The sequence below is a fragment of the Monodon monoceros genome, unplaced genomic scaffold, assembly GCF_005190385.1.
Source record: "Monodon monoceros isolate NGI ecotype Baffin Bay Population unplaced genomic scaffold, NGI_Narwhal_1 Super_Scaffold_3, whole genome shotgun sequence".
Taxonomy (NCBI): domain Eukaryota; kingdom Metazoa; phylum Chordata; class Mammalia; order Artiodactyla; family Monodontidae; genus Monodon; species Monodon monoceros.
Genome location: NW_021703780.1, coordinates 50,368,740 through 50,512,918, shown reverse-complemented (window position 1 = coordinate 50,512,918; position 144,179 = coordinate 50,368,740). Strand labels below are relative to the sequence as shown.

Below are 144,179 nucleotides of genomic sequence, written 5' to 3'. Positions count from 1 at the left end.
ATTGCTGGATTGTACGGTGGTTCTATTTTTAGCTTTTTGGGAACCTCCGTACTGTTCTCCATAGCGGCTGCAACAGTTTACATCCTACCAACAGTGTAGGAGGGCTCCCTTTTCTCCACATGCTCTCCAGCATTTGTTATCTGTGATCTTTCTGATGATGGCCGTTCTGACAGGTGTGAGGTGATACATCACTGTGGTTTTGATTTGTATTTCGCCGATGATTCGTGACGTCGAGCATCTTTTCACGTGCCTCTTGGCCATCTGTATGTCTGCTTTGGAAAAATGTCTCTTCAGGTCCTCTGCCTATTTTTCAATCGGGCTGTCTGGTTTTGTTTGATGTTGAGTTGTATGCGTTCTTTGTATATTTTGGATATTAACCCCTCATCGGACACATCTGGATTGGATGTGAGGTATGAGAGCAAGGTGACACCAGGCTTTTGACCTGAGCAACTAGAAGGATGGCATAGCCATTAACTAAGGTGGGGAAGACTGAAGAGGGGATTCGTTTGGAGAGAGAGAGCACAGGAGCTCAGTTAGGTTGTGTTGGGGTTTAGACATTTGAGAGGGGGGCTTGAGCAAGCAGTGTCTCTACAGGCCAGAGTTCTGGGTGAGGTCCCGGCTGAGGTTAAAACTTGTCATGTAAAGCCTGGAGACTTCGTGTCTGTGTCGCGTGAAGGGTCGGCCCCTGATGTTCGGGATCTCGGCTGCCCTGTTCCTTCCAGGCAGCCGGTAGGGGTTGCAGCCTTCCTTCACTCTGCACAGCCCTGGACAAACTCTTCAGGCTGTGCGTGTGTGGGACACCACGTAACACCCTCTGCTGAGACCCTCGGCCGTAGCATCCCTGGAGCAGAGCTGGTATTTGCTGCCCTCACGTCTTCTCTCTGCTTGAAAGTTCTACTTAGAACTTCTCAGTGAAGAAAGCAGAAGGAAGATTCTGGAGAGAGACTGTGGAAGGCCCCTTCCTGGCCACCCCCCACCCCCACGTATTCCTGCTGTCCACGGGCCTGGAGAGGGTCAGGGGACCGTCTCTCATTCTTGTGAGGCTTTGAGTTTGTCTCAGTCCTTTCAGTAGCTACGTCCCCCTTTCTTTCATACTAATTAAATGTGAGCTCTGTAACACACAGTTTTTCTGATTTTTCACACAAAATGCTTCTAAGAATCTCCAGACTTCAAAGCCAAGGGTTCTGGTTCCTGTCCTCAGGGCTCCTTTGGGGTGTGGGTTATGGGGAGGGCGGGTGGGGGAGGTGGGTTGTTTTTCTTTCCTCCATTCCCTGCACTGATCCAGCACCTTCCATGCATTTGTTGATAGGGCATGAAGTGACATTTTTTTCCCACCTTTCATTTTTCTTTTCTTTTTTTTTTTTTTTTAACTTTTGGCTGCCGTGCAGCTTGTAGGATCTTAGTTTCCCAGCCAGGGATCAAACCCGCGCCCCCTGCATTGGAAGCGATGAGTCTTAACCACTGGACTGACAGGGAAGTCCCTCCAACCCTTCATTTTAAACATTAGATGGGTCCACGTGAAATTTTGTATGTAAATACATGGGCTTACATTTTAAATTATTGCCCTAAGTCTGTGGCCTATTTGGCTATGATAAAATGCCATCATCAAGTGCTTCATTATGCCTTGAATTCCCCGAGGTTGTAGCTCAGAGACCTCCCCCGAATGGTCCCTCAGCCCTGACACTGAAAGTCCCTAAGCGTGACACTGTTGAGCCAACCCCGAGATGACATCCATCCATGGATGGAAGCAGAGGCGCCTCTGCTTGGTACCCACCCTCACCGCCTGGGACACAGCTCATCCAGCTTCTCTTGAAACCCCTCCCCACCAGAACTCCAGACCAGCGCCCAGTAAATGGCACAGCCTCTGAATTGGGTCTGTGGGGACAGGCAGGGACCCGTTTGCCCATGAATGCCGGCACTGTGGGCCCTGAAGACCAGTTCCCCCGAGTTGCTTTCCGTGATTCTGTGCTTTCTTTCCAGAGTCAACGCCCTGTCGGAATATTTTGGTTCCTCAGAGTTATTTTAAATTTATCAGTTTGAAAATCTTAATGCTTGGCCTTACGTTTATTGATAAATCAATTTGTGGGATTTAAAGCAAAAATCTCCCAGCATGAGGACTAGCTATGTCCCGGAAAGATGGATTATTCAGTGTTTTTCAGCTTCTCTCAGCTCTTAGGCTAATTAAAAAGGAGCTTTCATTTGTGAGCCCGTTTGCAAGTCTAGTTTTAATATAGTCTTTTATTCATTATTAGGGACAGATTTTTGTATGCAATCCTGAAAAAAGAGTCCTGGGAAGGCATAATTACCGGTGATTTAACGAGTGAGTGCACGTTTATGGATTTTCAGAAAAGAGCCTGGGAGTGTGGTCTTGCCAGTGCTTTAAACCAGCCTTGCTCTGGGGCTCACTTTTCTGATTTCTGTGGACTTGCGGGAAGTTTCACCTTGGTTTGGAAGAGGTTTTTCTGAAGATGAGAGGGAGGAGGGATCCCCCATGTGCGTCAGCCGTCAGCAGATTTTGTGATTTCTTCCTTGTTCCCAAGTGGAAGTACCACTGCTGAGAATTCACCTGCCAAGAGATGGGGGTGTGATCAGGATTCCAGCGGTGTAGCAGGCTGCGTGCCCTTAGCTGAGATTCAGTGTTGCCTTTTTTACAGCCCCGTGAGGTGCGGGTACCATTATCCCTGCATCACGGATGAGGCAGCTGAGGGGCAGAGAACTTAAGGTCACCAGGCTGGCGAGGGACGGAGGAGTTGGAATGATCCTCTGAGACCTCATCTAGGGCTTTTAAAAAATGGTGGCGTATGCTCCAGGTAAGTGTGTTCTAAAGAAAATATCAGTGGCATGATCCTACCTCACCAAGTTTATATTCGTGAATGAGACCAGGAAGACTCAGCACGTGGTGCTCGTGGCTGTCACGTGGTCCTGGCCCGCTGAGAGAGGCCACCACAGGATGTGCAAATGGGTGGGGGTCCCCAAAGTACGGCAGGTCAAAGGCTGGAAAGGCTGACAACAGAGGGGGACATCGTAGACATCGGGGGTGGGGCAGTGCTGTCAGGGGACATTTGGGCCCCTGGGAGGACTTTACTGCCACATAGTCCATCGGCATGGAGGGTGAGGATGGGGGACAAAGAGCTGCCTTCTCTGGGCCCTTGAAGGCAGGTGACAGAGGGACCGGCAGCCTCCTCCTCAGGGTCTCAGGGCCCCTCCCGCTGCCACAGGCCCTGAGGCTATGAGGATGTGGATGGCACTCAGGGAACCAGAGGCTTGCGAGTAGAACGGGGGCGGAGGGGTGGATGGGGAGTCTGCTGGAGCCTCTCTCTTTCCAACTTCCACTTCCGGTTCCTCTTGACGGTTGGTGTCAGACCTATTCGGCGTGAACTTTACCACCTGCTTCGCTCTCTTCTTAGCAGCCTAATTCTAGGAAAGACACAAAGTACGCTTGGAAACAAAAAGTATACCAGGCCTGGCCATTCTTCTTCCAGGGTCCTGAGCACAAGCTGTGAGAAGCGACACATTGGTGTCGAATCCTCCTTGCAGACACAGGTCCACCCTTGTGCATCACAGGACAGGGCCTCAGCGGTCACCTGGGGCAGCTCTGCCCCCTGAACTGCGGGGAGGGATAAGTGACAGAGGGAGGGTGTTCGGTGGCCCAAGGCTTGGTTTTGGGAAAGATGGTGTAATTTCATTGGGAGCTCTGGCGAGTGGGGAGGTGGGGAGAAGTCAGTGTGCTCTGATATTCAGTGTATTTGGTGTAGTGGAGCCGTGCTGTCTGTGCATTTATGTTACATGTATTCAATTCTCTTCCTGGTTAAGGAGAGAGATTTAAATGTTGCTGCGATCTCTGCCCCTTAGTCCTGCCCACGCGATTGTGAGTGACCTGAGTCTGCTTTTTCTCGGGGTGGGGGGGTCTTCTCTCCTGCCTGTGCCCATGTGTGAGCATCCTGCCTCCCTGGGGAGGTCACGACCCCCAGACGCACATGGGCCCGTCCCCTGGGGTTTCCACACCGGCCCCCTGTGTCTGTGGGTCAGCAGGTGTAACTTTGCTGGACTTACCTGGGGGTGAGGTTGCGGGTTCTGGACAAGCCTAGTTTATTCCAAAAACTGTGGCTCATGGGCGATGCAAGGAGTTTTTAAGGGTAAATTGAGTGACTCCTGAGTACATCTTCATATTGACTTTGGAAACTCAGCATTCTTGATCCCTTTGTACCTTTAGTCCCCTCTCCTCAGACTCTCCTGGCGAGCTCCCCAGGGCTGAAAGGGACACACACACATACACTGTCTCTCTGCTGGGCAGATTCTAGCTCTGTTGATTGATTGATTTTTTTTAAATTTATTTTAATTTTATTGAAGTGTAGCTGATTTACAGTGTTGTGTTAATTTCTGCTATACAACAAAGTGACTCAGCTATAAGTATATGTGTCTGTGCATGTGTGTGTGTGTGTGTGTGTGTGTAGATATACATTCTTTTCCATATTCTTTTCCGTTATGGTTTATTACAGGATGTTGAATAGAGTTCCCCGTGCTATACAGTAGGACCTTGTTGTTTATCCATCCTATGTATAATAGTTTGCATCTGCTAATCCCAAACTCCCACTCCATCCCTCTCCCAACCCCCCTCCTCCTTGGCAACCACAGGTCTGTTCTCTATGTCTGTGAATCTGTTTCACAGATAAGTTCATTTGTGTCATATTTTAGATTCCACATATAAGTGATATCATATGATATTTGTCTTTATCTGACTGACTTCACTTAGTATGATCAACTCTAGGTCCATCCCTGTTGCTGAAAATGGCATCATTTCCTTCTTTTTTAGGGCTGAGTAATCTAGCTCTGTTGATTGACATGCTTATCTAGTCTCAGAGAGAAGTACCGACCAGTCAAATTACTTAACCCCTCTGAGTTTCCGTTTCCACCTCCTTATTTAAAAAATGATAATAATTAATGCTGCGTTGAGTAGCTGTGAAGCTCACAGAAGACACTGCACGTGAAGCCCCTGGAAGTGCTGGGTGGCCAGGAAGGGTCCCCCAGGGCACATGGAGCCCCCTCCTCGCTCTTTCCAGTGGAGGAACCAGGGGCCCAGGGAGGGGACATCACTAACACCTCCAGTCACATAGTTCTGGCCGAAGGACAGAACTGACCTTCCTGAGGCTCTTGCTGCACTTGACCATTGCAGGCCCAGAGTGGGCAGGAATAGAGCTGGGAGGGCTTTTCTACAGGGAGCGAAGCCCCACTGTGGGGTGGGAGGCCGAGAAGGCCCCTCACACAGAGCAAACCTCAGTGAGCCAGGCATGTTGGTTCCCAGGCCTCTGCCAGCCCAGGAGGTGCTGCCCTCAGCAGAGGGGGCCCTGTGGGTGCCCGACCGGACAAGCCAGAGCAGGGGCTGGGTGTCAATGCACCAGCTGTACAGCAGCCCCGGGAGATGGCGCCTGTCGGGGTAGTTCACGGCAGCCTTTGAGAACTTGTTCAAAATTGTGGTTCCTTTCCCTAGAAAAAGAGACAAGCCCACGTCATTTTGCATTGTTTCAAGAGGATCAGATCTCTCTGAGACTAGTACTTGGCTCCCAGCCTGGAGAACCTCTGATCAAGGGGTGGGTGCCCCCCGGGTGGTGACAGCAGCTGTGTACTCTTGCTTTGTAACTTCCTGAAAACCTTTGAGGTTGTCTCTGCTGCTCTCAGGATAAAGGCAGAACTCCTTAACAGGCTTTTTCGAAGTTTAAAGATGAGGCCTGGCCCCTGTAGACCTGGGCAGCCTCCATACCTATACCCATCACTTCCCTTTCTTCCCTGGGGCCCTTTTCTCAGACCCCCGTGCTCACCCGGCTCCTTCCCACCACAGGGCTTTTGCACATGCCTCCCCCTGCTTCTACTTTCCCTCCCCTCTTCCCCAACTCAACTCTTACCCAGCTCGAGAGTCCCTTCCACCGGGAAGCCTCCCCTCCCAGCTCAGCCCCTGCTGCTGGAGGCCCCGGGCACCTCCCGCTCCCACCCCATCACAGTCACAGTTTTGTGTTTGCAAGTGCTTCATTCACGCCCACCTTTCTCTCTGGCTCCTTGAGGGCAGAGAGCGGGTCTGTCTTGCTCACCATGTGTTCTCAGCATCTCTGATGCAGTAGAGATGCAGCAAATAGATAAACGGCACAGGGGTGGCCGGCCTTTGCGGAGGTGGGAGGCGTGACGTCTGTTGCAGGAGTGTGTTTGGTTTCTCATCTTTGCATCTTCTGGTTTCCAGTGATGCCCAAAGCTCAGCTTCTCTGTGCACCGGTGCTGAATTGAATCTCGGAGACATAGTTTTGGGTGAAGTAGAAAAGGACAGCTTTATTGCTTTGCCAGGCAAAGGGGGACACAGTGGGCTCCTGCCCTCGAAAACTGTGTGTCCCAATTGGGGAGGATTTGATGAGGAGTTTTATAGCAATGGTTCAAGGGTGGGGTTGCTGACAAGATTAGGATGTGTGCAGGGTCTCAGGTGCTATTAGGTCTCTGTGGTACGAGGGGCCTCTCACTGCTGTGGCCTCTCCCGTTGCGGAGCACAGGCTCCGGACACGCAGGCTCAGCGGCCGTGGCTCACGGGCCTAGCTGCTCCACGGCATGTGGGATCTTCCCGGACCGGGGCACGAACCCGTGTCCCCTGCATCGGCAGGCGGACTCTCAACCACTGTGCCACCAGGGAAGCCCAGGCCTCCTAATCTTGATGAGCTTCTCTGTTCCTTTAATCTTTTGCCTTCGGTGGTTTCTTGGCTGCGCCTCCCTTGATTAGCAACTGTTGCAATCTGCCCTTTGGAACTCAGGGAAGGTCATGGAGGCTACAAGAAACGGAAGACAAAAAGGCCTCCGTGCCCTGGAGCCCCTCAGGGTCCTCCTCGGTTTCACCAGCTGTGCTGCTTTCCTCGTGTGCGAGCCTAACCCTTCCCTCCTGTCTTCCTCAGGTGTGCTGCGGCTCCTGGAGCACGGGGAGGAGTATGTGTTCACCCTGCCCAGTGCCTACGCCCGGTCCATCCTCACCATCCCTTGGGTGGAGCTCGGAGGAAAAGTCAGCATCACCTGCGCCAAGACTGGGTACTCAGCGACAGTGATCTTCCACACAAAGCCTTTCTACGGGGGGAAGGTCCACAGGTAGGAGGGGCCAGGGAGACTCCGTCTCTGTCCGAACACGATGCCCCAGGTTTCTTGTCTGCATCAGAAGACTGGGTTCCAGCCGTGGGATGAGTTGAAAAATCAAGATCAATTTAACAGATCTGTTTCAGATGACATGTCTCACCGGCGGCGTCTTGAACCCAACCCCAGTCTGGTGATGTGTTGGCGGAACATGCCCCAGAGAACAAAGGGCTTCTGGCGTTATCGTAACCTCTCGCTTCCGAGGCCGGAGGCCTGACCTGCACTGATGCAGTTGTTCTGTGAGCTCCATGCAACATCCCGAATCCTGCATCTATGAGAGCAGGACCGTTTCTCTCCTTTTGGAAGCTGGGAAGCAGTCCTAAGAAACAGAAGGAGAGGCCCGCTGTTTGAGGGGAGCATCACCTCGTTTTTATGGCTCTAATTATAAATTTCCCCCTTTGGAGCAGATCACTGGATAATAAGCAAGCCCCCATCTTTGACCTTTTCCTTGGAAAGCTTCTCCGGATGGTGTTCATGTGGGGTGCTGGAGTGTCCCCTGGAAAGTAGGCACCTTCAGTGGCCGTTTTGGAGCCAAACATACCAGCCCCCAAGAGCTGATTATGCGCGTTTCTCCCCAGCTCCGCAGCCCCTCATGCCCCAGTGGTAGCTTGAGATCCGCTGTGGGTGGGGCAGCACAGAAACTGGCAAAAGCTGTAAACCAGGCGTTTTCCCTCCTGGCGAGCCCGTTGTTAAAGCGTTACCAGCACAGCACGGATACCCTTCCGCTGTGTGCCGTTGGGAGGATTCCTGATGCCGCCTGGGCTCCCGGTGGTGTTCAGGCTCAGGGAGAAAAATTCCAGACCTAGGTTTGAAAACACCAAATTCATCCCGAGCTTCGCCATTAGAAAAAGAGGAACCGGGGCTTCCCTGGTGGCGCAGTGGTTGGGGGTCCGCCTGCCGATGCAGGGGACACGGGTTCATGCCCCGGTCCGGGAGGATCCCACATGCCGCGGAGGGGCTGGGCCCGTGAGCCATGGCCGCTGAGCCTGTGCGTCCGGAGCCTGTGCTCCGCAACGGGAGAGGCCGCAACAGTGAGAGCCCCCCCCCCAAAAAAAAGAAAAAGAGGCCCTGGGCTCCTCCACCTCCTGTTTCTGCTGTGTTACTCTGCCTGCAGCAGGCTCCTGGGGAGAGGGAGGTGGGCTCTGCTTTCACCCAGAGCTGAGACCCGGAGCCCCCGGGCCGGGTGGGTGAGGCAAAGGGCCACACATCTCCACCAGGGGCCCTTGTGAAGCCAGGCTGGAGGGGTTCGACCTTGTTTAGTGATTGAAAAGTTCCCCCCCTAGACTCTCACACTCTTTTGGTGGTTGAAATGTACACTGTTAGTTGCTATTTGAGGGAGGAGAAGGGTGTATATATATATATTTTTTAAGTTTTATATATGTGTGTGTGTATATATATATATATATATATTTATTTATATTTTGCGGCACGCGGGCCTCTCACTGCTGTGGCCTCTCCCGTCGCGGAGCACAGGCTCCGGATGCGCAGGCTCAGCGGCCATGGCTCACGGGCCTAGCCGCTCTGCGGCATGGGGGATCCTCCTGGACCAGGGCACGAACCCGTGTCCCCTGCATCGACAGGCGGACTCTCAACCACTACGCCACCAGGGAAGCCCTAAAGTTTTATATATATTTTTTATTGGAGTATAATTGCTTTAGAATCTTGTGTTAGTTTCTGCTATACAGTGAAGTGTATATGTATACATATATCCCCTCCCTCTTGGGCCTCCCTCCCCCCCCCATCTAGGCCATCGCATAAGCACTGCGCTGAGCTCCCTGTGCTATACAGCAGCTTCCCACTAACTGTCTACTTTACACATGTTGTAGTGTATTTATGTCAAACCTAACCTCCCAATTCATCCCACCCTCCCCTTTGCTCCCCGCATGCTGTGTCCACACATCCGTTCCCTATATCTGCATTTCTATTCCTGCCCTGCCAATAGATTCATCTGTACCATTTTTCTAGATTCCACATATATGCGTTAATATACGATATTTGTTCTTCTCTTTCTGACTGACTTCACTCGGTATGACAGTCTCTAGGTCCATCCACATCTCTACAAAAGACCCAATTTCATTTCTTTTTATGGCTAATATTCCATTATATATATGTGCCACATCTTCTTTATCCATTCATCTGTCGATGGACACTTAGGTTGCTTTCATGTCCTGGCCATTGTAAATAGAGCTGCAGTGAACATTGGGGTACATGACTCTTTTTAAATTATGGTTTTCTCGGGGTATATGCCCAGTAGTGGGATGGCTGGGTCATATGGTAGTTAGTTCTACTTTAAATGACACAATAGACCAGATACACTTAATTGATATTTATATTTTGTTTTTACTGAGTTTTGTGATTTCCACCCCAATAATAACATCTTATAAAACCTTGGCATTTTTATCAAAACTAAGAAATTGATGAAATTCAACTAAACAAATCACAGTATATAGTGTATACAATATAGTGTAAAACATGTATAATTTTCAACCGCCTATCTAATTTATTGTCAAAAATCAATAAAACAATATTGAAAAAAAACTAAGAAATTGGGGGGATAAATTAGGACTTTGGGATGGACATATACACACTACTATATATAAAATAGGTAAACAACAAGGACCTACTGTATAGCACAGGGAACTATGTTCAATATCTTGTAATAACCTATAAGGAAGGGAAAAGAATCTGAAAAAGTATGTGTGTGTGTGTGTGTGTGTAACTGAATCACTTTGCTGTATACTTGAAACTAACACAACATTGTAAATTAACTATACTTCAATTGAAAAAAAACTAAGAAATTAACATTGCTGCATTCCTATGAGCTAATTTACAGACTTTATTCAGATCCTACCTGTTTTCCCACTGATGCTTTCTTTATTCTGCTCAAGGATATTAGATCACATTTTAAGAGCTAGTCTTTGAGCAAAAAGCAACCCCATAAAAAAAATGTCCACATGTGAGGATGCTTTTTGAAGTCGGTCTCTGTTCTAATAACCTTGCAAAGCGTGTTTATTCGATGCTTCATTAATTCAGGGTCACAGCAGAAGTGAAGCACAACCCGACCAACACCATTGTGTGCAAAGCCCACGGGGAGTGGAATGGGACCCTAGAGTTCACCTACAACAACGGGGAGACCAAGGTCATTGACACGACCATGCTGCCAGTGTACCCCAAGAAGATCCGACCCCTGGAGAAGCAGGGCCCCATGGAGTCCAGGTGGGGACCAGGCCATGTGCTCCTCTCCAAGCTTTGTTGTCCTCAGCACTTGACCCAAGGGGCAGAGAGGAAGCCCAATGCAAAGGGGCCAGGAATCATTCCTTTGGAAACTTGAATTGTCCTCTGTGTGTCACTTAGGTGTAGATCCTTTGTTTAGTTGCTCTGCAGTCATGGGGTGGAGTGTGAAAACAGCCCGCCCAGACTTTAATGCCTGTCCTAAAAGAGTTTGTCAACTCTGTGGGTCTGTTACTTAATTGCAAAGTTAATTACAGAGAGATGCTAGTAATCAAAGAGCTGTGCAGCAAAGCAATGAGATACTTTTTTTTTTCTTACCAGATTAGCAACATAATTCAAAAAAATTCAGTGCCTGCAAGGCTGTGATAAAATTAACACTCTATGCTCTGTGCTTCCAGTAGGAAGGTGTGCAGGTTAGCTGCGTGGATCAGTAGCTTTAAATTTGTGGGTTCACCTCTTGTAGTTCATTTCTGGGAATCTCATCTAAGGGAAAATTCTTCAATTCACACAAGGTTTTAAATATGAAATTTGGGTATTTAAAAAAAAACTAAAAAGGAAGAAAAAGAAACCATCTAACCGTGCAACAATTGGAAAACAGTTAAGTGAATTATGGAGAATTCATTCTATCATGTGAATATCCCGCAAGCCACTTAAAGTGATGTTTATGCAGGTACAGAAGCAGAATCTTCTGGAAATATGCCATTTTAATTTTTTAATCCAGGAGGTCAGCCAGCTACGGCCCATGGGCCAGATCCCATCTCTGGCTGATTTTTGTAAATTTTTACAGGAACACAGCTGCGTCCATTTGTTTGTATCTTGTTTGTGGCTGCCCTCTGGCTACAATAGCAGTGAAACAGTTGAGACCAAGACCAAATGGCCTGTAGAGCCTAAAACGTTTAGTCTCTGGCCCTTTACAGAGAATGTTTGCTGGCCCCGCTCTTATCTAAAAGCATGCTGCTCTGTCGAAAGAGGATATAGGGTTAAAGTGAAATTACAGATGATTCTTTGAAAGGGTTTGCCATTACGGGAAGAGTTTGTAACGAAATTGGAAAGGTGCTTTTTATGTGGAAACAAAGCAGGGATCCCAGTGTGTATAAATCATACATTATCAACGAGTTTAATAGAAAGAGGGCTGCAGTGTCCTGGAAACTTGGCTTTGTGGTAGGGTTAGTCCACTCGTTCTTGTTGATCAGAGTGTAACCTTCTCTGAGTCCAAATGGAGGGCGTGAACCCAGCCCTTTGGGCTGTGAAGGAAGGAATCCCTCCCCTGGCCTCTGACGACACCTCCCCAGAATCAGGAGCCCTGTGGTTGCTGTCACAGCACCGCTTGTTTCTGGTATGGCTGTTGACAACAAAACTATGATTCCTTTGAGCTGTTATTCCAAGACTGTTGAGTAGGTTAGCTGCTCCTCATTAAGCCTTGCTGGGAGTGGAATGGATGGAGGATGGAGTCTGCAACCAGAGAGAGGGGCGTATCGCCTCTTCTCGTCTCGCATACATGGACTTTACTGGAACCTGGACCTGGGCTGTTAACAAACCCAGCAGCCCACCTTGTTCTCCGAGGCGGGAATGGCCTTGAGGTGTAGCGCCTGCCACTCAGAGCACCTGAGCCCAGCCACCTGTGCCAGGCCTCACCTGAGGAGGCGAAGGAGGGCCCGCCTAGTGGTCTCAGCCCCACAGTGGCCCGGCCCCCACCAGCCCCTGTGGAGGGGAACCCCTGCCCCATTAAGGGGAGAGTGAAGCTGCTCTTACATTGGCCCACTGCTGTCAATGTGCTCGCGATGCTCAGAGCCCGGCCCGCGCAGGCATCCTGCTCGGGCTGGAGCCCTCCACACGGCAATGCTGGCCACACCCGGCCTAGCCATCACCTGGTCCTTGGCCACCGGGACTTCCTCTTCTAGCAAAGGCTCCCCTGGGCTTCCTTTTAGCTTTTCTTGCCGACTTGCCCCCACCCTCTCCTCCCTGGAGGCTTTTCTGCCTTTCCCTTTGTCCTGAAGTTCAGAGCCTTCTGAAGCAGAGCCCCTCCAGGGGGTTCTTGGTGGGTGTCTGGGCATAGCCCTTGACCTGTGGGCCGGCTCTTTGCTCACCACCCCATCTGCAGTCCCTGGGGCTCTCTACCCTCTAAATTTGGGGCCACTATTTTATGATGGGCCTTATCAGGGGAGGTCCTGCCCTGAGAGCACCCTGACCCTGGATGTCCGGGCACCCAGTCCTTCCCTCAGAGCCAGGTGTGTGTTGAGGGTTCAGGTGATGGAAAAGACTGATTTGACCAGGCACCCAGCCCTCCCTGTCTCCTTCGCCACCTTCCTTTCCTGTTTTAGGCCATCTTTTCCCCTCTTAAGTCAGCTGTCAGGGCGTGGTAGAAAGAGCAAGGGCTGTGAGGCTGGTAGGACCTGGCTTTCTCCCACCTTCCAGAGGTTTCTCCTGTGTAAGTTCGGAGCCAGGGTGCCACTGTACCCTCTGCATGGTGGGGTGCTGGGCGGCGGTGGGCAGGCTGGCCTTGCAGCCAGAGCCCGGGCCCCATCGGTTCCTGGGCTCGGGTCCCCCAGGAGGGCTGCTGTCCTGGATGCACTGGCCACTCCCCTGCGGGCTCCTGGCCCAGGATCTAACGGGGAGCTTCTGCTCGGCCCCAGCTGCAGAGACATCATGCCCCCAAAACCTGGTTCCCTTGTGCAGAATACTGACTGGTCCTGATGTGCCGAAGTGAGGAAGTGTCCCCCTTCACGTCAGTGCTGGTCCCCTCCCTCCAGCACAGAGTGGGACTGGAGGGGGCACCCCGGCTTCCTGAGGAGGGAAGCTGCCGCCTTCTCCAGTGAATGAAGGAGTGAGTGAGTGAATGAATGAATGTGTCTAACTTTGCGTGTAGACACGGGAAGGTGACGGATCCCCCAGGGTCTGTAACTCCTAATACGGGGCTCCCGGTAGGAGAGCAGCCACTGTTCACATCCATCAGCCTGCTGACCTCGGGCAGGTCACTTCACCTTACGTGGATCTGTTTTTCTCCCCTTTACAATGGGGTGATAGTATCGCATCTATATCCCTGGGGTGTTGTGTTGATGAGATGAGTTAATCCATATGTAAAATGTTTAGGAATGTGGTGAATGCCCCGTGGCAGGGTCTGCTGTAGATTTTGTCTGTAGGAGCAGTTTGATTGCTCCAGTCTTCCCTAGATTGGTCTAGACGCTCAGAGCCCGGGAGGGGAGAGGGGATTCAGATCTGGGTGCAGGTGGGGCCCTGGGCCTGTGGAGTGAGCTGCTCACCCCCTCCTGCCCCGCAGCCCAGCATCCTCGGCTGGGGCCCTTCCTCGCCCAGGACCGCAGCCTCAGGCTGCTGGCCCTGCCTGACTGTTTCCTGTCCCCAATGACCCCCGCCCCCAGGAACCTCTGGCGGGAGGTGACCCGATGCTTGCGGCTGGGGGACATCGACGCTGCCACCGAGCAAAAGCGGCGGCTGGAGGAGAAGCAGCGCACAGAGGAGCGGAAGCGGGAGAACCTCCGCACTCCCTGGCGGCCCAAGTACTTCATCCAGGAGGTAACCCTACCGGGCGTCCTGGGCGGGGAGGACGGGCTGTCCCCTGTCGCGGCCGCCGGACGGGTGGGGGGGCCTGGGAGGTCTGGGCATTGGTGGCCGTGGCTCCCCCATCAGGGAGGTGCACCCACCCGCGGGGAGGCACGGAGTGGGGCTGCGGCTCTGGAGGCATCCTGCTTCACAAAGACCACGGCCCTGCTACTCTGCCTTCAGTAGCAGATTGGTCGGGAAGCCCCTCCCAGCCCAGCTCCACACCTGGGTGGGTTGGAACCTTCTCCATGACAGCACCCTTTCAGAGCTTTGCCTCCCAGGGGCCCAATGGGGGATGGACGTGCCGGGGAGGCCCGCGGGGGTCTGGTTCCGGCGCTGCTGCTGGAAGTGGTGTTGGAAGGGGACCCCCCCCACACGCCCCTCACCCCCTGACTGGACAAGGCACCCTGTGCCCAGTTGTTTGTGGCACAGCCGCGCAGCATTCTGAGAACAGAATTGGAAATGACAAAGGGATAGGAGACACAATTTTTTTTTTTTTTTTTTGCGGTACGCGGGCCTCTCACTGCTGTGGCCTCTCCCGTTGCGGAGCACAGGCTCCGGACGCGCAGGCTCAGCGGCCATGGCTCACGGGCCCAGCCACTCTGTGGCATGTGGGATCTTCCCGGACCAGGGCATGAACCCATGTCCCCTGCATCGGCAGGCGGACTTCTAACCACTGCGCCACCAGAGAAGCCCGGAGCCACAATTTTTAAGGCAGGCTGGTCAGGAGCCTGGCAGCATCAATGAGAGAAACAGGCCGGTGAGGGCAGGGCAGACCCAGGGTCTGTATCTGAAAGGGTGGATGCCACTGACCTCCAGGCCGTCACAGGCTGATGGCCCAGTTCTTCAAGAGAAGCCAGAAATCAGAATTTTTATGAGATCTGATACTCACCTGGTGTCAAGGAATTTTAAAAAATTGAAACACTAAGGGCCAATTGAAGTCTGTCTGGGCTTTCCTTGCCTAGGCACTGCTGGTGTCTGACTTCTGCTCCTTGGAAGGATGGCTCCCTGGAGCTGGAGGTCTGCCGGGAGAGTTAGTGACCTTGAGGTGGGCTTCTGGTCTGGAGCAGGAAGCAGCCACGTGTCTCCTAGAGGCGGGAACTAGGGCCGTGGGCTGAGCACAGATGTCAAGGTCAGATGCTGGTTCAGACAGGAAGCCTTCTTGGGGAGACTCTGAGTGTATCCCTGTTTGGAGGCCTTGCCCAGGGGAGGTGACTCTGTATTAGTCAGGGTTCTCCAGAGAAACAGCACAGAACCAACAGAAGATAGAAATTTAAATAGATTTATTATGAGATCGTGGTGGCTGAAAAGCCATGGGATCTGTGGTTTGTGAGGTGGAACCGCAGGAAAGCCAGTGGTATGATTCAGTCCAAAGGCCTGAGACCCAGGGGAGGTGATAGTGTGAATCCCAGCCGAGGGCAGAAGTCAGGGTGAGTGAGGCAGGAAAGAAAGGGCCAGTTCCTGCTTCCTCCACCTTTTGTTCCATTCAGGCCCTGGGCACATTGCATGATGCCCACCTCATGGGGGTGGGATATCTACATTACTCCACCCACCAATTCAAATGCTACCCTCATCTGGAAGCACCGCCCCCTCCCCTGTGCTCAGAAACAATGTTTAATCCAGAGCCAGTCAACACGTAAAATTAACCATCACAGAATCCCCCAGGGATCCTTCTGCCAGATCTGGTCTCTCTGAGACAACTAGGTTGCCCGGCTTCTGTGGAAAGTTGCACAGTAAAAAGTAAAATGGGGCTTCCCTGGTGGCGCAGTGGTTGAGAGTCCGCCTGCCGATGCAGGGGACGCGGGTTCGTGCCCCGGTCCGGGAAGATCCCACATGCCGCGGAGCGGCTGGGCCCGTGAGCCATGGCCGCTGAGCCTGTGCATCCGGAGCCTGTGCGTCCGGAGCCTGTGCTCAGCGACGGGAGAGGCCGCAACAGTGAGAGGCCCGCGTACCGCAAAAAAAAAAAAAAAGTAAAATGACAACAACCAAAAAACATCGTTTTCCTCCCATAGGGTGTAAGAAAAGCCAGTCTGTTTATAACAGGAGGCTTGAGGATATTTAAAGAATACAAATCATCCCCGCACCAGCATGATTACCCATTCAGTACATCCCTCTAGTCTAGCACCAGATTGCATACCATTTTGATTCTTGCCTTTTTCTCGCTGGTATTTGACTGGTGTCCTCTCCTGTGTGTGCTGATGTCTTTTGACTGCGGCCTTGCGTGTGCCCTTTGTTGGGCACTCCCCTCCAGCCTGGTGGGTGGTAAAAGTCACTGGTTTGGGCAGATTCCTCCTATTCAGGCCCTTGTCTTTTCTCTTCCCTGTCCGTTTGTCCAACTACCCTCCTTTTTCTCCTGTCCCCCTGTTTCAAAGGGCTTTTTTTTTTTTTGGCCAACTAATCTTGATGTAAACCAACAAAGCCCTCCCCCTCATTACTTTGGTCGTTTTGTGGGGTTTCCTCCCAAAATGCCAGATACAAAGATCCCATGGGCTCTAAAAAGCAGCCGGGCTGAGGAGGGGTGGTGAGACCACCAGCATGGCTTGGCTGTGAGACATCAGGAGAGGCCGGCACACAGGTTGGTGGTCCTGAACAGATAGATGGTAACCAGCACTGCATGGTACTGTGTGGTACTAGCACAGCAGGGGATACCCTTGCTTCTCCCCTTGTCTCGCCGATAGGTCTCCATGTAATGATGTGTCCTCCTCTCTCTTGCAGGGTGACGGCTGGGTATACTTCAATCCGCTTTGGAAGGCACACTAATGGGTGGAGATGCAGAGCTTTCAGAAACGGTCCTGTTTTTGTAGGAATTAAAGTGGTACAGTATCAAGGTTCTTCTGGTATTCCCTGAGACCTCTTGCATTCAAGACATGGTACCTGAGAGGGAAATTATGTACCGTGAAAAATGCACCCCCAGACTCTACTATGGGATTGAATTTATTCAAGAGCCATTTGGGGCATGCGTGTGCACACACGTCTGTGTGCAAGCTCTCGGCACACTGTATGTTCACACGCATGCGCTATGTCTGCTGGATATTATTACACGTGTAAATAGTGCAGTTAACAATATTGAAGTGGGTAATTATGAGCTCCTTTTTATCAACGAGGTTTGAAGTTTTCTACTTTTCACTTTGCCAAATACTTTTGCACTCACAAAGTATTCTCCAGTTGACAACTCTTGTTCAAACAAAGGTGAACTGGCGTGGCCCTACTGCTGTCCATCTGGTAGAAGGTGGCTGTCATTTCAGAATAATCGCTGTGCTTCCCATTCCCCTCGCAAGTCAACATTTGTTTGTCCATATGTAAGACAGATCAACTGCCATTTCCTGCTGGATGGGGAGCGGGCAGGAAGCTGTTAAAGGTTTATGCTGGAGCCTTCCAGGATGGAGCACCCCTGGGAGAGCCTAGAGCCAGGCCTACCTTGGAATGTTCCTCCCACCTCCTTGCCCCAGAAGCTTTCTGATAATTTCTCATGCTCAAAGCTCTAGTCATACAATTTTCAGAAGCTGCTTCTTTCATGGTAGAAAAAAGTCATATGGAGACTGCACTACTTTTTTCTTGAAAAAAGGGCTTTAGAAATGAAATACACGCATTGCAAACATGCAGTGTTTGCAAACATGCACCACCACAGCCTCAATCTTATATTTCGTTTGGGGAAAGAGAAAAGAATATCCTGTGGATTTTTTTTAAAGTGCACCTCTTGCTTGACCCGAATTCTGCAAGGAAACCACTGTGATTAAAACATCCATAAAGCCTGCATAAGTGTTTTCATGGTTTCAGTTCAGTTTCAGTCTTCAGCCTTTACAAATGAGGTCAAGACATGACCAGAATTTAATAAAGCAAGGAGAAAATGAAGTATTTGATCTTTGCTCAATGCTTAATTTATTTTTTACTGTGCCACTGTAATGAGAATATTTATACGATCCAGTAGCATGAATGCTTCTCTGTAGTAATACTAATTTTGTGCCTTTTGTCTGCTTTCTTAAGACCAATTGTTCACACTTTGTAGATATTAGACAAATATATTTCGATTAAATACTATACTTATCTGTGTGTCTGTATTTTATTTTTAGGGATTCTTAAGTTCTGTTGGAATTGGTGGCTCTGAGTGAACTCAAATTTTATTGATTAGTATTAATTTGATGTGAACAGCAATGATATTTTCATCAAAACATCATGTATGGACATTTTGTGACAAGGTCATAAGGTCACATCTAGTGAATAGTCTTGTTTTGAGAGAAGTGACTTACCAGGCAAAACCATAATGTAGGCTTGTTCTAGTCCATCGTCTTAAAACATCCAGGAGAGTAAAGTGTTTGGAACCATTTTATTTCTGAGAGGGAAAGTGGAATAGGTGCTGTTTTGAGAAGAAAATCCTCAGTGAGAAGACCGAAAAGTAATCACTGTGGTGTTTTTAGATTTTCCAGTCTTATACCAGAGTATAAACCATCTGGGTAGTAAAAAAATGGAGAAGGGTCACATTTTTTTTTTTTGAGGGGGGGGTTCATTTTGCCTTTTTAAAAATTGTGAAATATATAAAAAAGATGTACACGAAACATAATACTGTTCAAGAGTAATTATAAACACCCATGTACCCACTGCTTAGGGAAAGAAACCTGTTTGTTCATACCTTAAAAGCCACCTTTGTGCCCCGACAAAATTGTGCCCCTACAAAATTCTGCTCCTGGACCCCAGAGGTAACACTGTCTTGACTCCTGGGGTAATCATCCTCTTGGCTTTTTTTTTTTTTTAATTTTTGAATTTTATTTACTTTCTACACAGCAGGTTCTTATTAGTTATCCATTTTCTACATATTAGTGTATATATGTCAATCCCAATCTCCCAATTCACCACACACACACACACACACACACACACACCCCGCCAGTTTCCCGCCTTGGTGTCCATACGTTTGTTCTCTACATCTGTGTCTCTATTTCTGCCCTGCAAACTGGTTCAACTGTACCATTTTTCTAGGTTCCACATATATGCGTTAATATACGATATTTGTTTTTCTCTTTCTGACTTAATTCAGTCTGTATGACAGTCTCTAGGTCCATCCACGTCTCTACAAATGACCCAATTTCGTTCCTTTTTATGGCTGATTGTATATATTGTATATATTGTAAATATTGCATTGTATATTTGTACCACATCTTTATCCATTCGTCTGTCGATGGACATTAGGTTGCTTCCATGACCTGGCTATTGTAAATAGTACTGCAATGAACATTGGGGTACATGTGTCTTTTTGAATTATGGTTTTCTCAGGGTATATGCCCAGTAGTGGGATTGCTGGGTCGTATGGTAGTTCTAGTTTTAGTTTTTAAGGAACCTCCATACTGTTCTCCATAGTGGCTGTATCAATTTACATTCCCACCAACAGTGCAAGAGGGTTCCCTTTCCTCCACACCCTCTCCAGCATTTGTTGTTTGTAGATTTTCTGATGATGCCCATTCTAACTGGTGTGAGGTGATACCTCATTGTACTTTTGATTTGCATTTCTCTAATAGTGATGTTGAGCAGCTTTTCATGTGCTTCTTGGCCATCTGTATGTCTTCTTTGGAGAAATGTCTGTTTAGGTCTTCTGCCCATTTTTGGATTGGGTTGTTTGTTTTTTTAATATTGAGCTGCCTGAGCTGTTTACACATTTTGGAGATTAATCCGTTATCCGTTGATTCGTTTGCAAATATTTTTTCCCATTCTGAGGGTGTCGTCTTGTTTGTAGTTTCCTTTGCTTTGCAAAAGCTTTTAAGTTTCAGTAGGTCCCATTTGTTTATTTTTATTTCCATTACTCTAGGAGGTGGATCAAAAAAGATCTTGCTGTGATTTATGTCAAAGAGTGTTCTTCCTATGTTTTCCTCTAAGAGGAATACACACACACACACACACACACACGCACATACACACACACCACATTTTGTTTACCTGTCGATGAACATTTGGGTGGTTTCCATCTTTTGGCTATTGTGAATAATGCTGCAGTGTGCATGGGAGTGCAAGTATCTCTGAGTCCCTGCTTTTAATTCTTTCAGGGCTGTGTGTGTGTGTGTATAGTGTTGTATGAATATTCCACGTTTAATTTTTTGAGGACCTGCCATACTGTTTTCTACAGTAAGTACACCATTTGGCAATCCCACCAGCAATGCACAAGGGTTTGATTTTTTCCATATCCCCCCCAACACTTGTTATTTTCTCTTTTTTGTTTGTTTTTACAACAATCATCCTAATGGGTGTGAAAAGCTATCTCATTGTGGCTTTAATTTGCATTCCTCTAATGATTAGTGATGTGTTTATTGGCCATTTGTATATCTTCTTTGGAGAAATGTCTATTCAAGTCCTTTGCACATTTTCTAATTGGGTTGCTTTATGTGTTGAGTTGTAGGAGTTCCATATATATATATATGATTTGCAGATTATTTTCTCCCATTCTGTGGGTTGCTTTTTCACTGTTGATAGTGTCCTTTGATATACAAAAATACTAAACTTTGGTGAAGTCCATTCTTTTTAATAGCTTGTGCTTTTGTTGTCATATCCAAGAAATTATTGCCAAATCTAATTTCATGGAGCTTTCCCCCTATGTTTTCTTTGAAGAGTTTCAGTTTTAGCTCTGATATTTAGGTTTTTGATCCAGTTTAAGTGAATTTTTGTATATGGTGTTAGGTAAGTGTCCAACTTTATTACTCTGCATATCGATATACTGTTTTCCTAGGACCATTTGTTGAAAAGACTCTTTTCCCCATTGAATGGTTGTCTTATCAAAAACCATTTGACAATTCCTGGACTCCCTAGTCTATTCCATTGGTCTACTATGTGTGATTTTTGCCAGTACCACCGTTTTGATTACTTTTGCAGTAAGTTTTGAAATCAGGAAGTGTGAGACTTTGTTTTCTCTACTTTATTTACCTCTATGCTAATCTTTTATTATTTCCTTCTGTTAGCTGTGGGTTTAGTTTTGTTTAGCTCATTTGTTTCTTAAGGTTCAAAGGTTGCTGATTTGTGAGCTTTGCAAATGTAAGTAATTATAGCTATATATTTCCCCGTAACACTGCTTTCTGCAGCATCCCGTACATTTTGGTATGTGTTTTTATTTTCATTTGTCTTTAGATACGTTCTAACTTCTCTTGTGATTTCTTCTTTGATCCATTGGTTAAGAGTATGTTGTTTAATTTCCACATATCAGTGGATTTCTCAGTTTTCCTTCCACTATTGATTTCTAATTTAATTGCACTGTGATTGGAAAAAATACTTTGTATGATTTCAGTCTTAAAATTTACTGTTCTATGGGCTAACATAGGGTCTGTCCTGGAGAATGTCCCATGCAGGCTTGAGAAAAATGTGTATTCTGCTGCTGTGTGGTGGAGTGATCTGTGTGTGTATGTTGAGTCCAGTTGGCCTACAGTGATGTTCATGTCTTCTATTTCCTTATTGATCCTGTCTTGTTGTTTTTATCTGTTGATAGTGGGGTATTGAAATCTCCTACTATTATTGTAGAGCTATTTCCCCTTCAAGTCTGTAAATGTTTGCTTCATACATTTTGGAGCTTTGATGTTTGGTGGATGTATGGTTATAATAGTTATATCTTCTTAGTGAATTGATTCTTTTATCAATATATACTGTCCTTGCGTCTTGTAAGTTTTTGAGTTAAAGTTTAGTTTGCCTGATATTAGTATAATCACCCTTGCTCTCCTTGGTCACCGTGCATGAAATATTTTCCCCATCCTTTGACTTTGAATGTACACCGTGTTCTTAGATCTAAAGTGAGTCTCTTATAGAGAGCATACAGTTGGACCTTGTTTTAAAATCCATTCTGCCAGTTTACGTCTTTTGATTGGAGAATTTAATCTATTTACATTTAAAGTAATTACTGATCAGGACTTACTTTTGCCATTTTATTTGTTTGCTGTGTGTCTTATAGCTTTATTGTCCTGCATTTCCTTCATTATAATCTTCCTTTGAATTTAGTTGATTTTTTTCTACATTTTGATTCCCTCTCATTTTCTTTTGTCTTTATTCTATAACCATTTCACTTGTGGTTATTAGAGGGATTACACATAATATCCTAAAGTTATAACAATCTATTTTAAATTAATACCAACTTAACTTCAATCACATAAAAAAACTAATCCTTTACAGCTTCATTCCCCCCCTCTTTTTTTTTTGCGATACGCAGGTCTCTCACCGCTGTGGCCTCTCCCGTTGCGGAGCACAGGCTCCGGACGCGCAGGCTCAGCGGCCATGGTGCACGGGCCCAGCCGCTCTGCGGCACGTGGGATCTTCCCGGACTGGGGCACGAACCCATGTCCCCTGAATCGGCAGGCGGACTCTCAACCACTGCGCCACCAGGGAAGCCCTCACCTCTTTTTATTGATGTCACAAATTACATTTTTATATACTGTGTACCCATTAACAGGTCTATGGTTATTTTTATGTGCCTGTCTTTTAAATCACATAGAATAAGTTATAAAATTATACAAAATTGTATTGGTTTACATATTTCTCCATGTATTTACCTTTATATTTTTATAGCTTTGAGTTATTGTCTAAAGCTTTTCATTTTAACTTAAAGAATGACTTTGTGTAGTGGTAATGAACTCTCTCAGCTTTTGTTTATCCGGAAAGCTCTTAATTTCTCCTTCATTTTTGAAGGGCAGTGTTGAAAGGTATAGAATTCTTGGTTTACATTTTTTCTTTCTTTCAGCACTTCAAATGTATATTCCTACTGCCTCATGGCCTTCAAAATTTCTGAGAAATCCACTGATAATCTTATTGAGGATGGCTTTTATGTGACAAGTCACTTTTCTCTTGCTGCTTTCAAGATTTTCTTAGCTTTTGGCTTTCAACAGTTTGATTATAAGGTGTCTCAGTGTGGTCTGTGGGTTCCTTTGGGTTTAACATACTTGACATTTGTTGAGTTCCTTGAATTTGTAGTCATGTCTTTCATCAAATTTAGGAAGTTTTCTGCCATTATTTCTTCAAATCACATGGGCCATTTCTCTCTCTTCCTTCTGGGACTCCCATAATGTATATCAGTCCATTTAATGGTGTCCTGTGGGCTCTTTTCACATTTCTGCAGTGTTTTGTTTTTTTGTCTCTTGAGAGCTAATAACTTCAGTTGACCTGTCTTCATGACTTTTTCTTCCTGTTAAAGCACTCTACCCAACTTTTCATCTTATTTGTTTCAGTTCCAGAATTTGATTTTTTTCTAAAAAGATAATTTCTATCTTAGTTGATACTCTAATTGTGTGTTTTCTTGAGTTACTTTAGTCCTTTGTGTTTTCCTTTATTTCTGTGAGCATATTTAAGACAGTTGGTTTAAAGTTTTTGTCTAATACATCTGATGCCTATTTCTTAAGGACAGTTGCTGTTACATTATTTTCTTCCTCTCCATGGGCCATGTTTTTCTGTTTTTGTTTTTGTATGCCTTGTGATATTTTGTTGGAAATCGGGCATTTGAAAAAATAACCATCTCTCCCAGTGTTTTCATTGCTGCACCCCAGGGAAGACCTTCACTGATGTGCAAGGTGTCTGAGCCTTGGGATCAGCCCAGCGTGGAGGCTTAAGTTTCTCTCAGGTCTTTTCTGGACATGTGTCTTGCCTGGGGCTGTGTGCCGTTTTTTGATCCCCCCTTACACATGACTATTTTTTACATATCTTAATTCTTCAGAGAGTTTCCCTTCAGCTTCTTCTCAGGACCTTAGATATTCTCTTGTTCCTCTATCCATAATTTCTTGCCCAGGCATCTCCAGGTCTGTAGTCTCCCTGCAGCCGCCGCCTTCTTTTTAATTGGAGTTTAGTTGATTAATAATGTTGTGTTAGTTTCAGGTGTACAGCAAAGTGATTCAGTTATACATATATCTATTCCTTTTCAAATTCTTTTCCCATCTAGATTACTATACAACATCTAGCAGAGTTCCTTTGCTGTGAAGTAGGTCCCCGGTGGTCATCCCTTCTAAATATAGTAGTGTGTATCTGTCAATCCCAAACTCCCAATTTATCCCCCCTGCTTTTTCCCTTTGGTAACCATAATTTTGTTTTCTAAGTCTGTGAATCTGTTTCGTACAGAAGTTCATCTATATGTTTTTCATATAAGCGATATCATATGATATTTGTCTTTTTCTGGCTTCCTTCGCTTAGTATGATCATCTCCAGGTCCATCCATGTTGCTGCAAATGGCATTATTTCATTCTTTTTTATGGCTGAGTAGTATTCCATTGTATACCGCATCTTCTTTATGAACATTGGGGTGCATGTATCTTTTTGAATTAGAGTTTTCTCTGGATATACGATCAGGAGTGGGATTGCTGGATCATATGGCAACTCTATTTTTAGTTTTTTGAGGAACCTTCTTCTCCATAGTGGTTGTACCAATTTACATTCCCACCAACACTGTAGGAAGGTTCCCTTTTCTCCATATTCTCTCCAGCATTTATTGTTTGTAGACTTTTTGATGATGGCCATTCTGACTGGTGTGAGGTGATATTGTAGTTTTGATTTGCATTTCTCTAATAATTAGCGATGTTGAGTATATTTTCATGTGCCTCTTGGCCATCTGTATGTCTTCTATGCAGAAGTGTCTATTTAGGTCTTTTGCCCATTTTTTGATTGTGTTGTTTTGTTGATACTGAGCTGCATGGGCTGTTTGTAGATTTTGGAGATTAATCTCACATCATTTTCAAGTATTTTCTCCCATTCTGGGTGTTGTCTTTTCGTTTTGTTTATGGTTTCCTTTGCTGTGCAAAAGCTTTTGAGTTTAATTAGGTCCCATTTGTTTATTTTTGTTTTTATTTCCATTACTCTAGGAGATGGCTTGAAAAAGATATTGTTGCAGTTTATGTCAAAGAGTGTTCTTCCTATGTTTTCCTCTCAGTTGTATAGTATCAGGTCTTTCTTACATTTAGAACTTTAATCCATTTTGAGTTTATTTTTGTGTATGGTGTTAAAGAATGTTCTAATTTTATTGTTTTACATGTAGCTGTCCAGTTTTCCCAGCACCATTTAATACAGAGACTGTCATCGTGTAGCCTTGCCTCCTTTGTCGTAGATTAATTGACCATAGATGCGTGGGTTTATTTCTGGGCTTTCTTTCTATTCTGTTCCATTGATATTTGTGTTTTTGTGCCAGTACCATACTGTTTTGATGACTAGCTTTGTAGTATAGTCTGAAGTCAGGGAGCCTGATTCCTCCAGCTCCATTTTTCTTTCTCAAGATTGCTTTGGCTATTCGGGGTCTTTTGTGTCTCCATACAAATTTAAACATTTTTTGTTCTAATTTTATGAGCAGTGCTTCCCTCTTCCTGTAGCTTTCCCCAGCTATACTACTTTTCCCTGAGACTAAGTTAGGCGAAAAGTGTTTTTTTTTTCCTTCAGGCAGCCCTAGACACATCAGAATTTTGCAGGTGAGTTCTGCTTTGTTCCCTCCTATTTAGGAGAGGTCATTGAGAGCTGGGCTGCTGCTTTCTCTCAACCATGCCACTGTGGAGAGGTGGGGCCAAGGGAAAAGCACTGTGAGATTTCATACTATTTTTAATGTGACTTTTTCTTGATTGGGCATTCGATCAGTGCTGTAGACCAGTGATTGTTTTCCAGAGCCCTTATAATGGTATTCTAGCCAGTCTCTAGTTTGTTGTTATTTTGAGTGTTTCCATGAAGGAATGATGGCCTGGAGCTTCCTAGTCTGCAACCTTGCTCTCACGTGTGTGGTATAAGCACAGTGCAAAAATCTAGTGTGCAGTGTAATGAATTATTTTAAAGTAGAAGCAGACACATGTAATGAATTATTTTAAAGTAGAAGCAGACACATGTAACCACAATCCAACTCCAAAGAAACATTGCTATCATCACTCCAAAACGTTCTTACATGTTCCTAGTCAAATTCCCCGTTATTCTCCCTCTACCCCCACAAAGTTGACCATTAATCCAAATTTGTGGGTGAATCACAGCCTGGTTTGCTTTATAGCTTTAACACTATGTATATATCCCTAAATGATACATAGTTGCCTGTTTTTGAACTGTATATAACTGGAATCATGTTATATATCCTTTGGTCTGGCTTTTTAACTCAAATTGTTTTTAAGATCACCAATATTATTCCTTATGAATGTAGTTCATTCTTTCTTTTTCCTTCAATACTATTCCATTATATGAACATACTGCTATCAATGTTTATCTTAGCTACTTCTGACAGACTTAGAATTGCTGGGACATGGGGATATGCATCTTCACTTGCATCAGCTAATGCTGAGCAGTTAAGTTCTCACCAGCAATATACACGTTTTTGTACATCCTCTCACTTATTTGCACATTTTAGCTAACCCTGGTGGGTATGTTCCTTTTCATATATTTATTTTCTATTTGGTTTCTTCTGTTAAGGACTAATCAAAATCATCTGTGCTTTTTCCTAAGCGTTCTTTACCCAGTCTGGATATTAATCCTATGCCAGCTGCAGGTTGGGTGACAACACATCCTCGTTTGCCCAAGATACCCAGTGTATGCCTGTGGTCTCAGGGTAAATATTAAAAGTCATTGAACAAAGGTGTAGAACTCATATTACCCGAGTTGAGTTCAAGACTTACTGAAAAGCTACAGTTAATCAGTGTGATATTGGTGTTGAGGACACACACAGATTGATGAAACAAAATAAGAGAATTTTGGTCAGTTTATTTTCTACAAAGGCCAATTAAATGGGAGAAATAGGTCTTTTCAACAAATGGTGTTGGCCCAACTGGATATATAAAACTCACACCTTGTCATACACAAAAATTAAATCAACAGATTACAGACCTCAAAGTTAATTCTGTGTAGACCAAAGATGATACGAAATGGGAGGTTTGCCCACTGACAAGTGTGTTTTTCATATTCCTGGCAGAAGGGAGGTGACAGAAGCTTGACTAGTGCCCACCTTCCTCATAAATAGCTAGGGCCATAAAAACATTAAAAAAACATAGATTATATGTTTATATATAATATATATTAAAAGATACAAAGTATTATTTTTTCCTTCAGCAGGATACAAGCCTGAGCTCTGATTCATGTTAATCTAGTTCTGTTAGAAGAGAGAGATGATGTTTCATCTATTTATCTATCTGGCTTGTTCGAATAATTATGATAGTGTGCTGAGGTTACAATGCACTGTTGTCAGTCAGTCTGGCTGCAACTTGATCTTGAGTTTTCATTCAATCTCATTAGCTTCAGCTTTCACTGAAATCCAATTCAACAAAAGCAGACACTTGGTATTCTAATCAACCTGTCACCAGGATTTTAAAATAAGACGGCTCTCCAAGAATATTCCATATTCTCCAAGTAAATAAAATACTGAGATTGTGACTATGGGATGCACAAAATTTGGATGGCCAAAGTCTAGCTGTTACACAGCAAGATAGAGGTGAAAATGTTAAGAAACAAATACTATATCTGTTTTAGGATCCAAAGGACCACAGGTAACTTTGTTTCTAATATTCAACTTCTGACAGTAGTGGACTGGGGGAGTTTGGACCAACTCTTTGGCTAAGGACAAGTAGTAAAGCTGGACAAGAAATAACACCTGTTTTAAGACTTCACAGAACCAAGACATTATCACCACGCTAGAACCCAGGAGAAGATGCAAATCCTGAGAGAAAAGCTTGCCATTTGAAGCCATTTTCCCCTGGAAATTGGCAGAGACTGAACTGCAATTTCAGTAACCTTGCAGAACTAGGAGGACAAATGTTGGTATTGAAACCTGCATATGGATGAAGTCCTTGCAGGGTTTCAGCCTAGAAATAATGAACCAGCCCTCACAGCGATGGCAGGCTAGCTCTGTGTATCATATAGCATCCCTTAAATTCGATTAATGTGACTCTGGCTTGCTAGTTTCACTAGGTACCTAGCAGAAACAAAATCTTCTAGAAAGGAAAATATCCTAGGCCTAAACTTACTTAAACAATTTCTTAAATATGTGTCCAGAGCACACAATCTGCCCCCTCTCTCCTTCACACATTAGGAGGAAACACACACCAGAAACAAAACCCACAAGAGCTGAGTTAGTGGATTATCAAACACACTTTAAAATAACTATGCTCATTGTGTTAAATAAAGGACTGTCAGTGGGTCAGCTGTAAACCATAAAAAGAAACAGCAGATTTGGCATGGTAAAAAAGATAAACTCCAAAATTGAAAAACAATAAGTAAAAACTCAATGGATGGGTTTAAGAACAGATTAGCCATAACTGATGAGAGAGTTGCGTCGAGAAAATACACAGAATGGAGAGGCAAAAGGAGAGAGCCAATAAAGAAGGCTTAATTAACTGTTCAATTGGAGTCTCGGAGAGCAAAGAGCATATGGGGCAGAAACAAGATTTAAAGAGATGATTTGGGAACTTAAAAAAAATGATGAAAACCAACAAGCTACAAGGCTGAAAGCCCAACAAATCCAAAATAGGGTACACTAGAAGGATTAAAAAGATACATCATGCAAACATCTTAAGAAAGTTGATATATTACTTACTAATCAGACAAAATAGGCTTTAACAAAAAGCATTACTGAAAATAAATCCTGATATTTCCAAAAAAATTGAAGCTTCAATTTACCAATAAAAGTTCTAAATATATATACACCGAATAATCTGGGTTCAAACAAACAAAAAAAAACAACAGTTCAAAGAAGTATAGGCAAACCTATAACAGTATACAATTTCAATACATCCTTCTCAGAAAATAACAGAACAAGCTTCAGGAAGACTTTACACACAAACACTTTGGACCACAGAGCAAATCGCAAACATCTTCAAAGGATTAAAATCAGAGTATCTGATTCCAATACAATTAAGGTAGAAACTGGTAATAAAAGGATAACTAAAAAACCACCATATTTGAAAATCAAGAAATGTACATCTATATAACCCATGGTTCAAAGAAGAAAGTACACAAATTATGCATTAAACTCAATGACAGTTCACATCAAAACTTGGGAGAATGAAACAGACTATGATTGGAGTAAATTTATAACTAAATTCATGTATCACACTAAGGTAAAAAGAACAACTCTCTTGCAAGCAAAGAGAAGTAAATTAACACTAATGAAATAAAAACACACTGTAGAAAATGTCAACAAAGCCATAAACTGGTCTTTGATAAAAAACTAAAGGAAAATGAGAAGCAAGGTAATGAGAGAGAAGAGACAGAAATAGGGATGCAACAAGAAAAAAGAAAACCAGAAATAATCATTATTCCAGGAATGCAAATTTAGTTCAACAATGTAAACAGAAAGTCTCTGTAATTCACTATTAACAGAATAAAGGAGAAAAATCAGAATCATCTTAATAAACAAAGGAAAAAATCACCCGATAAAACAACACTCATTCATGATAACTCAGGAAATTGGGACAGATATGTACTCAATCCGATCAAAGATACCTAAAGAAAACTACAGTAAACATATTTAAAGGAAAAATATTGAAAACTTTCTGTGTGAGACAGGAGCAAGACAAACATGTTACCTTTTCTATGCAGTACTATGCTGGATATCCTGACCAGTGCAGCAAAGGCAAGAAAATCAAATGTATAACCACCAGAAAAGGAGAAATAAAAGTGCCATTATTCCCTAATTATGGTGGCATATGTTTATAATAATCTGAATTATTAGGATGAGTTTAACAGGTTGTTCAGTACAATTTCAACATATAAAACCAAATGTTCTATAACTGACAACTGGAAAATAAAAGTTTATAATATAGACAGTATTTATCAAAAAATATACCTTGTAATAAAACTTATGAAAATGTGCAAGACCTATTGAAAAACTACAATGCAGACATTAAAGATGACCCAGACCTATATAAATTGAAGGATATGCCATGTTCACAGACAGAAGACTCAGTATGTCAAAGGTGTTAATTTTTCCTAAATTCATCTATAATTTCAATGCCTAATGCCCAGTCAAGAGCCCAACAAGGTTTTTCTTTTTTTTCTTTTTTGGTGTTATTTAATAAACTGGTTCTAAAATTTATATGGAGAAACAAAGGGGCCAGAAATAACCAAGCAAAGTCTGAGAAGGTGGGGATGGGAGACATTACCATATTAATTATCTTAAAGGACATTAAATCAATACAGAAAGGTAAGAAATCTATGGAATATAACACACAGCCCAGAAATAGATTCATGTATGGATTTACTGCAAAAGGAGAACTGCAGAACTTTAGGAAAAGGACAGTCTTTTCAATAAATGGTGCACAATTAGATTTGCATATGGAAAAAAAACAACCAAAAACCTAATGAACCCAAAACAAAACCCAAACAATTCACACTGTACTCAACAAATGAATTCCGGGCAGACTGCAAACCTAAGTATAAAAGATAAAACAATATATTTCCTGGAAGAGAATACAAGAGACTATCTTCACACCACAGATTAGGAAAATATTATCAAACAGGGTACACAGAAAGCTACAGTCACATGGAAGACTGAAAAATACAACATTAAAATAATGAATTGCTAGGCAGTTTGCAACACAAATGATGAAGAGATTATATACAGGATATGTAAACAACTCCTACTAATACAATTAAAAAAAAAGAAAAACCAAATCCTCATAAAAAGGGGATTGCCAAATGACCAACCTCATTAGCAACCTGGAAATGGCAAACTAAACCACAATGGAAAACCATCATTCACCCACCATAAAGGCAACATTAAAAAGCCTGACAAGGGCTGATTAGGATGTGGGAGTAACAAGAACCTTCATACCCTACCCAGCAATTCTACTTTATTAGGTAAATACCCACTAACATGTGTGCATGTAAGCTCCATGTGAGGTGTAAAAGAAAATTCCTATAGCCTTAACTGTAATATCCTCCAACTGGAAACAACACAAATATCTATCAATAGAATGGTGTGTGTGTGTGTGAGAGATACACACAGGAATACTATATACCTCAATGAAAATAAATCTACAGCTGCATGCAACATTTGGAATTTCATAAAAACTAAGCAAAAGCAGCTATATAAAAAAATACATACTTTGATTCCATTTTATTGTTCAAAGAACATGTACAATTAAATATGTTTAGAAACAGAAATTACTGTAAAACCTAGGAGACTGATTACCTCCTAGAGGGGCAAGTAGGACAGGCCAGTGACACCTCCAGAAGCATGAGGAAGCTTCTGGAGTCCTGGCAGTGTTGTTCTCTTGATCTGAGTTGTGGTTACAAAGTTGCTTGTCTTGTGGTAATTTGCTAAGATGTACATTTTTGTCTTCCCGGTGTCACACCTCACACCAAAAGAAGGATTACTTTTTCATTTCAGACACCTGCCATTTCTAACAGACAGCTGTTTCTACATTCATTCATGACTCCACCTACCTCAGTGAGGCCTGGGTAACAAGGCAGGGGGTCTGACAGCACCCACATCCAGCAGCACCCATTCCAAAGGAGGAAATTCGGAGAGGGTTGCACAACGTGAATGTACTCAACACTACCGAACTGTACATCTTTAAAATGGTTAAGATGGTAAATTTTATGTTATATATTTTACTACCATTTTAAAAAAGTGTGCAGAGGCTCCAGATTTCATAATCTTATGACCTTAAGCTATGGAAACGGTAATACCCTATAGGCTGCTTTTACACCATCTAGTTCTCTGGCCTTTTGGTCATGGCCTGGGGACTCAAAGTTAAAACTCTACAAATGCAAACTCAAGTAAGTAGATAAGGACGTTAAGTTTGAAAAATAAACTTTATCTTTGGACTTGCTGCCTCACTGCCTTATTTATACTACAAAGCACTCAGCTTATTCAATTCTAAGATGTGGAATAAAAATAAAAGCTGTTTTACTGTCTATAATTTCACTTTTCTGCTACAATAAAATCTCAAGTGTGGTTACAATATAGTTTTTGCTGAGGCAATCCACTGAACCAAAATGGGGTTCCCTAAAACTGGAAAAGGTGAGAGATCATTCCTGCTCTTAATGAGAAAATTATACAAGACTGGGCTGATTAAATATCGGAACTTACAGAGCAGGGCTTTTTTGTTAGAGTCCTAGCCTCATTTACATGGAGATTAAATTCTTATTTGGCTAGGTGTCTTCCCCTCACTCACCCATAAAAAGTCAAAATGAAATTTTCACTCTGGGGTGGAAAGGAAGGCAAAATAAATAATAGATTAGTTCAACTTAGACCTTAGACCTAAGTTGAACTAATCTAGCACTTTTCCTACACGTGTTCTCTAAAACCTTTGTAAAAGTGAACAAGAAGGAAGTATGTGTTCAATACTGTTAGTCCTTTCAAAAATAAAAGATGTATAAAAGACAACACTTAACACAAAATTTGAATTAACTTTATTTTCCCTACAGTCAACAACTTCTCTGCACTGAATTTTAAAGCAACAAAGTAAAATAAAATCCTCCAAATGACAAGGTATCAGAAATCCAGATTTAGTTACACTTTTATTGTGAAAAGGTTCAACCATTTTATTGGTATGTAAAAGAACCATCATCTGGGTCAAAAATGGATTCTATAAATCAAAGAATATTCTACACTTTGGAAAAGAAAATCAGCAGTAACATTCTCAATGAATATTGTAAATTACACTTTTCTTCATAAAAGTTACATACTATTCTGCACTTTTCCACCAAAAGCAGTGGTGTAAATTATACTTGTTTATATAAAAAAAAGATATCCTGTGGCAGGAAAAACCCTTTCTCTTTCACTTTTACTAAACAGGAGAAAATTTTCAAGTCTATATAAAGTTGCCTATGAGACGGAAAGTGAACATGTTCAATCTCCATTTATATTTTAGTGCATTTTTTTGGACAATTGTCACATTTTTAATAAAAATAAGAAAATGCATATAGCATTAAAGAGTGTTTCATCAAATGCCTAAGGGATTAACAAAATATGGAGCAGAGGACAAAATCACTGTGACGGATGAAACTATTATAAAAATGAGAGAAATCCAGGCGAACTTTACAAATCCTTTTGTCATTTTGAAGAATCACACAAAATGAACTTTGGCTACCTGTCCACTTTAAGGGTTTCTTCCTTAATCTTTTGCATGTAAACAAAGTGCTAACCTCAGGACTAAGATACCAAACCCCATCCTGGTAATTAGCAACATCCTGTGCAGTTGCCATGATTTCCAAAGGATATAAATTTAGCCCTTGAATGAACAACGTATGAGATCTGCTCTGTAAGTACCTGGTGAAAACAACTGCTAACAGCAGCAATAACGTTTCAACATAAAAAAAAAACACAAAACTATTTGAATCGATTAGTTACAGGTCCATCTTTGAAACAGCAGCTTCTTCTCAGAGCAAACAGTAAGCAATAGAAAATGTACATTTGATGAAACGTTCTTTGCACTGGAGAAACATGAAAATAAATATAGTTCAAGGAAGTATAATTATTTTTCTAATACCTCTTTCTCAGACCGTACTAGTTTACTGGTTCAAGAAGCTTGCATCACATTTTGTCATTCGTATTTTACGTATTGCTATCTGGGTAATTCAAATAAAATCTTGTAAAAGAATAAAAACATTGACAAGTATGCATGTGCCAGGGACCAAATTAGAGGGTTCTTTGGTGCCATTAGTCCAAATTCTCAGATTTGAAGGATAACATGTACCAGTAAAAAAAAAAAAATCTGCTGTTAGACATTTACAGCAGTGCTCTGTCTTGCTTCACATTACAAATCAAAAACAGCTGTTCTCAGTAAGCCAATTTTATTTTTTAAATCAGGCATTGCCAGAAAGTTTTGTACATTAACCTGGACCAGTGATGGTTCCAGTGATGGTTCTGTACCCTCCGTCGCTGTGAAACATGACATGAGCTAAAGGCAAAGACCGGTTCTCACAAGGACATCTGCTTCAAGTTAGGAACCAGAACAGTATATTTAAACAGTCTTCTTAGATATTTTCTTGCCTTTCTTAAAAACTAGTTTATTCTTAATGTAGCCACGCTTCCTTTTCGCAGTCTAAAAAGAAAACAGAACACATGGTGTTAGTGCAGGTTTCCTACGGATTAAAACTAAAGTACACACATGGTTTACTGCAGAATGATGAAGACTGTCTTTATAATCCCTCAGATCTTCCTAGGGCTGGACTCCTTGAAACAGTCAATGAGCACCATGAACTGCTCTATGCCAAGGATGCTGAGATCCAAGATGAACTGGACTAGGTCCTCACCTTTAAGGTGAAGGACGACCACAGCAGTCCTCAAATGCCTGTCATACATTCCTCACCATCAGGTGAATGAATCCCCACCTCCCCTCTCAACCACTAAATGCTCAGGTGTAATAATTACTCACATTTCCAGGCATGATAGAATATATAACTAGACTAAGGATTCAGAAAATGTTAATGGTGCTCCTAGTTTAGTTTCCAAGAATTAGCTGTGTCAGAAATACAAATTAACTTAGTAACTTCTGGAGCCCCGATTTTCTTGTCTGTAAAAAAGGAGGGTGATTATACCTATCTACAAAAATAAAGAGAAATAAAGTTACTTGGCACATTCTCCAATTTAGGAGGAAAATAAGCACTTAAATATTAAAACAAAACCCAAACACCAAGAAAAAAAACCCCGTAACATTCCTTGAGCATCACGGATCTTTAAAAAACTAAGATATTTTTCATTTTTCTTAACACTTCAGGATTCCACTTAAAATACTGTCAACTGATGTCTGTGGTGTAAGAAATAAATTACTACAAATGTGGTGGTAGAAATTACTGCAAAAATGTTTGCTATTTTAGAGTCTCACAAAGATAAATCAATATAGGACATGGATCTGACAATCTGACATATTCATAGATACTGAAAAAAGCAAATTTCTTGGAAATTAGTACTTTAAGGCATCGGTCAAAGCACTGGGTTAGCAGCAGGTCAAGACTCAGGAGATTGACCCCTCAATTCAATTCTCACATTTAAATACAACTTTTGGAGGTTTCAGAAACTCTGGCAAATGCTATGTCGTGTACCTATATTATGATGTTCAGTTTAAAACAATTTATAATTTTTTTCTAACAGTGACAAAAATACAAGGCAGAATGCAATCCTTCTTAAGGTCACAAAAATTAGCTACTGCTAACTTGCCCACTATTATATATGTTACCTTATTATTAACTTATTTTATTAGGGCAAAAAGTAAAGAATTTCAGAGGGCACAATTTGTAAAAATTCAAACCAGGCCAAGGAGTTGGTTTCTTTATCATCATCACCTACATTATTTCTAACTTGAAACCTTTTCTATGAGATCCTGTAAAATGCCCCAGGTCTCTGCACGTATGTATCTAGGTCCTCAGGGTGTTTTCTCTCTAGGAGCAGGTGAGCCATGCAGCCCTGGACTACAATTCCCAGTGCCTCAGCCATGTCAGCTTGGCAGTGGCAGGAAGTGGCTGCTGCACTCACTCACACCCCCTTCAACCCCCAAAATAAAAACTGGGCTGGAGAGAGGAAAGCAAAACAAATAAAAAGCATTCCTGCTAGTACAAAACTGAGTATAAAAGCCATGGAAACCAGAAATACTAGGTCCAGGTTGTTGGCTAATAGAATATGTTTTTGGCATACAAGACAGATGGATTTTTATTTATCCATTCACTTATTTGGGGGAAATGATGAGAAGACAAAGAGGTCAGATTAAGAAACTTCACTATCAACAGTTATACAGCAAGTTCAATGCCTTGTTTTCATAACTGGGCGATGTCTTAGGAGTGACTGCCTTCAGACTGGCAGCATTTGTTCTGACTTCTGCACTGATGTGACTCGTCAGTTTTTCCTACCACGTGCCTATGAGACACCAGATCACTTGATCTCTGTGACTTATTTAAATACGTTAGTCTAGATATGGTAACCTATTCCTGGCACAGAAAGTATTCAGTTAAAGTTTCTATTTACATACCATACAGTTAATATTCAGCACTTTATAGTACAAATTGAAATGATCTGTATCCTGAATATATTTGTAGTATATTTTAAGTAATACAAAGGGATAAGACAATTCCTTCAATGATTTAAAATAACTAATCTGAGCAATGTAAAACCTAAGTATCTTTCAAGATTTAAGACTGAGATCAGTCTAATAACAATTAGTATTATAAGGGTAGTACCTTAAAATACAATCTTAATATTTCTTCTAACTGCTCATTATTTTCCATCTCCCACAGAGGGCAAACCATATAAGTACTCATTTTTCAGTAGCTTTTATAGCAAAGATTATATCTATTTGGCTTAAGTGAGCCATAATGACCTCCAATAAAGGACTTCATATCTTATTAAATATTTATTACAAAAGGACTGCCAATAGTCTCAGCATAATTCTACCTACAAGCTTTGTCATGACAATTACATTTAAAAATAATTATCTTAAGATAAATGATTTTTTTTCATTCAAGACTCAAACCAACTCAAGTTTATTTTTTATTCAATGAATAATATAGTAACATCGTACTAGAACGGAACATGAAAATGCTATATAAATTTGCTTTGACCCAAAGATGATGAACGAATCACAACTGTTATTACTTGTTTGGCATTTTTACTTTCACAAAGGTTCAGAAGCCACAGACACATCTCACTTTACAAACAAGTCTTACTAATGGGAGTGGCACAAGCTAAAGCCAGAATGCCTCTAGAAAATCTTAGCTTGGTTCACTGATAATCACTCTTCCCTATCGAGAACTATCCAGAACAGTTGCTGCTTGGGGTACCTGAAGCGCTCAGTTTGCAAGGACTGCCCTCAGCAGGTTGGCTTTATATCTACTTTGTATATAAGCCTTGATCTTTATTCATCTGGCAAATGAAAATTTATTCGCAATTTTCAGTAATTATCAGTCAAACCAACCAATCTTGAGTTACCCTTTTTTTCTATTTTCTGAATTTTATTTATTTTTTTATACAGCAGGTTCTTATTAGTTATCCCTTTTATACATACTAGTGTATATATGGAGTTACCCTTTCATAAACATGACTTCATTTGGCACCCACCTTCTTTGACAAATACTTCTGTTTTGGGAAAATGTTGGTTACTCGAGGTTTGTGGTCTAGTGTCTCCCTGTTATCGGGTGCTTTCACTTTATATATCCTTACAAGCCAGTGCTCTGATGTAAAGGCCTCCTCCAAATGCTTGAATTTAATGTCCTTGTTTCCAATCTCAGCATTACGTGTTCGATCAAAACCTGGGGGTGTACGGAAATCCAGCTGCAAAAGTGACATTAGTATTGGATGTTAACCATATTGGAAAGCTTGCAATATTAGAAGGTAGTAAATGTTAGCAGCAGAGTAAAACTTTCTCCTTTTAAACTAGGAAAACACAATCAGAGCAATATATTGTAACAGTTCTTATATGTTGCTAACCAGATAGGAAAAACTCTGCAAGAGAGAAACTAAATACATCAGAATTAGAGTTTCAATGAACCCTTAGAGTGGATGAACAGCCCAAAGGCATAAAAAAACCAAAATAGCAAGATAAAATCCATTAAAGCCCTTCTTATAGGTATTCAGAGAAAACACACAGAAGGGCCTGCTTTTCTGCCCCAGGGCCTTGCACTATACTATCTACTCTTTCAACCTCAAAGTTCTTCATTCAGTGATTTTGCACGGCTGGTCCCCTTTCTATCCTTTGTTCTCAGCCCAAATACCATCCCTTCAGGAAAATATTTTCTTGAGATTGATGGTTGCGAAGTCTCCTCCATTGATTCCTTATTCTTTTACTCTATAGTGTTTGTTGCTAAGGTTTTTATTTATCTTTAAAATTACCTATATCCTCCAACAGGATGTAAGCTGCATGATGACTTTACCTTATTCAGTGTGGCTCTATCTCACCAGCATTACTTGTTAAATCAATGCACAAGTAAAGCAGTGATGCTAACCAACCCGAAATTGGGAACTACAAAGGAAGTCAGACAAGCCAAACCATGGGAAGATTAACCAAGAATGAAAGGAGGAAAAAATGGAGAGACGGGAGAAGATTTTAAGAAATTCTCAGACTAAGTTTATATGTTGCCACACAGAACTTAAATGAATTCAACTTAAAAATAAATCCAAAAACCAAATCTCCTCCAGTGCGAGAATAACTTGTTATTGCACATCTATACAAGAGCAAAGTTATATACTTCATGTCTTAAACATATTATTCTCGAGTAGGGAAAGGCATCAAAATGAATGCATGCTACAGGCATGGCTTGGAGCTCTTGATAAACGTGACAGAAAAAAAAAGTCCTTCAATGCTCTCATTAGTGAACAGAGAAACTAATCTTTCACCCATTTTCTGAGGTAGCTAATTATTATGGCTTAAGTTGCTTCTTTTTAGCATGAGTTTAGAGACCAGGCAGTGGCCTTCAAAGAAAACACAAACAAAAACCTAAATCTGGTAGTAAAATTTTTGTCTGTTTTTTCAGAGCCACCTGTAGAGTAATTCCAAGCGAATAATGCTGAAACATTATCTCGATCCCTGGTATTTGTATAAAATTAAACAAGCAATTTTTCCTCTGCCATTGATGTAACCTTAGTATGAAGGTGTAACTTGGTATGACAGTCATGCAATCTGAGAGCTATGAAGAATCATAGAAGCCGTAAGTCCAACCCCCATTATACACAGACAAGGAAAAAAACAAGTCCAGAGAGAATGTGACTTGTCCAAGGGTTATGTGACCTGACAGAGCCAGATCTGGAACCCGGGTGTTGTGACAGTCCGTTATCTGTTCTTTTTGCCACGATGCCTCTTTGCCCATTCACTCATTGTTGTCGACTCTTAATCTTTTGTACCATATCATTCCAATTTTCTGGGAAAACTCTGACCCAGAGAGTCCTAGCTCTCTGTGGTAATGGAGAACAGGGAAACAGTGAATATATGAAGTGACTAAATAATTCATCTCTTTAATTTCAGGCTTTCCCCCAGTAGGCAGTGAAGTTAAACTACTTAAGATCACACTGTTTCCCAGCTGGAAGACCTCTCCCTGGTCTTCCAAAAGCATGAAGTCGAAAAGTGAGAGGGCAAGCAAAGAATGGATTTGAGCCTATGTTAATTAACAATTTTGGAAGGAAATCTTCGATCTAAAAAATATTTCCTCGTTTTTTACATACAAGTTTCAGAAATTAAATTTAATAGAGAAAAGAATCTTTAGATGAGCACATTTTTATTTACAGTGCAACCAAAACATCATTATCCTGTTTTTTAGAGTCAAACAAGGCTACTTAATATTCCTTTGAATAAAGATTATAGAAAAATTGATGTAACTAACCTGCATTTCTCCAAATCTGTAGTATGACATTTTATACATAAGGCAATTCAACAAAGTAGGGGATCCTGCTTTGTCTACACGGAATTCTCCTTGTGGGGTGAAATAGTCACTTTCCTACAGGAAAGAATCCAGAAGTTTGTGTCAGTTTAATATAACCAATTCAAAGTTACAGGTTCCCCTTTTCATTTCCCCATAAGAACTAACTTTTGAGGTATTTCATAAAGCCATATTTAGTTACATCTCAAAAAAACATAGTATCAGAAGACGAATTTATAAATTTAATGTCATCTCTTAAAAAACCCACAGAACTATCATGGGTGTTTTTTAAAGCTCAGTATAGAAATCATTTATAGGAAATAAACAAGAGTATCCAAAACACAGAGAAAAAGAACAATAGTCTGTTAGAGTGAGGGAGGGCGATTATTAATTAATTCTACCAGATTTTAAACCATGTTATAATAAAACCTCAATAATTTAAGAAAAAAAAAAAGGTACCAATACCATGTTTAATATCAGGTAGGCCAACTAAATTTGTTCTTTATTTTTCCATGTGAACTTTTAAAATCAGTTCTTTAGTTCAGAGGGGAATGTTTAGAAAACTTCTGTAGGAATTTTTATTGGGAGTTCATCAAATTTATGAATTAACCTCTAAGAGGGCTAATCTGACACCATCGATAGAAATTCCTCATCTAGGAATTTATCCTACAGAGATACTTACACGTGGGCAAAATGATGAGTGTAGAAAGTTATTTATCGCACCACTGTTTATGAGATTAAAAAACTGGAATCAACCTAAATGTCCATTAACAGGGACAGGTTAAATAAATCATGGTGCACACACACAATGGAAGACACTATGCAGATATAAAAAAAAAGGAATGAAGAAGCATCCCCATAAGATCTCCATAATATATTGTGAAGTAAAAAAAGCAAGAACAAGGTATATATTTTGCTACTAGTTATCTGCTTCAATAAGAATCATAAGAAAATAGTAAGAGACTACCATGGACTTTTTTCTTTTCCTTTTCTTGGGGTGGGGGGTGTAAACTTTTACTGTATATCCCTTTATGTTTTATTTTTTGAACCATGTGAATGTGTAAATTACCTATTCACAAAGCATAGGAATTTAGGATTTTTCTCTATATAAATGGTTCAAAGCATATATCTGGATCTACCACATCAGTTTTAACACTGCTAAAGCAAATGCACAAATGAAAATTATATACTAGGAGGATTAAATTAAGACCAATTTAACACAAGGTAATACTGTTTATTAATCGTAGTTAAGGGGAAATGTCACAACATTTACATTTAAACAAGAAATCTGGGGCTTTACTCGACTTCATTCCTGTCACGTAAAACACATTCATACATTTTCCCAAAAGGTTCTTTTATTCTGGATCAGCAGTGAATCTTACTCTCATCTTTTGTGCCTTCACCACGTAAACCACAGTGCTGGGTGCCCAACCTCTCTGAGCTCACAGCTGAGTGGGAGAGATACAACAGAATCTACCTACAAACCAGGCTGGATGTGATCTGATAATGCACCAGAGAAGGGCTTCTGGAGAGGGGACTAATCTGTGGTAGGGAAGGTACTCCAAGAAGAAAACAGTATAAACACGTGTGTCAGATGAGCCAAGGAAAGAAACCACGAGGCAAGTTTCATGGGCTAGAGTAGATCGACAGAGTGGAAAAAGGAGATAGAAGGACAAGAGGCCAGCAAAGGAAAGTGAAGTATTAAGGGGTTGTGCATTCTGAGCTAAAGCGTTTGGATTTCATACCACCGCTTCATTATTTCAATCATCATGATTATTTCAAACCAGCCACTAGGCTGAGGCTTCATCTATGTTACTATAAATTCTCATAACAGCAGTACAAATGAATTATTCCTGGCATCTGTTAGTGATCAACTGAAACAGCCGTAATCACAATTATAACACTAGAACCTAGAACAAGACCTAGTGCTCAAAGCATATAATGCTGACTGGCTGAAAAACAACTTGCCCATAGCACCAAGCTGACAGTGGCAGGGTTTAGTTCCAACTCATGTCTGTCTGGTTTCAAGGCCCCTTTCCTTAAACTAATGAAGGCTTAAAAAAAAAAAAAAAAAAAAAAAAAAGCTGGAAAGTTACATGATCAACGTCATGTTAGACTGGGAGAGGGAACAAGACTAAGGCAAAGATAGCAAGTTCAAGGCTACTGTCCTATTTCAGGTTTACGAGCATAGGGGTCAATGCCAGAGCAGAAGCAATGAAAATGGAAGGAAAGGGCAGAAGTGACAGGCTGTAAGGAGTAAAGGCAAGAATTTTGACAAGGGATTGCTTTGTAGGGGAGAATGGAAGTACCAGGTATGAGTTTCCAAAGTTTTAAACCTGGGAAAATGCTTACGGTATCTTTAATAAACAGTAAAGTCAGACTGAAGAACTAATTTGGGGGATAGGATAATGAAAACAAACACAATGCAATTAACAAGGTAAGAGGGCTACTGGGAGCTGTCTTTCACACACCGAGAACCACCTAGTTTCTTACCCGAATGTCTTTTGGATGTTCCCCTTCAGCTATCCTAACCATCCAGAGAAATTTGTTGATATCATCACCAGAATACCCAATAACCCCTCCAAAAATAACCAAAACATAATCTACATCCAGACTCCTCATGATTTTATAGGCTGCTGTTTCATTTGAAGACATGGCTTTTCCCACCTACAGAATAAAAAATGAGAATGTGTGTACTTAGTCCCAAAATACACTAAAAATAAAAATGGACGCACATTTTTACTTTAAGATGGAATGCATCTCAAGAGTTTGATTTACATGGAATTCTTTTTATAAAAATGATTTGCTATGAATTCAACAGATTTACTGAGATTTATAAGCACCTCACTTACTACAACCAATTATAGCAGAAATGTCAAAATCAGAAATACATGCTCTAATATTTTGCTAATAATTAGGTCTCATGAAATTTAACATTTTAATATGAAAGCAGGCAAGCTTAAAAGAAGCAGAACTTCTCATAACCTCAGGCCGAGGATGACCATCCATCTAGCTAGCACAAATATATTCTTCTCTTCAGTTTACTAAACATCTAATGATTAGTTACAACACTAATACAAAGAGAATTCATTTGGCTAACGCCCAGTTATCTATTTAAAATCTTTAAAGAACAGAGAGGTGATTACTTTAATTAAAGTAAATTAGTTATTTAATAGCTAGAGCAACATAATTTGCATGCCCATAAAACACAGTGCATTTGTTTTACATATTTGCAAATACTTTTCTTAACTTATGAAATGGAAAATACAAGACAAATATAATATTTTAAGTTTCAGATTTTGCCTATTCTCCAGCAAACAGCCTACAATTCTGAATGATACTTAAATTCTATTATTAAAACCAAAATAAGCATACCTTGAACTCACTTTATTGAATAAATACGTAGAGAAGTATGTTCAAAATTCAGCAAGCAAAGAGTACTTTCACCCACATTTTTCCTACTTAATCACAAGTGAAGTCTGATTGCTAAGTAGTGAATAAAGGTTTGTAACTTTTGATCTTTTGTTGATCAAATTCTTACCAGTGCTATGTGGCTGTTATTCCAGGTGTTATTATCCACCAAAGTAGTTCTATTAGCCATCCCAGCTATTTGATAGCCATAATCCCACCAAGACATCACTCGGGCATGTTCATCTGTATTTTGCCTCAGCCAAAAGTAAGCTTCTCTAAAATCATCTAAGATATTCCTGGTGCTGAAAACAATCACAATATTCTTTTAAATGATATCTTAGAAGTGTGAACATGGTAACTTAAAACCTTGAGGTGCCAGGCCACTAAGTAATTTCATATTTTAAGGATGGCAGTTAAAAGCCTCCATGGCAGGGAGAAAAAAAAAAAAAAAAAATCAATGAAGAGCTAGACTAGTGCTTCTTAGACTTTAATATGCATACAAACCACCAGGCCATCTTGTAAAAAAGCAAATTCTGGTTTAGTAGTTCTGGGGTGGAGCCTGATACTGCGCAAGTCTAATGAGCACCCAAGTGAAGCAGAAGCTGGAGTGGGAATGGGGGGTTGCAGTACATAAACCAGCTGTTCTTAAACTGTAGCTGTATCAGAATCACCAGGGGGGCTTATTAAACCACAGATCACTGAGTCTCACCCCCAGGTTTCTCATTCACACACTGAGGTGGGGTCAAGAATTTACATTTCTAAAGGATTTCCTGGTAATGATGATGCTCTGTGTCCAAGCACAACACTTTGAGAAACACTAATGTGTATGTTATATATGCAAAGATATTTTGGAAAAGAGCATGAAATACAATGATTATTACCTACTTCTACCAAAGGGGACGGGCAGGGGAAAGGTCACAAGAAAAGCACAGCAGATTCAAATGCAGAGCCTCACAAACATCTTTGAATTCTATCTTTTGAGACAGGAAAAAAGGGTAGGTATAAAATCCTCTTGTAGTCAAGTTGTCTCCTTACCCGTCATGATTGTAAGAGGCCAGGACCACACTTGGGCTGGAGTAGGCATTGCTTGTGACCCAGGTACAGTGGACTGCAAACATCATCAACAGCATCAGCATCAACATGGTAACAATGCTTTTTATATTAGGACCTAATCCCTCTTCAGTTTTTTCCTGTTCAGTTACATGCTTCCTCACTTTACCTGCCTGAAAATGCAAATAAAACTGATGAGACAAATTCATCATTTGACTTGCTTTCATTAAGACACTCAAAAGGGAGAAGGTTGGGAGAATGTTATCTATCAATTTAATTCTTTCAGAAGGAAAATGTATAACCATCAGGAATTCTCGTGTGGGTCATACAACATTTTCTAAAAATTATCAAGGTGAATTCTGAAGTCAAATGTGAATGAGAAGGCTTCCTGGAACTAAACCCAATCCAGGAGCAGGTTGCAGAGCAAAAAATCTCCAGTAAGAAGCTGCTTTCAAACTCAACTGTCCTTATGTTTTATGTAAATACAAAGGAGATAACCAAATGGCCTCATGCTGGCCACCTTTTCTTATAAAAAATCTGAATTCCTCACCGTGAAAACAGCAATATCCAGCTATAATCCAGACCATGTAGGACTTTAGTATAGGAAAAAACTGCATTATCAGAATCAGTTTTCTAATTTCCAAACCCCAAACCAACAGACTCGTTAAAATCAAGATTACATTTTTGAAAACAAAACAAAAACCTCACCGAACAGAGAACAGAACAGTCAGAGGTTCTAAATTGCAAGGCTAGTTATTAAGAAACCACAAAACAAAACATAACAAACACAAAAGCAGGTATGTGCCTTATTAGCACTTATCTGTATGAATAATACTGGACCTATCATAGTAAAGAAAGAAAATTTCAAAATTAATACATATACTGCGAAGCTCTTCATTGCTTATTGCTACTTAAAAATCTAGTTAATAAAGTTTACTATGTCATCCAAGACAAGTGCTCTGATTCTAAGTCTTTTCCACACTTGCACCAAATATAATCCTGCTCTGTTAGCTGAGAAGTTAAAAGTGAATTACATTATTATACGGGTCAGCCACCTAGTGCTAACGAACTGGAGACTTTTTTTTTTAAGGCACTTATTCCCCTTGTGAATAACTATTCAGTCAACCAAATATTTTTAAAGTTTACAGTGAATATGGACCTCAAGGATGAGCACTTTGTACATTGTTTCAGAAGGATTTATAGCGCTAAATTTTATGTAATTTAGTAGAGCACCAGCTTTCTGAGTGAAAAGACCAACCAGGATTCAAAATTTGAGGCAAGCAGTAAAGACCAACTAGAAATGTCATAGTTTGCCTAAATTCTTGTTTAATCACCCTTCATAATATATATAAGTTCTTACTGTGGTGGAAAAATAAAACACGTAAAAATTTTAAAGGCCTTACTTTAGATTTCCCACCTTATCATACAAATTTCCTGGGTTTCTCTTGTCATCCTCATCACTGCTGTCCTCCACAGGTGGGTTTTCCCTTTTCATGTCATCCCCCAAATAATGCTCAAAAACATTTGAGAATGCAATTGCAGACAGCATACAGACGACTGGAGTCAAGGTCAACATCAGCCGCACCATCACGCCAGCAAAGTAGACAGCACTGATGGCATACAGAGCAACTGCAAAGACAAGTTCTCTCGTAACACTTCAGAAGAGAAAAGGGTCCCTGGAAACTCCACTGACTATTTAAAACTGTTTAAAACAAAATCTAAAAACAGACAAACATCTCATAAAAGGGCTGTTTTATTTATTTACTTAAAGAGGAACTTTTTAAAAAAAATAAAGTTATTTTATTTATTTTGTTTTTGGCTGTGTTTGGTCTTTGTTGTTGCATGCAGGCTTTCTCTAGTTGTGGTGAGCCGGGGCTACTCTTTGTTGCAGTGCACAGGCTTCTCACTGCGTTGGCTTCTCTTGCTGCAGAGCACAGGCTCTAGGTGCGTGTGCTTCAGTAGTTGTGGCACGTGGGCTCAGTAGTTGTGGAGCATGGGCTTAGTTGCTCCACGGCATGTGGGATCTTCCTAGACCATGGCTCAAACCCGTGTCCCCTGCATTGGCAGGCGTATTCTTAACCACTGTGCCATCAGGGAAGCCCCAATTGTTTTTAAATTGATAATGCTAACCAATTTAAAAGTCATATTTAGAAATTATAACTAGTGTTGACAAAATAAACACTGCATATCAACAGTTTAGAGAAGCATATCATGTTTCAAGTTTAATTATAGCTACTATGGGGAATGAGACAATTATTTGTCAACAGCATCACATATTAGAAAAATACGTTAACTGACAGATGAAAACATGTTTGGTGAATTGTATTATTAGGCACGGTAAGTTTATAGAATCAAAGTCTATGAAAAGTCTGTGCCAGTATCTGGCATAAAGCCTGCTTTAAAGTAAGAATGGGATGAGAAGAATATAATTTATTACCAAAGGAGGAACTTATAAAGTTATTGCCAAGAAACTTAAAAAAAAAAATTGGAAGTAATTTCCAATAGTCAAAGCTTTCCAGATAATGTGCTCACCACAAGGAAAGGCTCTATCATTTCTGGCTAGAGGCTATATGACTTTACAAAGTTAATGAGTCATTTGAGTGCCTATCTCATTTGAAGCTAATTCACATTTTTTTTTCCTGACTAAAAAATACATTTATTATACCATATTGTTTATCTCAATGGATTTTTATATACGCACACACCTATGTAATTACCACCCATATCGAAATACAGAACATCTGTATACCTCCTCAGGAGAATCCCTCATGCCTCTTCCCAGTCAATAACTGCTCCCCTCACCCCCCACCCTTTTTTACCTTAGAAGTCCAAAAAGGTAATCACTATTTGGACTTTTAAAGCAATAATTTAGTTTTCCTTAAACTTCATAGTAATGAAATTATATAAAAATGTTCTCTTTTGTACTGGCTTCTTTTAATTACCCATGCTATTCTTTTATTAATTGTTGTGTTGTATTCTACTGTACAAATACATAAAAATCTCTTTATCCTACTGCTGATAACCTTTGGAATGTTTCTAATTCGGGGCTATTATGGATAAAGTTGCTATGTATATACTCTTAAACATGTCCTTTATGGGACACATGCACTTACTTCTCTTGGGTATATACCTAGGATTGGGACTGCTAAGTCATGAGTGGGCAATATGTCTAAGCTAAAATCTTTTTGAATGATGCAATATTAACATGGCCTTATCCAGAGTCCACTGACCTATAGAAACCAGAAAAGAAGGAGTGTCATCCTTTGGTTAGAACCTATGCAGATGCTATTTTATCTCTCCTGACTTCACTCTGGAACAGTAACTTTTGAGTGTCTCTAATGGTCCAGGACCCATACTTGCACAAACTATTTGCTTGTGTGACCCTGTGCATATTACAAAGCTTTTTCAGTTTCAGGTTTTATCAAATGCAAAACAGCCACAGCATACTTCTTGTGATGACTGAATTACATAAAAGTGTTTGGTATCTGTTTATTTTGTCCATTTATATTTTGAATGTCAGATCCTAAACACTGGCTTTAAAATAGTTTGTATATCTAAGTCTTGTAAGTTGGAAATTACACAAATCAGTCAAGAGGGTGTTACTTAAAGGTGATTCTTATTCCATTACAAAATGTACTTTTGCACTGAAATTTGGATCATGGATGCCCCTGCAAACTTCTTCCTACTTGATTGGATTTAACTGAGCAAATAAAGTCAAGTCTATTCTGTCAACAGTTATAATTTCCAATTCTCAGCCACAGACTATAATTACATTAACCTCTCAGAAAACAATAAATTGAATGAAAAATTTATATACTAGTCCAAAATGAAAAGTTAATAATTAGAGTATATATAATGCAAATTCACTGAATTTTTCTTGGTTAAGCACTTATGCAAAGTAAGAGAGGAAAGTTTATCTTAAATATGCATAGAGTCAAGCAAAGAAAAAACTTTAAAGTGCAGTGATAATCTCAACAAAAATAAATAAATCAAAGTATTTATTAAAAATCTCTTACCAAATACTCTTTCATCGTTGATATTTTTAATGCAGAACCACAGGCCTGCTGGGAAGGTACACACAAGAATATGTAGATCAAAGAAGAAAGATACCCAAGTTGTAGGTTGATGCTCAGACACTGATGCAATAATTGGAATGTGTATTTTTGCATACCTGGTATTAAAAAAAGTTAACATTATTTAAAAGTAAATGATAAAACAGGAGTTCCTTTTAGATGACTAAACTTTCTCTGATTGTAGATATGGTTCCTATCCCTACCTCTTCTTGCTTAAAAGTATATTCCAATGTAACCAGCTAGAGTGGAAATAAATCTGATACACACTGGTAAAACCAAAACCAATATGCCCCTCCTAAAATCAGAATTATCTAAGGCCAGTTATAAAAGTGTTGGCTCTGACTTCTAACACAAAAATCTTTGCTCAAATAGGAATTTGTTTTGCAGTTTTAACTTAGTACTTTTCTAAGTTTGTATCAACGAGTTTCACTATCTTCTGGACTTATTACTAGCAGAAATACCTTATCCGATAACATATCATATTGCCACAATACCTTTCTTAACAAGGAGATGGCACAGAGGCTGGTGAGGGAAATGGAAAAGACAGGACAAATTTTCCCTGAAATTCCAAAGTGGTCAGTTAAAGTCTGAAAGCAAGAATAAGTATGACTAAGAAAAATTTAACCTAGGATTTTAACCTAATCAGAATAACTAACTTCTACAACTGGGGTTTTCCCTCAAACTCTGGTGATGCAAAGGCTGATCTCTGGAAGTTTGTGTCTGTTAGCTTCAGCCATTCATACATAATTTGCTTATGCCCTTTAATTAGTCATGGGCAGGAGCCCTTTTGGTATCACACCAAAGGGCAGGCCTGTTCAATAAATTGTGGTAGGTTTTTTATTCGGCCACATGGAGAGTAACAAAAAAGATGGAATAGCAGAATCAAGGGAGAGAAGTAAATTATCACCAAGAGATATTTTCTTATCCTTAGGAAAACATTTCTAGAGATAAAAAATTATTGAGCTAATTTAGAACTAAATTTTTTTTACTAACTCTTTTTATAATAGCACTCTTAAAAAGCACAACAAATATTCTCTAGTATATTTGATAGGTTAAAAAATATCAAGAAACTTAGATAATGTGGTATTAAAAAGAAAGTTAAATTTTTCTTCATATATACGGCATGCAGATGCTATAACATAGCATCTATCCTTAATGATTAAAAATTAAATATTACTAACAGATGGAAACTTTGAATACATTGGTAAAAACAAAAATCAATTACTAAAATGGCAGACGTTACCTGAAATGTTTTAACAAATAAAACTAAAATAAGGAGTTGCCCATGAACAGAAATGTGACTTACATAATCACATTAAAGATGAATTCCAAACAGGTATTATAACAGACAAAATACAACATTTACTAAACTAGTACATGCTAGATACTTTAGAAATGTTGCCCAGGTATTGACAGAGATACTAACAATAAAGAACAGACAACAAAAGGAAAATAACATGAGGGCAAATAACTTATCTGCACTTACCCAGTATCCCACAATGAGTAAAACCTGCCACTCCACGGTGCAATGTAACCTTGGGAGGAAAAATGTAGAGGAAATTAATCTGCCTTTTCACTGTTTTTATGTTTATTGATTATTATGGATTAATTTAAGCTAATATTAAAAGAATTCTTGTTTTTAAAAAAATAGGTGACAACGTATTTCACACAGCTGGCAGTCAGATAAAATAAAGTTAGGGATCAAATAAAAAAAATATCCACGGACATTACATTTTCAGAGAAATACAACAAGTTGACAGATAAAATTGTAGAATGTTTTCCAATTCTCTCTTAAACCTCTAGTTGACTAGTAAAATAAAGCTAAGGTATTAAGATAGCATTGGATAATTTTAAAAAGTGAGAGGTGTCCAGTATGCCAAATTTAGATAAATTACAAAGATGATCTTAATTTTTTAAAACATTTATTTATCTTTTATTTATTTTTGGCTGCGTTGGATTTTCATTGCTGCACATGGGCTTTCTCTAGCTGCATCGAGCGGGGGCTAATCCTTGTTGCGGTACACAGGCTTCTCATTGCGGTAGCTTCTCTTGTTGTGGAGCATGGGCTCTAGGCACGAGGGCTTCAGTAGTTGTGGCTCGCAGGCTCCAGAGTGCAGGCTCAGTAGTTGTGGCACATGGGCTTAGCTGCTCCACGGCATGCGGTATCTTCCTGGACCAGGGCTCGAACTTGTGTCCCCTGCATTGGCAGGTGTACTCCCAACTACTGTGCCACCAGGGCAGTCCACAAAGATGATTTTAAACATTCGTGCCTTTTATTCCTGTCAATTAATTCTTCATGATTTTATGACGTAAGCTGGTACATTAATTTGACATACCTTCAGAAAGAATTTGACTTATTTCTAGGGACTAGTAAAGTCAGGATTAGAAAGTAACTCAGAATCCAGAAGCAGACTGAAACTGATCTGGTTGACTGTTTAAAATCAGGAGATAGAGTATATGTACACAAGGGAGGGTAAACCTGCACTGTTAATACTGGAAGCTTTGAATTTTATACATTTTGGGCCTATTCATCCATCAAGAGAAGGATGTTTGAAAGTGGATTTATCAGAACCTGAAGCAGCAAAATTAAGATACTGTTAAAAAAAAAATCAAAATTTGTACTGCTATTCACATTTTAGAACCTTTGACTATTATTTTCATACAGTTTGTAAAGAAACCACAATATTTGACCTACTAGGATAAATGCAACATGTACAAAATTTGAAAAAGAATTACCTTTTGCAATAACCTAGAGACAAGATTCGTATCCTACAGGTGATGACACCTACCTGTATAAGTCAAATAGATGACACTAAGGAACACAGCACCTGCAGCTAGTGATACACCCAAAAAGAACAGGGTCTGGAACTCTTGTTTTGTTAATCGGTCTCTCAGATACTGCAAGAAAGCATAAGCTTGCAGCAATGCAAAGACACCTAATTAAAGAAAAGGTTCATATAAGTAATCAACAAAGCATTTTTACCAAGGACATTTACAAACGTTAATTTGGAAGACCTTCTTAGAATACCTTGTACCATTCATGTATCAGAGACTAGTCATTTGATCTGACATTTCCTTTGTCAAATGACAGTTAACCAATTAATACATCCAAAAAATTCTGTTACATATTTTTTTCAAAATGATCAGACTCCCCATACATGGACCAGGCAAGAAAAATCTCATTTCAGTAACTGAAGCCCATTCAGCACATTAAATTCCACCCTTTGTCCCATATTTTAGCAACATGTTTTCTAGGAAAAAAAATAAAGAAACATCATTAAAAAAATAATTCTCAGATTTACTGAAGGATACAACTGACCTGGATCAGAAGAATCCTGATATATGGTTACTGTTTATAGTTGGGTGGGGGATGGAGATGGTTCAAGATTCTTACTGAGAATCTGATGATAAAAGCTATGGAACATCATCTCAGAAAGTTAAATATACTGGTATTTATAAAATGCTACAAACAAAATAACTACCCACAGACTTCCTATGAATCATGCACCTTGTGTGGAGAATCTCTGATAAAGTTTTATTCACAGATCTCCCACTGTATCTTGTTATTTGTGACCGAGATTAATGATGGCAAAATGCTCTGCTTTAGGGAGAGAAATTATATGACCTTATAATCAATATGAAAGCCATTAATTCCAGTTAGTAGATATGGATAAAATATTTTAGTGAGATGTATGGAACATAAAAATGAAATGTTCCATCTAAATTTGGTAAAATGAAAACTCAGTGATACAGTAACTCAGTGTACAGATACACTATTTAATTTATACAAAGCAAATGTTATTTAGTGTTTGCAAAAAAAGATGTTTTGCTTTTTCAAAACAGTCACAGCTGGCAAGATAAGCACTTTTAGGCGTACAACATCAGAAAGTCTCTATAAACTCTACGATATTCATATTTTATAGTGGTGATGTTTTAGAACCAATACGATGAAAATTAAAAACAACTACAAAACCCCAAAAGAACCCTTCATTCCACTGAAGATCGGCCAGTCATACCTTCACAGATTCCTTAGAAGAAAGAAAATAAATATTTTTCATACCTGCAGCTGCCATGTGTTCACTTGTTCTGATTGGCTGGAATCCCACAAAGGGTATCTGCATGGATAATATTAATCCCACAATATAGAAAGTGCTATATGCTATAAAGACAAAATAGGAAACAAGGATAATTTACTACTACCAATAAGTACTTCAAACATAAATATATACACAACTCATATATTTTTAGCAAAGTTTTAACTGAACTTATTTTAAGAATAGAATACTGAAGTGACTATTCTATTTGATACATATTTGATGGTTAATCATACATTATAAATCGTGAAATTCTTTCTGCCATTTTAAAAAATATTATTTTAAGGAGGCTGGTGCTGTTGTACTCTCCTGAAAATGGAATCAAGTTTTTTTTCAATCTATCATTAATAATCAATGACATAACCCAAGAAGCTATGTAATATACAAGTAAACACCATTCCTATTGGCATTAACCCATAAATAAAGTATGCATGACCAAATGAATACTCATCATATTATGAATAGCTGCTATTGTCTCAAAAGCTTTTAAGTATTCACACCCTATTTATAGTCTCCTAACACTTTTGTACAGTACTTAACCAGTTAAAAAAAAAAATCTTATGTCTATCCGCTAAGTTTTGTGTGATTAAAGAAAAAAAGAACTAAGTACACAGAAGTCAAGCCATAAAACAGACTAGTTACTGAATTTATTAGGATCTAATAAAGGAAACTTATTTGCTCTTGGCACTGAATATACTATATAGTATTCTCGGCTTCTATCAACCTAAGTGTATAGGTAAATTGGGGAGGGGCTACAATTTGCATAACAGACTTATTTTTGCATTTAGGTGTTCACAGGTCACTACCAGACAAGCTGATTACAGTGAAAGTATTCGGAATCACTGTAATTAAAAATTATTTAGAAATGAAGTTAAAACTCATGTAAAATAAGTTAATGTGAAGATTATTCCACTTATAAAGCTTACTCACATACTTTATGAAGTACAGTCAATATTTAGTTGTTGGCAAATAAAATACTCTATTAGAAAAAAAACTGCAAGAGAACGGTTATAGCAGGCATATCTGTATGCTACACATTGTACAGCACAGCATATGCTTCTCTTCACTCAACTCAGCTGAGAAAGAATGCTTATTTGCTTTTAAAAGAAATCCATTTACAGAAGGTAAATTATGTGTTAACAGTTCAAATGTTAAGTTGCCTTCCAAGCTGTCTGATGAGAGATGACTACAGTGTTAGAAAAAGGATAAGAAGCTTAAGTAAATGTAATAGGAAGGATCAATGTATAAAGTTTCTGATGACCTCAAGCTAATAGAGAACCAGTTGTCTAGAGGACGCTGCAGAAGTAACACATCCAACAATGTACTTTCCAGACATATTAGTGTTGGAATACAATTACCCTCAATAAGACAGCTGAACACAAATGCAATAAAAGTTAAGTAAATATAAATAAGAATTTCTATGTCACATATATTTGAACTGCCAACCAATCTGGTTGATGGAACAGTATGTTTCTTTAACAAATCAGTCTGTGTAGACACCCAGATGAAGAGTCACAGAGGCAGAATTAGAAAAAAAATGGGAAAAAGGTCATTGTGTGACCTTGAACAACTACTTAAAAACGGAAGTTTGTTTCCTCACAACAGAATGAGGAGTTTAGACAAGATTTGTAGATCCCTCCCCTCCTCCGCCCCAATAATAATAAGCTAAGATTCTATGATCAACAGTTCTCTTAGACACCTAGAGCTGAGAAATTAAACCCTGGAGAAATATTGAACACACAAAGGCACAATTAGAGGGGCTTCCCTGGTGGCACAGTGGTTAAGAATCTGCCTGCCAATGCAGGGGATACGGGTTCAAGCCCTGGTCTGGGAAGATCCCACATGCCGTGGATCAACTAAGGCCATGAGCTACAACTACTGAACCTGTGCTCTAGAGCCACCGAGCCACAACTACTGAGCCCGTGTGCCACAACTACTGAGCCCGCGCGCCTAGAGCCCGTGCTCCACGACAAGAGAAGCCACCACAATCAGAAGCCTGCGCACCACAACAAAGAGTAGACCCCGCTCACCGCAACTAGAGAAACCTCGCGCGCAGCAATGAAGACCCAACGCAGCCAAAAAAAAGGCACAATTAGAAAGGCCAAGCCTGAGAAAACCTTATGTCATTTATGTGTATTAATTATAGTTACGTCTACTTACATCCAAACACTACAATCACCTCTGAGGCTGGATTTCTCTTTCTTATAAACACAAATGAACACTGAATATTATATAACACTGCCACAGAATTTGGATTAGATATGACAAATGGCACACACTGAACAAAAAAGTAAAGTCTTTTAAAAAAAAATTGAGGTCAAATTCACATATCATTTTGAAGCAAACGATTCAGGGGCATTTTGTATATTCTCAATGTTGTGCTACCACCAAACCTCTCTAGTCCCCAAACATTTTCATCATCCCAAAAGAAAACCTCATACTCACCCCATCCTCTCTATCCCAGAGCAAGGCAAACACAAATCTGCATCTGTTTCCATGGATTACTGGTTTGTTCTTTTTTGTTTGGTTGGTTTGTTCTTAATTGTAAAGGTAATGTATTGTTTAGAAAAAAGAAAACACAGTAAAAAGTGAAAGTCTCTAGCCCATTTACTTCCCGTTAAGTCACATTTTCCAGAAATAATCACTAGAAGGCATGGTCGGCACACATATACACAATGGGTACACACATCATACCGTCTCTTCAAATGGGACTACACTGTGCTTGGTAATGTAAAAATTTCAGCAATCACTTGCCTGGAAACTATCAATGAAGTTTATTCTCAGGGATTTGCTCAAGCTCATTTCCAGGTATATCCAAAAGAGAAGACTAAACTGGGTAATGTTCTCATTTCAGCGGTTTTATGCAACTTCACAGAGGCATTTATTGTCATTAGTGAAGAAGAAAACATTTTATAAAAAAGTAGGTGCACTAGGGCTTCCCTGGTGGCACAGTGGTTAAGAATTCGCCTGCCAGTGCAGGGGACACAGGTTCGAGCCCTGGTCCAGGAAGATCCCACATGCCGCGGAGAACCTAAGCACGTGTGCTGCAACTACTGAGCCTGTGCTCTAGAGTCCGTGAGCCACAACTACTGAAGCCCACACGCCTAGAGCCCATGATCCGTAACAAGAGAAGCCACTGCAATGAGAAGCCCGCACACCGCAACGAAGAGTAGCCCCCGCTCGCCGCAACTAAAGAAAGCAACAAAGCACAGCAACAAAGACCCAACGCAGCCAAAAATAAATAAATTAATTAAATTAAAAAAAAAAAAAAAGAAGTAGGTACACTAGAGTTCAAGTTAATAAAAAGATGGAGATGAGTTCAAGAAAAAGAAATTCAATCTCGGCAAACATAAAAAAGGCCAGGTGGGACTTTAATTTGTAAACATTACTTTGTAAATATAGGTTAATGTCAAATAAATCTGAACTAACAGAAACAGACAAGTTCTCAACAATATTTTACCTATAAATATTCCTCTATCCAAATGAACCTCATTTATACCTACTTACATGCACCAATGATACAAAGCTGATAAATGTGCTATATGCAATAATCCAAAGATAACCATTTCCTTTTCAGAGAACTGGATTCATGTCTTCCCTATTTTTATCTTTTTTGGATCACTGATACTGAGATGTTTACATAGGGGGATATATGTTCTACTTCACAGCACTCTTTAACACACCAATATTTCCATTGTTAAAGAAATGACAGGCCCCAAATGGAGTCACCTGGGCTAAAATCAAAACTTAATTCATAACCTTAATTGCAGTCACAACCTTCCACAGGAATGCAATCCTAACTGGTCAATGTGGAATTTTCTGGTCAGCACCAATGAGGTAATTCTTTCTAAACCCCCCTCACCAAAGAAAGATGAGGTAATCTGACACATAGACCCTTCCCTCCCCAAAAGGTAGGTTACCTAAGCCTGAAAGGCATTTCTGTTTGTGAATTTCCTTGTCTTGCCTATAAAAATCTTTCCCTTTCTGAGGCTCTTTGGAGCTCCTTTCTACTTGGCTAGATGTGATGCCACTCAACTTATGAATCATTCATAAAGCCAATTAAATACTTAAAATTTACTCAGTTGAATTTTGTTTTTTTAACACTATTAAATTCAGGACTGCCTGCCAAGTAATATAAAATGTCACAAGCTCATCTTGCTTTTTTAAATACTGCCCTTCTTCTTGAACCTGTAAAATTAGATATACATCTCCATACCTCAGTTTAAATCCCATTTACAAACCCATGTTTTAAAACAAAGAAAATAAGAATTAGATATACTTGAGTATTAAGAAATAGTGAAGTAACTTTCAATTCTTAAAAATAAACAATCTCCACTGCAAAATGAAAACAAGTTTTTCTCCAGTCTTTATACCACAGCATCAAACAGTGTGTTTAAAAATTATCTCTTTAATTAATTCATTCAAATATTAAGTTTATGTCTATCATGGTCAAGACTTTCTAAAAATACAAAATCTTATTAAGATCAAACCTATCGTCTAAGAGTTAGATATGTAATTAGGAAAATCAGAGATGTACACAAATAACCACAATACAATGAAGCAAGTACATGTGACATTAGTGGAAAAACCCCTGGCTCTGTAAAAATTTAGAGGGAGAGAGCTCCTCTTCTTCACATGGGCATTGAAGAGGCAGTTGACAACACCCGTACCATTCTCTAATGTTCTCAAAAGACCTCAACAACACAAACACATGGCAATCATTCTCCACCAATTCTTCCTCCAGACTCTTTATGAAATTTGACCAAACTACTATCTACATCTATCACAACCTTCTATCCATCCATCTTAACCTACTTTTCTTACCCTTTAAAGCAGACGAATAAAGCTTTCCATCAAAGTAGTAAGCTCTAAGAAAACGCACAAGACCAATAATGTAGTAAATCATTTATTACATCACGACAATGTTTATCACACTGCCATCCTATGGAAGTACAGTTACTGGCCTTCACTACTGCAGACCATACTTCCAATGTGTCAGAATTCCCCCCAAATTACCATTAGGAAGATATATACAAGGTCTGTTATTCTGTTTGGTTATTTTTAACCAAAGGAAATCTCTTGGGTTTGGGACAAATAGTAATCTTCTGAAACAGAACCTAAACATCTTTTCACTCTTAAAGTACTTTATGTTTTTGGGGACTTCCCTGGTGGCGCAGAGGCTAAGAATCCGCCTGCCAATGCAGGGGGCATGGGTTCGAACCCTGGTCCGGAAAGATCCCACATGCTGCGGAGCAACTAAGCCCGTGTGCCACAACTACTGAGCCTGTGCTCTAGAGCCTGCCAGCCACAACTACTGAGCCCGTGTGCCACAACTACTGAAGACAGCACACCTAGAGCCCGTGCTCCACAACAAGAGAAGCCACTGCAATGAGAAACCCACACACCGCAATGAAGAGTAGCCCGCTCGACGCAACTACAGAAAGCCTGTGCACAGCAACAAAGACCCAACGCAACCAAAAATTAAAAAAAAATTTTTTTAAGTACTTTATTTTTTTTTAATCGAAGGGTATGGGGTGGGACCAGACTGATACAGAGAAGAAACAAACCACTGTCCTTGACTTAAGGTGTACAAATGAATTGTTCTATTAAATAAAAGGCACTGAAAGGCCTGATTCGAGTTCCAAAAGAATGTCAAGTTTTCAAGAAGCTCCTGCTGTTCCCCAAACTAACCTTTAAGTACCTTCTTAAACAACTTACGTTGACAGTACACTTCATGCTTTTAAAGTACTGCTATACTTCCTTTTACTTAAATAAAGTTAGAAAAGGTTTTGTGAATATTATATTCCTGTTAACTTTGATCCACCATTAAATCACCTTACCATTTCTGAGTTGCTTTCTCCTGGGTGATAATGAAAGGGCTAGCAAAATATCCTTTGCCATCCCCTGTCTCTCTCAACCAAAACAGTACTAACCAAAAGAAACATAGTGAGGAAATACTTTAAAATTCAACCAATTTTGCTTTATTATTAACAAATATGATTAAAGGCTTGTAAGACTGTTGAAGCTTTTGACTAATAAAGATACTTTATTATGGCTTGATTACTTGACTACTGTGAATGCTGGTAAATAAGCAGGGTGAAAAATGCTAAGAAACTTATATGAAATTAAAGCTCACAAGATTCCCCCCCCCACGGCCCCCAAAAACTAAAAATAAAAAAAAACCCTCCACGGATTCTTCTCGACCAGCAGAGAGAAATCCAGTGACTAACTTAACAGATATACATAATGAGAAAAATAATTTTTCTTTTTCCAGGATGCTGTTCATTGCAAACTATGTAGAGAATGAGTCTTGTAAACTATTATTTTATAAGCTCTATTTGTAAAAGCAGCAAGAAGTGACTTGTTCAAAACACCTGAGTGGAGAGACAATCACAACTTTTAAAAATAGCAAATATACTTCATACTGATACCTAAAATGAAATCAAGGATAGTACAGCAGAAAAAAAACAAATAAATATAATTTGAAAGTATAAGATGATGTTCCTTGGTAACTTCCAGAGCTAAATAGAAACAAGGAGGGCAGGGTGGAGAATTTGAACACCATGAAATTATCTAAGAGTTTGCTAATCTAACTTCATACACATCCATAACATCCCTAACCCATTTTATTTTTCTTCCCTCTGAAAAGCTCTTCTAATATTCTTATATTCTCAAGAGCCAACCAAAGCAATGTTAACTGTATGCTTTTCTAAAGTGACCAGAGAAATCCTATTCATCAAATACAAGGTCTTTTCTCAACTCTCATCCTACTTGATCTTAGTGCTAACACTCAAGAGGACTTGGTCACTGTTCATGCTTTAAACTTTTATGTAGAAAATACTCCCATTTGACCTCCTTAACAATGTATTTATCTGGCTACTTCTAACTCTTCCTTTAGTTCTTCCTCTTCCTGATTCAGGGGCATTTCACAAAAGTCTATCCCTCAATCTTCTCCCTAACTCTGTTCTCCTGATCATTACATTCTCAGGACCCCAATTTTTGAAATTAAACAAAGGAACTCTTAGTTCTTCCCCATAAGCATTTAACTTAAAATGTTTTTCCTTGTATAGTTCCAAAACAAAAAGCCAAGAGTTATTGTTTAATCTGTCATCTTCTTTTCTGGATTCCAATGATTGTTTACAGTGTTTTCAGGGTAAAGAGATTTATCATAGGTTGATATATTTCCCCAGTAAGGTATGTTTTTACATGGCAGGCACACAGTTACAGTGATTTTTTTGCATTACGGGCTATGGAGCCAAAATATCTAAGTTCAGGCTTCAGCTCCATTACTACCTACATGATTTTGAGCAAATTATGTCTTCTGTTGTTTCCTCATCTGTAAAATGAGGATAGTAATAGTACCTATCCTCACAGTGTGGTTACGAAGACTAAATGAGTTAAATACATGTGAAGAATTTAGGACAGTTTGTGCTTATATAAGAATAACTTGATACATACAGATGTACTATTTCAGTGGTGATTATTATGAAGTATGCTGAAATGGCTATAAATATAATTAATATACTCTTTTAAAAATTGATATAATTTGTACTAACAAAAAAAACCTTATCCTTTTAAAATGTACCATTGAGTGGTTTTTATTATATTCACAAAGCTGTGTAACTATCACCACTGTCTAATTCCAGAACATTTCCTCACCCCCAAAAGAAACCCCATACCCATTAGTAGTCACTCCTCTACTACCCAGACCCCTGGCAACCACTAAATCAACTTCCTGTCTCTAATCTGCTTGCTGTCTTTATGGATTTGCCTGCACTGGACACTTCATACAAAAAGAATCCTACAGTATATGGCCTTTTGTGTCTGGCTTATTTTACTTAGCACAATGTTTTCAAGGCTCATGATGTAGCATGTTATCAGTACTTTATTCCTTTTCATTGCCAAATAATATCCCATTGCATGGATATACCACACTTTATCCATTCATCAGTTGATGGACATTGGTTTGTCTTCACTTTTTGGCTATCATGAATAATCAATGCTGCTATAAATGTTACAGTACAAGTTTTCCTGTAAATATATATTTTTTTCTTTTCTTTTCTTTTTTTTTTTTTTTAGTTGTGGCCCACTGGCTTAGTTGCTCCGTGGCACATGGGATTGAACCTGTGTCCCCTGCATCGGCAGGCGAATTCTTAACCACTGGGTCACCAGGGAAGTCCCAGAGTCACAGTTTCCTTTTTAATATACCTTAAGCCCAAAGAATCCATGGAAAATTGTTACAGAAAATAAGACAATAAAATATTGTAAGGACTATAACAGAAGCATATAGTACACAGTTCATACAGACACATCCTAAGCAGTTACAAAGTAAATATATATTTTCAATTCTCTTAGGTACATACCTAGGAGTGGAATTGTGGGTCACATGGTAACTCTATGATTAAATTTTTGAGAAATTGCCAAACTACTATGTTTTTTAATCAAGTAAATAAGATTTATATCTTTTTGTTACTGTTTTCCAACATTATAATAATGGAATTATATTATTTTACTAAGACACTGGTTTCAGATCATAACTTCTCTGTGATTAATTCAACCCATAAAAGTTCTGTCTCTCTCATAGAAAATGAGCTCTAAGATTTGAGACATCATCTATTACTAAGCATCTTATTCAAAAGATATGTTTTAAAACCTGTAGAGCAAATTAAAATCGTGTAGAGAAAATACTGAGTCTCTACTCTGGTCCGAATGTTTGTTTCTCCCCAGAATTCAATGTTGAAAACCTAATGCCCAAGGAAATGGTATTAGGAGGTAGCCTTTGGGAGGTGATTAGGTAATGAGGGCTCCAAGGGAGCAGTACCCTTTTAAAAGAGGCCCCAGAGAGCTTGCTCATTCCTTCTACCAGGTGGGGACAAAGAAGGTACCAGCTGTGGAACAGGAAAACAGCACTTACAAGAATGTGAACATTCTGGTGCCCTGATTTTGGATTTTTTAGCCTCCAAAGCTGAGAAATAAATTTCTATTGTTTATAAACTACTCAGTCTCTGGTATTTTGTTACAGCAGCTCTAATGGACTAAGACAGTCTGTTGTATATTATACAGAAAGAGCTTTCAAAAGTTTATTAAACTGTTAAGGATCCTTAATCTCTTACAGTAAGCTGAATTTGAATAATATGTATATGTGAATGATAGAAATGCCCATTCCCCCGAATTAACAAAAAAGGTTGACAAATATTAAATCTAGACTAATTTCGACAAAAACTCATTAAGGGAAAGTTGGTAACAACACACTTAGTAAAAATGCCTGACCCTCCTTATTAATACAAAAAGCAAAATAACTCTAAAATTATTTTTACCTCCTCATGAATAATACTAACCTAACAGAAATGTCTGTTCAATGAAAAGAACGTATATGAAACACCTCTTAGAAGTTGACAGCTATCAGAAGTCAAACCACTTACCTATGTAGACTCTTTTGCTGTATCTCTGCATTAGTAACAACACAAAAACATGCAGTGGAATAAGGTTGATAATAAACACATAACCACCCCAAGCAGAGACCTATGAGTAAAGAAATGCTAAGTTAAATAATTTATATATTTGCTTTTTAAAATAGATAAGTTTTGTGATGACATGTCATGACAATCTAAACATATAATAAGCAAATATAAACACTAGGATTTTTAGCAATTTTGAGATGCTTAAAAATGGATTTGTAACCTACAAATAACCTATTTTTCTTTATTTTTATTGATAAGTAAAACAACACAATACCATAAATCCAATACACTTTTATATATTCACTGGAGAAATGGTCAAATTAAATTAAACTTATAAGAACACTGAGAACAATATAATTTGTGAATTGGCAATAAAAAGACTGTCACGGAGATAGACTTTTAGAATATAGATCATCAATTTTTTAAAGAAAAAAAACCCTTTTACTCCCTCCATTTTTGATGATAAATACATTGCAAGAAACTTCACTAAGAATAAGAACAATGGATGTTAGCATTAGTCAACAACTAAAAGGAATACTCAGATGATCTGGATGTGCTTTGTGATCCTCAAGACAAAAGGTGCTACCTTGGGTATAAATTTCTTCCTACCAGTGGATACAAATCAAGATCCCAGTTTAATGTTTAGCCTGTAGCACAAAATTAGAATAATTCTATTTACCAGACAATTGAGTATGTTATGTTCTGGTCTAAATCAATAAAGGTTCTAAAGATAATGTTTATTCCAAACCAATAGAATTTATTAAGTACATTCAGTAACAGGCAATAAGGTCTGTCAAGATCAAAGTTCTTGCATGTTCTCTAATAATTAAAAGCTTAAGAGAACCATCTGTACCAACAGTCACCTTAGGAGACTATATGTTAACATACATGTTCTAACAATGCTGCCCTTGTCTAAAACGTAGAAGAACAATTTATAAGAAACAGTCTTCAGTTTACAGTTCATATAAGAACACCAGTTTACTGCTTCAGTCATATGCTATTTTTCACCAGAGACAACATTACTTTGGTTGAGTTCCAGTTCTACCTGAAGGACTTCTGGTTATTTCCAAAATTTCAGTCTAAACTTGAAAGAATGGGTTTGCTATTATTGTGTACAACTGCACAGAATGTGCCCTAACCTTTAACCACTTTAAAAGGGGCATGGATAATATGGAAGCACAAATTCCATGACATTTGTTTAAGAAACAAAAAAAGTTACTTAAGATTATCATTAATTTTCAGCATAAGGCTACTATATAGGCTGTGGTGTGGGAAAGAAAGGCAGGAGATTAAAGAGGTAATACTGAACCCCAATTTTAAGTAATCTGTTGAAAAAAACTATGTTAAGTAGTTTACAGGTTAACCTAGAGAATGTGATCATTATTTAGGAAAAGTTGTACATTCGAAAGAAAAGTTTTTGTTTCACTTGCTGCAAGTATTACGTTTGAGGGGTTGAGTATTAACCCTCCCCACTAAAGCAAAAGTCCATACCAGGCCCTGAAGGTGGGAGTAGGGAAGAGAGTGGTAGTAAGGAAAGAGAATACATTAAACAAAAGATCTTAAAGACTGCAGGAGAAACGAAGTGGGGAAGTAGCCCTGGCTGAGAAGGGAATGATGAAGAGTCACTGATCCAGCTGCCAAAGACTTGTTTGCCCTCATGTAGTTTCAAACATGAAATCTTACCATATAGAAATATGACAAGCAGCAGCACATCGTCCAAAAAACTGACCCAGTTTTTACAGATTTTACCTAAAAAACAAACAAGCAACTGATATAATAAAGTTTATAAATGTTCCTGCTGAATGAAAAAAGGTTAAATGTTTAGTAAACTTGTATTACAAAAAGCAAAGATTATTTTTAAAAAAGAGTAATGAGGTTATACAGATACTTGGATCCACTTAATATATATTACATTTATAACACTGGACAGTAGTCAGACATTTTAGGAATAGCTTTGATTTTTTTTTTTTTTAGTTATATAGTTTTTAGTAAAAAGAATCATCTTAAAAGGAACAACTTCTATTTTTCAACAAATTAAGATTTTTAACTAATTTTTAACTAAAGAATAAATTTGTTCAGTAAGTCTACATTTTTATATGGTAGGTCTGCTTAGACATAACACCTTAATCTGTAGTTTTTCTTCATCTGAATGTGATCATCTATATATCAATTATGAGCATCCATTTTTGAAAACTTATCATTACCTAGAAATTTTCAGATACCATAATATCTTCAATAAATTTATATTCTTAAAATTTCTAGAAGGCCTAATGATATGTCAGTAAAACTCTCAATTACTCTGAACTGGAAAGACAACGTGCAATAAATGAAGGTTCAAAAAGTTGACAAATCTATATTGTCTTAAAAAAACTAATCAAAGAGTTTACATGCTCATTTGAAAAATCAAAATATATTAGCACCTTCAGAAAACAGAATTTAAAATTCTAGAAACACAAGCTCTAAATACTTATGCCAAGAGCAAAGGGCCATCTTTAAGATGAACTGAGTAAGAAATGATAGATGTAAGTCCCATTATAGGTAATTCTGTACTAAACATTATAGGTAATTCTGTATTAAAAGAGTTACCTCCATGTTCAAATTTAACAGTATGCTTTCTATAGAGCTTATTTCAAGGAATTCTTTACTTTCAAAATGGGCTTCTATTTCTGTTAGTACATTAAAACAAACTACAAGTGACGTCCAATCTTTGGGGAAATTGTAAAACAAACAAACAAACAAAAAAGGAAGGGAGGGAGAGAGGAAGAAAAGAGAAAACACTCGTAGTTTTACAGCACTTAGAGCTGTAAAAGACTTCTAACAGACTATGAAACACTGCTTTGAATTCAATGTTACAGTGCACATGTGTGACAAAATACACTCCAATCTCCTCCCCCAAACCATGCCAACTTTGAAAAGGTTTACCTTTGAACAGGGTCAAATAACAAGGTGGGTCCTATTCTAAGATGTGAATAGGGGAGGGAGTATATTAAAATATTGAAAAATTTAAAAGTGAGAAAATTACAACCCTGGAATTTGTGTTATAACTTTATTCATAAACTAAAAGCCACTGAATTGTATACTTTAAAAGGGTAAATTTTATGGTATGCAAATATTATTTCTCAAAAAAAGTCTGTGCAGTGCAGCTAAAACAGTGCTTAGAGGGAAACTTCTACCTTTAAGTGCTTATATTAGAAGAGATGATCTCAAATGACTAATTTATAATCTAGAAAAATTAAAGCCAAAACTGAGAAATAAAATAATGAAGAGATAACCATGTTCATGCATCAGAAGACTCCATATTGTTAAGATAACAATTCTCCCCAAACTATGTATAGATTTAATGTACTCCCAATAAAAGTAGAAATCCCAACTCATTGGGGTAGATGTTGATAAGCCAATTTAAAATTTATATGAAGCAAAGGACTAGAAACAGCCAAAATAATTATGAAAAAGAGGAACAAAGTTAAATCACTCACGCTACCTGATTTCAAGACAACATGGTGATAGATATATAGAGATCTCAATAAAACAGAAGAATCCCAAAATAGACTGACGTGTATACAGTCAACCTATTCTGACAAGGCTATCAAGGTGAGTAATTCAGTGGAGAAAGGAGAGTCTTTTCAACAATGATGTCCGAATGACGGGATATCAATATCCTCCCCAAAGAGAACCTCAGCCCTTTTCCTGCACCACAGACCATAATCAACTTGAAACAGATAACAGATCTTAATGTAAAACCTAAAACTATTGAGTTTCTAGAAGTAAAAACATGAGAAAATGTTTGTAACTTTGGGGTAGGCTAAGATTTCTTAGATGACACACCAAAAGCAAGATCCATAAAAGAGAAAATGGTAAAGTAGACTTGATCAAAACTAAAAATTTCTACTTAGAAAGATATGTTAAAAAAATAAAGACAAGCCACATACTGGGAGAAAATGTTTGCAAAACACACATCTATCTGATAAACGACTTATTTCCAGAATATATAAAGAACTCTTACAACTCAGTAATAAAAAGCCGAACAGCCCAACCAAAACATAGGCAAAAGATATGAACAGACATTTCACCAAAGAAGAAAAGGAATGGGAAATAAGTACATGAAAAGATAATATTAGTCATTGGGGAAAAGTAAGTTAAAACCATGAGATACCACTACAAAACTGTTAAATCTGAACAAACTATGTGCTGGTGATGCAAACAAAATAAATGCAACTCTTCATACTCTGATGAAGGGAATGCAAAATGATAGTCACTTGCAAAAACCATTTGGCAGCTTTTAATAAAATTAAACATGTAGTTATTTTACAAACCAGCAATCCCACACCTAGGCATTTATTCAAGAGAAATACTAATTTGTGTCCATATGAAGAACTGTATGCAAATATTTATAGCCTCTTTATTCATAATTACCAAAAGTTGGAAAACAAAATAAATTATAGCACATCCATACAACAGAATATTACTCAGCAATAAAATGTAACAAACTACTAAAACATGCAACAACATAGATGACTCTCAGAAGTATTATGCTACATGAAGTAAGTCAGACACAAAGGGCTACCCCATACTATCTGCTTCTATAACATGGCATTCTGGAAAAGAAACTCCCAGAGACATACAGACAGAAATCAGATCTGTGGTTGCAAGTAATACGGGTTAAGGAGAAGATTGATTACAAAGGCACAGGAGGAAACTTAAAAAAAAAAAAAAACCCCACAACTATAGGAGGCAATATGGTAGTAAGTATTGTTCTAAGTACTATTCTATCTGCATTAGCTCTGTTTTTGGTGACAGTAACAACAGAAGTAATAACAAACATGTACTCATCACTTTCTGTGTTCCTACAATGTTCTATACCTTTACATGCATTAACTTATTTAAACCATATGAGGTAGGTACTATTATTACTTCCATTTTATAGTTGATGAAATAGATATTCGGGAGGTTTAAACAACCCTGAGTGATAGAACTGGAATTCAAACAAACAGGAAGAAGATCCAAGAAAAACAAAACAGTGAAACAAACTAATATTTGAAACTATAATCAAAGACAACTTTCCAGAAATAAAAATTATCAATATACATGTTGAAAGGAGTCACCATTACCAGAAGTGTCAACTTTGGGATATATCCTAGGAAATTCATTAGACTTCAATGCTATAGAGAAAAAACTAATTATTACTTCAGGATAAAAAGATCATGTTTGTTATGAAACACATAAAATTAGGTTCTTGACAATAACAAGCAAAATGATGATAGTACAACAATTCCAAGAAATTCAAGTAAAGAACAAATGACCCAGATCTTTCTATCTAGCCAAACTCTCATAAATGACACTATAAAAAACAGATTTAAACATGCGAGGACTTCAGGAATATGATACTCATGGGCCTTCCCTGAGGAGTCCAATTAGAGGAATACCTTCATCCAACTGAGAGATATCATGTATAAAAAATGTATAAATAACATTAATATACAAAATACTACGCACTAGTATATAGTATAAAATATATTACATACTTAATAACATGTATTACATGTTAATATATAACAAAAGCCATATATGAAAAACCCATAGCAAACATATTCAATGGTGAAAGACGGAAGTTTTCCCTCTATGATCAGGAACAAGACAAGGATGCCTACTTTCACCACCTCTATTCAACATAGTACTTGAAGTTCTAGCCAGAGCAATTAAGCAAGAAAAACAAATATAAGGCATCCAAATTGGAAAGGAAGACGTAACATCACCCCTGTTCGCAGATATGATCTCATAGGGAGAAAGCACTAGATTCCACATACACAAAAAACTGTTAGAGCTAATAAATGAACTCAGCAAAAGAGCAAGATAGAAAGTCAACACACAAAAATCAGTTGCATTTCTATACTCTAACAATGAACAATGCAAAAAGGAAATTACAAAAAAATTTCCAATAGCATCAAAAAGAATAAAATACAAGTTAACTAATGAAGTAAAAGACTTGTATGATGAAAACTGTAAAACATTGTTTAAAGAAAACATAAACAAATGGAAACGTCTCATGGTCATTCATGGACGGGAGGATGACAATACTACCCAAAGTGATCTACAGAGTCAATGCAATCCATATCAAAATCCAATGATTTTTTTTTCTTTGCAGAAGTAAAAAACCCACCCTAAAATTCATATGGAATCTCAAGGGACCACTAATAGCCAAAAGAATCCCGAAAAGAACAACAAAGACAGAGGACAAACACTTCTTGATTTTAAAACTTACTACAAAGCTAAAGTAATGAAACAGTGTGGTGCTGGCATAAAGACATACATATAATACACACAGACCAATGGAACAAAATAAAGAACCCAGAAATAAACCTTTGCATATATGGTCAAATGATTTTCAATAAGGGTGCCAAGTCCTCTCAATGGGGAAAGGACAGTCCCTTCAGCAAACAGTGCTGGGGAAACTAGATATCAATGTGCAAAATAATGAAGTTGGACCCTTACCTAACAGCATATACAAAAACTAACTCAAATACACCTAAATGTTAGACCTAAAACTACAAAACTCTTAGAAGAAAACACAGGGCAAAAGCTTCATGCCATTAGATTTGGCAATGATCTCTTGGATATGACACCAAAGGCACAGCAATAAAAGAAAAAATAGACAAACTGGACTTCATGAAAAATTAAAAATTTTGTGACTCAAAGACAATATTAACAGAGTGAAAAAGGCAATCCATAGAATGGGAGAAAACATTTGAAAATCATGTAACTTATAAAGGATTACTATTGAGAGTATATTGAGAACTCCTAAAACTCATCAACCAAAAACCAAAAAATCCAATTCAAAACTGGGCAAGGGATTTGAGTAAACATTTCTCCAAAGATACACAAATGGCCATTAACCACATGAAAAGATGCTCAACCTCACTGATCACTAGAGAAATGCAAATCAAAACTACAATGAGCTATCACCTCAAACCTGTTAAGACGGCTTACTATCCAAAACAAACAAACAAACAAGTGTTGATGTGGATGTGAAGAAATTAGAACCCTTGTGTACTGCTAATAAGAATGTAAAATAGTACAGCTGCTACAGAAAACAATATGGTGGTTCCTCAAAAAATTGAAAATAGAATTACCACATGATCTGGCAATTTCACTTCCGGGTATATACCCCAAAGAATTAAAAGCAAGGTCTTTAAGAGATATCTGTATACCTATGTTCATAGCAACATACTCGTAACAGCTAAAGCATGGAAGCAACCAAAGTGTCCATCAACAAATGAATGGGTAAACAAAAGGCGGTATATAAATACAATGGAACATTATTTCAGCCTTAATAAAGGAAGGAAATTCTGACATATGCCACAGCATGGATGAACCTTGAGGACATTAAGTGAAATCAGCCAGTCACAAAAAGACAAAAACTGTATGACTCCACTTACATGAAATACTTAGAGCTGTCAAAATCACAGAGACAGAAAGTAGAATGGTGGTTGTCAGGGGCTGGGGAAAGTTAAAATGGGGGATTATTGTTTAATAGATATAGTTTCAAGTTTTACAAGATGAAAAACTATGGCGATGGATGGTGGTGGTGACTGCACAACATTATGATCTATTTAACACCACTGGACTCTACACTTACAAATAGTTAAGATGGTAAATTTTATGTTACATGTATTTTATCACAATTAAAAAAACACACAAAAAAACAAAAGCAACAACCATGAGATACCACTTCATACCAACAGGCAAGTAAAACAAAAAAACTAGGAAAAAAAACAAGTATTGGCGAGGATTAGGAGAAATTAAAACCCTCGTACATTGCCAGTGGAAATGTAAAATGGGGAAACCACTGTGGGAAACAGTCTGGCAGTTCCCCAGAAAGTTAATCACAAAGTTATCATGTCAACCAATAATTCCACTCTTAGGTATATATGGAAGAGAAATGAAAATATATGTCCACATAAAAACTTGTACACAAATGTCATTAGCAGCACTATTCATAATAGTCAATGTCATCAACTAATGGTGAATTTAAAAAATGTGGTTTTGGGTTTCCCTGGTGGCGCAGTGGTTGGGAGTCCGCCTGCCGATGCAGGGGACACGGGTTCGTGCCCCGGTCTGGGAAGGTCCCACATGCCGCGGAGCGGCTGGGCTCGTGCACCATGGCCGCTGAGCCTGCGCGTCCGGAGCCTGTGCTCCGCCAACGGGAGAGGCCACAACAGTGAGAGGCCCGCGTACCGCAAAAAAATAAAATAAAAAATTTTAAATGTGGTATTATCCATACAATGGATTATTCAGCCACAAAAAGTAAGTACTGATACATGTCAAAAATATGAATGATTATGCTAAGGGAATGAAGCCATACATAAAAGGTCACATTTTTTTAATGCGGGTTTTATTTACATGAAATGTCCAGAATAGGTAAGTCTTCAAACAGAAATTAAACTAATGGAGGAAAGGCATAATTGGGAGGTACAAGGTTTCTTTAGGGGGTGATAAAATGTTCTGTAGGTACACAGTGGATACTAAAAGCCACTGAACTGTATGCTTTAAAATGGTTGAAATAGTGAATTTATGTTACATGAATTTTGTCTCAATTTCTTACAGTGAAATTTTTAAAAATGTTGAAAGGTAATTAACATGCCAGTTAAGGCACTCCTGCAATGATTCAGACTCATGCTATGTTAAAAGAATATAAAGAATAAAAAAACTATATAAGCAATACCAGTTTTGCATTTCATAAAAGCATACAAAATTTTAAAAATATGACAAAATGCAAATGTAGTAACACCTGGGTGATGGCTTCTTTACATTAGTTTATGTTTCTAAATTTCCAACATACAGAATATATTATTTAAAAAATTTATTACAAAATGTTTCAAACATATAGAAGAGTAGAGAATAATAGCCATCTAGACTTCCAAATGCAAATACATCATATATTTGCTTTGGATGATTTTATTTAAAAAAAAATTTTTTTTTTACCGACATAGTTGAATCTCCCTTCATACTTTCTTCCTCAATATCACCCACCCATACTCAGGAGTAACCACTATCAAAGCTGGGATATATATGGATAAATGCCATATTTTTATACTTTCATTACAAATAGGTATAAACAAACAGTACACAATATGGTCTGTACTATTTAAAATTACTGTATGTATTCTATCTTATTTTTCCATTTGGCATTATACTGTCAAGCTCCATCCATTCATATGTACTGTCAAGATATATACTTAATATGTAATTTAAATACTAAGTATTAGTTAAAAGACCTCAAAAGGATATTCCAAATTTTAAGGGTTTTTCTCAGTTGTTTTTAAACATTTTTTGGTGAATACAACAGCATCAGCAGCATCCTGCTGCTTGTCATCATCTTCATCAGCATGGGTGCTTTTTTTTCTTCTCTCCTAAACTCAAGATCAAGCAACTGTCTATGTTGATTGACTGCAACAATTCTCCTCTGAAATTCCTTGCCAAAGCAAAAATATCCACAAGCTAAAGAGCTTTAAAAGATGTAAAATACAAAAGAGAAAAACGCTACCATTTTGCTACCATTCACCTAGCTACCTAAAAATATATGAGTATTCATATATTTTGGAGCAATAAAAATTTGGAGCAATTTCCAACACTGAAAAAGTATGAACATAGGCTAAAATAATAAAGAAGAAAACAATTAAATATATGCAAGGTTTAAATTGAAGCTAGTACTAAGGAGCATCCTTTTCCTTGCAGGAAAAACATTAAGTTTAGATAGCTTAGCAATAAATAGACTTCTGGTTTCTGGTTCTACATGTAAGGAGCTTGGACGTCACCACTCAGTCCTAACAAGTAAAAAGCTGAACAGACTGAAAAATCAACAACTCTTCCTGGACCTGTGAGTGAGGGAAAGACACAGGACAAACTGCTGCTCGCAACAACGGAGAGACACACATGCAGGAATCAATACTGCAAATAACTGGGGCAGAGAGGTGGGTAGGAAAACCTAAGTCTCAGTGTGGAGACTTAAAAACTCCAGGGTGGACTAAGTCATATGGTGGTCCCCACAATTATGCTGGACATGCCTTGAGGATCTTAACCGGGTTCTCACAATAAATATATGGAAAAACAAAATCCCTTTGTTGCTTCTGGCACAGGGAGGGGAACAGAAACCATTTTGAAAAATGCAAAGGCATTCTGTTCTTAACAAGGACTGTCCTCAGAAGAAACTATTAACCAGAGCCTGACCTGCTGGGGTGTTATCAGAGCCTAACTGACCTGGGGAAGGGAAATACATAACTCCAGTCAGCTCTAGCCATCCTTTCCCACCTAAGTGGGGAGAGAGAAAAAAGAAACATTTGTAAAGTTCACAGTCCAACTTACTAAAAGACTTAGACCTAATCATAGGACTATACCTTACCTCCTGATTACTAAAGGCTTATTCACAGCAATTCCTTTTACCAAGTGTATCATGTCTGGCTATGAAGACAATATTGCAGGGCATACCAAAAGGCAAAAAACCACAATTTAAAGAAACAGAGGAAGCATCAGAACCAGATATGGCAAGGATTCTGAAAGTATCAGACCAGGAATTTAAAACTATGATTAATATGCTAGGAGTTCCAATGGATAAAGGAGATAGCATGCAAGAATAAATGGGCAATGTAAGCAGAGAGCTGGAAATCCTAAGAACCAAAAACAAAACAAAACAAAAAACAAAACCAAAAAAAGAGGCTACAGGTGAAATGAAGGATGCCTATATTGAGTTTATGAATAGACTGGCCATGGCTGAGGAAAGCATCTCTGAATTAGAGGCTCTATCAATAGAAACCTCCAAAACTGAAAAGAATGAAGACTAGAAAAAAAATAAAACAGAATATCCAAGGTCTGTGGAACAACAACAAAGGTGTAATATACATGTAATAGAAATACCAGAAGGAGAGGAGAAAAAGGAACAGAATATTTGAAATGATAATGACTGATAATTTCTCCCAATAAAGTCAGCCATCAAACTACAGATCCAGAAAGCTCAAACACTCAGCAACAAATGCCAAAATAACCAACCACAACTAGGCATACCTTTTTCAAACTACAGAAAATCAAAGATAAAGAAAAAAATCCTGAAAGAAGCCAGAGCAAAAGATACCTTGCCTATAGAAGAATAAGGATAAGGATTAAATGACTTCTACTCAGAAATCATACAAGCAAGACAAAAAGAGTGAAATATTTAAAGTATTGAGAGAAAAAAACCACCAATCTAGAATTTTGTGCCCTGTGAAATTATCCTTCCAAGTTAAAGGAGAAATAAAGACTTTCTCAGACAAACAAAAATTGAGGGAATTTGTTGACAGATTTGCCTTACAATAAATGCTAAAAGTTCTTTAACAAGAAGGAAAATAACATAGGTCAGGATCTTAGATCTACATGAAGAAAGGAAGGCATCAAAGATGAAGTAAAGGTAAATTAAAAACTTTTACTTTTCTTATTCTTAATATATCAAACAGATAAGTCTGTTGAAAATAATAATACCAACAATGTATTCTATTATGTATGCTCATATAAAAGTGAAATGAGTGACAAGTTATGATACAAGGGACAAGAGGGAGGAATTAGGATTATTTTGTTATTATAAGGTACTCACTGCCTATAAAGTCATACAGACAGACCTCAGAGATATTGTGGGTTTGGTTTCAGACCACCACAATAAAGTGAATATTGCAGTAAAGCAAGTCACACGAATTTGTTTCCCAGGGCATATAAAAGCTATGTTTACACTAAATTGTAGTCTATTAAGAGTACATTATGGGGCTTCCCTGGTGGCACAGTGGTTGAGAGTCCGCCTGCCAATGCAGGGGACGCGGGTTCGTGCCCCGGTCCGGGAAGATCCCACATGCCGTGAAGCAGCTGGGCCCATGAGCCACAACTACTGGAGCCCACACACCTAGAGCCCATGCTCCGCAACAAGAGAAGCCACCGCAATGAGAAGCCCGCGCACCACAACGAAGAGTAGCCCCCACACGCTGCAACTAGAGGAAGCCCGCGCGCAGCAACAAAGACCCAACGCAGCCAAAAATAAATAAATTAATAAATTAAACAAAAAGAGTACATCATGCTTTAAAAAACCAACACATATACTTTAACTAAAGAGTACTTCATTGCTAAAAAATGCTAACCATCATCTGGGCCTTTAGTGAGCTGTAATCTTTTTGCAATAGTAACATCAAAGATCTCTGATCACAGATCACCATAACAAATATAATAATGAAAAAGTTTGAAACATTGTGAGAAATACCAAAATGTGACAGAGACACAGAGTGAGAAAATACTGTTGGATAAACGGCACTGACAGACTTGTTTGATGCAGGGTTGCCACAAACCTTCAATTTCTAAAAAAGCAGTATCTGTGAAGTACAATAAAATGAGATATGCCTGTATAGTATTCTTTGAAAGTGAACTTGGATTAGCTGTAAATGTATGTTGCAAACTCTATGGCAACCGCTAAAAAGTTATAAAACAAAGTATAACTAATATGCCAGAAAAAGAGAGAAAATTGAACATATAAAATGCTCAGTTAAAACAACAAAAGGGGGGCTTCCCTGGTGGCGCGGTAGTTGAGAGTCTGCCTGCCGGGGCAGGGGACGCAGGTTCGTGCCCCAGTCTGGGGGGATCCCACGTGCTGCGGAGTGGCTGGGCCTGTGAGCCATGGTCGCTGGGCCTGCACGTCCGGAGCCTGTGCTCCGCAGCGGGAGAGGCCACAGCAGGGAGAGGCCCGCGTACTGCAAAAACAAAAACAAAAACAAAACGACAAAAGGTAGAAAAAAAAAAGAGTATAGAACAAAAATAAAACAAAGAACTAAAGAGTTCCAACTAGAAGACAGTAACATATATGGTAAATATTAATCCAACTAATAACAGCCATTTGAACGTCAATGGTCTAAATGCACAACTTAAAAAAACAAATTGTCAGGGTGGATCAAAATCCAAGACCCAACTATATGTTGTCTACAAGAAACCCACTTTAAATATAAAGATTCATACAGTTTTAAAATAAATAGATGGCAAAAAATATACCAAGCTAACACTAATCAAAAGAATGCAAGAGTAGCAATATTATCTCAGACAGAGCCGACCTCAAAGCAAAGAAGTGATCAGAGATAAACAAGGGCATTACACAATGACAAAAGGATTAATTCTCAAAGACGACATAATCCTTAAAGTGCATGTGCCTAACAACAAAGTGTCAAACTACATGAGGAAATACTGATAGAGCCACGAGGGTAAATGGATGAATCCACTACCATAAATGGAGACTTAAACCGCCCCCCGAGATGGATGAATCCAGCAGGCAGAAAATCAGTAAGATTTTCATGATTTAAGAAAATCATGAAACTCAACACCACCACCAATCAACTGGATATTGGATATAATGGACATCTAAACTCGATTTCATCCAAGGACAGCAGAATACATATTCTTCTCAAGCCTACATGGAACATTCACCAAAGTAAACCACATCTGGGCCATGAAACACATCTTAACAAATGTGAAAGAATAAAAATCATGTAAGGTGTTGCTCTCAGCCCACAATGGAATTAAACTAAAAATCAGTAACAGAAAATTAACTGGAAAATCTCAAAATAAATGGGGATTAAACAACATACCTTTAAGCAAATATATGGGTCAAATAAAAAAACTCGAGAAAAATTTTTAAATATTGTTAACTAAATTAAAATGAAAATACAACTTACCAAAATTTGTGGGATGTAGAGAAAGCAGTGCTCATAGGGAAATTTACAGCACTGAATGCATATACAGAAAAGATAGATCTAAGACAATTATCTAAGTTTTCACCTTAGGAAACTAGAAAAAGAAGGGCAATTTAAATCCAAAGGAAGCAGAAGAAAAGAAATAAGAATCAGGGCAGAAATCAATGAAGTTGAAAACAGGAAATTTATAGAGAAAAATCAATGAAACCACAAACTGGTTCTTTGGAAGATGAACAAAAATCAATACGCCTCTAAGCCAGGCTAAGAAAAAAGGAAGACACAAATACTAATATTGGAAATAAAAGAAGGACCATCACTACAGATCCCACGGACATGTATTAAAAGGATAATAAAGGAATACAATAAACAACTCTATGTGCACAAACTTGATAACCTAAATGAAATGGACCAATTCTGTGAAAGAAATCTCCCAAAACTCAAACAAGAAGAAATAGACAATCTGAATAGCGCTCTATTAAAGAAATGGAATCAATCAATAATTAATAACCTTCCAAAACAGAAAGCACCAGGCCAAGGTGGGTTCACTCGTGAATTCTACCAAACATTAAAAAAAAAAAAAAAGCAATACTCTACAACCTCTTTCAGCAAACAGAAGTAGAGGGAATACTTCTTAACTCATTCTACAAGGCCAGCATTGTCCTAACGCCAAAATCAAAGACATTACAAGAAAAGAAAACTATAGACCAAGATCTCTCTCATTAACATGGATGCAAAAATCCTCAACAAGACATTAAGAAATCAAGTCTAACAACGTATTATAAGAATTATATATCAATATCATGACCAAGTGAGATTTATTCCAGGTATGACATAGTGGCTCAACATGTGAAAATCAATTAATGTAATTCATGACATCAAAAAGTCAAAGGAAATATATCATGTAACTACAGTTGACCCTTGAACAAGGCAGGGGTTGGGGCAGTGACCCCCTCACCCCCACTTGGTATCAAAAATCCACATATAACTTGACAGTAGGCCCTACATAATCTGTGGTTCCACATCTATGGATTCAACCAACCTTGGATCATGTAGTACTGTAGTATGTATTTACTGAAAAACAAACCTGTGTATAAGTGGACCTGCAGAGTTCAAACCCGTGTTGTTCAAGGGTTAACTGTGTATCAATAGATAGAGAAAAAGCATTCGACAAAATCCAACATCCATTCATGATAAAATCTCTCAGCAAACTATTGACAGAAATAGAGTGGAACTTCTTCAACTTGATAAATATTACCTACAAGGCAAGGATGTTTCCTCTCACTACTCCTTTTCAACATCATACTGGAATTAGTAGCTAATACAGTAACACAAGAAAAGGAAACAGAAGGTATACAGATTGGGAAGGAAGAAATAACTTGGCAACAGTAAAATAATACAAGTTTCGCAAAAATAATTCAATATCCTAAGCCACTGAACCACATTTCATTTTCTTAAGTATTTGACTCCTCTCTCCCTTACAAAAGAAACAAAAATCAACAGCTTATTTTTTGATAGCCTCTTTATTGGAGCTATGACTTACTTGTTACAAACGGTAACAGAGTTCTCTGTATACAACTATAATTGATAAAAGACAAATGCTGCACAACAGCATTTCAGCAGGAAGTTCATGGGTATTAACGATAACAAAACATTAAGTTTTACTTACCCACAAGTAATATGTAAACTGAAGTGCAAAAATAGCAATGCCTTCATTATCAAAGGATCCAGCTACTGACCGAGAAATGTAACCTGGTACAATAGCAATAAAACAAGCAGCTAAAAGTCCTGCTCCTTGGTTCCAAAGTTCTCTGGTAAGCAGGAAAGTAGATATAGATGTAAGGCCGCTAAAAGTTGGTGCAAGGAACACACATACATCTCTTATGTGAACTGTTATGTTCAGTGTATTTAAAATCCAATGGATAAGGCCAGCTGTTATCATCAACCCTGGGTAAACCTAGGAAGAAAAAAAGAGGACAATTTAATTACATATAAAATGAGGTAGCTGAAAACACTAACATAAGCTTTCTTTATTATTACATATTGTTTATAGTAAGTTTGAGAATAAGCTCTTACAATAGTTTGCCTTCACACATTACAAAATTAAATGTTCTTTTGGATTAGATACAAATAAAAATCTGATATTCAGAGATACATATTTAAGCAAAAGAAAGATCATATTGAATGAATGATTAAAAGTGAAGAGGTTTAACAATGAAAAACTAGGTAACTTTCTTATTGATCCCACTTATCTTTTCACTATAAAACAAGGGTCCTAATCTAACATATCCTTAAGTTTGGAGTTTTAATGTGCTCCAACATTGCCTATACTTGTGTTCAAGGGACTGAGAAAAGGACGGAAGATGAAAGAAAGTTATGTGCAATATTATTTAAGTGGTATTTATAAATGATTTTTCCCTTCTTTCAAAGTCAAGATTTGGAAAGTAAACAATTCTAGCTAGGAAAAGAAGGACTAGTTAGGTGGTGAATTCAGATATAATATTTTCAGACTCCTGGAAGGTTAGACCTTTTTACACTTCTTTAAATATTTAAGGATAGAAAGGAAATAATAAACTAGAATAGGCCAGTTAACAGTTATATTCTTCACCCTCCCTCTAAAAGAGAACATAAAACATTAAGAGGATTCAAAGAACAAGAAATAGGACATTAATTCTGGGCTCTTCTTCAGTGATTAAAATGTGTATTTATATTTCCATCCTTATCTAAATCCTAAAAGATTCTTTTTCTTTTTCCATCACTGAAACTAGAAAGAATGTTATAAATTTCCTTTCCTAGCTATCCTATTTAAACTTGCGAACTCCCCATGGTCTTTAACCCAACTCCCTTGCTTTTTCTCCATAGCACTTATCACCATTTCACATACTATTTATTTTACTTATTTATTGTCTATTAACTAAACACCCTCACAAGAATATAAGCTCCAGAATAGCAAGAAAAATTTCCCCAGCATCCAGAGAACAATGATTGACACAAAATGAATGCTTGATAGAAGGTACAGAAGGCGAATGGGATAATGGAAGGGGTTTTCAAAAAGTATGGCAATCATCACCATTCTTAAAAATCAAAATTTTGTTCCATTTCGTATACGATACCAGGCCTCAGTGTATGATTTTGTTAGCAATATTCAAAGAAAATGGAAATGAATTTGAAAATACTCTAAATATGGCAGACTGAACTGACATATGAAATACAGCCAAAATATGTATAAGTACTAGATAAAAGGACCAAAAAACTCTAAACAAACAAATAAAACCACCCAACAACAAAAAAGGCATATTTAAGCTCAAAAGGAAGGGAACCCTCCAGGTTCCAAACATAAAGAAGAAATTCAAACTAGGTACTGATGTCGTTGGAATCTAAAAAGAGAAAAAACAAAAACAAAGCAGGCTTGATATATAGATACTCGAGGTTGGGGGGTAGTTACTACTCACCACAGGGATCAAAGAAAAGGCCTAATTCCCAGCACAAAGCCAGGGCCCGTTTATGAAACTAGACTAGACAAGTTCTACCCATCCATCAAGGGAAACAGTAAGGAATTCTTGCCTTACTTCCAAAGCTTTGAATAGAAACAAAACAAGAAATAAGAAACTCATTCATCACATGGGTGAATATGGGTTCCACATTTGTAACAACTTCATGTATAAAAAACCTCAAGCTGAGAAATAACCTCTAAAAACTGTCCTAAAAGCAGTAAGACCTCTAAGGGCTCCAGCAAAGACAAATGAGAAAGATTATTTTAAGGATGGTCCCAAATACCAAGACACCAGGAGTCTCAGAAAACAAGCCTTCATTGAGGGTGAATTCAAGGTAAAAATTTATAAACACACCAGGAAACAAACTATAGTAATCAAAGACTAGTACAATGAAGTATATGATAGCATTCACCCCACAAGAAGTACAGATACAGCCATCTACTACATCTCTCACCATTCAATACCTTTCTAATTCACCCTAATTCATGACTATTCTCCTATATCTTTATCTCTGTTTACATCAAAGAACTTAATGTGTGACAAGAGATCCACTTGTCAGAAATGGTGGCTAGTATGAGGTAATCCAAATTATAAACACAGATTATAAACACAACATCTGACTACCATGGAGCATATTCCTTTCCAAACACAGAGGGAACATTTATAAAAGATGGCTATATCTTAGGCCGCAAATCATGTCTCAAATAATTTCAAAGATTAAAATTACAGAATTTGTTCTCTAACCATAATATATTGGAAGTATAAAGCAAAAAAAAAAGATAACTAGGAAATTCTATTATGTTTAAAACTTAAATACAACCCCAAGTAACCCATGAATCAGGGCAAATTATAGTGGAAATTAAAATACACTTTAACCTGAACAATAATGAAAATACTACGTATCAAAACTTATGCAATGTAGTTAAAAGTGATTATTGGAAATTTAAAGCTTCAAAATGAATACACTAATAACAAAGAAATGTTGAAAATTACTGAGCAAACTATCAGGAAGACAGATAAAAACATCAAAACAAACTCAAGAAAGTGGGAGGAAGGAAATAAATGGAAATTAACATAAGAGAAAGCAAATATTTAATAATCAACAAAGTCGAAGTTTCTTTGGGTTAAGAAATCTACTAAAATTGATAAACCTCTGACAAAACTGATCCAGAAAAAAATACTACACATATATATTGCCCAAATAGGTGTCTTGTCTTTCATTTTCTCTTCAGGATTCTCCTTACATCCCAAATCCTAAAAATATTTTCTCTTATATCATCTTCTGGACATTATAATTCCCCATGAACTATGATCAACACTCAATTACCTCGAGTAATTGGGACCTGGAAAATTAGAATTATCTGATTCTTCTACATTTCTATTTCCTTCCAAAAATATTTTTTCAATGAAGTTGTTATAGAACAAGACAAAAACATACAAATAACCTGAACTTAAATGTGTGACAAGAGATCCACCTGTCAGAAATAGTGGCTAGTATGAGGTAACCCAAAAACAGGTTGGGGGGTGAGAGTGGGAAGAAGAGGATCAAGAAAAGAGATTTAGCAAGTTAAATACTAATCAGCCACAGAAAAATGTGTTAGTTAAATATACAAAGCTTTCAAGAATTGCCACCACCTTAGTGATTAATGATTTACTCAAATAACTGCAAGATTTTAAGATTAACATAAATAACTGCAAATATACTTACAGTACCACCGACTATTCTTCCTAGTGGATACCATGCTCTTTCATCAAACCAATTTAAAAATTCATAGAACCCATGAGACGCAAGATGATGTGTTGATCTATAATTAAACCTAGAGAAAACAGGAAAAAAAGAAACGTTATACAACTTTACTAGAAAAAAATAGCTCTATATTTCTAATATTATACTTTATATTTAACTCTTTATATATAGCTCTATGGCTACATATATATCTTTTATAACAATTTTCCTTAAACCTAAGTAACACATTATTTTCCAAGAAATAGGCTAATACCTCTAAATATAACTAAAAACAAAGTCCCCCCCTCCCCCCACAAAAAACAACTCACCAAACCAGTAATGCTCAAAATTTGGCTACTGCCTGGGGTACAGATGGTAGACAGCTATGCATCTGAATTTTTAAAAAGTAAGGGTACATACAATTTACCAAATGGTCAAAGAAGTCAATGACTCTCAAAAGATTAAAAACCACCGACAGAAAATAGCATCAAAATGAAGGATGCACATTCAACATAATTGCCTCCAATCCTATAACTCTAAAAATTCCAGAAATAAAGAATAAGTTATAATAGCACTAAAACCATGGGAGATGAACTGTAACAGCACTTTAAAACAAGAACATGACCTTAACGAATGAGAAATTTCATCAATGAAAGACAAAAAAACCAAATGAGAAGAAATGAGATGGAAGAAGCCACAGCCCAAACTGCAACCAGAAGTAAACTGCAAACTATGGTATATGTGTGTGTGTTGGGGGGGTGGGGGAATGGGAGGAGTTTCCAGGATGTTCCATGTTTAGTATAAAGTTGTTATGGGGCAGGGGGGCAAGAGAAAATCCTGCAGCAATCCTCAGGGTAATGAGCATTAGGAACAGCCAGGGAGGTGGATCCCCTTGCCCTACCATTGCCAAGCAAGGAAGTGGGCCTCAAAGGTATCTGCAATACACGTAGACAAGTGATTCAAAAAGTGGAATAGTGCTTGACAGAAAGAAGATGAATAGGAAATCCTCATATCTAAATTCAGCTTGATATATCCTTCCCAATAGCAAGCCATGACTCTCCCTCCCATAATCACTAGATACAAACACTGTAGTATTTGTAGACAGACTTGATCAAATACAAAAATAAGCACACATCCAAAAACCAAACATTTAAGAAAAATAGACAATATGAAATCTAAGCATCGAAATCAATGAGTGGAAGAACTAATACCATAGAAAACAGAAATAGGAATATCTTCAGAAATAAGATAAGCCACAGCAGCCTGAAAGGAAGCATATCCTAGAGATTAAGACTACAAGTGTTAGAATCATACTGCCTGGGTTTGAATATCTTAGTTCCGTACTTATTTGCTATGTGACCTTGGTTTGGCAAACAACTCACAGTCTCTCTGTGCTCGTCTGTAAAAAAGGGATAACAATAGTACCTATGTCAATAAGGTGGCTATGATAAGTAAACAATATAATGTCTCTAAAGCACTCAGAGGCTACTGCTACTATCACTGTGAAATGAAGATCTATGATAAAAGCACTATTTAAGTTTTTGAATGTCAAATGACTGTTAAGATAAACAAAATAAAGGATGGGCTAAATAGTAAAAAGGTCAAAGATGCAAAGCAAATTAGTAACAAGACAGAAAGTATTCTGAGGGGTGGCATTAGAAAGATGGCGCAGTAGGAGATACCAGCCTTCATACCCCCAACAAAAAATAAGAAATAGACAGCTATCCATGAAGGAAAATATCCCCAGGAGGCTCATGCAGAACTGAGATCCTACAGCAGCACAATGAAGCAAAAAATGGAGATCAACCATACAGAAGGATCACTAGGGAGACAGGCTTAGCTGAGACATCTAGAGACAGCCAGGAACAAAGAAGGGTAGAGGCTATCAGTATCAGCCATGTGGTAGGACCACTGCAGTGCCCAGTGTGGTCTGCTCTGTGGAGGACCTAGGCAGGCTCTTCAACTGAGGACAATAGCACCCATGACAGCTTTCACAAAGGAGGACCCCGTAAGTATTCATCAGGACAAACTCCAGTGGCCTGCTCTGCAGAGGACAACAGCAGCTTTCACCAAAAGCCATCACTGCCACAGGGCCCCTGGAGAGGGAGACATTGCTCTGTCCTCAGCAAGAAAGAGCTACTGCTGCACTCCCCCATGACCAGGGCTGCCACAACCCCCTAATCCCACAAATGCTCTGGACTCCAGAACCACTGTTGCTCTGTAAGTGTTTACACTTCAGACTCCAGCTCTGCAGCTGCTTTGTGTGTACCTGAGCTCCAGACCCTAGCTCCATGGCTACTCCATGGGCACTCATCAGTACTACCATGATTAAGAGGACACCTGTGAGCTGAACCTGGTGCCAAGAGAGATCCCCTTGGCCACAACAACTCCCTGTGGGAGAAAAGGAGACCAGAAGGCCCCCAACAGCCCTTAACAGCCCCATGGACACTTGCTGCCTTGGCCATTGAGGACCCCTGCAATCTTCACTAACACTGACCTCAGCTGTTGGAGCTACACAAAGACTACACCCCTGGATCTTCCCCAGAGTAAGAACTGCCACAGCCTATTCAGCTGGCACCCTCATGCTTACCCACAGGTAAAGGTCTTTCCCGACCAAAACCACTCCATCAAATGGGCAGGCATAAATGCAGGGCTACAACAAAAGTGAAAAAAATCAAGGGAACATGACACCACCAAAGGAACCCAATTATTTTCTAGTAACTGACCACAAAGAAACAGATCTATGAACTGCCTGACAAAGATTTCAAAGTAATTGTTTTAAGGAAGCTCAGCAAGCTACAAGAGAACCCAGAAAGACTACTCAACAAATCAGGAAAACAATACATGATCAAAATAAGAAGTCCAAAAGAGAGATAGAAATTACAACAACAACAACAACAACAACAACAAAAAACCAAAGAGAATACTGGAGCTGATAAATACAATGAATAAAATGAAAAAAAAAATGCAGCAGAGAATATCAACAGCAGACATGAACAAGCAGAAGAAAGAATCTGAGAACTAGAAGAGAGGTTACTTGAAATTATCAGGGCAGAGGGGAAAAAAAAAAGTGAAAAATAGCCTACATTAACTATGCATCAAGGGTAATGATGGCTGCATTATGAGAGTTCTAGAAGGAGAGAAAGGGGTAGAAAGCTTGTTTAAATAAATAATGGCTAAAAACTTTCCAAATCTGGGGAGAGAAATTGATGGTCATCTAGGCATGTGATGTTCATAGGTACCAATACATATTCAACCCATAGAGGACTCCACTGAGAGATATTATAATAAAACTGTCAAAAATCAAAGACAAAGAGAGAATTTTGAAAGCAAGAGTAAAAAACTTATACATGGGACCCACATAAGGCTATCAGCAGATTTCTCAGCAGAAACCTTGCACCAGAATAGCATATATATAGTCAAAGTGCTTGAAAAAAAAAACTGCCAACCAAGAATATTCAGCAAAGCTGTCCTTCATAAAGACGTTCCCAAACAAACAAAAACCCAAAAAAACAAACACTGAAGGAGTTCATCACTAACACACTGCCTTATAAGAAATGCTAAAGGGAGTCCTTCAAGCTAGCATGAAAGGGCAATAATTCCTGACATAAAAACATATATAACAGTATAAAACTCACTAGTAAGATAAGTATGTAATCAAATTCAGAAGATTCTACTATTGTAATGGTGTATAAATCACTTAACTAGTATAAAGGTTGAAAGACAAAAATATCTATAGCTACAATAATTTGTTAAATACACAACATAAAAAGATTATGACATCTATAACATAATTGAAGGGGGGGTGTAAAAGAATAGAGATTTTGCATGCAACTGAATCAAATTATTAGCTTAAAGTTGACTGTTATAATCATAAAATGTTTTATGTAAACCTCAGGGAAGCCACAAAGCAAAAACCTATAGTAGATATAAAAAAGAGAAAAGAATCAAAGAATACTGCTAAGAAAAACTATCAAATCACAAAGGAAGACAGCACAAGAAGAAAGGAACAAAGGAACTAGAAAACAATTAACAAGATGGCAGTTGTTAAGTCTTTATCAGTAATCACTTTGAATGTAAATGGATTAAATTCTCCAATCAAAAGACATAGAGTGGGTAAATATATTAAAAACACAAGACTCAACATATGCTCACAGAAACTCACTTCAGCTTTAAGGATACACATAGGCTGAAAGTGGAGAGATGGAAAAAAAATTCTATGCAAACGTAAAGCAGAAGAGAGCAAGAATGGCTATACTTTTATCCAACAAAATAAACTATAAATCAAAAATTGTAACAGAGACAAAAGGTCATTCATTATAGAATGATAAATGGATCAACTGATCAAGAGTATATAACAATTGAAATAGACAGCAATGCAATAATAGTAGTGGGCTTTAATACCCTACTTTCAATGAATAGATCAGAAAGAGTATGAATAAGGAAATACTGGACTTGAACTATGCTTTAAACCAAATGGATCTAACAGAGAACATTCCATCTAACAGCAGAACACACATTCTTCTTAAGTACATACAGAATATTCTCCAGGAGAGATCACATACTGGGTCACAAAACGAGTCTTAACAAACTTAAGACAGAAATTATACCAAATATCTTTTCTGACCATAATGATATAAAATTAGAAATGAGTAAGAAAGCTATAAAATTCACAAATATGTGGAAATTGAACAGTATTCTCCTGATCAATGCGTCAAAGAAATAAAAAGAAAAATTTTAAAGTATCTTGAGATAAACACAAATGGAAAAACATACCAAAATGCAGCAAAAGCAATCTAAGACAGAAGTTTATAGCAATAAACACTGGCATTAATAAAAAACAAACCTTAAATAAACAGCCTAACTTTATACCTCAACGAACTAGAAAAAGAAGAATAAATTATGCCCAAAAAACAGACGGAAGGAAATAACAAAAATCAGAGCAGAAATAAATGAAATAGAAACTAGAAAAAAAGAAAAAAAAAATGAACAGTTTTGTTCAACTTTTTTTAAAAAAAGATAAGCAAAATTGACAAACCTTTAGCTAGACTAAGAAAAAAAAAGAAGACAAAATCAGAAATGAAAGAGGAAATGTTACAACTAATACCACAGACACACAAAGGATCATGAGATTATTATGAACAATTATACACCAAATTGGATAACCCAGAAGAAATGGACAGAGTCTTAGAAACATACAACTTACATCAAAGACTGAACCAGGAAGAAATGTAAAAATCTGAACAGATCAATAATGAGTAAGGTGATTGTTGGAGGGTTTTGATCACTGATTCAAAGAAAAGCCTAGGACCAGATGGCTTCACTGGTGAATTCTACCAAACATTTAAAGAAGAATGAATGTCAATCCTTCTCAAACTCTTCCAAAAAATTAAAGAAGAAACCCTTCCAAAATCATTTTACAAGGCCAGCATTACCCTGATACCCAAGTCAGACAAGGACACAACAAGAAAACGACAGGCCAGGGTCCCTGATGAACAAAGATGCAAAAATCCTCAAGAAAATACCAGCAAATCGAATTCAACAGCACATTAAAAGGATCATACACCATAATTAACTGGAACTTATCCCTGAGTCAAGGATGGTTCACCATACGAAAATTAATAAATGTGATACCAAATTAACAGAATGAAGGATAAAAATCATATGATCATCTCAACAGAGGCAGAAAGGGCCTCTGACAAAATTCAACATCCTTTCATGACAAAAACTAAAAAAATTAGGTATAGAAGAAATGTACCTCAAAATAATAAAGGCCATAGATGACAAGCCCACAGCTAGCATCATACTTCAATGGTGAAAAGTTGAAAGCTTTTCCCCTAAGATCAGGAACAAAACAAGAATACCCACTCTCACTCTTCTTTTCAACACAGTCCTAGCCTGAGCAATTAGGTAAGAAAAAGAAGTAAAAGGCTTCCAAATTGGGAAGGAAGAATTTAAATTGTCTGTTTGCAGATAACATGATCTTATATACAGAAAACTCTAAAGGCTTCACCAAGGATACAAGATCAACATTTAAAAAATCAGGTGCATTTCTATACACTAACTGAATTATCTGATAGAGAAATTAAGATAGCAATCCCGGGTTCTCCCACCGCCCCCGCTGTGGGTCCCAGCAGCTTGGGCGGCAGGAGGAGTGGCAGCGGCCAGGCAGCCCAGCTTCACAAAGGCTCTCAGCGTGCCGCGGCCCACAGGCACCCGGCACATGCCCACTGCACCGCCATGATGCCCAAGAGGAAGGTCAGCTCCGCTGAGGGGGCGGTGAAGGAGGAGCCCAAGAGGAGATTGGCAAGGTCATCAGCTAAACCAGCTCCTGCAAAAGTGGAAACGAAGCCAAAAAGGGCAGCAGGAAAGGATACATCTTCAGACAAAAAGTGCAAACCAAAGGCAAAAAGGGGAGCAAAGGCAAAACAGGCTGAAGTGGCTAACCAAGAGACTAAAGAAGACTTACCTGCAGAAAATGGAGAAACTAAAAACAAGGAGAGGCCAGCTTCTGATGAAGCAGGAGAGAAAGAAGCCAAGTCTGATTAATATCACACCCCTGGTCCTATCAGTGGTCCCCATCTCCCTTCTTGGACAATCCAGAGGAATACTGTTATCAACTATTTTGTAAATGCAAGTTTTTTAGTAGCTCTGTTATCAACTATTTTGTAAATCCAAGTTTTTTAGTAGCTTAAAAAAAAGCATTTAGTGTAAATGCTTTTTTTTAAGAGGTGAAATCATTTGCTGGTTGTTTATTTTTTGGTACAACCAGAAAATACTGGGATATTGAATATGGGAGGCTTTGATTGTCTTGGGTGTCAGCTTAACATTCCACAGATGCGAGGGTAGCTTTTACATCTTATAATACAAAGCATACTAAATGGCAGTTTGGAGTCAGCTGTGCATTTAATGTCTTAAACACTTTAAATTACTTCTCTTCCCATGTTGTTTTTGGTATAATTGTTTCCTAAAGCAAACCACTCACCCCCTGGTCTTGGCTCTCCTGGGCAGAATTTTGTGCACTATGTAACATCTTTGGTCATGGTAGTCCGGTTCTTCTAGTAACTGTTAATGTGCTGTGAATGACTGACAATTTGAGTATGTAGGGTATATGACATTAAATTGTGAATTAGTGGGACTTACGATGTAACAGCATATCAATATTTGAAGATACTGGTATTTAATATCCTGTGAAGGAAAATTTGCCTCCAAATTTTAAGCTGGAAAGTCACTGGAATAACTTCAGAAAAGAATTACAACTACATGATTTTTTAGATTTTTTGGTACGTATGTTGAGAATTGTGTACAAATTGAAATGTCTATGTACTGATTCTCAAAACAACCAATAAAATCTCAATTATGAAAGACTTTCTTGAAGCATAAAAAGAAAAAAGCAATCCCCCTTACAACAGTATAAAAATCAATAAAATATTTAACAATAAATTTAACCAAGAAGGTGAAAAACCTGTACACTGAAAACTATAATACACTGATGAAAGAAGACACAAATAAATGGGAAGATATTATGTGCTCACGGATTGGAAGAATTATCAATAGTATTGTTAAAATGTCCATATAACCCAAAGCAATCTACAAATTCAGTGCAATCCCTATAAAAATTCCAATAGCATTTTTCACAGAAATAGAAAAATAACCCAAAATTTGCATGGAACCCCCAAAGACACTGAATAGCCAAAGCAGTCTTGAGAAAGAACAACAAAACTGGAAGTATCACACTCCCTGATTTCAAACTATGTTACAAAGCTATAGTAACAAAACGGTATGGTACTGGCATAAAAAAAGACACACAGACCTTTGGAACAGAACACAGAGCCCAGAAATAAACCCACACTTTTACAGTCAACTAATCTTTGACAAGGGCACCAAGAACAAACAGTGAAGAAAGAATAGTCTCTTCAAATAAATGGTATTGGAAAACTGGATGTTACTAATATATGCAAAAGAATGAAACTGGACTCTTATCTTACACCATACACAAAAATCAACTTGAAATGCATATTGACTTCAATGTAAAATCTGAAACCATAAAACCCCTAGAGGAAAACAGAGAAAAATCTCCTTGACATGGGCCTTGGCAATGATTTTTGAGCATACGATGCCAAAAACACAGGCAACAAAAGCAAAAATGAACAACTGGGACTATATCAAGCTAAAAGGCTGTGCGGAGCAAAGGAAAGAATAAACAATATGAAAAGGCAACCTATGGAATGAGAGAAAATATTTGCAAACCATATATCTAATAAGGGGTTAATATCTAAAACACATAAGGAACTCATACCTCTCAACAGCAAAAAAAAAAAAAAAAAAAAAAAAGCCAAACAACAAAAACCCACAAAAAATCTGATTAATAAATGGTCAAAGAAGTCAAAGAACCTGAAAAGACATTTTCCCAGAGATATACAAATAGCCAGTTAGGTATATGAAAGGTGCTCAATATCAGAGAAATGCAACTGAAAACCACAATGAGAAACACCCTCACATCTGTTAGTGTGGCTACTATCAAAAAGAAAAGAGGTAACAAATGCTGTCAAGGATGTGAAAAAAGGGAACCTTTGGTATATTGTTGGTGGGGATGTAAATATAGTCATTATGGAAAATAGTGTAGAAATTCCTTAAAATTTTTTAAAGCAGAACTATCATGTGATCCAGAAATCCTACTTCTGGGTATAGAGTAGACCCTTGAACAATGTGGGGGTTAGGGGCATCAAGCCTCTGTAGTTGAAAATCTGCATATAACTTACAGTGAGTCCTCCATATACTTGGTTCCTCCACATCTGCAGTTCCTCTGCATCTGCAGATTCAACCAACTGCAGGTTGTATTTATCAGTGACAAATATCCACATATAAGTAGACCCATGTAGTTCAAACCTGCACTGCTCAAGGGTCAACTGTATACGTAAAGGAAACAAAATCAGTATATAGAAGAGATATCAGCACTTCCATGTTCACTGCAGCATTATTCATAATAGCCAAGACAGGGACTTCCGTGATAGTCCAGTGGTAAAGAATACGCCTTCCAATGTAGGGGATGTGGGTTGGATCCCTGGTTGGGGAACTAAGATCCCACATGCCGTGGGGCAACTAAGCCTGCGCGCCACAACTAATGAGCCTGCACGCCTCAACTAGAGAGAAAATAAACTACAGAGCCCACGCGCCACAACTAGAGAGAAGCCCATGTGCTGCAACAAAGAGCCCGGGTGTGCAACAAAAGATCCCACATACTGCAACGAAGATCCCGTGTGCCACAACTAAGACCTGACATAGCCAAAAATTAAAATACATACATACATACATAAATACATAAATACATACATACATAAAATAAATACATACATAATAGCCAAAGTGTCTGTTGATAGATGAATGGATAAAGCAAATGTCATTATACATTTATATAATGGAATACTATTCAGCCACAAAAAGGAAGGAAATCTTGCCATTGCCAATTTGTGACATGTATGAACCTGGAAGGCATTTATGCTAAGTGAAATAAGCCAGGCAGAGAAAGAAAAATACTGTATGGTATCACTTATATGTGAACTCTTTTTTTAAAAAGAAGTTTAACTCAGAAAGAGAATAGAATGGTGACTGCCAGAGGATGGGGGATGGGACAAATGGGGAGAGTTAGGTCAAAGGGTACAAACTTCAGTTATAACATGAATAAGTTCTAAGGATCTAATGTATGACAAGGTGACTGTAGTTAGTAATACGTACTGTATCGTATAATTGAAATTTGCTAAGAGATGAGATCTTAAGAGCTCTCACCAAAAAAAAAAAGAAGGAAGAAAGAAGGAAAGAAACTATGTGAGGTGACGGATGTGTTATGATTGTGGTAATGATTTCACAATGTGTATGTATATCTCAAATCATCATGCAGTACACATTAAATATACACAACTTTGTCAATTATATCTCAATAAAGCTGAAAAGAAGTATGAAAAAATTAAGAAATCTAAAGGTAAATCCAGTTTTTACATTTAATCTTAAAAGAATAATCATTATGCCCCACAGATGATTAGGAAAAAACACAAAAAACTACATACACCTCTCAATAAATTTCAAAACGCTAAGGATAAAGTGCAACTTAAAATCATTCATAGAAAATAAACAGATTTTCTCCAAAGGAATATATCAGTCAACTGGAATCACTGAATGCTATAAAGGCAATGGAAATAATGTAAAGGCAATGGAATAATATACCAAAATTTCTGACTAAGGAAAAAGGATTTTAAACTCAGAACTTAAAACATTTGTTTTCCAGCAACAATTCTGGAAATCTAAGCTAGAAATGCTACACACCCTCTAAAAGAAAGTACCAGAGCTAATTTTAAAAGCGAAACCTCCAAATGCTAGAAACAAAGTATTTATTGTACTTAAAGGCGGGACCATGGGAAGACTCTCCCTTCAGAGATGAAAAACAATGTATCCACCAGCGTGGAAGTGGCTATATTTTTCTCCTCCCCAGGGAAGAAAGACTCCCATAAGAAAGGTAAACTCTTAACCTTTGTACCACTGCATGTTAGTCTAAATTTACAAGGGATCTACAAATCAAGAAGTTAACACTGAAATCAAGGTCCAAAAACTTGGATTAACAGTAAAAGCAAAAACCAAAAATAACTTGAGACTCAAATGAGCTTCATAAAGGACAGTTACAAACTATAGGAGGTAGAGGAGCACCATTAGGAAGTACACAACAGGAAAAGTAAGTAAGTAACATCCCCAAAACCTGTGAAAATAGTTCAAAGACAAAAGGCCTAGTATTTTAACAAGAATCAGGATTTTAAATTTTAAACGCAATTTTTCACTTAAAAAAATGGACTCCAAGAGATTAATATGTTCTTAAAACTAAGAAACATGGGGTTCCAACTTCATAATCAAAATTGTTCTGAGTGGTATTTTTAACTTTCCATTTCGCATAATTCTTGTCCTCTCCCTCTCTGTTCAATCATTCTTTTCCCTGGCTTCTGTAACTACAATAGTCTCCTATTTTTTTACCCCACATCTCCAACCCTCTTCTCTACTTTCTGTACAGGCAGCCTCCTCTACCCAAGATCCTCTCATTAACTGTAACTCTCCCCCAAGAGATGTCAGTCATACCTGGGCCTTCAATTACTATCAGTATGCCCACAATTTGCCAATGTTATCTCCCTCTCTACATTTTTTTTCCCTTGAATGTCACAAAGGCATCTCAAACTCAATATTCAACTAAACTCATGATTGGACACCACCTATCCACCCTCAAAACAAATACCTACACTGTGTCTGCTTTTAGTATTTTCTATCTAATTACCACCTAAATTGAAAAAGCCAAAAATCTAGGTGTCATCCTGGAGAGCTCCTTCCCTCTCACATCCTATACACAAATCATAACCAGGTTATTTTACTACTTAAATATCCTTGAAATTTGTCCACTCTTTCCTACTCTGATACTAGCACTGTAATCCAAGCTATCATTTTTTAACTAGACTACCGCAGTAGCCCCTAACTCATCCCCCTACATCCATTTTGCCCACGTCCTAATTCTCCAATCTGTATACTGTTTCTCAACAAAGAACATCTTTTCAAAATGCAAATGTGATCATATTGCAACCCCCTGCTGAACTATTCAAGGGCTTCATCTCTTAAAATTAAAAGGAAGGAAACTTCACTTAACATAATCAAAGCCACACACACTCTAGCTCTTACATAACTCTAGCCTCATCTCACACCTTACTATCTCCCTACTTTCCATATACCCATCCTTCAGTCCTCCAGACTCACCTTATCCCCTCCGACCTCAGGAACTTCAGACTGCCAAGTTCCTTCACCCTGGATCACTGCTATCTCCCCTCTTAGCCTAAATATCTCATTCTTCAAACTTCAGCACATTTCTAAGGGATGCTGTTGACAGAAAAGGCTCAATGTACTTTTTTCTTCTAGCACTTGCCACAGGTGCAATTTCACATTAGTTTACTTGATTAATATCTACCACACTAGATAAATACTCCCATGAGGAAACCACATGTCTCCAACAACCTCGCACAGCACCTGGTACATAGCAGCCCTCAAATATTTGTTGAATGAATAACTGATTTCATAAATATGTTTTTAAATGGAGATGAAATACACTCTAGATAGCTTCCCAGATAGCTACCTAACGTCAATTTTAAATGGTATCCCCAAAGTTAAAGACTAAAACTAATTTAACTATACTTCCTGAGATCTAAGTCTGAAGGCAAAATTAAAGAGTTAAAACAAACAAGCAAGCTCATTAAGATTCTACTGAAAACCTAGTCAAAGTATCTAAAAACTAAACATAAATGGATGTAGAATGTGTTTAGTCCTATTTTATCCCCAGGATCAAGTCAATCCTGGTATGCAAGGCTCCCACAACTCCCTTAACTTTATTTTTTTTTTGGCCGCACCATGAAGCTTGTGGGATCTGAATTCCCCGACCAGGGATCGAAGCCGTGCCCCCCTGCACTGGAAGCACGGAGTCTTAATCACTGGACTGCCAGGGAAGTCCCAACTCACTCTTATAAACCCATTTTCTTTGATTTTCAGTTAACTTCTTCCTGTCTGATTTGCCATTCATTTTTCTATCCTATTTTCCAGCCCAGTTTCCAACCCAGCACTGTGAATAGTTTACTGAATGCCCTTATGGGTTTCCCTTCTTATCGCCTGGAAGTGAAATAACAGGACTTTAGTAAAGGGCAGCACACTCTTATTTCACTGAGCACTTTGAAGGTAGGAGTAGTCACTATCTTCTTCTTAGGCCCATAATACAGTACCTCCCCCCTATTCCCCGCCCCCATACAACACACCACTACCACTAAACTAATCAGCCCTGACAGCTAAATGAACTGACTATAGAGATAAATAAAAGGTGGACACCCTACCCAAGAGTTCTTGCTGCTTAGTAACATTACCAACATTTAGGATTATCAAACAATTTTTGCCAACAATGGTAATTTGCATTTCTATGAAGTCTTGTGAGGTTAACACTTTTCATGTATTTAATGGTCATTAAATTTCCTCTGAAGTATGTATTGAAGTACTCTGCACATTTTTTCTAGTTAATTTGACTAAGTTCTTCATATTGTTCTTTTGTCAGTTATGTGAGTTGTAAACTGTTCTCATTTATAGCTTCTCTTCACTCATGATGGTATTTTTTAAAGAATAGAAATTCTTGACATAAAACCTAATTTATCAATTTTTTTTTGCTGTGAGTTAAGTGTTCTTTTTCTGGTTAAAAAAGTCTTTTACTGTCCCAAGGTCATAAAGATATTATTTTCTTTTTCATGATAATTTAGTTTAAACTTACTTATTTAGGTATTTAATATACCTGGAATCAATTATTTTATATGGTGAGAAATATTTATCTATTTTTATTTCCTCTGTATAAATAATTGTTCCTGCATCATTTACTGAAAAATTATCTTTTCTCCATTGCTGTACAGTTCTACCTCTATCATACACTAAGAGTTCATTAATGTGCAGATCTGTTTCTGGACTCTATTCTGCTCAAGTGGTCTTTATGTCTATCCTTGCACCAATAATATGCAAACTTTATAACTAGAGCTTTAAATAAAATCTTGACATCTGGCAGAACATTCTAAAACTGCCTTGTATTTTGTCCTTTTGCATCTCCACATGAATTTTAAAATAAGCTGTCAATTCCACCAAAAAATCCATGTGGGGTTTTGACTAAAAGTCCATTAACTCCACATGCTGATTCGGGGAGAATTAATATCTTTACAATACTGACTCATCCAATCCATAAATAGAGTTTATCTCCTTCTTATAGGTCTTCTTTAATGTCTCTTCAGAAAATGAATAATTTCAACCTTAGAGATCTTACACATATTTGCTTAGATTTATTCTTATTTTTAATAGTATTTTCATTTATTTTTTAAAACTCCTGTTTGACATACTGACAGGTATCTCTTTTTTAAAATCTTTATTGGAGTATAACTGCTTTACAATGTTGTGCTAGTTTCTGCTGTCTAACAATGTGAATCAGCTATATGTATACATATATCCCCATATCACCTCCCTCTTGCGTCTCCCTCCCACCCTCCCTATTGTACCCCTCTAGGTGGTCACAAAGCACTGAGCTGATCTCCCTGTGCTATGCGGCTGCTTCCCACTAGCTATCTATTTTACATTTGGTAGTGTATATATATGTCCATGCCACTCTCTCACTTCTCCCCAGCTTACCCTTCCCACTCCTCGCGTCCTCAAGTCCATTCTCTACGTCTGCGTCTTTATTCCTGTCTGGCCCCTAGGTTCTTCAGAAGCATTTTTTTCTTTAGATTCCATATATATGTGTTAGCATATGGTATTTGTTTTTCTCTTTCTGACTTACTTCACTCTGTATGACAGACTCTAGGTCCATCCACCTCACTACAAATAACTCAATTTGGTTTCTTTTTATGGTTGAGTAATATTCCATTGTATATATGTGCCACATCTTCTTTATCCATTCATCCATCAATGGACATTTAGGTTGCTTCCATGTCCTGGCTATTGTAAATAGTGCTGCAATGAACATTGTGGTACATGACTCTTTTTGAATTATGGTTTTCTCAGGGTATATGTGGGATTGCTGGGTCATATGGTAGTTCTATTTTTAGCTTTTTAAGGAAACTCCATACTGTTCTCCATAGTGGCTGTATCAATTTACATTCCCACCATCAGTGCAAGAGGGTTCCCTTTTCCCCACACCCTCTCCAGCATTTACTGTTTGTAGATTTTTTGATGATGGCCATTCTGATACCTCATTATAGTTTTGATTTGCATTTCTCAAATGATTAGTGATGTTGAGCATGCTTTCCTGTGTTTGTTGGCAATCTTTGACAGGTATCTCTTGATATTTTTACATTGATTTTATAACCAGAAACCTTGCAAATGCTTATTAATTCTAATAATTCACCACTAGATTCCTTCAGACTTTAAATTTGAAAATCAGTAAACATCCCTGTGACTATGTTAAAATGAGAGAGATGTCTCAAAGACTACTTGACAAACTTCCAAGTTTTTAAAGCCCTGTTATCAGAGGTAATGTTTTGTTCCCACATCATTCTATCCCATTATCTATCCCTTATAATTGCCAATCTTTTCAATTATACAGAAAATACAGATAAATATTAACTTCATTCAAAGTAAAGACATTTAACTGAAATACTTAATTAAGATATATAATATGAAATTCCAAAATGAAATAAGCTACTGCATTTCAAACTTTAAAGGCTTGGAACCTTTATTCAAATAAAATCTTCATAAAAAAATAAAGGAAAAATAAAAGTATTTTTTTAAATAGAAATTTAAGCCCAAATTTATAACATTTATTAATAAATCAATCAGTAAGAAGAACAATTAGGTTCTTTCAATAAACACAGAGTCTTAAACTCGAGGTTATATTTCATAGTTGCAAAGATGCTAAACATCGTCTAATTTATTTTGGTATTTTGTTTTGGTTCACAAAATTGTAAAATATTTGACTCAGAAGTAACCGCCAAACAGTCATCAGTTTTTAAAAAGTTTTTCTTGCTGTTAAAGATATTGCTCAATTAAATGATGAAGAAGTTTGTTTAGAGCCTAATAGAAAATTTTAGTAATGCTTGTATTTCTCATTGTTTGTATATAAACACACATATAGAAACTAAACCAGAAGCACCCAAATCTAAATTTGTAACACTGTGTTGCAGATTCAGTTGTTACTACAATTATACTATAAGTATAGTCTGGTTATTTACTTTTATGTGAATTCCCATGAAACCTCAGTTGAAATATTAAACACCCAATCTAAACTGATTCAGACATTTTCCCAAAGGAAAACAAATACCAACAGGTACATGAAAAGGTGCTCAACATCCTAATCACCAAGGAAATGCAAAGAGGTTATCACCTCACACCTGTCAGAAAGGCTATTACCAAAAAGACAAATATTGGCAAGGACGTAGAAAAAAGGGAACCCTTGCACACTGTTTGTGGGAATGTAAATTTATGCAGCCACTATGGAAAACAACATGGAGGTTCCTCAAAAAAATTAAAAACAGTACAACCATATGACCCAGCAATTTTACTTCCAGGCGTTAATCCAAAGGCATTAATCCAAATCACTATCCTGAATAGGCATCTGTACTTCCATGTTTGTTGCAGCATAGCCAAGACATGGAAACAAACTAAGTGTCCATTGACAAATGAATAGATAAAAGAAAATGCGGGGTGTACACACACACACACACACTCTCTCTCTCTCTCTCACTCTCTCTCAGGAATATTATTCAGCCAAAAAAAGAAGGAATTCTGCCATTTGTAACCACAAGCATGGACCTTAAGGGCATTATGCTACGTGAAATAAGTCAGAGAGAAAGACAAATACTAGACGATCTCATTTATGTGGAGTCTAAAAAAACCCCCCAAAACCAAAACAAACCAAAAAACCTAAACAACTCAGATACAGAGAACAGACTGCTGGTTGTCAGAGGTGGGGTTGCGGGGGTGGGGGAAATGGGTGAAGGTGGTCAAAGGGTTCAAACTTCCAGTTATAAGATAACTAAGTTGTAGGGATGCAATATACAACATGGTGACTACAGTTAACGATACTGTATTATATATTTGAAAGTTGTTTAGATCTTAAAAGTTCTCATCACAAAGGAAAAAAAAGGTGTGGTAATAAATGTTAATTAATTAAACTTATTGTGGTAATCATTTCACAATATATACATATATGAAATCATTATGTTTTACACCTAAAATTAATACACTGGTATATGGTAATGATTTCTCAACTGAAAAAAACAAAAGAGCCCGGGGCAGGGGGGGAAGTTAATAACCAGGGGAAACAAAAAAAACCAATCCAAAACAAATATAAAAGGCATTTAGATTAATCACACAACTACTCTTTTCCATTACAGTAAATAACCAAAAAAAGAATTGTATCTATTAATCTTTTGTTTCACCTTCTTATTGAGCAATTTTAGCATGGTCTTTCCTAGCTCTTTGTTCTATCTACATAGAAACACGCCACAGCCATGCATTTTATTCTCCTTTCTTCCTGCGATCCCCTCAAACCTGAAATTCATTCTTGAAGAAGCCTTCTCTAATATTCCATCCTCCCCTCCCCAGTCCACTTGAATTTGTGCTTTGAAAACATCACGTTGGAACCTCTATTCTAATTTACCTGACAGTGGAATATTTTTTTCTTAGTAACTTTTGCATCCTTGAAGGTATCATATAGTTCCTGGCACTTCACTTATGAGGGTGAATTAATTCTTTCTGGCATACTAGTAATGAGTAGTAACACTGACTTAAATTTTGGCTTCTATTTTCTTCTTCATTAAATGCAAGCAATTGTGTGCACAAAAGCAGTCTTCAATTTTAGCATGTCCAATATACATATTAAAAAATTTAAATAGCTGGGGAGGGTGTTATAGATGAAACAAGATGGACCATAAATTGAAAACTGTTGAAGCTGGGTGATGTATACACATTCGGAGGTTCATTACAGTATTAACTCCACTTTTGCTTATGTTAGAAATTTTCTACGATACTGCACGTGTGCATGTGTATGTGTGTGTATACAGAGTTTACATATACATGCACACATATCTATATATGCAATTATAATACTTACATATACATAGATGATCTACATAATTATATATATGAGTAATACATATTGTTAAAAATTAATAAACTTCAATTAAATAGAGTTGGGAGGCCAGAAAGGGGAGCTCTCATGCCCTGCAAGGACAGCAGAGCCCAACAGGAGGAAGAAAGGTTCCTCTCTTCTTCCCTGGCAAGGACTCAGCAGCCAATGAAAAGCCATAGACTCTGTTTAGCCCCTCCAACTTCCTTTTCCTCTCTATAAAATGGCATGCTGGGACTTGCACATGGCCTGCTGTGGTTGCAGATCCCAAATTGCAATTCTCTGCTGATCCCGAATAAACCCATTTTTGCTGAAGAAATATCTGACAGTCTATTTGTTTCAAGTTAATTATATGTAAACTTTATTATGGAAAATTTCACACACACACACACACTCATACATACAATTTACAGTTTTCATCAAGTAAAACTAGGTGAATTGACTGAGAAAAGATGTATTAAAGGTTAGGAGACACCAAAATAAAACTGAAATGAAAGAGAAAACACAAGTGGTAAAATAATATCTAACTCAGTCTGAGAAAACTACCAGATTTTACATATACTTTTATTAATATTGTCAGAACAACTTTTGGTATTTTAAATTCAATAAAATGATTTGTTTTGAAATAAGTGTGAAAAAAAGATGCTAATTATTGAATACTCTGTACAGTAGATACATGTGATTCATTGTGGTCTTCTCTACTTTTGGTTTATTTATTTTTCATAAAAGTTTTCTAAAAAATAAATGAACGCCTTCCCCCAAATTCTCTCAACCCAATCTCTAGAGCCAACCTGAAATTCCAATGTGGGAGAATGACTTATTAAGACAGGCAAAATAATTCTCACATGAACTTTTTCATTCTAAAAGGGGCATATAAATAATTTTACTGCTTTCCAGTAACAAGCAAACTGCTTCAAGATGTAAGGAGAAACTGGGGATCACAGGAAAATGTGAGTTTTAAATCTGATAAAGAGAAACAGCCATATTACAAATTAAAAGAGGTCTTAGAGACCCACCTTTACAAAGAAGCTAAGATACATAAATTTAGTTTTCTTCTGCAATGTATATTCCTAAGGCCTCCGTGTCCTTTGGCTATTCAAAGACACCGCATTTTATAATGGCCTTTCCCGATATCTATAAGAGACAAATGAAAAGTAACAAGATAGGAATAAAACACTTGCTTCTGAAAGCCACACAGTTGTTTTTAATCCTTATAAATTCTGTAGTATTAATTCTTCTTCATCCCAAGAAACCCTTCGAAAGCTAAGAAAAGTCTATGTGCTTGAAACAACCTCTTAAAGCAGCAAGATGAAATTAAATTATGGAAGCCCATTTACGGAAAAATGGTTATACCTCTTGGGTTCTAATAGAGATTAGCACAATACTTGAATTCAGAACATTACAGCTTAAATAGAACTTTACAAATTGGTTTACGTCTTATTCAACATATATCATATTGTTTCCTTAGGAAAACAAACACTCAGTACCAACCCATTTGTAAACTAGGCCTGCCCTTCTGAACAAGGAGGGAAAAGCGCTACCTCTGCATTTTCCTTCTACTGATCTTGTTGAAGACCTAACCACTTCATACATTTCGTTTTAGGTTTGTTATTTCACCTTATGTTATACTGAAACACTTAATGTACACTCAAAAACAATAACGAAATCTCACGATTATGTACTGAAGCAAAATACAATATACCCTTAATCTTAAAGGTTAAAAAAAATTTATACCTCAGCTCTAAAGTTAATGAAAGGCTTTTCTATCTTCAAGAGGAAATTTTTGAGGTGGGAAAGCGTTTTGTATGTTTAATTAACATTTCCAGTTCTCTATAAAAATACGGCACTGTATCATAAAAAATATTAATTGGAAGATGTCTAGGAATAAGTAGAACAGTATATTCTTAGCCTTAAAGCTATGACCAACCTGAAGTCATCTAAGACCCCTGTGACTAGCTTTTATAACAGAATATATGGTATGTGTAGAATATGAGCTAGAAAAGCTGAGAAATAAAGGTCTCAATTTATAGCTAAGAAGTAAAGATAGAGAAAGTTCCAGCCTAAAGAAATGGGCTAAGGCAGTGCTAAAAGTAAAACACAAGCAAGTCTCCCAAGGGCCAGTTCCATCCTCCTTTTCCCTAAACCATTACTTCTCTAAAACTATCTACCAAATGCATATAACTATAATTAAACCTTTAACTAAAGTTTGCTAATTGACATTTTCCAGGGCCTATGTCACTGCTTTTTTGTAAGACTGGCATCAAAATGACTGTCTCAAAATAAGCGCTTGCTGTAATAACCCCTATTCTTTACACTTCTATATTAAATTCTTATACAGATTCAAGATTAACACTTTTAGATGAACACAGTTGAAACCTCAGAAATTTAGAAACCAGGCTTTACATAAATAGATTCAAATTAGGAAGTAACCGAGAAACAATAGAAAAAGACTGCTTTTGGCAATGAAAGAGCAAGATAAACACAGAGGGGATGGGAGACAAACATGTCCCACACCCCACAAATGTTCAGTGCACAAATCTAATTTCCATAAGACAACACAAGGCTAGTTTAGCTTAGCCTTTGCAAATAAAATCTAAAAAGCAGAAGAATAAATCAGAAACAATGGAGGAAACAAAGGAAAGGCAAGTGGCTTTGCTCCATGATGGTGATAAAGAACAGCAAATATAAGTAGCAAAGAAGGGAAGGAGAGGAAAGAGATAGGGCAAAAGGGAAGAGAGGAAGTGGAGCTCTGTATCAAGTACTACCACATCTCAACATTCCCCTTAAAGTCAAAGCCTTGAATCATCCCACTATTTTATTTTATTTTATTATCATTATTTTTTTTTGCGGTGCGCGGGCCTCTCACTGTTGTGGCCTCTCCCGTTGCGGAGCACAGGCTCCGGACGCGCAGGATCAGCGGCCATGGCTCACGGGCCCAGCCGCTCCGCGGCATGTGGGATCTTCCCGGACTGGGGCACGAACCCGTGTCCCCTGCATCGGCAGGTGGACTCCCAACCACTGCGCCACCAGTGAAGCCCCATCCCACTATTTTAATTTGCTTTGTGGTGAAATACCAGGTTAACTGAAGTTTCTATCAAAAATAAGGATATGTGAGGGCTCATAGTTGTCTCCTATGAATAGAGAACCTATGTCAATTTGACAGCACATCTTTCAAAGCTTCCCCAAAATTCTTGTCTGTCAAGACATTATAATATGTGCCTCTAAGGATAGCTATTCTAAATTGAATATTAGTATGGTTTTCATTTTTAAAAGGTAATAATCATTTACCATTTTTTTAAAAAAAAATTCTAAGCAACTAATGTGTCCCAGGTTTCCATTCAGCACTAGAAAGAGAGCAGTGAAAAAGACAGGCAAAGTCTCTCTCCTGGAGCTTAAGTGCAATAAACACAAACCAGATAATTATAGGTTGAAGCAACAGCTTTGGAAGACACTAAAGGGATGAGATAAAAGAGTGAAATAGGAAGAAGGGGAGGAAGGGGTAAAGATGGCTTTAAGCAAGGTATAAATGAAGTCTTCTAACGTTTGTGAGACCTTAAGGATGGGAGCAGCCAACCGTTCCAAGAGGTGGGGAGAGCTGTCCCTAGGTAAAGAAACTAGCAGTGCAAAGACCTTGAGATAGGAGAGGTTAGCGTGTTTAAGGAGAGAAAGGGGTCCAAGAGGGGTAGTAGTAAAGAGATGCATTTTTAGCACTATTTATTTAAATACAATTATTCTTTTTAAAAAATTTTTATTTATTTATTTTCGGCTGCGTTGGGTCTTCGTTGCTGCATGCAGGCTTTCTCTAGTTGCAGCGAGCAGGCTTCTCAGTGCAGTGGCTTCTCTTGTTGTGGAGCACGGGCTCTAGGCGTGTGGGCTTCAGTAGGTGTGGCACGTGGGCTCAGTAGTTGTGGTGCATGGGCTTAGCTGCTCTGCAGCATACGGGATCTTCCCAGACCAGGGCTCGAATCCGTGTACCCTGCAATGGCAGGCGGATTCTTAACCACTGTGCCACCAGGGAAGCCCATAAGTACAATTATTCTTTTAAAAAATTGTTAACAGTTGTCAGGTACTGTTATTTAATCATCACAAAAAAAAGAAACCTTTGAGGTAGGATACTACGCCCAATCTATCAGACTAAAGCACAGAGATGTTAAATACTTATCCAAAGTTATACAGCCATTAAGTAGTCAAGATGGGATTTGAACCAAGTAGCTCTGACTCCAGTGCCCACATTCTTGAGCATGATCACAAGATGATTCCAAACAGCAAGAGAGTAATAAATGCCAGTAACAATTTGCATCACCTTCCGGGCACTGTGAACCTTATAAGTGGATCTTAAATCATTCCCTGTACCTCAGATTCCAAAGAACTCCTCTCATACTACCTTTTCTGACAGGAGTGGGGTATACACTTTCAAGCGAGTAGAATATATAGAAGGGAAGAGGGTACCATCCCATTTAATCCACACTTATCTGTATATTAGGCTCTTGTGTAAACTCTCATTTGAAGAAAGGGTTCAAGAGCTAAAACAAGCGTTTAAAAAACACTGGCATATGTTTAAAATTATATAAGCAAGACCATTAGCATAGTTCTCTTAAGATGTTGTAAGATGCAACTTTGAACTTTGAAGCTTTTGCTCTTTCTTAAAGTTACTTTGGAAACAAAAGGACAGAGAAGTCCAATATACCTCTGACTATATCATTTCAGATTTCAACCCTGTGGTACAGATATTACCTTTTAAACAACCATGGCCCGAATAGTCACTACCTTGAATGTTGTAATCATTCTGCCAGAGAAAGGAATTTTGGAGGTTTAAGCACAACAAATTTTCAGGTGGAAAGAAATACACATCATTTACACTCTTGATTCATTGGCTAGTACTAGTCACATGGCCCCACCCATGTGCTGAGAAAAGAGGGAAACCAGATACTGGTGAATAGCACTATCAGCTACCATATATGTCATGCTATTTTGTAGATGAAGCAAAATTCATTAGTCTGTATAGTATGATCGTATTTATGCCAAAAACCTAAAGGTTATGTGTGCGTGTACACTTACATAAATTTCAAAAACTGTGTATCCTTTGAAGAAATCCTAGCAGAATATATAACAAGCGGTTAATAGATTATGCCTCATTCTTTGATTTTTTTAAACAATGAGCAATTTTTAACAAAAAAAGAAAAAAAAGCAAAACCAAAAAGGCTAGGCAAAGAAAAAAAAATCATAGCCAGAAAACTTCATTAAGTACTGCATGACCAAAAATAACAACCATCACTACTACCTACAAGCTTCACACATAATCTATAAAATGCTTTTATACCAAATCCTCCAACAACTATTAACTATTACTCTCACAAAGGAGATACAAAGCAAGTGGTCCCCATCTCTGCCTCATATTTCTCCCCTTCTTGGCACCTTTCTCATATTTAATATATTAACCAATTCAACCACCACTGTCAAGCTCCAGATAACCACTCTTACCAGTAAGCTATACTTTCTAATCTTTACTCCCTCAAAGTTTATTTCTCATCTTATAAAGGTATGTGTAAACCTGGGTAAACTTCCTTTTCAAAAAGACTTGAAATCCCTCCTTCCACTTCTACCCAGTACAGGTTTGCTTTACCCAAACCAGTCTTCCCATCATAGACAAGCTTGCCACATAAATGTTAAAGAACTATTTTGGGAGAATGTCTCAATGATAACATGACATCGATGTCTGTTATCATTTGCATATTCAATGTCTCAGAAAGGAGAAAGGATGAGAAAAAAGTTTTTCTCATGCAGAAATTTTCCTTCATGCTTTTAAAACTCTGTTTACAAAGTATAAAGAGGAATTTCTATTTGATCTTAAAAAGCCAGTTCACTTTTACAATATACCTGTTATACATGGATCAAAAATATATCTGATAGAAAACAAAGCCTCAGTTCTCATGAAAAGAATGCAAGACAGACTTGTTAATAGGTTGCCTCTATTGTCCATTATTGCAGCATCTTTCAAGAGATGTATACAACTTTCAGTATTATCACCACAATCATCTATCAGCATTTTGATTTGAACAAATTACTTATGACACTTAAAGTTTAACAATTTATTTTGAATCTCTTCCTCTTTCTCCTGTTATCAAGTATTTTCTAATTCCACAGGACTTTCAAATATAGTTGTTTCTCTTCCTTTAATGAATCTAAAAATCACATTTTACTCTTTATCCCATTTTTTCCTTAAATCTTTAAATAGTCTGGTTACTGACAAGTGAGAAAATTATTCATATACCCATTTCAGAAATGAAGTCTATGAGACTTATTTAGTCTGTCTTAAGAAGTCATTCTCCCTCTCTTCCTGAGGAAAAAATATCCAAAATGTGTAGGGGTGGGTAATTTTAGCTCCTTGTGACTTTAACTCTTAGATTATTCAAGTAATATATTACACTACCGAAAAGTAGAGTCTCTACCTTAAATGAAACAAGGGAAGCTCACCTTCTCCATTACATACTTCTAATACTTTACTTCAATTAGTCTCCTTTCTCTCTTGCATAAGTCTAGGTCTTCTATAAGAGAAAAAGACTTTTCCTGTTTCCTCAAATATAGTAGTAAAAACTCTAATATGAAAACATAAGAAGAAAAAGCACTGTCTTCTAAAAAAGATATTGGCTTTATGGAAAAGATCTATTTTTCTAATTTCAGAGTTCTACATTGCTTCCTAAAGAACCCTGTTCAACCACCATCAGCTTTATTAGAGTAAGAAAATCTATGCTAAGCTATATAGAAGCTTCATCTGTCCTAAGGGAGACCATCTGTACACCAAAATTCCAAATGAGACACCCCTCACCAAAGGCAAGCATCTCAAGGTTTATACTGTAATTTCTGTCCCTAAAACTGACCTCTGTCCACTTTTTTCCCCTTCTCATTAATACTGACTTTTCTGCTCTATTTCATGCTTTAGAATTAGTAGGATAGTGTTAATAAAAAATTTTAGACTTACCCTCACAAATATCTCAGGATATATATTAGTTCTTTCAAGATAAATTTGCTACATTCGATCTGTTTAGATTATGATCCAACAAATAAATTCCTGAAAACTCAAATTCTCAGAAAGAATCACGGAGCTTCCTCTGTGACATCTCCATGACAGATACCTGATTTGCCCCCTTTGGGAGAAAGGTCAGTATCTCCACATGAACATTGTGAACTGTTCTGTGCCTTCATTTGGAAACCTAGAGATTTTTATACCTCAGGGCAACATATAGGGACAGGTGAGTGGTATGCTTTCCTTTTGTAAAATGGGAGATGCATGACTGTGCAATTAGAGATGGGGAAAGTGAATCAGTATGATGCCTGGACCTCAGTTGTAAGAAAAAGTACATGAAGAAGCTAAGAACGTGAAAACTTATTCTCTTTCAAGGGCCCATTCCCCTAAGTCCCTTAGATGAAAAAAATTTTTTGTGTACCATATACATTGATTTTCTTGGTCACTATGCTCCAAAGATTGATGTCAAGAGTCTGACTGATGCCAGACACTTTTCACTGCTACCTCTCCTCTTTCCCTCATCCATTCCCTGAACTTTGACTACCATGGACTATTCCTAAGTATGCAATTCCTTTTTCTAAATTCTAAATCCTCATATTGAACAGCCCACCAGAATAGCTGCTGAGATGTCCTCATGGGCACATCATACCTAAAACTGAACTCATTTTTACTCTGCTCTCCACTAGTAAAGTTGCTTGCTATCTTAGTTTAAAACTTTATCATTATCAGAGAATCATCTTAGACTACTCACTCCCTAAACCCAGCTCCTAAAATTTCCCAATAAGAAGTCCTCTTCATATTCTATCTAGACTATTTCACTTGTCTCTACTGACTTCTCACCACCTCCCAATCCATCCTCCATACAATTCTCTCTTAAATGAACTATTAACCATACTAATCCTTCACTGTCTCCCAAAATCTATAGGACAAAGTCCTGATGTTTTTGAGACTCCCTTCCCTATCCCCACCCTGAAATGTCTCCTCCCTACTTCTTTCTCACCTCATATATTCCGAACTTTTTTTCCCTAAATATATACTATTAATGCTTTTTCATACTTCTATACCTTTGCACAAGCTGTTTTTGTTTCCTGAAGAGCAAACCTTCTTCCATATCCTCTCACACTTGCCCTTCAGGACCTAACTCAAGAGATACCTCCTGCTAAGCCTTAACTATCCTTTTCAGCTAAGGCCTGGCACTCCCTCCGTTATGCCTCTACTGGATCTTGCACTTTGCATTTTATCTCTCTCCAACCAACATACTAAATAGCATAAATTTACCTATTAGGCTCCATCGTAAGTGAACAGTAACAAAATTAACAAACAGTGAACATTTAATAAGTGCTTATTATGAATTATATACTGTTCTAAGTACTTTTATTTGTATTAGTTCATTTAATCTTTATGGTAACTTACCGAGATGGGTACTATTGTCATCCCCAATTTACAGACGAGAAATCAAATGCAAAGAGGTTAACTTTGCTCAAAGCCACTCAACTAATGAATAGCAAAGCCAGGCGTCACACAATTTGGTCTCTAGGCAAAGATGAATGAATAGATCTTCCTACCCCTACCACCAAGCACCCAGCATATAGCAAGTTCAATAAATGTTAAAACACCTCTGAACATTTTATATATGATCCAATTTTAAAACATTTTCCCACGAATGTCACCTGGGTAAGGTGATTTAATGCTAGTGTGAAGTTATGAGTTGTGTAAAATGTTTTAACTCCCACTCCAAGGTAAACTATTCTTTCTATAGAAATATACCATTCAGGTAGAAGGAAATAAAAATAGTGTAACTGGGTTAATCAAATTTTCATTGTCTGAACACTCCATAGTCAATGCTATTTCAGTCCCTCTTCATGTTCTGGCCTCTGAAGTCATCCATCCTTTGTATCACCCACAAAACCATTCAGTATTATATACAGAAATGAAAAACATCTGCTACAGCCAAATTAACTTCTGCTCCACTTATTTTTTAAATTCATCTGAATAAGGGTTTAACTCCCACAATTATCAATCTCCGTACTTGATCTGGCCTTATCCTATCCCTATCTACATTATATCCTTTCTCATTATATCCTGGCCGTAGGGGTCTTATTTTCCTTCAGCATGCCAAACCTGTTCTTGCTTGGAGAGATGGTCTTAATTCAGATCTTCACAGGGCTAGCTAACTCCTTGTCATCCTGGTCTTAGCTCAAATATCACCTCAAAAGGGCCTCATTCACTTCCCTCTCTGAAGTGGTAGGCCCACAGCCACATCCTGGACACTAGCTAGCATGTTACTTTATTTTTTCTTTTTATTTGCTTACATTTTGCTTGCCAGAAAATATGCTCCATTACAACAGAGACCCCCGTATATATTCCAAACACTTGGTACAGTGCCTGGCACATATTCAATAGTTATCACACAGTAAATATTTGTTAGGTAATTTGAACATTGAAGGTACTATTTAGTACTAAAAGCACTTGCTCTACTATAATTCAGATATGCAATCAAAGCCTATGGGGGGAGGGGGAGAAAACTCAAGTTCTAAGATCTGTAAGACGCCTTAACTTATCACCTTTTTGTTCCACAAAAATACATAATAAACTAAAAGTAACATAGAAAGATAAAAGACATGAGAAATATAGATTAAAAAATTCAAGACTAGGTAAAAACATACCAAAATGTAAGTCATAAGGGCCTACAAATTCAACTTTAAATCTGACTTCATTTCCCAGCAGTCGAAGCCAAATAGGAGAGGCATGAGTAACATAACAGAAAGTATAAAAAATGTCATTTCCTCAATCAAATTAAATTTTGATCGAACGTATATCAATATGACAATGTTTTTGAACTAAGATAGAATACAGATATCAAAATGCAGTAACTCTAACATGAATTTTCTTAAAATATGAAACTTATCCTAATTAATTTTTTGCAAGAATCATGCTATTTTATAGGTTATTATAGCTAGGTACCACCTCAAGGATAAGAGTAACAAGATTAGAAATAGGAGAGTCAGGACAGAATAAATTAACAAGTGACAGAACATGCATGTAGCCACAGATTTAGATTTTGACATTCCTGAACATCTTGCCAAGAAGTATATATTTTCCCTCAAAAAACTGTTGTTATAATTAAGAACAAGCATTTCTGACCAGAGATTCCCTAACAAAAATCAGGTTTACTAATGGAAGTATTTCTTTTTCATCATTCTTACACCTATATCTGGGATGGTTTGGAATGCAGAAGCGAAGAGGACAGTCTGTGGAACCCAGTAATTATGATTTAGTTGTGCAACCAAAAAGGTAAGAAAAACAGTAAAAACAATGAAGAAATGAAGGGAACCACCAGACATATAAAATACTACACTTTCACAGTGTTCGGTACAGGTGAACACTCAATACAGAGTAATTTCTTGCCAACTTAGAGCTGGTTATGTTTCTGAAAAGTTGGCAAAACCATCAGCTGGCAATGAAAAAAAACCTCATAAAAAAAGGAGGGAAAGGCGGGGGTTTTTAATCCTTCTGGATGAGAGCCTCTGAGAATCTGATGAAAATATGGATTCTCTCACCAGAAGAATGTACATAAAAATTTTGCAGAATTTTGAATTTATTTTTAGAAGACCCCCAACATATAAGTCACAATAGAAAGTCATTTCTTTCCAGCACTGAAAAACCTACTCAGAGTTATCTTCTTCAAGAGTTCAGAAAAACTACACCTGTGATCTACCAGTTTTGGGAAATCGAGAGTACACTTATTCAAGTTTCTGACTCAGCCATTAAATCGTTTAAAATTTACTGTTATTTTCATCAGGGAAAAAAATAACACCATGACCACAAGGGATAGCACCAGTTAGGCAAAGTGCTATGTAACCACCTGGTTCTTTTTCAAATCACTGTGGTGCTTAAGGGCTTTTTGTATCAAAACAGTAAAATAGTGTCTCCATTCTTTGCTCCATCTCAAAAAATTAAAGAGAGGTGGCAGAAAGAGGAGAAAACAGAATATTTAGTTTTCATTTGTTTAAGAGGAATATAATAAACTTCACATTTACAAAAAAGATCTGATTTTTAAATTTTGGTATATAAATAAAGCACCGTGCTATCTCAAACTGTGGTTGGCAAAGATGTAGTTGGAGAGAGATTACTCTACCAACACTTAAAACAGATGTCTTTTGTGCATCCTAGAAAAGAAAAAACTAGAAGCTACATAAAGAAAAAACACTGAATACAAGATTCTGAAATAACAGAAATATTTTTCTTGAAAAAATGTAACCATGAAACATGGATACCAACTTATGAATAAACTATAGTTCACAAATAACTTTTCACTCAGAGCCAATAAGCCTGGGCATTATGCATACAAGTACACAATTCTAACTAAGAACCAGGGGCAAACTTGGTCCCTGACCTCAGGAAGCTGACAGTCTTTGACAATCTTACAGGAGGGATAGTCAACAAGCAAATACAATCAGAGAAAAGAACACATAGGATACTAAAGAACATCTGACATTTTTTTCATTTTTAAAACCTGAAGTATAATTTAATGCATTAAAATACACTGATGTTATGTTTGATTCAATGAGCTCTGACAATTTTATAATCTCATCAACCATAACTATCACCCAAAACCATCACTGCAGAAAGTTCCCACATCACCTTTAAAGTCATTTCCCCCTCCCACTTTCTGAGTTCTTTCATCATAGATTAATTTTGCTTGTTCTCAGATTTCATATAAATGGATATTTTATTCTCTATAGGTGTCTGGCTTCTTTCACTCAACATAATGTTTCTGATATTTATTCTTGTAGCAGCAGTTTGTTCCTTTTTTCTTGCTGAGTAGTATTCCATTTTATGAATACTACAACTCATTCTCCTATTGAAGAACATATGGGTTGTTTCCATTTGAGGCAATAATTAATAAGGCTATAACATAGTTTTCATAATGCTAATAGAAAATAAAGCTAGATCAAATTTTGTGATGGCAAGAATATACTAAAAAGAGAGAGAGAAAAGCAACCTAGGAAGAATATTTTAAAAAGTTGAGTAAGTCCTAAAGAGATACTTGGTGTTTCATTAAGTCTGTTAGATGCTCTTGTGGTATGCATCTTCACAGCATTTGCCATTCTAAACTGTTTCAAATCTGTCTCCCCCACTAGACTAGAATCATGTCTATCTGGGTTCACACCATTGTATCCACAGCACCTGGCAAATAGGTAACATTCAGAGATGGGAAAGGTTTTTTTAAGGGTATTTGTATTCGTTTTCTATGGCTGTGTAACAAATTACAACAAACTGGATGGCTTAAAACAACATATATCATTATCTCATGGTTTCAGGGGTCAAGAGTCCAGGCACAGCTTAACTGGATCCCCTGCTTAGTGTCTCACAAGGCTGCAATCAAGGGGTTACCAGGGTTGGACTCTCATTTGGACTCAATTAGGGAAATAATTCACTTCCAAGTTCACTTAGATTGCTGGCAGAATTCATTTCCTTGAAGACCCTGGTTTCTTGCTGGCAGTTCTCTGGAGCCTCATAAGGGTCTGTCTGCAGTTCCTTGCCACATGGACTTCTCCAACATGGCTGCTTAGTACTTCATAATGCCAACAAGGAGAGTCTCTGGTGTGAGTCCAGTAGTAAGACAAAAATCTTATATAACGTTAACATAATCATGGAAGCTACATCCGAACCGCCCAAACTCTGTCCACCACTCTATTCTTCAAAGACTATCAACAGATAAGCTCTTTCAAAAATAAGTCATTCTGTGAAAAGATTCACAGTCAATTATAATTCTAAGAGGTTTTTTTTGCAAAGTGTAGCATAAGATTTTACAAAATTGGCTGGGTTAACACGTATTCACCTCGTAAATGAGAAGGCAACCAGTGCCACCAACAGAAATGATCAATTATGGATGCCAAATGTAAGCATAAGAGAATCGAGACATAAAGGAAAGGAACAGAATTTCACAGAGATAATAAAAGTGAAAACCAAAGTGTTAGAACACCAATGATTACATCCAGGATTAAAGGTTATCTGTTCCTTCTCTTTACCTTGTCTAAGAACTTTCAGGCTACACAAGGTACCAGATCTACATAAATCCCACTAGTTAGGAGACTACATATATACTCAAAATTCACACTAAAGGGAATAGAAAACAACCAAGGCAAGGGAAGAATACAAAGCATCAGCTGAAGCTGGCATTTCAATCTACCTTTTATTATTCCTGCCATCTAGTGGCAGGATCAAAAACAAAAGCATGCCACAATGACATGCTAATAAATAAGTACATGAGAGGAAAAAAACCCCAATTTACTAACACTATTAAAATGAACAATCTAAATCCAATCCTACCATGTGATACATATAAACACTGTTTATATAATCATATTAAACACACAGCCAATTTTATAACTATGGAAACTCATATGTGAGGATATATTCAAGCCTAATACGATTATAGAGATTCATACCAATATTTAAGTAACAACAGCAAAACAATAAAATTTCAAAGGATTACTAATGATATAGAATAAAGAAGTCATTGTTTTTTTTCTTTTTTCTTTTTTTGCAGTACGCGGGCCTCTCACTGTTGTGGAGCACAGGCTCCGGATGCGCAGGCTCAGCGGCCATGGCTCATGGGCCCAGCCACTCCGTGGCATGTGGGATCTTCCCGGACCGGGGCACGAACCCGTGTCCCCTGCATCGGCAGGCGGACTCTCAACCACTGCGCCACCAGGGAAGCCCCAAAGAAGTCATTTTTTACTATTTTATTATTACTAGGTCAATTCTGAAGTTTGAAAAGACCCACAAATGCAGACTGACCACTACCACACCATCAAATCATGACTCATTTATGTAAAAGCAGTTGCTACTGGGTCATAAGAGAACTCTCACTAACCTCCCTGGCTCTTACAGCTGATGGGTGGGTCATTTTGACTCGAGGTCTTCCATAAGCAGAAAGCATGCTGTATGTATCAGATGGACAAACTACCTGTTTCTCTACTCCTGAGCAACACATGGAAAAAAAACAAGGGTTGTTCAAAAGCTGGAAATGTCCTGCAGAACTTCTCTGTACCATCCCACTTAAGGTGAAATGCATTACAAATGAAAAAGATATCAGATCTCACAAGAACACACAGAGCAAAACTACTTTCAAACATATATCCATATTTTAGTTCTCTCTCAACTTCTGCCTTAACTGGCAATGAGAGCTATCAGTTTTCTTAAGTATCCATGTGAAACAGGAGTATGTTGCGCTTTATAAAGGACACTTAATAAACTGAAAAAAAGGAAACAATGATGAGAAGCTGGCACCAAAAAATTATATCAAAATAAGTATCTTAATGCCCTTTAAAAAATCTAAAAAAATTTCTAGGATCACATATAAAAGAGTGTATTTGATAAATTAAAATTATCCAATGATACTTTTTGCTCAGTTAAATGCAATACAGACTGAAATCTAAAGAACCTACACGAAAGGCCGATGCACACACCTTCATGTATTCTTTCTCCCTACGTGTATGTGTAATACACATTTTAGTCAGGCACACATTCATACATAATTGCAACAAGATCTCCAACAAATGTTATATACATAAACATGTTGATTTACATTTATTTATTGTTATTAGATATTATCTAACATTGCCATTATATAATCATTATGTAATATACTATATAAATAAGATTTCCAGCTAATAAGCATTTGATATATAAATATGTATTATAATACATATATTTAAGTCAAGACACATATTCATATACTATAGAAATAAGATTTCCAACTAACAAGCACTATCTATAGTAGTAATATCCCATGACCCACAATTTGCTGTGATTAAAGAACCAAAGTGGTTTTGGTCAACTAATAAATTCAAAAGCTAAGCAAACATTCAGGGAGAAAGCAATACCAAGAGATAAACTAAAATAAAACAGTCACTCAAAATAAGCAATGTATACAGGCCTTCTCTGGACATCTTAATTTTTAAGACCTAAGGGAAGGCATATTCATAAGCTATATTGCAATGTTAAAATCTGACAAATTTCCAAGTACTGAAGAGCTGGGTGTCAAAATACTCAACTTAGTCACCAAGACAAATCGGGGTGATGGTATAAATGAGCAGATACTTGTTTACTTATGAAAAAATATATACGCTCCCATTATAATGTGGATATACTCGATGTTCACAATACAGTAATTCTTTCAAACCTGCGAGCCTGTCAGTCCTAGTTGTAGCTCTGTGACTTTGAGAAAGTCACTTAGTATCATTAGGCCTCAGGTTCCTCATCTATCAAATAAAGCAACTAGATCAGTCTTTCCCAAACTGCATTGCACTGAACACTAATTAAAAAGCTACAGTGATTCCTAAATTAAACATGTAAACACTGTATTAAATAAAATCAATACTGTGTTCAAGAACTTCTCAGATTTTAACATGCATTGTTAAATAAGTGTATGGGGTATTCAGTTTTTTCCAAATTTAAATTATCATAGGTTATTTAGTTTTGAACTACAATTCCTGGGATATGTGTTCTGCAGAATACACTTTGGGTAAGTACTCTAACAATTTCTGTGTTCTCTTCTAGGTATGAAGTTCATTCTACATTCCAGAGGGGGGAAAAAGTGATCCAGTTTACCTAGTTTTAGTCACCCCATTTTCAAACAAAGTGTCAGCAAACATACTCAAGCAGTTATGAAAGAATAAAAGGAGAGTGATTCAATTTTCTCCTCCCTTTTGACCCACATTTCAGGCTTGAGGAAGAGGTGCTAGGAAATAGTGGACTATAAGAAAGTTTTAGTGTCCTTCACATATGAAAGGTAATTTTATTAATTTCTATAAACTAATAACATGTATTGAACTCCTCAGAGAACAGAATGTTTTTGGTATACTCTTATTTTTAAAATGTGTTTATTCTGAGAATTACAAATGTTACAAATGCATTTATTGAATTTTAAATGAACTTAATTCTTTCCCTCTTTTCTACAAATGGTGTTGTACTATACTCAACCTGGTGGAATCTAGCTTTACACTTTTTGCCAAATTACCTGACACCTATACTTTATCATGGGAACATTATAGCAAATGTTATATGTCAGTTTACTTCTTGAGGAAGGGTAACTAATTCTCATGCAGGACACTGGAATTGGAAGAATATGGGGCTGGGAAAAATAAAAATGAATGAGAGGCTCAGCCTTGTGATGCTTGTATCACTGGTGGAAAAAAACACTTTTGCCTCAAAGTCCAAAGATGCTCTGAATTCCACTATATGTCAAAAATCCCTCCAGTTACGTACAACTACTATTATCACTTTCATTTCCGCCTTTGAATCTTGGACCCAAGAAACCTGAAGTGACATGAAAATAAGTCATGCTGCTTGAAGCATTGCTTTTACACTGGAGAGCTGTACTGAGGTGTCTGTCTTCAACATATAGAACTGTAATGATCAGAAACTGTACTTGTACAAAGAACAATTTCCCTAAATTTGAGGGTTGGGAAGAAGTGTCTACAAGTTTATTTCTGTATACTGTGCATTTGCTCAGGCATGAGAGAAAGTTGCCTCATTTTATTCAAAGTCTTACATTGTAGAATTCAGAATTGCTCTGTGGCATTTTCAGTTTTAAAGCAACTCAGCTGCGCTTGATGCGTGCCTACAGTGTTCTTTTTAAAGTACATATGGCAAATATTTGAATATTGTGAATAGCTTTATTAGAATTATTATTAAACATTCTTACCACAACACTTATGAATCTTAATTTTCATGATAAACTTTTTAAGTAGGGTTAGTCAAGGAAATCTCCAATATCAGCCAATTCCTTTCCACTGTGTTCTGAGAACTCCAGCAAACCCTTAAAGTGAGAGACTGAGTGCAGAACTAGTTTGGCTATCAACACAAGTGTTTGAAATGTACTGGCAGATCGTGAATGAATGATCCAACTGAATAATTTAGAGGAAGAAAAGTGAGGACTGGGGAAGGCAGCAAGACTAGAGAACTTGGACCTGAATGTACTGGTTCCAGCTCCGTCACTCTGGCATCACCAGGCCTGTTTCCTAACGAAAGCCAAACTTTATCTAAAACATTATAATTGACCATAAATGAATTTTAAAAACCTGTAAATTTTTCCAAGCATCAATCTTTTTTTGGGGGGGGGAGGTGTAACAAGCAGATTGATGTCATTTCATCATGCCATTTCATAATTGTACATGTTTGCATATGCTATTCTTTTTTTTTTTTTTTTTTTTGCTGTACGCGGGCCTCTCACTGTTGTGGCCTCTCCCGTTGCAGAGCACAGGCTCCGGATGCGCAGGCTCAGCGGCCATGGCTCACGGGCCCAGCCGCTCCGCAGCATGTGGGATCTTCCCGGACCGGGGCACGAACCCGTGTCCCCTGCATCGGCAGGCGGACCCTCAACCACTGCGCCACCAGGGAAGCCCGCATATGCTATTCTTTATACCAAAAATATCCCCTGAGGCTGGCTGACTTCAAGGCCTACTTTCTTAACATACTAAGCAGTACTGACTCTTCTCATCTGTAAAATGGGGGTAATAAAATATCTATCTCACAGGACTGCTTAAGGACCAATAAGCCACAAAATGCAGCAAGATTTGCAACAATTTTAACCTAGACTTAGTATCACCTCCCCCTCACACACCAAAATACAAAACAACCCAGTAAAAAAACTGACCAAAGACATAACAGATATTTTACAGAAGAGGAGATAAAAATGATAAATACACTGTGGTGGCCAGTGTCCTAAGATGGCCCGAAACAATTGTCCCTACTGGTATATGCATCTTCTCCCTTGACTCAGATTGGCCTGGCAACTTCCTCTCTCGGGCCACTCTTTCTCAGAACCCAGCCACCACGCTGTGAGGCAGTCCTAGCTGCCCCCCCACCCCAGGTATATACCCTAGCAAACATGTACACATATGCATCAGAATATATAGTTTTTAATGTTCACAGTAGCATTATTTATTCATAAAAGCAAAAAACAGGAAACCCAAATGTTAATCAACTAGAAAATGTAAAAATGCAAGTCAGAGAAGCTTATATGTAGGATACTATTTTTTAAAGCTCCAAACAAAGCAAAACTTAGGAATATACTGTCTAGAAATACATACATGAACTGTTTTTTTTTTTCCCCAAAGGAAATGTTAAATAGAACTCAGGATGATTGTTTCCTAGTGCTAAGAGGAAAACCAGGAGGATAGGCTAGAGAAGCAACATGAATAGATGTGAAATTGATAATGTTTTATTTCTATAGTTGGGTAAGGGTTTCACAGGTGTTTATCATATGTTCGTAATTACATATATGGGTATATATTGATACATTCTTTTATATGCAAGTTGCATTCTCAATATAGTTTGATTTACAAAAATTTTATTTATAATGTTGTGGCCAATTCATATCGCACAATTATGACATCCAAAACTTATTACACACTTTTTAAAAGTCCAAATGATTATTTCAAAAGGAAAATCTTTTTTTGTTGTTGTTTTAAATTGTTTATATCAGATACTTCATTTAAATGCAGTAAATTATTTTAACAACCAAAATAAAGTATCTTAGTTTCAAAAGATCTCCCTTTCTAATGAAGTGACTGACTCATTTTTAACAACCTTCATAAAATATCCTTATATTTAAAAAGATTTTAGTTGCGCCTCAAGTTCATTTTTCTACTTTGAACAAATGACTGGGCTTTACACAGTTTTTTTTTTTAAATTAATTAATTTTTGGCTGCGTTGGGTCTTTGTTGCTGAGCGCGGGCTTTCTCTAGTTGCTGTGAGTGGGGGCAGCTCTTCGTTGTGGTGCACAGGCTTCTCATTGAAGTGGCTTCTCTTGTAGCGGAGCATGGCCTCTAGGCACACAGGCTTCACTAGTTGTGGTGCGTGGGCTCAGTAGTTGTGGCACATGGGCTTAGTTGTTCCACAGCACGTGGGATCTTCCCGGACCAGGGATCGAACCTGTGTCCCCTGCACTGGCAGGCAGATTCTTAACCACTGCGCCACCAGGGAAGTCCTTTTACAGTTTTAAGATTACAGTTCATCTGCTGTTCATTGTTTCATTATCCTGTTCTTTCAAGTGTCAGAAAGCTGCTTAGCATATTAAAACAAAAGTCTTCTTTAGCTAACTAGAATAAAAATATTAAGATTGAAATTAAACTTCCATGAAGCAAGTTTATTAAATTTTTAAATTTAACATATTCAATAGTTTAATTGTCAATTTATTCAACAAACCCTACTCACTATAACAGATTTTTTTTAAAGGCACACTAATGGATGAAGGCTAAAAAAAAAAACATTTTTAAGCAAAAACATCTTGTGAGCTCATTACAGCACATCAGGTTTAGGACTCACAGGAATGCTGCTATTATTACATGGAATAATAGTATAATTAAAGAGCTGATTAGTCATTTTGTTAGAGCTCAATCCACAGTAAAAGAAGATAAATATATATCTTGGTTTACTTAACTCTTAAGATCTACAATATTCAATGATCCTCCCAATGACTAGACATAGACAAAACTATTTCCACTGCAGACACTTTAATGGAGACAAGCAACTTATTTCATCCCTAGTGAGTATTTTTATTTAGTATCCTTTAACCTCTTATGGTAAAGTTTAAATGAGATCAGAGCTGGGATGGCTTCCTAAAATGTTGCTTAATTGCCATATAAATTACCTATTATCATAAAGTTAAGAGCCAAGAAACTAAATGGATCATTAATCTAATCCCACCCAAACTCATCATTTGTATGATTTAGTATATTCTAACTAGTGCCTGTGTATACAATGATCATTTCTATTCTTCCACATCAAGATATTATTTCTCATGTTCAAACAAAACGCCAGCTTGTGAATTTTACTTTGGTTGCTGATATCTTTTTTCATTTATCATCTCAAAAGTTAACAACACTGGAACTTTTATCATTCATATGGTTATTGGATATTAACTTGTCTGTCTTTTCTTATTCAATGTTCCTTAACTAGTGAGTTAAAACTTGTGACAGAGCTTTTACTCAAGAGTTGTTTGTATTTGGAAGAAATACTTCTGTAACTAAAATCTCCCTCCCTTAAAGTTCTTCCTAAGGTATCCAGCTATCCAACTAACAATCTCTCAATTGCCGATGGCAATCACTGATGCTCACATAAACTACTTCTATAAGCATTACCACCTCCTTTCTTCAACTCTTTCCTTCTTAAGATTAAAATGACACTTTTATTGAGAGCAAGATTTTGATGTTCACTATAAGAGGTTCACCATAGCAATTCTAGTGTGTGTGTAGGGGCTGGGGGTGGGTGGTGTTTTTCAACACCACCAAGCAATTCTCTGACACCATCTGCATGTTCTACAATTCAACTGACACTATCTACCTGGAGAGAGCATCATATCCCACAGGTTAAGGGCTCAGTCCTACAAGACTGTGCACCCCATCAACTTCAGATGCCAATCAGAAGTCCACGTTGTCACCTGTGCTTCTAACCAACTGGCTACAGATGGGAGGTCCAAGAACCCCTTGGGTTGGATTAATATACTAATATACTAGCTCACAAAATTCAAAGAAATATTTTGTTAAGTAGATCACCGGTTTATTATAAAAGGGTATCAGGAACAGCCAGATGGAAGACATGGTATGTGGGAAGGGGTGCGGAGCTTCCATGCCCTCTCCAAACCCACCACTCTCTCTCAATCTCCACATGTTCACCAACCTAGAAGCTCTCCAAACTCTGATCCTTTTGGTTTTTATGGAGACTCCATTACATAGTCATGATTGATTAAATTATTAGCCACTGGTGATTCCAGTGATTAAATCACCTCCAGCTCCTCTCCCCTCCCCAGAGGTCAGGGGGTGGGACTGAAATCTCCAACCCTCTAATAACTGGGGTTGGCTCCACTGGCAACCATCTCCCATCCTTAGGTGACCCAGGGGCTTTCCAAAAGTCACTCATTAACATAACAAAAGACACCTTTAAAGCTCTCAACATTTAGGAAACTCCAAGGGGGATTTAGACCAAATATGTACTTCCTATTAAAAATCACAACATCCCAACTACACATATGATTTTCCCGACAGCACAGTCAAGTCCAAGGTTTATCAAGGTATTACACAATAAGCACTTCCTGTACTATTACTATCATCACCAAAACATAAAATGTGGTTATCATTAAGGATAAAGGATCCATGTTAATATAAATTGAACACTCACTAAGTTCCCAATATAATGTAGTTATCCTGGGAAGAAAATTTTCTTAAGGATCTTCCATTTGTCTTTCTATAGTAACAGTAACAATAAACTGTTGTTATTATTTTTCATTAGAGGGGGAAATGAGCACCATATCACCACAACAGTATCTTGCCAATTTAGGCAAAGAATGCCAATTTAGGCAAAGAACGAATAATAACTTAGTCTCCTTGAGTGTTTTTACATTACACGTGTTAAAATCCTCTTCAAAATAGCTCTGGCCTATTTAGTTAAATGAACAGTCATAAAATTTAACTGAAGTAAGTCTACTTTATACTGGGATTAATAAAACTTGTACCTATACCTCACGTAAAGCAGATAAGCTATACTGGATTGTTATTTCTGAAAGAAGTATGCTGGGCATGTTTCCTAATAGTTAATACATTTCAGAAAAATATCCCTACTTCCCTGAAGTCACACAAGAGGAATACTAGCGGTGTTAAAATAGCTTAAATCATTAAGTTGGACCATTATCCAAACAGAGCCTAATTCAAAGTTTCTCTCTGGCATGTGGATTTGGGGGAGAAAGGGTAATAAGTATATCTTCCTTATGATATTTGATTTAAATTTTAAGTTTGAATTCTTTAGAAATATTGATTGACTACATTGGAAGTTTGAAGAAAGACAGTCCTAGATTTAAATTCTTCTTCAACTAATAATGAATTAACCATACAGTCTTTTATTTGTTCACAAACGAAATCAACGGTTATCCATTCAAGTAGCATGGGTTCCATAGTAATGCACAGCAGAAAAATACCAACCAATTTGATCAAAATCATTCTGACCAATAGATAGAAATGCATTAGAAGCATTCATGTTTATTTCACTTAAGAACTGCTTTCTAATTAAAAGCTCATAAGCTGGAATCACGTTTCCAATAGTATCTTTAAATCACTTGCTAATATATAATGACGAATTCTCATATCCTAATAGATTCTAAGTTCCTACCTAAAGATCAATGACCTTTTACCATTCTTTGAATACAACTTTTTATCCCCTCAAGACAGTTTCTGAAAGGATCCTACTACTATCATACCTCTCCTATTCTTCCTGAAGACTAAGACAACTACTAAATCAATAGAGATAAAGATATTGAGACAGGCTGGGACCTGGGACCCTTTACTGCAGTGCTTGCACCTGGACAAACATCTCCTGGAGCAACAGAATACAAAGAAGCTGTAAAGGACTAAAAATAACGTGTGCATACTCAGTTGGGGCCAATTATGAACAACATGATACAAAACAGCCAAAACCCAACTGCCCTTTCTGAGGTGCCAGGACCAAAATCAGGTACTGCGAATGATCCCTGCACACAGCATCACCAAGGGGGTAGGAAGACCCCCTAAGCCACCCCTCTGGCCCGACCCACCAATCAACCCTACCGTCACCCCTAAGGGACCAGCTCAGGGAGCAAGGAGGAGCAAGCTCCCGCTCAGGGAGCAAGCAAGGGATCCCGTTACTTATTTTTGCTCCCTCCTGCTGCAGCACAAGTCCCAGTAAAGTCTTGCCTGAATTCCTCATCTGGGTCTGGCCTTGAACCCGTATCTACTGATTAAAGAGGCCTCGTATCAATTTCTACTGACTGAAGAACCCAGGTCGGTAACAATATGGGAAAAGAACAGAAGTGGTGGCCAAGGAAGATTGGAAGAAAGCAACAGGAAAAACAACATTCAGAGAAACGAAAGCTATTCAAGAGCCCATGATATCAACACAAACAAAATCACACACAACCCAGGGTCAACAATCCTCTACAAAAATACCAATACATTAAACAGTCCAGTCTTAGGGTTTTCCTAAATTCCTATAGTTCAGATCCCCTTTCAATATTCTCTTTCCTTCTTTCTTTCAAGAACTAACTACAGCAACTCTTTTCCTTACATAAATTTTAATATATATTCTTTAAAACGAACAACAATTGGTAAAAGCTACAGTTTAAAATCCAGTAATTTTGCATTTATGATTACTTGATTATCATTTGGCTCTTGAAAGTGATGTCTCCTCCCCCCAACAACCCTCTTCTTTGCAGTCTGTGTCTGTTGAAAGATATTACATCTCTCTGGCCAGTTAGTACCTTTAAAAAACTTGTCAAGATTATCTAGAGACAAGGTTGATTAGAGCTCAGTGTTCAACCATGAGACAATCTTTTTATCTCAAGTGAAGACAAGGATGCCTTCTCTTTCTAACAGATGCTTCCTTCCTGCTGCAAAAGAGCAGGCAACCTCCTCAGTGAGTGAGAAGCCTGGTTAATGAAATTATTGCTAAACCTTATTATCCACATACACTCAACAACCCTTGATCAGTGAAGATGAATCTTAAAAACAATGATGAGCAAAAAAAGCAAGACACAAAAGCCACAAGTGCGTTTTTCTAAAGTTTTTAAATAGGCAAAACTAAATTATATTACTTAGGAATGCACTCAGAATTATACCACCTAGGGGAAAAAGCAAGAATGTAATTATTGTAAAGTGTGTGACGCGGAAGGGGATGGATTGAGAAAGCACACACCAAGAATTCTGAGGTCATGGCAGTTTTCTTGATTACGTGAGTGATGGTCACATGGGTGTTTATTTTATAATTACACTGTATATTAGGTTTAAATACTTTTCAGAATGTGTTATATTTCACCATAAGTGAAAAAAATTTTTAAAGGCTGAAACTGAACATCTTCTCACTAATAAAAAGCCTCTGTAGAATACATTTCTTTTCTCATTTATGTAAATATTTAAGACATTTTCAAAGAATAACTCAAAAACTACAAGAGTGCTACCTTCCAATAACTCTGTACTCCATTATTTTTCCTGTGGATTACACAAGTAAGATCATATAATTTAGTTTAACAATAGAAACTTCTTAAATAGGGTGTATTTTTCTTTACAGGAGTTGCTGGTGTTATAAGAATAAGAATGAACTGCTAAGAGAGTAGATCTAAAAAGTTCTCATTACAAGAAAAAAAAATTAGGGGTAACTATGTTAAGGTGATAGATGTTAACTAGACTTACCCCGGTGATCATTTCAAAATGTATACAAATATTAAGTCATTATGTTGTATATCTGAAACTAATGTTATATGTCGACTTTACCTCAATTAAAAAAAAAAAAGCATTATGGTCACAAGTGAGTTTCCAGGCATGATTCTTTTCACCAACTCCACTCATCTGGCCAGCAACAAACAATAATTTCAGCTGCGCATATACTGGCACTTTAGAAATTAATTATGAATTAATATATTTTAATTTTTTAAATAGTATAGAAAACAGTATGTGCTGTAGTATCTATCCATCTATGTATAGAAAGAGAGAGAAGTCCAATAATTTAAGTTTAAAAACCAAATTCACTTGAAGTCATTTGCAGGTTGGAGAGTTTGCTAGATAACATTAAAGAACAGAACACCCATAGTATGAAGAAAAATCTTTACCTGAGAATAGCTAATAAACCTTTAAGGCATGAAAAAGATATTAAAAGGAAACCCCAAAAGAAACATTACCAACTTGGTTATCAGCAAATCGCTAATACTTTACTAACAGAAACAAAATTTCTTTATGTTTTTATGCATTAATATTTCCCTTGGGATAAGAATGAAGAAAAAATTAAGAATGAAGGGAAAAAAAAGTCAAAAAATAAAAGTTTGAAAAGTTAAACTGTGGAAACTATTAAGTTATGGAAATTACAGATAACTGATGCAGTTTTTAAAATCACTAGTTCTAAAGAATCCAAACTTCACACAAAAGCTGTTTCCAAGACTAAACTTGAATTGCCAACATCTCCCACACTGTCAATTTAAAGTGAACGGTAGGGGGCTTCCCTGGTGGCGCAGCGGTTGAGAGTCTGCCTGCCGATGCAGGGGACATGGGTTCGTGCCCCGGTCCGGGAAGATCCCACATGCTGCGGAGCGGCTGGGCCCGTGAGCCATGGCCGCTGAGCCTGCGCGTCCGGAGCCTGTGCTCTGCAACGGGAGAGGCCGCAACAGTGAGAGGCCCATGTACCGCAAAAAAAAAAAAAAAAAAGAATAAAGTGAACGGTAGGGACTTCCCTGGTGGTCCATTGGCTAATACTCCTCGCTCCCAATGCAGGGTGCCTGGGTTCGATCCCTGGTCAGGGAACTAGATCCCACATGACAACTAAGAGTTCGCATGCCACAACCAAAGATCCCACACGCCACGGATTTGATGACCCAAGACCTGATGCAGCCAAATAAATAAATACTTTTTAAATAAAGCTACCTCTAAAAAAATAAGTAAAGTGAATGGTAGACACTAACTTCCCCTCATCTTCTGAACTAACAATTTTCAAACAACTTCTCAAAAACTTCCTCTAATGCAAACACAGGTGCAGAGAAAATAGAAAAGAATCTAGCCAAGCCACAACTGTACCACCTTCGAAAAAGTACTTCACCACTCTGGCAATCAGCTTCTTCACCCAGAAAACAAGCCAATCCAACCAACATATACTCTAAAAGTCCTTTAGTCTATAGAATTCTGAGTCTACTCCAAAAGTTTAACTTCCACCCCACAATTCTCTTAACTCAAATGGCTTAATATTTCCAACCTCATTACTCTGAACTTTTTACGGACAAATGTAAATGAAAACAACATGCAGTTGGATTCAATCATCTTTCCCTCTCATTCAGCTATTCCCTTAAAAGCCCCTCTCTGAAAATTCCCTAGTCATTCAAGTATAACAACTTTAAGCCACCATCAACTCTTCTGTCTTCCCTACATCAAAACAAACAAAGTAATTAGCCATCATCCAACTAATGAGTGTGGTTAGCTTGAGCAGGGACTGTGCCCAGGGCATTTTGATAGGTCAATGTGTTAAGACTTAAATCAGGGCCGCTGATCAAAAAAACATTAAATTAAATGGAGGACACATTCATTTAAGCCTGCCTTGGAGGCAGAGAATGCAATAAAAAGGACATAGATTTTGTAGAACAGATGGAGACATAGATTTTGGAGAACAGGTGGACCTGTATTATTCAATCCTTGAGAGGAATACTGAATTGAAATATTTTTTATCTACAGAAATAAAAGATGTTACCTGATCTCTTCAATTCTAGGATCTAAAATCAAGTTATAAGACAAGGTAAAAAACTAAGTATCTACCACTATTTAGAACACATGTTAAAGTTACCCGGCAACACTAAGTTCCAAAGAAAGAAAAAAAGTCACAGATGATATGGTCAAGTACCAGTCACAATTTTCTAGAAATCTGTTTTCCTAAAAATAGTACAAACTTCTCTAATATAAAGACACCAACTTACATACAGGTTATACTTGAAAATATGTTTAAATGTCTTTCATTTAAAACTATGAAAGCACTTTTCCAAAGAAATAAAGCTCCAAATAGTAGTTAGGTTTCCTGGAACGTCTACAAATGCCAGTTAACGTACATTTATCAATACTAAAACATGAGAGCCTCAAGCAGTTGCTCCTATTTCTTCCAACCCTGACCTAACAACCATTTTTTTTTTAATCTTATGGTATTGGCACTTTCTATCAATTTCTAAATCCCTGGAAATTATTCATGTAATAAAAAGGTAAAGTAAGGACACAGAAACCTTCTCAGAAAAGAGTAAGAGGTTTAAAAACAAAAAATGTCCACCAGAATAAGGTAAAGCAAATAAAGGAGTGAAGATGGAGTAGCAGGTTAACCATTTACATTTTTTTCCCTTTCAATAGTATTAATTTGCCCATATAGTATAGTTGTGGGTCCTACATTATTTGAAAATGTTTTCCTATCTTCCTATTTATTGTAGGGACTGACAGAAGCCACTTTTGCAATCATACATAAAACTCCATTAAGCAGGGCTTCCCTGGTGGCGCAGTGGTTGAAAGTCCGCCTGCCGATGCAGGGGACACGGGTTCGTGCCCCGGTCAGGGAAGATCCCACATGCCGCAGAGCAGCTGCGCCCGTGAGCCATGGCCGCTGAGCCTGTGCGTCCGGAGCCTGTGCTCCGCAACGGGAGAGGCCACAACAGTGAGAGGCCCGCGTACCGCAAAAAAAAAAAAAAAAAACCCCGAAAACTCCATTAAGCATTCCATGTGGATAAAACATGGCAAAGAAAGAGAGTAAGACTCATCACAGTAAGCAACAGGCTGACCAATAAAAGGCTTCTAATAATTCAAAAGAGTTTAGGAGTTCCACATAAACTAAATCTAATAAAACCAACATCAATATCTTTCTAATAACTTCAGTTTCTCCTGAGACACCAGATTCAACAGTCATTTAACAGACTTGGGCTAATGCAATGACTTATGATGTAGGTTAGGTAAGTTACTAACCAAAACCTAGGATGATTGAATCTGGTTCTAACCTGCACTCCAATCAAAGACAATATATAAACAGTATTTATACTCATTATATTCAAGTATTATAGAAAATAAATGCTACCCAGAAATAAGAGCTCCTCTTTATCATGGAGTTGAGGAACAAAGATAACATTCATTACGTTACAGTGAACAGTACACTATCGGTATCCTACAAGTAAGATTTAAAAACAGTAATGGACAGATAAAAAGATACGATAAAGCAAATAAAGTAAATACTAACCGTAGAATCTACATGTTCAGTATGAGTGTTCATTGTAAAAATCTTTCAACTTTTTTGTATGCTTGAAAATTTTCATAACAATTAGCATTATACAGGTCTACTGAATTGTAAGGTGCTTTATAATTCAAGTTAACTGCAATATTGTCTTTCTCTAATAGCACTAAGTTTGCAATGTAAACAAATTGAGGAAAAAAATATGATTCAGTCACTGGAGAATATTAATCTTTCCGTTATTTCTGAGAGCACATATGCACTGATTAATAAGATATCACGATGAAGAGAACTTTTAACATTTTCTCTCATACCCCAAAGCACCCAAAACTTATTGAGAGCATAAAAATCAGAGACAGATCAGAGGCAGACTAGTAAGTTTCCTCATATTCATAACTGTGTCAGAGCCTATGATGCAATCCTTATTCTAAGTTTCTACGACCAATGTTGTCTTTATGCAAACTACTCATGGCAGTATGTGGTGTGCAGTATTATTCAAGTTAGCCCTCAACGTATGAATACTCTAAAGCAAGAAAAAGTTCCAAAGTGGTTGCTGACAGAGCCTAACTCCCCCAGGACATGCCTCAGGAAACCCAGGATTACTACCTATAGGAGCCACCACACTCACCCAATGGGAGGAGGTCCAATCCCATCATCCAACCCAGCAGCTCAAGGCACTCCTTTCACCTCCTCCCTGAGTGTTCCTACAACATAGAATGATCTCAAGAGCTCAAGGCTAGAAAAGTTTTAAATTACAATGAAATCAGTGACAGTATACAGTAAGTCCCCTACATATGAACAAACAAGTTCGTTCCTCCAAGAGCACGTAAGTCTAATTTGTTCCTAAGTCCAACAAAGTTAGCCTAGGTACCCAGCTAACACAATCAGCTACATAGTACTGTACTGTAATAGGTTTATAATACTTTTCACACAAATAATACATAAAAAACAAACACAAAAAATAAAGAAAACATTTTTAATCTTACAGGACAGTACCTTGAAAAGTACAGTAGTACAGTACAACAGCTGGCATACAGGGGCACGTTCCCAACTTGAAGGTTTGTATGTAGGGACTTACTGTACCTATTCTGAAGTGCATTTGGACTGCTGTTGCTAATGATTCCATAAAGTGCCTTTAGATTTAGGGATGTTTCTGATCTAAACTTTGTTTTGTTACCCATTTTGTCTTCTTCAGAACTGAGGTCAATAGCCTCTTTTTGTCATCTGCAAAGTGAAGAAAAACATGGAGACCTCAAAGTACAGGAAGTAGTCCCCAACTTACAAACAGCTTATGTTCCAAAGGTTTATCACTCCTTTGAAAACATGTTTGTACTAATTAACCTATTTATACCATAGTTTCTATGAAAAAATGCATCCCAATTTTCAATTCTAAATTGCAGCTTTCTGCCCTGCAAAAAGGCATCTGCTGCCCTTTTACAGCTAACTGCAGCCAGAACTCAAAGCTCAGAGAAGTCTCCTCCTAGGGCTCCAAGGAGAACCCCCTACAACCTGTGCAGGCAGGGAAAAATGCAACTCTTTTATAGGGAGCTTTTCCATCGTCTCTGTGGGAAAAGCTACCACAATTTAACAAGATAATGGTTATGGGAAAAGCACCTGGTTAATATGAAAGTATTAATAGTTACATCAAAAATAAGTAGGAACTACATTCTGCTCCAGATAAAAAGAAGATAAAATTAGGTGCTGTTAAACTAGTTGGTCAACCAAATGTTTGCCAAGTACAGACAACAAATTCTCAAACTGTGTCCTCATGTCTGATCAAGTCAACTGATAAGGGAGGAAATCACTAAAGTGAAGTGGTGGAGATCATTACCAAAAATGCGACGAAGTTCTAAAAAAGTGCAGTGTACTTTAAAATTCAATAAATACTGTTGAACATCACATACCAACCCTTATAACAACTGGTAAGATTTATAAAATAACTTGAATGACAAACTTAAAAAACAAGTAGAACTTTGTGACAATGAGTCACCTTTGGCAGCTAACTAGAGTCTTACGCAATTTAAGTACTAGTTAAAATTTACAGAAATAACTCACAATCAAACAGAGAAAGTAAACTTTTCACTAAAAAGATTTCAGAAGTGAAGCCAGTACAGAGACATGAGAAAAAGGGATCAGGGAAAGCCAGAATAAATTGGTTTGTGGATACACAACCTGAGAGGAACATTTAAACATTATTAAAGGTTCATGTTACTACTACATGTTAAAACAGTAATCTGAGAGACTCCCAAGATAGTATAACACTAGAATGCTTGTAGAATCAAAATGCTGGTACTATTAGTAGCTTTGAAGGAAAACCACTTTTAAAATTCAAATTTTTCAACAGGAATGGATTATAAAAATAAGAGGCCTAACTGAGATCTTTGAAAGACATGAAAAGAAAAACATAAGTGAGCAAACACGGGATTTTTTTTTTTTGACTGAAAATTCTCTCATTAAGTCACCTGAATTATACTTAAGATATTAGATTTATACTGGCAAATCTCCATTCACAATAAAGGATAGGGACAATTCATTTTTATAAAAGGCTATTTACTACTAGTCAGAATTACCTAACATTATGAACATAAACACATAAACACAAGCCAAAAGCCTACATTAAGTAGGTCTTTAAGACTGAAGAGGTTTATATACCTTTACAGTATATGAATTAAAATTCGAATGTAGAATGTTATTCGTTCTACTAAAGGATGTTTCTGAAATGTGTTTTATACACAGAAAGATGCAAACAAATTTTTGTGTGAGTAAAAAAGGGTTATGCCCTCCAAGCATATTCTTGAAACTAGAGAAGAAATCAACTTTTAATTTTTTTGCCATATTGAAAAAAAAAAACTTATCTGTGAAGCAACCCGATAAGACTTTTCATGATTATAATACTCAATTTTAGTAGAAACTCTTTGGCTCACCTGATGCAGATTTCTAATCTTCCTTCAAAATTAGGAAAAATATCAATCATCTCATCATTCAGTTGTGAATTTTTCTGCAATCCTTAATTTAAGCCTCAATGTTACTACTAAACATTATGCAGCCTTCTGTTTATAAAAATGATACTCTCCAGAAATATTATTCACAATTTTTGTTACCCATAATGTTTGGTCAACCATGCACTTCTGCTCTTGTAAACTGAAAAAACACAACTTTCTCTTTTTACATGTTCAGCAAAACATTAGCAGTTTTCATTTTCTGGTTTCATTTTCATTTTTATCTAATTTGCTTATGTGTTTCAAAGCTAAGACTAAGAAAACTCTGTCTAGTTCATAAGCGTCACAGTAATTTATTTTCTTCTGTGATTCCAAGTAACACAGTTGTTTTTTAAAAAAAAATCAAACCTCTAAAATGGAAAGGAAACGTTTCATGGAAGCATGTCACAGCTGTTAACTGTCTACCTAAATTGGATTCTCCAGAAGTGGACCCCTCTGGTGTTCAACAGATGATGCACTACCAATTTTTCTATCTGTAACAGAACTTCAATTGGTATTTTAACATATGGGTAACTCACTCCCCCAAATATTTATTATCCATATATTTAGTAACTCTCAAGAAGATTCTCTCTCTGTACTTCCAATGACAAATACCCTCAAGTTTAGTTGGGCCTAATTATAAGGAACTAAGATGAACTCAAGGGTGATGGGTCAAGAAGATGAATTAAGTCAGCTTAAAAAGCATAGACTAGGGCTAAAACAAAAAACAAAGAAAACCCAGGTTGGTCAAGTTGGAAAAAAAAAATAAAGCACTCTTCCTATCTAAATAATTCACAGACCAGTGAATTAAGTTAGCTAAATTAGCTAGTGCTCTTTATGTGGTAATTTCCTAAAACATTCAGGTCAGTCCCTGATACCATGTGAAACTTCAGTATTACAATCCAGGGCTCCCCATCACTATGGTACTGTTTGTTCTCTAATCCACAAACCTTCCTGCAAAGACCAATGAAGGAACTAATGCAACGCTTTCGGATATTGTGCATAACATACTGAGAGTGACAGTTTGGCTCACAGAGTAATGAGCCTGCTCTAAAAAGTAGCCCAAGATAATTGTGGACCGGTGAGGTGCAGAGTGCACTTAAAAAGGCTTGAAAATAAAGCCACTCTTGAAAATATCTAACATTAAATAAGCGTCCCTAGCTTTCAGATCACTTTTAGGGTTCTTATTTCCTTTCCTCCAACACCTCACTCCCTCGCTTTTTCCCTTCCCGTCTGAGAGCCAAGAGAAACACGATAAAAGCGTGCAACCGCGAGGCTGCGCCGACGAGACTCCTGCACATCTGGACTCACCTCCAACTGCAACAGGGCACCCCCTGGGCGAGCCCATCCCAACCGGCCGAAAACGCGCGCGAGAAACTGAGAGCAGGCGAGAGCCGCGGGCGGGGAGGCGAGTAGTCCGCCGCCCGGCGCGGCGGGTCGGGCTCCGCGGGCCGAGGCGGCTACGAAGGAAAGCGTTCGCCCTCCTGGGAGTCTGCAGACTCGCCCGACCCGAGTCAAGGTCCCGCTTGGGCCCCGACGCCCCACCTCGAGCGGCGCGGGGGAACTTCGCTTGCAGGCGGGGGCGCGCCCGAGCTCGGGACCAGTGGCGGGTCCGGGCAGAGCGCGGGGGGTGGGGGGGGAGGGAGGCGCCGGTCCCGGTCCCGGGCCCGCGGCGGGGGAGGGGCAGCGGGCACTTACCACGGGTCGAACTCGTGGATGATGCTTTCGAAGCGGATGACGGCGAAGAGGCGCGAGCTGAAGCCAGCGAGCCAGGCCAGGAAGAGGATGGTGAAGGAGAGCAGCGACTGCCAGCCGGCCGGCTGCGACAGCCCCCCGGACAGCCCCGCGGGGGCCGGCTTCGGTGCCGCGCCGCCCGCCGCCTTGTGCGCGCACTGGGCTCCGGGCCCGTGGTGGCCGTGCCGGCTGTTCCCCAGGGCCATGAGGCCGCTCCACGGGGATGAGTTGAGGGACGACTTGTGCTTGCTCTCCGGGGCCGAGGGCTCCGCCATGTTGTGCCCCGGCGGCGGGTCTCGCTCCGCGCCGCCGCCGCCGCCGCCGCCGCCTCCTGGTCCGAGGGGTGCTGGGCGGGGACCCGGAGGAGGAGGAGGAGGAGGAAGAAGAAAGAGGAGGAGGAGGGAAGAGAGCCGCGCGCGCCTGCCCTTAGCGCCGCGAGGCCGGGGGACGGGGGGTGGAGGCGGCGGCGGGGAGTCTCCGCCTCAGCACCGGCCGCGACCGCCGCTCTCTCAACTCGGATGGCCCCTGCGCCCCTCTAGCCATCCGTCTTCCCAGTGCAGTTGCGGCAGCGGCGAAAGCCGACGGGACGAGGGCGCCAGAGAAAGAGCAGGAGCAGACGGAGGCGGCACCACGGCTCGGAGCAGCAATGACATTCCCCCCACACCCGCCGCCCGCCCCGCCGTGAGGAGCAGGAGGAGGAGTCCCCCGGAGTCCGGGCGGAGCTCAGGCTACCTCTGACTCCGCCCCCGACCCAACAGGAACTGGCCCCTACGCCTGTCACAATGCGACAGGTCCGTTAGGGGGCGGGCCCAGAACCGCGGTGCCAGCCAATGGGGGCGCGAGCTGGGGCGGGGCTTGGCCCCACCGTTCTCCCCTCCCCCTCCCGGCCTCGCGCTCGTTCGCCCGGAGCGGCCTGGCTGCGCGGTTACTGTTTCATTGTCAGTTGAAAGACGCAGTTTCTCGCGCCTGTATTGGCGGCCAGGAGGGGCGCTAGGCGACTCCGCGCGTTGCTTTGAGCTGAGCCGGGTCAAGGGGGCGGGAGGTGGTTGAGGACAGACGGGCGGCCTCCTTTAGAACCGGTTTAGGGAACGCAGGCAGCGCCGCGCCGACTGGCCGGCCGCTCGCGGGCGCTCTGAGGTCATGACTTTTAACCCGCTTTGCGTGGAGCGCCCATCACGTGACCGGGCGCGCGGGCGCGCAGGCGCGCAGTACTAGTGCCCCGCGCGTGGGTCTGGCGCGTAGGGATCTGCCGCCTGGGGCTCCCCGCTCCTGGCGCAGCGAATCACCAGCCAGCGGCCGCGCCACGACCAGCCCAGCGAGCTGCGCCAGGCGGACTGCCTCCGAAGTCCCGGGCGAGGGCACGTTTGTCGGCGCTGGGAACTGGTCGGAGCCGGCAAACAAGCCCCTAGCTCGGGAGGGACCCCGTGGGACAAGCGAAGTGCGACTTTCTCCGGCTTTTTTCGCTTCTTGTATTTTCCTGATTGCAAAGATAACGTTTGTTCACTGGAAATGTGGGCAAAGGTAGGAAATTGTTAACAGTTGCATACATTCCATCAGACGAGTGAAACTTTCTGTGGACTTTAAGCTGTTACCCAATCCTCTCTTCGTTAGGTGATAGCGAACTGCAGATCCCTGTACACGAATTTTTGCACGTCTAGTTTGTATTTTTACACCTTTCTCCCCCTTTACCCAGTCCCCTGCCCCCCAAAAGAAAGTGCTACCCGGTAGACTAAACTCAAAGCAAAATGAGTTTAAATATAAGTGGAGTAATCAACTTTATTTCAATAAAAATTTATATATATATATAATATATGGAGACTAGAAGTGCTCTGATATAAGCCCCAGGAAAGGCACGGAGCTTTCAGTATGATCAACACTCCGTAAATACTTGATTAACTTTTCATGTAAATTAATATTTACGTAAAATTGTCCATTTTGTTAGGTAAATAACATCTGAACTTAAAAGCGTGTATTCGCGTAATATTATAAAGGCACTCAATTATTAAGTCATTAAAAAATTTAGTAAAGAAAATGTAAACACATCTAGAAGTTGTATTTAAATAGTAGGTCTTTTCAAAATGTTAGCTAAATGAATAAGTAGCCTTAGTTAGCGGCTGCTCTTTGAAACAACTGGACCCAGCTACGTACTCAACCTGCTAGGTGATTAACTTTTCTCTCATTTCCTTACAAAATTAAATAAATAAATAGTCTCATTAAGGAAAGGATGAAAAGGTTTCCAGAAATAGACTTTCCCACTAATGATTTAATAGCCGACATTTATTGAACATCTAAATTTTAATGAGAATTATGATAGAATATTAACTGAGTCCTGTTGTACCAGAATTATAGGTGACTTGCTCTATGTCAGAGCCCAAACCTTCTAGGCTAAAATGCCAGCATTTAGAGAACTTGTGCCCGTGTTCCATGAACCAAAGTTCTATCAGCCTAAAATAAATCTTATTTTGTATTTTTATTTGGATATCTCTATTTTATTGCCTTTTGTGTAGATACTGCCTATTAAGTTGTACGTTATCTTCTTTTGCTTCCTTTTTGGTTGTTTAATGGCCAGAAATGGTCATTTTGGTTGTTTAATGGCCCTGGTCTGAAAAGTGACAAAGCTTGGTTCTGGTCCCACTGTTTTGCTTACTAGCCGTGTAACATTGGACAAGTCACCTGCATGGGTTACCATTTCTACTCTTCGAGTCAATTGTTAATATCAAATTAGATCGCTTATCTGGAAATATTTTGAAAATTTGTTGAGGTACATATGCAAATACAGAGTAGCTGTGAGGGTAAAAGCAGCAGGGAAAACTCCTGTTATTCTTTTTCCCCCCCCATTTAACATCTTTTTTGGAGTATAATTGCTTCACAATGATGTGTTAGTTTCTGCTTTATAACAAAGTGAATCAGTTATACATATACATATGTTCCCATATCTCTTCCCTCTTGCATCTCCCTCCCTCCCACCCTCCCTATCCCACCCCTCTAGGTGGTCACAAAGCACTGAGCTGATCTCCCTGTGCTATGCGGCTGCTTCCCACTAGCTCCTATTTTACATTTGGTAGTGTATATATGTCCATGCCACTCTCTCACTTCTTCCCAGCTTACCCTTCCCACTCCTCGCGTCCTCAAGTCCATTCTCTACATCTGCGCGTCCTCAAGTCCATTCTCTACGTCCTGCCCTTAGGTTCTTTAGAACCATTTTTTTCTTTAGATTCCATATATATATGTTAGCATATGGTATTTGTTTTTCTCTTTCTGACTTACTTCACTCTGTATGACAGACTCTAGGTCCATCCACCTCACTACAAATAACTCAATTTGGTTTCTTTTTATGGTTGAGTAATGTTCCATTGTATATATGTGCCACATCTTCTTTATCCATTCATCTGTTGATGGACACTTAGGTTGCTTCCATGTCCTGGCTATTGTAAATAGAGCTGCAATGAACATTGTGGTACATGACTCTTTTTGAATTATGGTTTTCTCAGGGTATATGCCCAGTAGTGGGATTGCTGGGTCGTATGGTAGTTCTATTTTTAGTTTTTTAAGGAAACTCCATACTGTTTTCCATAGTGGCTGTATCAATTTACATTCCCACCAACAGTGCAAGAGGGTTCCCTTTTCTCCACACCCTCTCTAGCATTTATTGTTTGTAGATTTTTTGATGATGGCCATTCTGACCAGTGTGAGGTGATACCTCATTGTAGTTTTGATTTGCATTTCTCTAATGATTAATGATGTTGAGCATTCTTTCATGTGTTTGTTGGCAATCTGTATATCTACTTTGGAGAAATGTCTATTTAGTTCTTCTGCCCATTTTTGGATTGGGTTGTTTGTATTTTTGATACTGAGCTGCATGAGCTGCTTGTAAATTTTGGAGATTAATCCTTTGTCAGTTGCTTCATTTGCAAATATTTTCTCCCATTCTGAGGGTTGTCTTGTTTATGGTTTCCTTTGCTGTGCAAAAGCTTTTAAGTTTCATTAGGTCCCATTTCCTTATTTCCATTTCTCTAGAAGGTGGGTCAAAAAGGATCTTGCTGTGATGCACATATGGTCACCTTATCTTTGATAAAGGAGGCAAGAATATTCAGTGGAGAAAAGACAGCCTTCACAGTCTTCAATAAGTGGTGCTGGGAAAATGGACAGCTACATGTAAAAGAATGAAATTAGAACACTCCCTAACACCATACACAAAATAAACTCAAAATGGATTAAAGACCTAAATGTAAGGCCAGACACTATTAAACTCTTAGAGGAAAACATAGGCAGAACACTCCATGACATAAATCCTGTTATTCTTTTTTTTTTTTTTTTTTTTGTGGTACGTAGGCCTCTCACTGTTGTGGCTTCTCCCATTGCGGAGCACAGGCTCCGGACGCTCAGGCTCAATGGCCATGGCTCACGGGCCCAGCCGCTCCGCGGCATGTGGGATCTTCCCAGACCGGGGCACGAACCCGTGTCCCCCGCTTCGGCAGGTGGACTCTCAACCACTGCGCCACCAGGGAAGCCCAATCCTGTTATTCTTGATCTTCACTCACTCACTCACTCGCGGATTCATTCAAGTATTCATTGAGCTCCTCCTTTATGCCAGGCTCTATGTGGATCATGGGATGCAGGAGAGAACATGAGGGATGTGGTTCCAGCCCTAGGGAGGTGGACATTGAACCATCACATTACTAAGTACCAAAAATGGAATGTGGCAAATACAATGGAAGGGAGATACACAGGGGATTTGATCTTCAGAAGAGGAGAACATTACCCTTAGCAAGCAGCACTAGGGTGAGGACTGGGGGTGAGAATGAATGGACCAGGGGAAGAAGAATGGAAAGAATTATCCAGACAGAGAAGCACATGCAAAGGCCCTGCCGTGGGGCTGGGTAGGCAAGTACAAGGAACCCAGAAAAGGACCAGTGTGGCTGCAACACGGATAGTGGAACAATATGGGATAGGAGTTGAAGAAATGGCCAGATAGTGTGGATCATGTTAAGAGGTGTTTTTTATTTTGTTGTAACTGCAGAGTAATACGCAACCATGAAGGGCTTTAAGCAGGATGTGGTGTGTGTGATATGGCGTGAGAGATGATCATTGTGCGGTTTGAAAAGATTACTGGTGTGCAATGTGGAAAGCACCTTGGAGAGGGGACCAGTGAGAGATCTCATCAGTCTATGAGGGCCAATATCTGAGATTTCCGAGGTTCCTTCCGTGAGGAATGCATTATTGAAGAACTACTAAGGAACCCACAGACATAAATTGCAACACGGTTCATTCTCAGTTTCCAGCTCACCAACATAGAAAAACTGGTTTCCAGTTTGTGCATGAAGCTTGGGTGTACTGTTTTGCCTCTCTGCACTTAACTTCTTGATCCTGCTAGGTGCTTATAATGTCCTCACTGAGTTCAAATCTCCGAGGGGTTAGACAGTCAAACATAAGTGGTACAGCGTGATGAGTGGAGTGGTGAAATAACAGGAGCAAAGCAGAAATTCACCAAGACACACCAGGCAGAGGGATGCGGGGATTCCAAGCAGAAACAAGGAAGTCCTTGGAAGTCATACTCGAAATTCAGTATTAATGAAGGTGCGTTGGAAGATGAGGCTGAAAGGGAGATAAGAACCACATTATCAGTGATTTGTCTGCCTGGTTAAGGAGTTGAGATATTAACCTTTAAGCAGCTGGGAGTCACTGAAGCATTTAGAACAACAGTAAAACCATCGGACTTGGTTAATGGAAAAAAATGTTTGACAGCAGCGTGGAGAGTATACAGGAAAGGATGAGAGTAGAAGGGTGGGGTCCAGAGAGGAAGTGCTAGATTGGAGAGGTATCACGGGAGCAGAATCCAAAAATTGATGGTGGGAGTCAGGGTTAGGATGAGCCTGGGGTGGGAGGTGGTGTCACACAAATGGGGAGCACAGGACAAGGCACAGGTTTGGAGGGAAGATGATCAGATCAGCTTTGGACATGTCATGTTTTAAGTCTCTTTAGGATACGCAAGAGGAGGTGTCTAACATAGAGACACATACATAAAGAGATCCGATGCTCAAGAGGTAAACGTTTTTCTGGGGATAAAGGTTGAGGACTTCTTGGCCATGGATGAAATTTTGGTGGAACCTAATTTAGAGAGAATGATAGAAGGGTTGAAGACAGAATCCTAAGGATCCTACTCCCAAATTAAGAAGATCGAAAATGAGCCTATTAGGGAGGCGAGACAGGAGCCAAAGAGATGGAAGAACCAGCAGAGAGGGTGATGTCCCAGCAGCTAAGTGCAGAAAGGGGCAAAAAACGAGGCTAGCAGTGGCACGGAGTGGAGAGAAGTGCAGTGTGACACTGCTGGAAAGTGTGCTGTGTTTGGCAACCAGGAGTTGGCCAGTTCCTTTCGCAAGGCCGGTGTAGGGAAGCAGCAAGGAGCAGAAACCAGATGGCAGCGGGTGAGGGGGGATCGGAAGCAAAGGACGCAGAGGCAGGGAGTGTAAACCACCCTTTTTAGAAGTCTGGCTTAGAAAGCACACAGAGGATCAAGTCAGGTTAAGAAAAGACAAAATGACTGATCCTCAGGGCCTGGCATTTCCTCTGTGGTCAAGAAAGACCTAAGTGATGATTCTGTGTCTCGGGAGTGGCACAGGTCTTAGAGGAGTTTTCATCCTTCCTAGAGGAACAGAAATGGCATGACACACATTCTTGTACTAAACACACCACAGGAGGAGGTGGCCAGAGCCTGGTATTTAATTGGCATCTATAAATATTTGGTGACTGAGGGACTTCACTCTTACATCATCCCCTTCTGATAAGCATCAGACAGAGTACCTGTCTGGTGACCTGCAGCCCCAGAGGGGAGAGGGAAGCAGAGAGGGAGAAATGTGGGAGAAAAGTGATGAGGTTGTGAGCTCCTAGCTGGGCTGCCTAGAAGCAGTGTTACGTGGTGGTTTAGAGAGCACAGGCTCTGGAGACATCCTGCCAAAGATCAAATCCCAGCTCGACTTCTGAGTCACGTGGCCTATGGCAAGTTTCTTCGCCCTTCTGTGCCTTGGTCTCCTCATCTGTAAAGCATGGATAAGGATTGCACCTTCCTTTTAAGGGCCTAATGAGGAATAAAGGAAACAATCCAGGAGAACTTGGACCAACACCTAGCACAAAGGAAGCATGAAATCCATGTTGGTTTTTGACACTATTACTGGGACTACTTCTATATCTAGAGCAATGACAGATGGGCTGTGAGACTTACCTCTGCAGATCTCCTTAAAATAATCCCCCATGACCTGAGCCCATCTCAACACTTCTCTGTTTCTTTAAACTAGGAAGTACCTGCCTCAAATCAACCACCACCTAGGAATGCTGTTTCACTGAAATACCTGCTGGATAAACTAGTGGGGAGCTAAGGTGGCAAGAAAACCTCAGAGGGCAGGTGTGGTAGGCAGCTTCTAGTGATCCTTGATTCCTGGTGTTCATACCCTGTGAATCTCCTCCATCGGGTATGGGCTGGATGGAGTGACTACTTCTAAGCAACAGAATATAGCAAAAGTGATGGGCTGTTGCTTCCAAAATTAGGTTACTAAAAACTTCTTCTCCCCCGCTTCTTCCCCCTCTCCCCCTCCCCCTCCCCTTTTCTCCTCCTTCTTTCCCCTCTCAGGAAAGCAAACAATAGTACTGTGAGTATCCCCGCAAAGGGGCCCCACATAGCATGGAACTATTGTCTCTGGCCAGCAGCCTGCAAGTACCTGAGGCTGTGAACAGCCACAAGAGTTTGATTAGCAGCAGATACTTCCACAGCCCAGCCTTGAGATGGATGTACCCCCAAATGACACCTTGACTGCAGCCTAATGAGATACCCTGAGCCAGAAGACTCAGCTAAGCTGCACCCAGATCCCTGGCCCACAGGAACTGTGAGAAAATACATGTTTATTATTTTAAGCCTTGTGTAATTTGTTACACAGCTATGGATAACTAATACAGGGGAATGATAATGTTATCAGCAATCTTTTGCATAATTTTCCTAAGAATGTACCTAAATAACCTGCAAAGATGGAAAGAAACAACCCTACTGTCACCACTTAACCACCCAAAGAATATTCTAAGGCACACTCATCCCATAAGATACTTTGGGAGAAAAAAAAAGTTTTCCCGGTCAAAATAACCAACATGCTTTATTTCCCCCTTGGAAATTTATGATAAACGTTGCCATACTCAATGCTCTGGAAAGTTCTGCAGTAACTCAATTTTACCTCTGCACTGCCCAAGCCTATTTGACCTGTTTCCTCATAACACCTTTTAACAGGCTATGAAACATTCAGTCTTCAGACATAGTTTGGAAAACACTGCATGAGATTAAAGTTGACACTTCAACCTCAGCTCTAGAACTACAAGCACCTTTCGTATGGAAGAGCCCTGGACGGGCAGCTGAGAGTTGCATTCTGGGTCAGGTCTTACCAGTAAGTCAAGTGACCTTAGGCAGGTCACTGAAGTTGCCCACAGGCACCTGTCAAATAACTAGAGCATCAGCATGTTTAACTCACCACAGCCCTGCAGGGTTGGTTTTCATTCTCTTGACTGCTGTCTCACTATCATAAGATAGCTGCTGAAGCTCCAGACATCACATCAGCATTTGAGGCAGAATGTCAGGGGAAGAGGAAGTGTCAATCATGTATGTCTCCCTTTTTTAGGAAAACAAAAATTTCCCAGAAATTACCTTAACTTACCTTCTCTTAGGTCATTGGCAAGAACCCACTACCACCCCCTCCACCCCTGTGATCACATTGAGTTTCTATCGCCCCAGGGCTCCAGCGTCACTTCTTCAGGCATGTCTGGCTGTGCTGATAGCTCAAACAAAAATCCTGGAATTGGGTTTCAGTGGGTCTGATTGGCCTGACTTGGATGAAGTGTCAATTCCTGACCAAATGCCTTGGCTAAGAGGATGAGAAACACTCACTGATATAAACAAATGAGGTGGCTGTGTTCTAATAAAACTTGATTTATCAAAACAGGTGTCAGGTCGGATTTGGTCTGCAGGTTGTAGTTTGCCAACTCCTGAACTAGAGTATTCCTTATCCCTGAAATGATGCAAACTGGAGAGCTTGATTTATTATTATTATTATTATTATTACTACTACTACTACTATTACTGAATGCTTTACAGAGGTAATACAGTTATATGAAGACTCTGCCTCCCTCTCTTTGTCCTGAAGCCAAATTCCTTTCTTTTCTCCCTATAGGTAATCATTTTTATTATTTCCTTTTGTATCCTTTCAACATTCTTTATGAAAAGGCAAGCACATATGAACATGTTTTCTTATTTTTCCATTCTTTTTCCATGCTCTACACACTTCTCTCTTGATTATTTTTTCTAAATATTTATCTTCAAGATCTTTCCACATCAGCTCATAGAGAAAATTTTTATTCCTTTTTATGGCTGCCTGATATTCCATAGGATGGAAGTATCATATTAATTTAATAATCCATTGGTGGGTGTTTGAGCTGTTTCCAATCTTGTGCTACTACAAACAAAGATACAATGAATAGACTTACAAGGAAGCAATTTTTCCCAAGTGCAAGTGTGTGGGTTGGAGAAATTACCATACATGAAACTTGGTATGAGTTTATTTGTAATTTCAATAGATAAATTGTCCTTATATGGGCTTTTATCTATTGCCTTACCACAGTGTGTGAGAGACCCATTTCACAGGGCTCACCAACAATGTATGTTAAGAAACGGTTGGTTTTTTGCCAACAAGTGAGATGCAAACTCATAGTTTTAATTTGCATTTCCCTTATGAGTAAGGCTGAGGATACTTGATTTTATATTTAAGGCAATCTTTTCACATCCTCAATGAGGCAGAATTGCCATCACTGATTGTGTACCTTTAAGCATACTTATTGGGGTAGTAGCTCCAATATTATGGAGACCATTAACAGGTATAGTTTTATTTGCTGGTTGCTCAGAAAACGAGGCCATCTACAGTGAATTCATGCAAATCTGTTCCTAAACCACCCCCGCCCCAAACTCTTCTACTGTTCAATTTAGCATATCCTCTAGAATATCTATTCTACATCATGTACTTCATGAAAGTACCCCTGAGGTAATGACGGGATTTTTTACGGTGCATTAAGAAATTCAGATAGAATTTTTCTAAAGAACAAGTAACTGTTTGCAAATGCCTCCCCTGAAAGAAAGATGGTTGTTTCATTTTGTTTTAATGTCAGGAAGTTTTGTGCCTTCCTGATATGTAGCTAACTGTCCACCTCTTCCTGAGAGTCTTATAGGAGCAGACGAGTAAATAGTTTACTTTACTAAAAAATATTTTCTTTTAATGTATTTCAGGTAAAATCACAGTGATCTGATCACCAATCCTTATACACTGGGGATTTTTTTTTTTTTACATATTGTAAAATGATCACAGAATCAATAACTGCATTATATTTGTAAGACAATGTATTATATTCTTATATAAAGTAAGTCAGAGTGATGTTCAAAGACGTTTATAAAATATGAAGTTGCTGTTATTTCACCCTACAGGTGTCCGGAAAACAGGAAAAATTGACATAAGGACTTTTTCTTGCTTAACCAGAGAATTTAATATATATTGAGCTGCAGAGTTCATGTATTCATTTTTTTTAAGTCTCCCCACTTCTTTCTATTGTAAATTGTTCATATCTCAAACATTTAATTTTAAAATTAGGTACAATAAATATTATGCTGAAGAAATGTCTTCCACTTAATAACTACACAAAACAAACTCATTTACCAAGGAGTTAGAGATTTTGTTGGTTATTAAATTAGTGACATAATGAAGAATGGAAGGCACATTAGCTGGAAATTATAAAATTGAAAACTACATTATAATTTGTATAACAAAAACAAAATTAAAAGGAGCTTAAGGGATATATTAATTGTAAAAATATTCTGAACATCTAAAGCATTATAAATGCATTTACGATTGGGATGTTCATTTCATTTCTGATAATGTGGGTTTCTTAGGCTCTTTCAAGTTTTCAAAGAACAGAGATGTATTTGGGTTCCGGGTAATGGAACTTATTGAAGGGATGCACAGAGGAGTAAAAGAGAGACAGGAAGACTTCTCTGCAGATGCACAGCCAGACTGCAGAGAAAACAATAAGTTATTTTGGAATGCACAGCAATTCTAGTGTCTCAACAAAACTCTGCTAGGCCAGTCATATGACCTGTCATCTTCCTTGCACCATGTCCATATGCTGATGCCACTGTTCTGTCTTGGTTTCCATTGTGCTGCCTTTCCTGTCTTTACCCTCTAACACACTCACTATTCTTGTTCTCAAAGACACTTACTCATGCTTCCTTATGGCTCCTATTGCTCTGCCCTCTCTTGAACATCTTTCCTTTTTTATTTTTGAATTGTATTTTATTTATTCTTTTATACAGCAGGTTCTTATTAGTTATCCATTTTATATGTATTAGTGTATATACGTCAGTCCCAATCTCCCAATTTGTCACAGCACCACCACCACCACCCCCGCCGCTTTCCCCCCTTGGTGTCCATACGTTTGTTCTCTACATCTGTGTCTCAATTTCTGCCCTGCAAACTGGTTCATTTGTACCATTTTTCTAGGTTCCACATATATGTGTTAACATATGATATTTGTTTTTCTCTTTCTGACTTACTTCACTCTGTATGACAGCCTCTAGATTGATCCATGTCTCTACAAATGACCCAATTTTGTTCCTTTTTATGGCTGAGTAATATTCCACTGTATATATGTACCACATCTTCTTTATCCATTTGTCTGTCGATGGGCATTTAGGTCACTTTCATGACCTGGCTGTTGTAAATAGTGCTGCAATGAAAATTGGGGTGCATGTGTCTTTTTGAATTATGGTTTTCTCTGGGTATATGCCCAGTAGTGAGATTGCTGGGGCATATGGTAATTCTATTTTTAGTTTTTTAAGGAACCTCCATACTGTTCTCCATAGTGGCTGTATCATTTTACATTCCCACCAACAGCGCAAGAGGGTTCCCTTTTCTCCACACCCTCTCCAGCATTTGTTGTTTTCTGATGACGCCCATTCTAACTGGTGTGAGGTGATACCTCATTGCACTTTTGATTTGCATTTCTCTAATAATTAGTGATTTTGAGCAGATTTTCATGGGCTTCTTGGCCATCCTGTATGTCTTCTTTGGAGAAATGTCTATTTAGGTCTTCTGCCCATTTTTGGATTGGGTTGTTTATTTTTTTAATATTGAGCTGCATGAGCTGTTTACATATTTTGGAGATTAATACTTTGTCTGTTGATTCGTTTGCAAATATTTTCTCCCATTCTGAGGGTTGTCTTTTCGTCTTGTTTGTAGTTTCCTTTGTTTTGCAAAAGCTTTTAAGTTTCATTAGGTCCCATTGGTTTATTTTTGTTTTTATTTCCATTACTCTAGGAGGTGGATCAAGAAAGATCTTGCTGTGATTTATGTCAAAGGGTATTCTTCCAATGTTTTCCTCTAAGAGTTTTATAGTGTCCGGTCTTACATTTAGGTCTCGAATCCATTTTGAGTTTATTTTTGTGCATGGTGTTAGGGAGTATTCTAATTACATTCTTTTACATGTAGCTGTCCAGTTTTCCCAGCACCACTTATTGAAGAGACTGTCTTTTCTCCATTGTATATCCTTGCCTCCTTTGTCATAGATTAGCTGACCATAGGTGTGTGGGTTTATCTCTGGGCTTTCTACCCTGTTCCATTGATCTATATCTCTGTTTCTGTGTCAGTACAACATTGTCTTGATTACTGTAGCTTTGTAGTATAGTCTGAAGTCAGAGAGTCTGATTCCTCCAGCTCCGTTTCTTTCCCTCAAGACTGCTTTGGCTATTCAGGGTCTTTTGTGTCTCCATACAAATTTTAAGATTTTTTGTTCTAATTCTGTAAAAAATGCCGTTGGTAATTTGATAGGGATTGCATTGAATCTGTAAGTTGCTTTGGGTAGTATAGTCATTTTCACAATATTGATTCTTCCAATCCAAGAACATGGTATATCTCTCCATCTGTTGGGATCATCTTTAATTTCTTCCATCAGTGTCTTATAGTATTCTGCATACAGGTCTTTTGTCTCCCTAGCTAGGTTTATTCCTAGGTATTTTATTCTTTCTGTTGCAATGGTAAATGGGAGTGTTTCCTTAATTTCTCTTTCAGATTTTTTATCATTACTGTATAGGAATGCAAGAGATTTCTGCAACTTTACCAAATTCATCAATTAGCTCTAGTAGTTTTCTGGTGGCATCTTTAGGATTCTCTATGTGTCATGTCATGTGTCATGTCATGTGTCATGTGTCATGTCATCTACAAACAGTGACAGTTTTACTTCTTCTTTTCCAATTTGTATTCCTTTTATTTCTTTTTCTTCTCTGATTGCCATGGCTGGGACTTCCAAAACTATGTTGAATAATAGTGGGGAGAGTGGACATCCTTGTTTTGTTCCTGATCTTAGAGGAAATGCTTTCCGTTTTTCACCATTGAGAATGATGTTTGCTGTGGGTTTGTCATATATGGCCTTTATTATGTTGAGGTAGGTTCCCTCTATGCCCACTTTCTGGAGAGTCTTTATCATAAATGGGTGTTGAATTTTGTCAAAAGCTTTTTCTGCATCTATTGAGATGATCATATGGGTTTTATTCTTCAGTTTGTTAATATGGTGTATCACATTGATTGATTTGTGTATATTGAAGAATCCTTGCATCCCTGGGATAAATGCCACTTGATCATGGTGTATGATCCTTTTAATGTGTTGTTGGATTCTGTTTGCTAGTATTTTGTTGAGGAGTTTTGCATCTATATTCATCAGTGATATTG

The 144,179-nt window shown here is 38.5% G+C and overlaps 2 protein-coding genes and 1 pseudogene across 5 annotated transcripts in view; 2 read left to right on the top strand and 1 right to left on the bottom strand.

The window, feature by feature from the left end:
* The window catches only part of OSBPL10 (oxysterol binding protein like 10), a 286,331-nt gene extending 268,362 nt beyond the window's left edge, over window positions 1–17,969 (top strand). For all 4 annotated transcript variants that reach the window (XM_029242396.1, XM_029242397.1, XM_029242398.1 and 1 more), the window contains 4 exons: window positions 6,924–7,110; window positions 10,186–10,368; window positions 13,761–13,914; window positions 16,657–17,969. In XM_029242396.1, the coding sequence (XP_029098229.1) occupies window positions 6,924–7,110; window positions 10,186–10,368; window positions 13,761–13,914; window positions 16,657–16,701 (569 nt within the window). In that variant the 3' untranslated portion in view covers window positions 16,702–17,969. The remainder of the gene's footprint in view (window positions 1–6,923; window positions 7,111–10,185; window positions 10,369–13,760; window positions 13,915–16,656) is intronic.
* Window positions 17,970–32,224: 14,255 nt separating this feature from the next.
* On the bottom strand, window positions 32,225–131,166 carry STT3B (STT3 oligosaccharyltransferase complex catalytic subunit B). Its single transcript, XM_029242066.1, has 16 exons — window positions 130,348–131,166; window positions 80,208–80,316; window positions 76,675–76,962; window positions 62,950–63,015; window positions 61,228–61,327; window positions 51,772–51,870; window positions 50,501–50,647; window positions 49,198–49,246; window positions 47,655–47,809; window positions 45,056–45,267; window positions 43,624–43,811; window positions 42,719–42,890; window positions 41,671–41,844; window positions 39,142–39,255; window positions 36,887–37,099; window positions 32,225–33,881 (listed from the first exon to the last, which is right to left on the bottom strand). The coding sequence occupies exons 1-16, from the start codon at window positions 130,656–130,658 to the stop codon at window positions 33,801–33,803; spliced, it is 2,478 nt and encodes an 825-aa protein (XP_029097899.1). The 5' UTR covers window positions 130,659–131,166; the 3' UTR covers window positions 32,225–33,800.
* LOC114906998 lies at window positions 86,418–87,451 on the top strand (annotated as a pseudogene).
* Window positions 131,167–144,179: the final 13,013 nt, after the last annotated feature.

Coding starts and splice junctions, on each gene's coding strand:
- STT3B (XM_029242066.1), bottom strand. CDS start 130,658: ATGGCGGAGCCCTCGGCCCCGGAGAGCAAGCACAAGTCGTCCCTCAAC. Junction 45,268..47,654: donor CAACGATGAAAGAGTATTTG/GTAAGAGATTTT, acceptor TTGTCTTTGCAG/TTGCTCTGTATGCCATCAGT. Junction 41,845..42,718: donor ATAACAGCCACATAGCACTG/GTAAGAATTTGA, acceptor TTTATTCTGTAG/GTGGGAAAAGCCATGTCTTC.